This window comes from Oryx dammah, unplaced genomic scaffold, assembly GCF_014754425.2.
Source record: "Oryx dammah isolate SB20612 unplaced genomic scaffold, SCBI_Odam_1.1 HiC_scaffold_5, whole genome shotgun sequence".
NCBI classification, from domain to species: Eukaryota; Metazoa; Chordata; class Mammalia; order Artiodactyla; family Bovidae; genus Oryx; species Oryx dammah.
Genome location: NW_024070189.1, coordinates 40,927,661 through 41,071,839, shown reverse-complemented (window position 1 = coordinate 41,071,839; position 144,179 = coordinate 40,927,661). Strand labels below are relative to the sequence as shown.

The 144,179-nt window shown below is 40.2% G+C and overlaps 3 protein-coding genes and 1 pseudogene across 7 annotated transcripts; 2 read left to right on the top strand and 2 right to left on the bottom strand.

Moving 5' to 3' along the window:
- Window positions 1–9,942: 9,942 nt before the first annotated feature.
- Window positions 9,943–11,182, bottom strand: LOC120864384 (annotated as a pseudogene).
- Window positions 11,183–28,529: 17,347 nt separating this feature from the next.
- On the bottom strand, window positions 28,530–72,897 carry SOX30 (SRY-box transcription factor 30). The gene is made up of 5 exons (XM_040241435.1): window positions 71,892–72,897; window positions 70,095–70,334; window positions 68,653–68,832; window positions 58,792–59,284; window positions 28,530–28,911 (listed from the first exon to the last, which is right to left on the bottom strand). The coding sequence occupies exons 1-5, from the start codon at window positions 72,895–72,897 to the stop codon at window positions 28,530–28,532; spliced, it is 2,301 nt and encodes a 766-aa protein (XP_040097369.1).
- A 23,056-nt stretch (window positions 72,898–95,953) lies between these two features.
- On the top strand, window positions 95,954–103,153 carry THG1L (tRNA-histidine guanylyltransferase 1 like). Of its 5 annotated transcripts, none has more exons than XM_040241432.1 (6): window positions 95,954–96,183; window positions 97,227–97,403; window positions 98,322–98,487; window positions 99,281–99,369; window positions 100,543–100,650; window positions 101,682–103,153. In XM_040241432.1, the coding sequence occupies exons 3-6, from the start codon at window positions 98,325–98,327 to the stop codon at window positions 101,841–101,843; spliced, it is 522 nt and encodes a 173-aa protein (XP_040097366.1). In that variant the 5' UTR covers window positions 95,954–96,183; window positions 97,227–97,403; window positions 98,322–98,324; the 3' UTR covers window positions 101,844–103,153. The 5 variants fall into 5 exon arrangements, with proteins under 5 accessions (XP_040097366.1, XP_040097365.1, XP_040097364.1 ...); XM_040241431.1 differs by having other exon boundaries at window positions 95,958–96,203; window positions 98,318–98,487; XM_040241430.1 differs by having other exon boundaries at window positions 95,964–96,183; window positions 98,318–98,487.
- Window positions 103,154–106,104: 2,951 nt separating this feature from the next.
- Window positions 106,105–118,708, top strand: LSM11 (LSM11, U7 small nuclear RNA associated). The gene is made up of 4 exons (XM_040241429.1): window positions 106,105–106,549; window positions 110,891–111,030; window positions 112,984–113,067; window positions 113,532–118,708. The coding sequence occupies exons 1-4, from the start codon at window positions 106,105–106,107 to the stop codon at window positions 113,940–113,942; spliced, it is 1,080 nt and encodes a 359-aa protein (XP_040097363.1). The 3' UTR covers window positions 113,943–118,708.
- Window positions 118,709–144,179: the final 25,471 nt, after the last annotated feature.

The window sequence follows — 144,179 nt, the reverse complement described above, 5'->3', positions numbered from 1 at the left end:
AAGGAAAAAGAGTGCCATGAACAGAAGAAGAGGGATAAGAAAGGAGACAGTGAAAGACCAGACAAGAAGCAATCAGTTTCACTTGGAGGAACATGGCAAAGGAACAGATGAAGTGACACTTAAGCTGAGTGTTCAGAGGTGAGGAGGTGTTTTCAGGTATCTGGTGTCAAAAGGGTATCTGAGGAGGAGGAGGGAATGAGTGATATGAATAGTGGTAAAGGAAGCCAGAGAGACCAGATGATCCAGAAGTGGCTTCTATATCAGCCTAAGGTGTTGAGCCTTCATCCTGAGGATAATGGGGAGCCCCCAAAGAATTGAAGGCAAGAACCAATGTGTCTGATCACCTTTGCTTACCTTGCAAGGTACAATACCTGATGGATAAGCAAGAACAGTAATAATATTTTCTGTCTCCTGAACTGCCTTCATGAACTCTCCAGTGGCTGTGAGGAGGATACTTTGAGGAATCTTTTATGATAGCCTCCACTAAACCAGTATGTTTCCATGTTTCTGACCATGACCCAGAGTAAGAAATACCTATACATCACAATTCAATTGGATTTCACTGAAATGTGTTTAAAATGAGCAAAACACTCCACTACACTATCAGCTCCACAATGGCAGTGACCAAAACTGTATGTCTCTTTTGATCATCACTATAGCTTCCATATCTGGCACAATGCTTTGACCTATGGTGGGCCCATATTACTTATTACTAACTATGTGTTTACAGAATGAATGAATACATGGAAGGATCAGTAAGTGATTCAAAATGCATTGCAAACTACAAAGACTTACACAGATGCAAAAAATTGCTGTTAGCATCCAACTAAAAGTTGGGTTTATGAGACTGTATGTCAGATCACCAGAGCAGGCAGTGGATGCTGAGGGCAGAGTAGAATTGGGATATAATGCCAACAGTCAGTGGTGCCCCATTCACCACATTGGAATGATTCATACAATTTCCAGAACCAGGGTCCCCCTCCACAGCCACACTCCCTCTTTGACAGACTGTGAGTAATTTCAGTGGCATGTGGAGACCATGATTCAGCGGCTGGAGATGAGAGGATCTGAAGATTTTCTCTCATCAAACGTACAAAGTAGTCTTTTTCACTGAATAGGGACCTGGGTTTTTTAAGTCACTGCTTTAGATATCTTGAAAGTGCATTTGGCTCAGAGGGGATCACTGGGGACCACTTAAGCCCATCACATCCTCCCTGCCTCTTGAAGCTTATTGATCAGGATCATTTGCAAGGCCCTTTCCTTGTGTTCTCTGTAACCAAAGTTTCCTAAGTGAAAAGCCAAGCCAAAGAAGCAAGTCTAAAAGGAGCAGTTTTCCCAATATTAGCAACATTAATGGGAACTGAGAATTACTTCCTCCCAGCATCAATATTTCTGCAAGGTTTAAGAATTAGGATCCCATTTGAAGAAGGGCTGGTCAGAAGAAATAATGGTTTTCTGTCCTTTTCTAAGAGCCAAAAACCTTCCTGATGAATGAAGTCATCATTAAAGATCATTAGTTTCAGGATTGCACTAACGAAAGTTTAATAGCTATAGATGACTAGGAGAGGGCTTCCCAGGTGGTTCTACTGGTAAAGAACCTGCCTGCTAATGCAGGAGAGGTAAGAGGCACAGGTTCGATCCCTGGGTGGGGAAGATTCCCTAGAGGAGGGCACAACAATCCACTCCAATATTCTTGCCTGAAGAATCCCATGGACAGAGGTGCCAGGCGGACTACTGGCCATAGGTCACAAAGAGTTGGACGTGACTGAAGTGACATAGCATGCACACACGTACATATGTCTGTGAGGAGAATTTCCAATGTCAATCACATAGAAACTTTTTCATTCAAAAAGTAACCCAAGAATTAAGACAACTTGTGAAAGCTAAGTAAACTCCAAGATTAAAGGACTTTGGGAACAAGACCTAGGTTGGATTCCAGTCTCTCCCCTGTGCCCTTTAAGTAATCACTTTGCTCAAGTTAAAGAACATACCTCTCTACCTCAAATTTCTCAGTTATAAAATTTCAAAGGTGACAAGGGTGTCCACTTTCACCACTGTTATTCAACATAGTTATGGAAGTCCTAGCTACAGTAATCAGAGAAGAAAAAGAAATAAAAGGAGTCCAGATCAGAAAAGAAGAAGTAAAGCAGATGACATGATACTGTACATAGAAAACCCTAGAGATAGTATCAGAAAATTACTAGCTAATCAGTGAATTAAGCAAAGTTGCAGGATACAAAATCAATACACAGAAATCACTTGCATTTCTATATACTAACAATGAAAAATCAGAAAGAGCAACTAAGGAATCAATTCCATTCACCCTTGCAACAAAAAGAATTAAATATCTAGGAATAAACTTACATAAGGAGAAAAAAGAAGTATCTGCAAAAAATTATAAGACACTAATGAAAGAAATTAAAGATGACATAAACAGATGGAGAGATATCCCATGTTCCTGGGTAGGAAGAATCAATATTGTGACAATGACTATACTACTAAACTCAATCTACAGATTCATTGTGATCCCTATCAAATTACCAATGGCACTTTTCACAGAACTAGAACAAAAAATGTCTCAATTCATATGGAAACACCAAAGATACCGAATAGCCAAAGCAGTCTTGAGAAAGAAGAATAGAACTGGAGGAATCAACCTTCCTGATTTCAGATTATACTACAAAGCTACAGTCATCAAGACAGTATGGTACTGGTGCAGAAACAGAAATATAGACCAATGGAACAAGATAGAAAGCCCAGAAATAAAGCCATGCACCTATGGGTCCTTATTTTTGACAAAAGAGGCAAGAATATACAATGGGCAAAGACAGCCTCTTCAATAAATGGTGCTGGGAAAACTGGACAGCTACATGCAAAAGAACGAAATTAGAACACTTCCTATGGACTGCAAGGAGGTCCAACCAGTCCATTCTAAAGGAGCTCAACCCTGGGTGTTCTTTGGGAGGAATGATGCTAAAGCTGAAACTCCAGTACTTTGGCCATCTCATGGGAAGAGTTGACTCATTGGAAAAGACTCTGATGCTGGGAGGGATTGGGGGCAGGAGGAGAAGGGGATGACAGAGGATGAGATGGCTGGATGGCATCACTGACTCGATGGACATGAGTTTGAGTGAACTCCAGGAGATGGTGATGGACAGGGAGGCCTGGCATGCTGGGATTCATGGGGTCGCAAAGAGTCAGATAGGACTGAGCGACTGAACTGAACTGAACTGAACTAACATCACAAAGATAAACTCAAAATGGATTAAAGACCTAAATGTAAGACCAGAAACTATAAAACTCTTAGAGGAAAACACAGGCAGAACACTCAATGACATAAATCAAAGCAAGATCCTCTATGATCCACCTCCTACAGAATGGAAATAAAAACCAAAGTAAATAAGTGGGACCTGATTAAACTTAAAAGCTTTTGCACAGCAAAGGAAACTATAAAGCAAGGTGAAAAAACAGCCCTCAGAATGGGAGAAAATAATAGCAAATGAAACAACTGACAAAGGATTAATTTTCAAAATATACAAGCAGCTCATACAACTCAATACCAGAAAAACAAACAACCCAATCAAACAGTGAGGAAAAGAGCTAAACAGACATTTCTCCAAAGAAGACATACAGATGGCTAACAAACAGATGAAAAGTTGCTCAACATTGTCATTATTAGAGAAATGCAGATCAAAACTACAAAAAGATATCACCTCACACCGGTCAGAATGGCCATCATCAAAAAGTCTACAAACAATAAATGCTGGAGAGAGTGCGGTGAAAAGCAAATACTCTTGCACTATTGGTGGGAAAGTAAATTGATACAGCCACTATGGAAGATGATATGGAGATTCCTTAAAAAACTAGGAATAAAACCACCACATGACCCAGCAATCCCACTCCTAGGCATACACCCTGAGGAAACCAAAACTGAAAAAGACACATGTATCCCATTGTTCACTGCAGCACTATTTACAATACCTAGAACACTGAAGCAACCTAGATGTCTATTGACAGATGAATGGATAAAGAAGTAGTGGTACATATACACAATGGAATATTACTCAGCCATAAAAAGAAACACCTTTGAGTCTGTTCTAATAAGGTGGATGAACCTAGAACCTATTATACAGAGTGAAGTAAGTTAGAAAGAGAAATAAATACCGTATTCTAACACATATATACAGAATCTAGAAAAATGGTACTGAAAAATTTACTTACAGACATAGAGATAGACTTGTGGACATGGGGAGAGGGGAGGAGAGGGTGAGATGCATGGAAAGAGTAACATGGAAACTTACGTTACCAAATGTAAAATAGATAGCCAATGGGAATTTGCTGTATGGCTCAGGAAACTCAAACAGGGGCTCTGTATCAATCTAGAGGGGTGGGATGAGGAGGGAGATGGGAGGGAAGTTCAAAAGGGAGGGGATACATGTATGTTATTGCTGCTGCTGCTGCTGCTGTTGCTGCTAAGTCGCTTCTGTCGTGGCCAACTCTGTGCGACCCGATAGACGGCAGCCCACCAGGCTTCCCCGTCCCTGGGATTCTCCAGGCAAGAACACTGGAGTGGGTTGCCATTTCCTTTTCCAATGCATGAAAGTGAAACATGAAAGTGAAGCTGTTCAGTCTTGTCTGACTCTTAGCGACCCCATGGACTTCAGCCTACCAGGCTCCTCCATCCATGGGATTCTCCAGGCAAAAGTGCTGCAGTGGGGTGCCATTGCCTTCTCTAGGATATATGTATACCTATGGCTGATTCATGTTGAGGTTTGACAGAAAACAAAAAAAAACTCTGTAAAGCAATTATCCTTCAATTAAAAAGTTAATTAATTTAAAATAATTTCAAAGGTACTCTGAGGATTAGGAAAAAACGTGGAAAAGAATTTAGTGCTGTACGTGGCACATGTGCTGATAATGATGATGATAGTGGTAATGGTGATAATCTTTATCATTTTGTTATAATGTAATATAAAGAAATACAAAATCAGGTTCAGATTCAGAATCCAGTTGGAAAAATGAGTTGGATTCCCAAATAACCACAGTACCAAACAGAATTCAAGAATAAGTACCCATTCCTATCTTCTTGACTTTATACAAGCTGTTTCATCTTCTGGAAAAGATGTCTTATACCATGTTCACCTCTTCAAACATGGCCTGACTTTTTGTTTCAAATGCTATTATTCTACAGTACTCTCCTTGGTCACTCAAGTCAAGCAAGCTTTCCTGTAAGCCTCCTACCCTTCATTTGTGTGAGATTCCCCCTACAGCCTTTCAATAAACACTGCTTTCTATCTGAACTAATTTGAGTGAGTTTCTGCTTCTTGCAACCAAAAGAGCTTTGATTCAGATACTGCCAGTGTGTACAGCTTTAGGCATATTGAATGTGAGGGTGTTGGAAACACAAGGGAGGATGCAATCAAGTCAGGTAGATGGTGGGATGTGGGGGTCACAGGCTGATTATCAAAGGTGGTTCAGAACCCATGAGATCTCTAGAGAAGCGAAAAGAGATGAGAGAAAAGACTGGAAACATGACTGATTTCAGGAAGAACTTAGATAAATTCTTGTCCCACTAAATGAAATCACACTAACACTCGGTGTGGTAGTGGCTGGGCACTGCCTAGTTACCAGGGGAGAATGTAAAGCAAACACAGCCTTTGCCCTTCTGGAAATTAGAGCTACATCTTCTACTGAGTACAGATGAAGTGTAGAGATGACTATCTTGTGGTTCTTTGTCTTATTTACAGGGTCTTAAAACAGGAAATAGAAGAATTGGACAAGATCATACCAAGTAATATATTCAAAAGTGCTTCAGAAATAGAAACAGCTTTGTATATATAATTGACACTAGTATTCACTCCATAGTTATGACCTACTGTGCCAAGCAAATCATGTAAACATATATATATCAGGGGAAAATCATTTATACATATTCTTTGAAAGGAAAAATAAGTATCCTAGAAGTAAACGCTATTATCCCACTCTACAGATAAGGAAATGGAGACGCAGTGAGGCTAAGTCTTGCTCTAAGGTCATGAGGCTGGTGAGTAGCAGAACTAGAAGTAAATGCACATTTGTGTTTAATAGAGTTTTGGCAGAAGGGGGAAACATTATCTCCTCAATTAATGGTACTGGAACAACTGGATATCTGTATGAAAAAACGGAATGTTGACCTTTACCTCACATTGTATACAAAAATTACCTTGAAATAGATTATACAGCCAAAATTAAAAGCTAAAACTACAAATTGCTAGAAGAGTCACAGAACATATTCACAACTGAAGGAGGCAAATATTTCACGGACAGGACACGAAAGCATAAACCATAGGAGAAAAAACTGACAAATTAGATTTCATTAAAAAAAAAACTTCTGCATTTTGAAAGATACTATTAAAAATTATAAACAGCAAGCCACAATCTAGAAGAAAATATTTGCAATGCAAATATCAGATAAAGGACTTGTAATCAGAATATATAAAAAGAAGGTAACTCAATCTTTTTAAATGGACAGAAGACTTGGATATAGTCTTTATAAAACATGATATATTGTACAGGAGACAGGGATCAAGACCATCCCCATGGAAAAGAAATGCAAAAAAAGCAAAATGGCTGTCTGGGGAGGCCTTACAAATAGCTGTGAAAAGAAGAGAGGCAAAAAGCAAAGGAGAAAAGGAAAGATTAAGCATCTGAATGCAGAATTCCAAAGAATAGCAAGAAGAGATAAGAAAGCCTTCTTCATCGATCAATGCAAATAAATAGAAGATAACAACGGAATGGGAAAGACTAGAGATCTCTTCAAGAAAACTAGAGATACCAAGGGAACATTTCATGCAAAGATGGGCTCGATAAAGGACAGAAATGGTATAGACCTAACAGAAGCAGAAGATATTAAGAAGAGGTGGCAAGAATACACAGAAGAACTGTACAAAAAAGATCTTCATGATCTGGATAATCACGATGGTGTGATCACTCATCTAGAGCCAGACATCCTGGAATGTGAAGTCAAGTGGGCCTTAGAAAGCATCACTACAAACAAAGCTAGTGGAGGTGATGGAATTCCAGTGGAGCTATTTCAAATCCTGAAAGATGATGCTGTGAAAGTGCTGAACTCAATATGCCAGCAAATTTGGAAAACTCAGCAGTGGCCACAGGACTGGAAAAGGTCAGTTTTCATTTCAATCCCAAAGAAAGGCAATGCCAAAGAATGCTCAAACTACCGCACAATTGCACTCATCTCACATGCTAGTAGAGTAATGCTCAAAATTCTCCAAGCCAGGCTTCAGCAATACGTGAACCGTGAAATGCCAGATGTTCAAGCTGGTTTTAGAAAAGGCAGAGGAACCAGAGATCAAATTGCCAATATCCGCTGGATCATGGAAAAAGCAAGAGAGTTCCAGAAAAGCATCTATTTCTGCTTTATTGACTATGCCAAAGCCTTTGACTGTGTGGATCACAATAAACTATGGAAAATTCTGAAAGAGATGGGAATACCAGACCACCTAACCTGCCTCTTGAGAAATCTGTATGCAGGTCAGGAAGCAACAGTTAGAACTGGACATGGAACAACAGACTGGTTCCAAATACGAAAAGGAGTATGTCAAGGCTGTATAATGTCACCCTGCTTATTTAACTTATATGCAGAGTACATCATGAGAAATGCTGGACTGGAAAAAACACAAGCTGGAATCAAGATAGGTGGGAGAAATATCAATCACCTCAGATATGCAGATGACATCACCCTTATGGCAGAAAGTAAAGAGAAGCTAAAAAGCCTCTTGATGAAAGAGGAGAGTGAAAAAGTTGGCTTAAAGCTCAACATTCAGAAAACAAAGATCATGGCATCCGGTCCCATCACTTCATGGGAAATAGATGGGGAAACAGTGGAAACAGTGTCAGACTTTATTTTGGGGGGCTCCAAAATCACTGCAGATGGTGAATGCAGCCATGAAATTAAAAGACACTTACTCCTTGGAAGAAAAGTTATGACCAACCTAGACAGCATATTCAAACGCAGAGACATTACTTTGCCGACTAAGGTCCATCTAGTCAAGGCTATGGTTTTTCCAGTAGTCATGTATGGATGTGAGAGTTGGACTGTGAAGAAAGCTGAGCGCCGAAGAATTGATGCTTTTGAACTGTGGTGTTGGAGAAGACTCTTGAGAGTCCCTTGGACTGCAAGGAGATCCAACCGGTCCATTCTGAAGGAGATCAGCCCTGGGATTTCTTTGGAAAGAATGATGCTGAAGCTGAAACTCTAGTACTTTGGCCACCTCATGGGAAGAGTTGACTCCTTGGAAAAGACTCTGATGCTGGGAGGGATTGGGGGCAGGAGGAGAAGGGGACGACAGAGGATGAGATGGCTGGATGGCATCACGGACTCGATGGATGTGAGTCTGAGTGAACTCCGGGAGATGGTGATGGATAGGGAGCCCTGGCGTGCTGCGATTCATGGGGTCGCAAAGAGTCGGACATGACTGAGCGACTGAACTGATGAATGGATATCAAGCACAGGAAAAGATGTTCAACATGACTGGTTATCAGGGAAATGCAAATTAAGACCACTGCAAGATACCACTTTTTATTCATTTTAGATTGACTAAATTTATTTTTTTACATGACCTTCCCAAAGTCCCTAACTATCCCTTCCCTCCTGCCCACCCCCCTGCCCTCCCCGCCCCCCCCACCAACCATAAGTTCATTTCCTGAGTCTATGAGTCTCTTTCTGTTTGTAAATAAGTTCATTTGTATCATTTCTTTTTATATTCCACATATAAGGAATGTTATATGATATTTCCCCTTTTCTGTCTGACTTACTTCACTCAGAATGAAACTCTGACTGAGAATCACAGGGAGAATGACTTTTATTTTATTTTTTTTTCCATCTGACTAGAACCTTTATTATTCAGAAATAAACATCCTGAAGTGAGGTGGTTAGAATAGTTTTCTGGATTACTGTAATAAATATTTGTCGATACACCATCTCAATAATCATACACTTTTTTCATTCCTAAGAACTTCCAAAAATAACTCTTCTGTATCAAAAAACTTACAAAGGGCACAAGATAACTGTCTATGGGGAAGGAAAATTCTGGCGGGGGAAACTCTAATGAAGTGTTTTCTCCATTACATTTTTGATTGATACAGTTCATGAAAAAAGCCTCACTTTGCCTTCCTTTTTGAATGCAAGAAATCAAATCAAAGGGAAATTTTCATAATCTCAAGTATAAATCACAAACAGGTTTTTCTGATAAAAGCTTTAAAGCTTGAAGAAATGAGAAAGGCAAGCATGCATTTCTTTAAGCATCTCAATAAATTTCCAAAATTTTTCAGCAATTATGCACATACTGTTTGTATACTTAAAGATGCAATAACATTCATGCTTTGAGTATTCTTTCCTGAGTGTTTTAAGGATATTTTGTTTCAGGTGATTCAAAAGTAAGACTTACAACATACAGGTTCTAACAGGAATTCTCCATGTGGTTAGCATTTTGAACTCTCCTAACAGCGTGAGACAACAGGAGGTCAAACATTATCCCATCTGTACTGTAAGGAGAGCCTGGAGAATCATCTACGCCTTTGTTATCTGCTCAGCGTGTCTGGCAGGCTCAGCAGAGATGCAGCCACGCCTTCTTTCCCAGTGCACAGACACCCTGACTTGCCCGCCGCCATCGCCTCAGTGCTGAGCATTCAAAGAAACACCCCAGGTGCCCTTTTGCTTCTCTCTGGTCCCTTTACCAAATCCTTTCATCACTTATGACATTACTTGTTAATATTCCACATTCCAAAAAGGAAACTGCAGGTACACAAGTTTGTGAACTTTCATTAAACCAAATAAATTTTAAAATAGATAAAACACTCAAATTCCTGCAAAACAAACCTTGGTTTTCACAATCATTTGAACATTTTAGAATTACTCAGACACAGAATTGAAAATGCATGGGCTATCTGGAAGAGAACTACTGAATTTATTCTCCCGGAGAAAAGCAGACCCAAAGCATCACATCCCTGGAGCGTCTGAAACACGATGACAAGTTCTTATCTTCTAAACTTCAACGAAAGCTGGTGTACAAACTATTTAATGAATATCTGCCTCTATTAAATAAGCCAGATATCTGATGTATTGAGGATGTCAGAAGCCGAGTCACTTCACTTCTTCCTGTTGCCTCCAGTTGCCAGAATACTGGCAACATGCATAAATATGTTTAATGTATCCGTGTAGATTCCCAGCATCGAATTGATGGGATCATGTTTCTGAACTCCATACATTGGTACCACTTCTGCATGCTTGATTACTTTCTGTGTAAAATATAGAAGAAACATGCTGAAAAGAACTAACCCACCATAGACTGCCACTGAGTAAAGAGTGGCTCCAGCCACGGTGGTAGGTGGGAGAAACATCGATCCTAGAGAGGACACAAAGACGACTCTGAGGCCCACACCCAGGGGCGCCCCCATGTTCAGAAACATCTCACTGGGCACACACATGGCCACGGTGGAGAGACCCCCCACAATGCCAGCAGTGTACCACGCAGCTCTGACGAGAAGAGGCCCCCCTAATATCGTCAGAGGAGCCACCACAGCACCCATCACACCGGAATGTAGTAACCAAGCAAGCTGCTCTTATGATATTGACTGTACCAGCATTCCAGCTCCAATCATGGCTGCAAAGGTTGCACCAGTGGTTATCTAGGAGCCTCTCATCAAGAAGTTCATGAGAGCAGGAGTTCTGCTCATTGCCATGGCAGACAAAGCTGTTAAGCCAATACTTCCTGCTAAGTACATGTAACTGGAATGAATTCTATCCTTCACATGCTGAGGCCAAATTACAGCTTTTTCAATAGCTCCGATCTCATTAGACATTCCCAATCCATAGTAGCACAAAGCTCCAAGACCAACTGCAGCCCCTCCAGGAATAAACCACCTTCCCATCTGATCAATTTTAAATATTTTTTTCCACCGATGGTTCCAAAGCTGCCTCCTTGAGTTCTTGGGTTGTTTTTCCACGTAGAATCCCAATTCTTGTCTTGGTAGCATATTCCCTGCTGGGTGTTAAAAGCCATTGATTCTTTGTGATGGAATTCTTCACAACAGGGGAGGCCTTGGTGAAAGCTGGGTGGAAAACCCTGGAAGGTAGTGCTCAGAGACACACAAGTCTTGCAGCCAGCATGATAGTGCACCAGGTTTACCAAGCAGATCTGAAATGCTGCAGGAGAAAACTGATGGGCCGCCAGGCCGTGATGCAGTCTGCAGCGTCGCAGCCTCCGACCTTCCCCACACATCGGCCCCAGAGGGCCGACAGTCAGTAGTACAGAGTATTGCGGTACCTGTAGGCCCAGGGTAGCCATACCTCAGTCCCTGGACACCTCTAGCCGGGAGAATGACTTTTAAAATGACTGACAATACCAAGTGTTGTTGAGGATGTGAAGCACCAGAACTTTCAGATATTCCACTTTAGAAAACAGTTTGGCAGTTTCTTACTAAGTTAAACATATACTTGTTCTATGACCCAGCAATTCCACTCCTAGGTATTTGCCCAAGAGAAATGAGTGTACACACTCACAAAAGATTTTTATATGAATGTGCACAGAAACTTCATCCATAATAATCAAACAATGGCTAACTCAAAGGCTAAACAGATCATGGTACATCCATAGCACAGTATATTACTCAGCAACAAACAAAGAACTATTAATATATACAACAACACTGATGAATCTCACAAACTTTATGCCGCAGGAAGGAAGTTTGGGAGCAAAATACTATATTCTCTTCGGTTCAATGCATATGAGATTCTGAAAAAGGCAAAAGTAAGCTGCAGCAGCAGAAGGCTGATCAGTAGCGTCCTGGGGTGGGGGCGGGGGATTGCTTGGAAAGGGGCAGGTAAGAGTTTTCTGAGGTTAGAGAAGTGTCCTAAATCTTGACTGTGGTGGTGGTTACAGCCTGCACTGCTGCTGCCGCTCAGTTGTGTCCGACTCTTGGCGACCCCATGGACTGTATAGCCCCCCAGACTCCTCTGTCCATGGGATTTCCCAGGCGAGAATACTGGAGTGAGTTGCCATTTCTTTCTCTGGGGGAGCTTCTCAAACCAGGGATCAAATCTGCATCTCCTGTTTGGCAGGTGGATTCTTTAACGCTGAGCCATCTGGGAAGCTCATATGGGTGCACACTTTAGTCAAAATTTATTGAACTGTACATACACTTAAAATGGGCACATATTACAATATGTAAATTATACCTCCAGAAATTTTTTAAAGAAATCTTGAAATGTGAATTTTTCCACAGGCACTATAGCAGGAAGGGTAGACATACTGTGGAAGACAAGGAGCTGGCAAGGGCTTTTCAGGAACTAATTTTGTTTACAAAATCGCTCTCCACTTTGACCTTTCACACTCCTAGAAGCTGCAGTCCCTCCTCAGGTCCCATCAGACATGGAGTGCCGAGCTGGCAGGAGCAGGACTGCCCACAGGACAACTATTAACATATGGAGAAAAGGGTCTGTTTTTTCCTCTCAGCCCACTGAACCTAGGACAGATCATCTGACTTAATTCTGAGTTCTCCATAAAAGCCCTCATGGCCTCTCCCCTCCTCTGGCCTCATAGTCCCACCTCACTTCCTTAGAGGGCTGTCTCTCTGGCTCTCACTTGGCAGCCAGAGGCCCCTCACAGATCCCTGGGCAGCAAAGAGACTGTAACAGCCATCAGTTCTGAACCCTTTACCTTCTCCTTCAGGGAAGCCACAGGAAACACTGGATGGAATAAATCCTACCAGACAGCCTCATAAGTACTGTTCTTTTAAAAAGCTGGAAAGTTGGGTTGAGGAGTTTGGGGCTATTTTTAGCACCACACACTATAAAAAGGAAATGCCACTGATGATCTTAGATGGCTATATTTTTATATGGGATAATTCAAGCTTCCTTCTTAGAGTTTCCAGTCATAAGAAATTCTTAATAAAAATATTACCTCAGGTCATACCCTCAAGCTCAGCTTAACATTGCTGAAATCCATTGGGGCTATTCCAGTCAGGACTGACTAGGAGAACTAGGATTGCATTTTTGGCCCATTTTTATGGCTACTCCTTTCCGAGTTGCTCAAGTCTGTCCTACCAGAAGAAAACAACCAATTAATCAACCTATGTACAAATATTTATTTGTAGTAACCATGTGGAAGCCACATGGCAAATGACTTTGTGTGCAGGTTCTTGTCAGACTTACCCAAGCTTGGTCCCTGTGTGGCGTTAGGCAAGTGGCTCAGCTGTTCTGAGCTTTCCCAATGAAATGGGTCGATGTGAACCCTAAGAGCTAATGCTTAATGTCTGCCACTTAGTAAATGTTCAGTAAATGTTGGTTCATTATTATTATGTGTTCAGTATGCCTCTTACCACAGGGACTGCAAAAGTGTGGTTTTGCTTTTAGGAATTCTGTACCTCATTTTGATACTCAAAACATACAGACAGCAGAATAATAAAAGAACAACAGAAGTAATGATATCTCATGGGTAGCTCAGCTGGTAAAGAATCTGCTTGCAATGCAGGAGACCCCGGTTCAATTCTTCGGTTGGGAAGATCCCCTGAAGAAGGGATAGGCTACCCACTTCTGTATTCTTGGGCTTCCCTGGTGCTCAGATGGTAAAGAATCTGCCTGCAATGCAGGAGACCTGGGTTCGATCCTGGGTTGGGAAGATACCCTGGAGAAGGGAATGGCTACCCACTGCAGTATTCTGGCCTAGGGAATTCCATGGACAGAGGAGCCTGGTAGGCTACAGCTCATGGGGTCGCAAAGAGTTGGACATGACTGAACGACTTTCACTTTCACATTAGTGAAGGTCCTAAAAAACTTGCATTGTAGTCTTTCAGATACTGCTGGTCCCCTGCTTGGAGCTTTATTGAAGAGCAATTTGTCAGTGTGTATCAAAAGCCTTTAAAACATGTTTGTCCTTAATAAAGCAATCTGTCCAAGTGACTGGACATACAAATGAGGAGTGACATACGAGGACCATGCCATTCCTGCATATAGACTAGACATCTTTCAGTTCTCTTAGAACTCCAAGGGCCTGGGGCATCTTTAAGAGAAAATATTAGTCTGAGTTTGCAAAGTCATGGGGGTTTGGGGCACCTAACTCTGTGTATTCTGTTTAGCTAGGTTGTAACAGGTCACTAATTTCACAGAACCCAAGACAGGACTTGGGATTTACGGACATAGAAAACAGTCATGGCAGTTGTGTTTCCATTGTATTTGCACCCATCACCTCTCATCCCAAGAACAAGGAATAAATCTGCAGCTGTTGTCTGAACTTCTTCAATGTGAAACAATTTGAAAACTACAGCTGTTAGAGGCATAAACCTGATTCTGGTTTTTGTCCTTGGTCCATGTCTCATGTTTCATGGGACTCACTAAAAACCATGCCTCTGGGGGTTGAGTCAGAGAAGGCGACTTCTCCTAATCATCATCCTTCTAGAAAACAGAAGTGCTGAGTACCGATTCCTAAGAGAATTTTCCAGCGTGAAGCAGAGTCTGTCTGCACCCTGGTTCAATGGAACCAAACCCCCAAGAGGGGTGTTGACATTCCTAAAGTCCTACAAAAAGTTCAGCTATCACCCAGCTTTGCCCACTGGCTAGCAGACATGGATACTATGGCAAACACCAGCATCTGGCTGCCAGCAGTCTGGCTATCTGGGGAAAGGGGGAGTCTGGAGGGCTTTAGTGCATCTCAAGTTAACCTCACTAATCTACCCTCAGTTCCACAGAGAACAGCATACAGTATTCAGGGATCTCAGCAACAGCTGTGCCTTCCAAATCAAGACACTGTTCAGAAAGATGATCCAAATGTGGGCTATGTGTTTCAGTGGGATTTGGTGGGACTTTCCTACTCAAATGGTCTTTTGTGTGCTTCTCAAAGACAGGATATTGACTTCAAGCATGGCTAAAGCATGATGGATGACTTGGAGTCTCAATTTACATTTGGCTTGTGGTCAGAACTGAACTGTCAAAATGCATGGGTATCTGATGGACAGTGCCTGGCTTGTTCAGACTTGTTTCTGATGGAGTGAGTGGATCCTAGGGCTTTTGCTCCATCCAGGTTTGATAAGCTAAACATGGCTGGAATGTTACTAAGTTCCTCTCAAGGCAGCAGAATTCAGTGTCCTGAATTGGCAATCTCTTTTATCCTTTTTGTTTATATTCAGCATCTTTACCTAATTCCAGATCTACTCTGGCACCTGTCCATTTGTTACAAGATGTGGTCCCACCCAGTATGGAGGCAGCAGAAGTAGAGAGCCTCTGTTCAAGTCCCCTCTCCCTGCTCCTTAAAGTCACCTGCTTGGTCTTCTTGCTTTCTCAGTAAGATCCTTTGCAAGTGGGAAGTGCTTCTGTCTTCATCAGGGCTCCGGACTGTCTTTTCAGGCCAAGGAGTCAAAAGCTGACCTTCCCTACCTTGCCTTGTACAGATTTGCACAATTATATGACAAGAGTTCAACACTCCTAGGCTGGTAGTAGGGTGGGGGTTACCCCTCCATTCTCCTACAAACCACAGTGGACAAAGTGAAGAACTGAGCTTTTAGAGATTCTAAAATGATTCAGACATTTTGGTTCCCAACAAAAGCTGTGGGGAAGACTTAGCTTGCCTGTTGCACTGACCCCTTGACTAGGCCCAATGGCAAACAAGTTATTGCATGGGAGGAGCTAAGTTCAGTACCTGTGGTGTCACAAGAAGTGATGAAGCCAGAATCAAGGCATTATAAACCTAACAAAGGACCCAGGGGAATGAGCACTCCTCTGAGCTGGCAGACCCTTCTCTCCACAGGCTAAGTCTTTTCATTCAGTGTGATAAAGGTGCTGGGACTGAGATGTGTGGGCAGATGGCCTGAGAAGAAGGGAGGCCTGGGTTGGGGTAGAGAATGGCTTCATTCTCCATTATGGAGTCCTGGTTCTATGTGTAGCCTCTGTACTGCTCATTGGCATGGGCAACAGTGAACCCAAGTGAGAGCCACCTCAGTAGAATGGGACTTATTCTTAGACCCAATCTTTGTGGGGTTTTTGTGCTTTGGCCTAGTTAGAGTGTAACCAAAAGTGGGGTCCAGCTGCTCATTGCTCAAAAGCCAATAAAGAAGCAAGGTTGGTGGAGAGGAAAGTTTGCTTTATTTTAGATGCCAGCAACCGGGGAAGACTGGGCAGACTCTTGTCCAAAGGCTGACTTCTCCCATTCCCCCAACAATCAGTGACCTAGAGCTTTTATAGACTGAGAGAAGCAGGCTATGTGTAGAAACAGTATAGTCAGCTCTGACAGTCATCTTGAATTTGGTCACTGGTAGTCTGACCAGCGTCATCTTGATTGTTTTAAGTACAGCTTGTCTGGCTTGTTTGTTCCTATTTCTTTGAGGCCAATTCTCAGAACTGTGGCAGCTTATGTCATGGTTACAATCTGGTTATAATGTAACTTCTCCTATGTGGTGAGGGTTTCAGTATCTTTAAGGCAGCTCACAGGATATGGCTCAGAATATTATATAGTCCTTAAGAAAGAACTGGGACTTCCCTGATAGCTCAGTTGGTAAAGAATCCACCTGCAATGCAGGAGACCCTGGTTCAATTCCTGTGTCGGGAAGATCTGCTAGAGAAGGGATAGGCTACCCATTCCAGTATCCTTGGGCTTCCCTGTGGCTCAGGTGGTAAAGAATCTGCCTGTAATTCAGGAGACCCCGGGTTGATCCCTGGGTTGGGAAGATCCCCTAGAGAAGGGAGAGGCCACCCACTCCAGTATTCTGGCCTGAAGAATTCCATGGACTATATAGTCCATGGGGTTTCAAAGAGTCAGACACGACTGAGCAACTTTCACTTTCACTTAAGAAGGAACTAAATGTCCTTGATTATGCTTAATGACTAAACCATTATTATTTGGTCTCCTTTGACTGTTTTCCTTTGTTTTTGCATTTTCTATGGAAAATCATAGAAATCATTAAAATCATTAAAATGACTACTATGATTAAAACTTATTCTTTGGCTGAACTTTTTCTAAGAAAGCAGGTTGAGGACAGGGGGTAAAAGGACCATAGGGTCGTTGAAAGGCCCTTGAAAGGACCTTTATTTCAAGAGGAACCAAGAGAGCCTCTTAAAAGAGAGCCTCATGGAAACTTTTACAAGATCATACTTTTAAAGCTCTGGCACTGAATTTACATACAGGAAATCTATTCTAAAGAAAATAATTTGTTGTACTCTCAGTGTTGGTAATCACAATACATGTCAGAAATAATTTCAATTCCAATAGAAAGGGATTGGTTAAAGAGATTATACCTAAACAAGTAAACCATTAAAAATATATTCTAGATTACCACTTCCTTACAGAAATATAACCCACCACCAAGAAGTTCAAACCTGATCAAACCTCTAGATCTAATCGCCAATTTATAGAAAATTCAGAAGGCAGAGAAGTATGTTAAATGACATCAAGGCAATGCAATCAGGAGAATTCAGCATGTAAGTATTCTCCAACAAGAAAAAAATATAAGAAAGAAAAAAAGACCAAATGGGAACATACAGAGAAAAAGACTTAGGATATATGTGAACCAAATGCAATGGGGTAGACTTTCCTTGAATCCTGAATCCTTTCCTCAAATGTACATTAAAAAAAAAAAAAACAACTAAAAAAGTTGTTTATGAGACAACTGGAGAAAGTGAACACTGTGGGCACGTGATATTAATGAACGATCGCAATTTTTTTTTTTTTTTTTAAGAGTCCCAATCTTTTAGTACTGAAATGTTTATGGATAAAATATAATATTTGCAATTTGTTTTTTAAAACTCCATGGCAGAGGAGAACAAGAAGTACAGAATTGGTGATTATAGAATATGAGCGATAGGTGTAGAAAATTTACAATAGAATTTATGCTCTTTTATATAGTTTGAAAATTTTCATAATACTAACTTTATAAAAATCATGTTGTAGAGGAAATCTAGTATCACGGAAATGCTTATGGCATATTACATAAAAGAGGGGGTTGCATCTGAAGTCCCATTATGATCTCATTTTTGTAACTATGTATATGTCAGAAAAGTCTGCAAAATTATATATATGAACTAAAACGACTGATGAACTATGATTAATTCTGAGAGACTGAATTACAGTGATTTATACTTTTTAGTATGTTCACTGCTATGCTGCTGCTGCTAAGTCACTTCAGTCATGTCCAACTCTATGTGATCCCAGAGATGGCAGCCCACCAGGCTCCCCCGTCCCTAGGATTCTCCAGGCAAGAACACTGGAGTGGGTTGCCATTTCCTCATTTTCACAATAATCATTATTCTTAGAAGCATAAAATAACAATGAATATATTTAAAATTAGAAAAAAAAAATATTTCTAATTTTATATCTCAGGGAAGCCTGATGTGCTGCACTGCAGTCAGTCCATGGGGTCACTAAGAGTTGGACATAACTGAGTGACTGAATAAGAAAAAAATATATACATAATTTGCACAGAAAAGTTACAGAAAGATAGTCCTAGGGTGTGGGGCCTTCTTGTGTTTTCCTAATTCACTGAAAAGAGTAAAATTTGTTATAGACAGAAATTTAGAACAAAGAAATGCCAGCTTTATTTTAGGGCATTGAAATGGTTCTGATTACCACCTTCAACGTGGGGTGGGGTGGTGGTGTTGCCCACACCACCAACAGGCAATTCTCCATGACACCAGCTGGGTATCCTACAATGTAACTCAATTCTGACACCATCTACCTGAGCTAATGTCAGATCCCACAGGTGAAGGGGTCAGTCTCACAAAACTGTTTCCAGCCTACTTCAGATGCCAGTCTTAAGCCAAGGTTACCACTTCTGCTTCTGACTGACCAGCTATAGACTAGAACTTCCCAGTTACCTCTCCTAAGGTTCAGCCAGTTTGCTAGAGTGGCTCACCAAACTCAGAGAAACATTCTACTTATTAGATTACCAGTTTATTATAAAATGATACATCAGGACCATCCAGATGAAGACATGCAGCAAGACAAGGTATGAGGAAAAGAGAATAGAACTCCCACATCCTCTTAAGGCAAGGTACTCTCCCAGAAGCTCCCTGTATTCACCAACCTGGAAGCTCTCTGAACATCATACTTTGGGGATTTTTTATGGAGGCTTTATCACAGAGGCATGATAGATCATTAACTCCATTTTCAGCCCTTCTCACTTCTCAAGACAATCAGGGGTGCAGCTGAAAACTCCAAGCCTCTAATCATGGCTTGGTCTTTCTGCTTGACCAGCCCTCACCCAAGAATCATCCAGGAACCCACACAGAGTCACTTTATCAGAACAAAGACACTCCTATCACTCAGGAAACTACATGGGTTTCAGGAACCCTGTATCAGGAACCAGGATCAAAGACCAACTACTAGACCAAAAGATATTCCTAGTGCTCTAATCACTTTGGAAACTCTAAGAGTTTTATAAGCTCTGTGCCAGAGACAAAAACAAAACCTATATTTATTGCTATAAATCATAATATTACAGATATTTTAAGAAAATGTTCGAGTACATCATAACTACCAATTTATGTACTCTATCTCCATATGAAGTTGAACCATTCCCTGGTAGACTTGATTTCTGCTCTTGAATGGAAGACCTCCTTGATGTGGGACAAGTCAATTGCTCCTCACTGAGTCTCAGTTTCTTCAGCTTTAACTTATGTTTTTCATGTGCTCAAAGGAGAGATCCAAGTGTACTGAAAGGCTTTATGCAAATGTAAGAAGGTGGTAGTGGCTGGTCCCCTCCCAACAACTGTATCATCGCATCTTAAGGAAAAAGAACAGCTAAATATTGGGGGCAGGTGAACACTTGAGTAAGATAAAACTAATTTCTCTCCCAGTCATTTTTTCCAAGTTGGCCTCATGATAGTAACTTGGAGGTTTCAAGATGGATGTCCCAGAGACATGATAGAATGGGGAGGGGGTGCTGTGTGCTGTTGCTGAAAACACAAGAGGGAAATATCAAGACACAACTGCTGCTAATAATATGCACCCAGCACCGTGTATGGGCTTCCCAGGTGGCATAGTGGTAAAGAATCTGGCTGCCAATGCAGGAGACATGGGTTCAATCCCTGGGTCAGGAAGATCCCCTGGAGGCGGAAATGGTAATCCACTCCAGTATTCTTGCCTGGATAATCCCATGGACAGAGAAGCCTGATGTGCTACAGTCCATGGGGTCATAAAGAACTGGACATGACTGACTGAGCATGCACATCACTGAGTACAGTCATTAATCCTCAACAATAATCCTATGAGACAATTATTATTTTATTGTTATTATAAAAAAACACAATTATTATTTTTATTGTTCAGAAAACTGAGGTTTCAAAGAGGTGAAGTTACTTGCCCAATGTAACATAGCTCCAAAGTGACAAAGCCAGGCCTCTTCCCCAATCATACCTGATCTCCAAACTGATAGAAATTCTTAAACACTAGTCTCTATGGCATCACTAGAGGTAAAAACTGTGCAATGTCAAGAGTATTCCCTGGGTTTCAAGATGTTAGATGGCTCCTTGCATCCCACAAAGGTGCCTCTTTATACATCCCCATGTTTGTCCAGACTAATTTGCAAAATGTAGAAACCCACTACCACAGCAAAAAACAAAAACAAACTTGAATTAGCTAACTGGCTCAAGGAGCAGTGAAGGTGTGAAGCTGTGCTCTGTAGCGAAGGGAACCCAAAACTGGGTGTGGGTTCTCTCTAGGTCATCCTGTCTGTACTTCATGTGCTTCTGGCATCATGTACTTCTACAAAAGATGGGCTTTACCCAAAATAAAGAGAACATGGCCATGGTGGCTCCAGAGTTACATTCTTGGAGAAAACTTTCTACAAAAAAAGTAAAGTTGCTCTATCATGTCCAATTAGAAAAATGCTTGCATGGATACGAAGCTGTGAATACAGGGTTGTGTTTATTATTCTGTTGGGCATCATGTATTTATTTTTCTCATTTCTAGAATATTTGCTCTCGTTGGCTCTCAAGGAACTTAAGAGTGTTCAGTTCAGTTCAGTTCAGTCGCTCAGTCATGTCTGACTCTTTGCAACCTCATGAATCGCAGCACGCCAGGCCTCCCTGTCCATCACCATCTCCCGGAGTTCACTCAGATTCATGTCGATCAAGTCAGTGATGCCATCCAGCCATCTCATCCTCAGTCATCCCCTTCTCCTCCTGCCCCCAATCCCTCCCAGCATCAGAGTCTTTTCCAATGAGTCAACTCTTTGCATGAGGTGGCCAAAGTACTGCAGTTTCAGCTGATGCTCATTCCTTCCAAAGAAATCCCAGGGCTGATCTCCTTCAGAATGGACTGGTTGGATCTCCTTGCAGTCCAAGGGACTCTCAAGAGTCTTCTCCAACACCACAGTTCAAAAGCATCAATTCTTTGGCGCTCAGCTTTCTTCACAGTCCAACTCTCACATCCATACATGACCACTGGAAAAACCATAGCCTTGACTAAACGGACCTTAGTCGGCAAAGTAATGTCTCTGCTTTTGAATATGCTATCTAGGTTGGTCATAACTTTTCTTCTAAGGAGTAAGCGTCTTAATTTCATGGCTGCAGTCACCATCTGCAGTGATTTTGGAACCCCAAAAAATAAAGTCTGACACTGTTTCCCCATCTATTTCCCATGAAGTGATGGGACCAGATGCCATGATCTTTGTTTTCTGAATAGTGGGAGATGTAAATAAAGGTGTTGTATAAAGCAGGAACAACTAAGTCTCTGAGGATTAGAGAAAACTTTCTGGAGTAGAAGTATTCTGAACGAGCTAGAATTTGGTCCAGCAGCATGTGATACAAAATACAAAATTGCCATCGATTAAACTAGTTAAAATTTACTTTTACCTCACATAAAAGCCTTGAGGAAAGTAATTCAGTGCTGGTATGGTGTTTTTACTTCTCTCTTGTTTTTCTACCAACCTCAACATGAGGTCTCTATGGTCCAAAATGGCTACTCAGATTCCAGCCATCACTTGCATATTCCTGCCAGCAGAAAGCAAAAAGGGACAAAGAAAGGGCTAACCTCTCTCTTTGAGGGTATTTTATGGAAGTTGCACATGAAAAGTTCCATTGACAGCTTATAGTCAAGAACCTTAGGTACTTGACACCACACCTGGCTTCAAGAGATGAAACAGAGCTAAAACTACAGGGTTCTATTACTTTAAAAGAAAATAAAAAAGCAGTCATTAGGAGAAAATTGACAGATATCCAAACTAAGATATGAAGAATGATTAGCAATTAAAACGAGAGGCTGCAAAAATTGTCCAGAAAGAGGTTTCCTTTGCAGGAAGGGTCACCGTGTGGCACTTTTCTCTCCATGTCCTCTGTTCAACATCCTTTGCATTGTGACCCAAAGTCCAATCTAGGAACGAGACTGCTTGTTTTAGCCATTCAGCCCTCTGGTGTAAAATGACCTCTAAAATGACATAAAAACCCAACATATCACTGAAATTATTATGGCTGCTCAGAGTACCCGTTCCCCTAGTCTGTAAAAGTGCTTACTCTGAAATGTTATCACTGAATCTTACTAGGACAAATTACTGAAACCAATTTGGAAGAAATTGTAATCCTAACCCTTTCATGTGATTATGGCGTATCTGTCTGAAGCAATATTATGCAAACATGAAAGGTCATCATTTATGAACCTATACAGTATGAGAAACAGCTCATGATAAAATATTGAGGAAATGCAAAATTCTGTATGTGTTGTGATTACAATTGTGTGAAAATGTGTGTATATGGGCAAATATAGAAAGACCATCATAAAACAAAAACAATTATTGGATGGATCACAGATGTTTTCGTCTCTGAAAATTCCCTTTAGCACAGTTACATTGTTTTCATGGCAAAATTTTAAATGCCTTGCAAACTTTACATGGTGTAAACGATAAGAGTGTTTAAGAATAACTTGAAGAGCTTATTAAAAATGAATATTCCCAGGTTCTAGCCAGAGAAATTCTGATTCTATAGATATAGGGAATGGCTGCATTTTTAACAAGGATCCCATATTATTTTGTTGGAAGCAGTGTACTGACCACATCTGTAAAACACCATCATAGCTAGTATCTCAGAGATACCTCAAAAAACTATAGAGTTAGAATATTAGGTGTGCCCAAACAGCCCAGATTTGCATTGTACTAAAGACTCTGGAGGGTGCTTCCCTGGTGGCTTAGATGGTAAAGAATATGCATGCAATTCAGGAGATGTGGCTTCAATCCCTGGGTCAGGAAGATCCCCTGGAGAAGGGAATGGCTACTCACTCCAGTATTCTTGTCTGGAGAATTTCATGGACAGAGGAGCAAAAGGCCCTTATGTTAGGAAAGATTGAAGGCAGGAGGAGAAGGGAACAACAGAGGATGAGACGGTTGGATGGCATCACCGACTCAATGGACATGAGTTTGAGCAAGCTCCGGGAGATGGTGAAGGACAGGGAAGCCTGGAGTGCTGCAGTCCATGGGATCACCAAGAGTTGTACCCAACTGAGCAACTGAACAACAACAAAAGACTCTGGCCAATATTCCACTATCATTCTTGGGGAAATGGTAAAAAAAGTTTAAAACAAAGACTCCATATTCAAAACAATGCTTTCACTCTCTGGTTTATAAAGTGAAATATCACTAAAAGGTACAGCTTTGATCATTTTTGTTTTCCAGTAAGGTTGAAGCTGTCTGATAAAAGCACCCCAGGTACTAAGAGCTATGTGTCTCCAGTTCTCTTACAGGCTCTACGTATCCTGGCACTTACCCCACACCCTTTGAATAGGCCTGACACAAGTTCAGCTATAATCTGCTTTCGTGAGTGAAGTTCAGTAATTTCAAACTCTACAACTGCATAGCACAACATGCGTAAGTGTAGATCTACATAGATCCAAATGATCCAATATTCAGTTTAATCATTAGAATGATCAGCTTATCTCAATTTGCCCAGGAATTTCCTGGTTTTAGCACTGGTCCTAGATCCTCCCCTCCCCCTCAACCTCGCCCCTCAGTTCTGAGCAAACCAGGACCATTGGTCATCCTATACATTTCCACTACTGTGACCCAAGAGATTATGCACAGCTTAAAAGAAAAGATCCTTTCCAGGAGGACTTATCAGCCTCCACAGACCATGTCCAACGTAATACAGGCGAAAACATAGCTTTTGGAAGCTCTTCCTTTGAAAAAATAATACATATAAAATGCTGTTCATTATTTTTTAGAAACAAAACATTTCCTGAAGTGGTTTCAGAGAAGCTGGAGGTATAAAAGTATACCAAACAGTTCTCCTCCTACATCTCCATCTCCCCACTTTTCCTGCAAGCATTCATCATTTAGTGGAAAGTTAACTAAGATTCCTATGTGTTACGCATCAGAAAGAAGACATGTAGGGTTAGGTCAGGCAGTTAGAAGGAAGAAGGTAGAGATAAAGGGTAAATCTGTCTAGAGGATGTGGAACTTCTCATCAAGTAGAACTAGAAAGTAACTTGCTTACAGAAAAGTAGTTTTATAGTTGAAGCCCTTGGAATCTCTTTTGATTCAGAACGCTGGAAAAGGATGTTCCTCAGTAGAATCTATCCTAACACACAGGCTAGATTTTTTCAGACTAACATTGTTCACCTCAAAATTATATCTCTTTAAGATACTGCAAGTTGTGCATTGAATCCCCAGAACTTTATTTTGACATCAAATGATAAAAATTCCAAACTAGTACTTTCAAAAGTACTTGTATTTTTGGCTCAGAAATAATCCATCTGACAGCTGTTTTTCACTGTGAAAAATATACTTATATGGGAATTTAATACATTTGTCCACTTGAAGCTTTGGATGCAGTATCAACTTTCATTAAAAAGTCAGTTTAGTGGACAATTGAAATTTATAACAACTCTAAGTTTGAGCTCTTCAATCTTTTAAGACCATCAGATACTTAATGGAGAAAACAGTTTAATGAGCCACCACCTTCTTTCAGTAAAGGATTTGAGGATTTTTCCAGTTAATGCAGAAAACCAAATTGGAAGCCAGCAATTGAAAACTGAAGCAACCAACTATAAGTAGCATTTTCCAGAGTGGATTCTGTTAGTAGACATTATGTTAAAACAAATAAATAGAAAAAAGTATATTCAAGCTAAGGTAGAAAAGCACAAGATAAACTGAGGTCAACATAGTTCTTCATGGCAAGATTTTTGAGAAGCAAGCAGGGGCTACTCTCTAGTTGTGATGCATGGGCTTCTCACTGCAGTGGCTTCTCAGTGGCAGAGAATGAGCTCTAGGTGTGCAGGCTTCAGTAGTTTGGTGCATGGGGTTGGTTGCTCCATGGCATGTGGGATCCTCCTGCACCAGGATCGAACCAGTGACCCTTGCATTGCAAGGTGGATTCTTAACCACTCGAACACCAGAGAAGCACCTCCAATTTATAATAGGAATGAACAAGGCATCGAAACCTATTAGAATGCACTTGTAGTTTCCAGCTTGGAGAATTTCACTCTGACAACTTGGAGAGGCAAATGAATTCATTCCTAGGGCAGCACTCTGTTTAGTCTATAGGGTCTCTAGTCAGAGCTAACAATGGTTTGAAGAGCTATAAATGAGCAGATATGGGCATTTGTATCTAGGCATGCTTAACTGCTACTGGATATTGTCTCACCTAAGAGATACCCATATTTCCCGGCCGAAATTATACTGTAGATCTATAAACCATCTAACTGACTTCTGTTCCCAGAATTAAGGAAGAGGAGGGAGAAGATTAAAAAAGGGTTGCCCTGACTCAACAGTCATTAAAATGAAGATGGAGGGGTTAGAATTTGCAGTGCAGGACTAGCCTAAAGACAGAGTTCGGAAATACTGAACCATGCTCTATATTATTCCACTGCTTTACAAAGGCATTCCCCCAACCAATTTGTAAGAACAAGTTCTGTTGGAAATACTGTCCCACACCTCTCAGAATGGCTATCACCAGAAAGTCTACAAACAACAAATGTTAGCACAGATGTGCAGAAAAGGAAACCCTAGTCAGGAGGCGCTAGTGGTAAAGAACCTGCCTACCAATGCAAGAGACATAAGAAATGTGGGTTCAATCCCTGGGTCAGGGAGATCCCCTGGAGAAGGAAATGGCAACCTGCTCCAGTATTCTTGCCTGGAGAATCCCATGGACAGAGAAGCCTGGTGGGCTACAATCCATGTGGTCACAAAGAGTCAGACATGACTGAAAGCAACTTAGCACATACTACACTATTGGTAGAAATGTAAACTGGTAAAGCCACTGTGCAAAACAGCATGAAGATTCCTCAAAAAACTAAATATAGAGGCGCCATATGACCCAGCAATTCCACTCCTGGTTATGTACCCAAAGAGAATGAAAACATTAATTTGAAAAGAAACATGTACCCCAATGTTCACAGCAACATTATTTACAAAAGCCAAGATACAGATGCAACCTAAGTGTCAATACATGAATGGATAAGGATACACAAGCACACACATAGACACACAAAATGGAATATTACTCAGTCATAAGAAAAAAATGAAATTTAGCCAATTTGCAACAACATGGATGGAGTTGGAGAGTATTATGCTTTTTTTTTTCGGCTGTGCCATGTAGCATGCAGGATCTTAGTTCCCTGATCAGGGATCAAATCCATGCCCCCTGTAGTGGAAGCCCACAGTCCTAACTACTGGACTGTCAGGTAATTCCTTATTATGCTTAATGAAATTAGTCAAATAGAGAAAGACAAATACTGTATGTTTTCACTTACATGAGAAATCTAAAATATAAAACAAATGAATATAGAAAAACAGAAACAGATTCACAGATATTGAGAATTAGTTTGTGAGGAGAAGAATTGGCAGAAGGGCAAAATAGGGATGGGGGTTAACAGGTACAAACTACCACGTATAAAATAAGCTACTGGATATAGTGTACAGAACAAATATACCCAGTATTTTATAATAACTTTAAATAGAGTATAACCTATAAAAACACTGAATCACTATGTTGTACATCTAATACTAATTAGTATAATATTGTAAATAATCTATACTTCAGTAAAAAAGAGTAAGTTACTCTAAACCCAGTTTAGTCACTAAGGTGTTATTAAAATGAGATGGGATAAAATGGCTCAAACTCACATACAATGGTGTAGACATCTGTCAGGTATAGACATTAAATGTGCTGTAGTTCCAACATGAAGTTACATGTTCATTCTCTACCAAGAAATTCAAGTTTGGGTCCTTAACCACATTCACATAACACTGCACAGAGTAATAATAAATATAAAATATGAAAATAAAAATTTTATTGGGAAAAGGAAATGCTACATATAATAAGTCTATGGTTGATGAAATATATTACATTAACAGCCTTTGCTTAAGAGACAAATACAGGCTTAGTAAAGGAAGAAGTTGGAAGCTTAAAACAGGTATCCCTACACAACTTCCAAGCAGTTTTAAGTAAAAAAAAAAAAATCTCAATTTGCATAAATTATATAGATCATTGAGGGAAAGGTATATTGGTTTGTGGTTACTTCTAATCATCAATTCACTTTGTGTCTTGTATTAATAGATCTCTTCTACCCTGATCCCAGCTCTGGTGGTTCCAATCCAGTTCTAATATGGTTCTCTCTGTTCATAAGTGGGTATTTACCAAGAAGTCACACTGCAAATGGAATTCTTTTGCTCACTGTGAATTAAACAAATCCCACGTGCTCTTAAATAAGCTCTATGGTTTTAAAGACAACTGCCTGAACCAAACTTGGAAGAGCTCTTCCACCGAGGGGAGTGCTTAAGTCATAGGTACAATTTGTAAAGAGTTTGGAAATGGCACCAGAATATGTGCACACCATCTTCACTGATACAGCTTCATGGCTTACTTCTATTCCCTAATAAGAAAACATCCAACAAGAACAATTTTCTCTATGTTTATTTAATTATAACAAAAGCAGGACAATGCACACCAAATGGAAATATATCCAAAAAAGATGATAAAAATGTTTAGGAACAGAAATGGCTAATTTAGCTGAAGGAATTACTCAGGTTCCATTAAAACACATTTGCAACTTATAATTGGCTATTAGTGTAAATTAAATTTAGTAACTGAGTCCCAATTTACTACTAAAAGTTATCAAAACATTTTTAAAATGTTACATAAAAATTGAAATATTCGTATTACATAAACACCAAACCAAAAAATCATATAAAGAAAAATAAATGCGTCCTGAGATAAAATACAAATCACACTTAAGACAAATTATACACTCCCTTTCCTCTCACATATAATTGTGAGGATTCAGTATTTTGCACATTCCAAGATAAAGTAATGATAATATATGCTGATGCAAATTTCAGCCATAAAAATAAACTACTTCATATCTTAAATATTCTTATGATGAAACATCAGACTCCAGTTTCACTAATCAAAACTTTATGAAGGCATAAATTGCATTTGGTTTTGACTACTCAAATCATGGCTGAAAACTCTCAGCAAAGCATTCTAGGCTTTTTTTTCTCATACCAAGTGACCCAGAATATATTTAAGAAATGTTTATTTTCTGTGCATATTTGTTTTAAAATTATAAATTCCTGAGCACTTTTTCTTCTTCCTCCTCATCACTGTCAGTGACATTGACTTGCTGGATACTAGAGGGAGTTGATGTCGGGGCTGTGAAGACATTCTCCAAGGCTCCAATGTCCAGCTGAGGCATGGGATTTAAGTATTCTTCCCCACTGTGGCTATGACTGTTACAGTAAGAAGTCCCATCCATGTTCTCACAACTTCGAGAATCTTCGTTGTGAGCACGTTCATCTGGGTAGTCTCTAAAAGGATAGTCTCTATTTAAAGCTGAAAACATAGCCTCATGTTTTTGGTACCTGTCTTCATAATAACCAAGGCATTCTGGCATTGAACTTGGAAAATTTCCATAGCCAAAGGGAGGCCGACTATAAGGGCACGTGCTGTAGCAGAAAGACAAAAAAGGAATTACATCATACATTGCCCACATGTTGTCTTGTGTGCAGATTAATTGAGCAAGTTTAACTACACCATCTCTGGAGCCTACAGAGCTCCCAAGATAACTTTTTGCAACCACTTCATGTATTCATCCACATGTTGCCTAGTCCTAACATAAAATAATTGGCAAAGTAAGCTTGTAACTATTATCTCTCATCAGCCTCAGACTTCATATCTTTTGGTAGCCTCGATAAAATAAAAATTATTAACAGTTATCTGGTCCTTTTTCTCACACTTTATGCCATGTAAGGTTTTAGAAATGCAGACACCTGTTGTGCTTGCTTAAAAACTGACACTTGCTAAGCAGTGTAACAATTGTTCTTACTACTAATGAAACAAACCTTATGGTGGGGGAAATGTGAAACTGGTTGAAACCAAGAATTCTTGGGGGTGGAGGGAGGGCACTCAGAGGATAACAATTTAACTTTTAAATTCACATTCAGTAATGAATTATATTAAAAACACTCAATACTAGAATGACTTAGAACTGATATTCAGCTGTAATTTTTCAGACTGTTTCTCAAAAAAGAAAAAAATTTGGAGAATGGAGATATGAAGAATTGAAAAGATTATTTTGCTGTTTTAAAACTAATGGTTATTCTTTTAAGGCAAATCTAAAATTCTGCCATTCAAGCTTACTTGTCAATGTTTTTTTTAAATAAAGTATTACTCTCCACTTCAAAGGCACAAAACAGGAATCATAGGAAGAGATATACAGAAAAGTCTATCCAAAATTTGCCTGGACTCATGGACTCCATCTAGTGACAGATAAGCATTAGTCACACAGTAGTGTCTGACCCTGTGACATCATGAACTATATATATATATAGCCCACCAGGCTCCTCTCTCCACGAATTCTCCAGGCAAGGATACTGGAGTGGGCTGCCATTTCCTCCCCCAGGAGTGACAGATAATATAATTACCATGCTCATTAACAAAACCCAAGACAAGCTGGGTGTTTCATTTCATGCTCCCACTTCTCTTTTAAAGGTTAACTTTGTTTCCTTCCCTTTAAAAATGTAAGTGCAACTAATAGACTCCAATCTCAACTTCTTTGGAAATGTAGGGTTTCTTCGGTGGTGGTGATCTAACCCACATCTCCAATGCTAGAGACTTGACCCAGGTTCAATATTAGAAATATGGAGCATGGCTTCTGAAACGTTCCAGATTTCCATTCCTATTGCCACGGCCTCATTCAGGCATTTTAATTTAATATATATGTGCTGAACACATAGTACTAGAAGCTACTAACACTATGACTTGGCTCCGGAGCTCTTCCACCTTTATGTCTCTCCATCTGTTGGATTCCACACACTTCATATTCCACAAATATTTCACAAAGTTCAGTCCCTCAGTGGGGTCTGATTCTGTGCGACACCGTGGACTGCGGCACGCCAGGCCTCCCTGTCTATCATTAACTCCCGGAGCTTACTCAAACTCATGTCCATCAAAACGATGACGCCATCCAACCATCTCATCCTTTGTTGTCCCCTTCTCCTCCTGCCTTCATTCTTTCTCAGCATCAGAGTCTTTTCAAATGAGTCAGTTCTTCGCATGAGGTGGCCAAAGTACTGGAGTTTCAGCTTCAGCATCAGTCCTTCCAATGAATATTCAGGACTGATTTCCTTTAGGATGCACTGGTTGGATCTCCTTGCTGTCTAAGAGACTCTCAAGAGTCTTCTCCAAAACCACAGTTCAAAAGCATCAATTCTCTGGCGCTCAGCTTTTTTTATACTCCAACTCTCACATACATACATGACCACTGGAAAAACCATAGCTTTGACTAGACGGACCTTCGTTGACAAAGTAATCTCTGCTTTTTAATATGCTGTCTAAGTTGCTCATAACTTTTCTTCCAAGTAAGCGTCTTTTAATTTGATGGCTGCAGTTACCATCTGCAGTGATTTGGAGCCCCCCAAAATAAAGTCTGTCACTGTTTCCACTGTTTCTCCATCTATTTCCCATGAAGTGATGGGACCAGATGCCATGATCTTCGTTTTCTGAATGCTGAGTTTTAAGCCAACTTTTTCACTCTTCTCTTTCCCTTTCTCTTTCCTCTTTAGTTCTTCTTTGCTTTCTGCCATAACAGTGGTATCTGCATATTTGAGGTTATTGACATTTCTCCCAGCAATCTTGATTCCAGCTTGTGCTTCATCCAGTCCAGCATTTCTCATGATGTACTCTGCATAGAAGTTAAACAAGCAGGGTGACAATATACAGCCTTGACGTACTCCTTTCTCCATTTGGAACCAGTTTGTTGTTCCATGTCCAGTTCTAACTGTTGCTTCTTGACCTGCATACAGATTTCTCAGGAGGCAGGTCATGTGGTCTGGTATTCCCATCTCTTTCAGAATTTTCCACAGTTTGTTGTGATCCACACTGTTAAAGGCTTTCGTGTAGTCAATAAAGCAGAAGTAGATGATTTTCTGGAACTTTCTTGCTTTTTTGATGATCCAACCAATGTTGACAATTTGATCTCTGGTTCCTCTGCCTTTTCTAAATCCAACTTGAACATGTGGAAGTTCACAGTTCACGAACTGAGAAGTCTGGTTTGGAGAATTTCGAGCATTACTTAGCTAGCGTGTGAGATGCTCGCAACTGTGTGGTAGTTTGAGTATTCTTTGGCATTGTCGTTCTTTGGGACTGGGATGAAAACTGACCTTTTCCAGTCCTGTGGCCTCTGCTGAGTTTTCCAAATTTGCTGGTATATTGAGTGTAGCACTTTCACAGCATCATCTTTTAAGATTTTAAATAGCTCAACTGGAATTCCATCACCTCCACTAGCTTTGTTTGTAGTGATGCTTCCTAAGGCCCACTTGACTTCAAATTTCAGGTGAGTGAGTGATCACAGCATTGTGATTATCTGGGTTATGAAGATCTTTTTTGTATAGTTCTGTGTATTCTTGCCACCTATTCTTAATATATTTTGCTTGTTAGGTCCATACCATTTCTGTCCTTTACATCTTTGCATGAAAAGTTCCCTTAGTATCTCTAATTTTCTTGAAGAGATCTCCAGTCTTTCCCATTCTATCGTTTTCCTCTATTTCTTTGCACTGATCACTGAGGAAGGCTTTCTTATCTCTCCTTGCTATTCTTTGGAACTCTGCATTCAAATGGGTATATCTTTCCTTTTCTCCTTTGCTTTTCACTTCTCCTCTTTTCATAGCTATTTGTAAGGCCTCCTCAGACAACCATTTTGCCTTTTTGCATTTCTTTTTCTTAGGGATGGTCTTGATAATTGCCTCCTGCACATGTCACACGGAGAAGGCAATGGCACCCCACTCCAGTACTCTTGCCTGGAAAATCCCATGAACGGAGGAGCCTGGTGGGCTGCAGTCCATGGGGTCACTAAGGGTCGGACACAACTGAGCGACTTCACTTCCATTTTTCACTTTCATACATTGGAGAAGGAAATGGCAACCCACTCCAGTGTTCTTGCCTGGAGAATTCCAGGGACAGGGGAGCCTGGTGGGCTGCCATCTATGGGGTCACATAGAGTCGGACACGACTGAAGTGACTTAGCAGCAGCAGCAGCACATGTCACAAACCTCCGGGCTTCCCTGGTTGTGCAGACAGTAAAGAATCTGTCCACAATACAGGATACACAGGTTCAATCCCTGGGTCAGGAAGATCCCCTGGAGAAGGAAATGGCAACCCACTCCTGTTTCCTTGCCTGGAGAATTCCATGGACAGAGGAGCCCGACAGGCTACAGTCTATGGGTGTCTCAAAGAATCAGACACAACTGAACAACTAACAAATATTACAAGGGGGGACTCAAATCAACTTCCTCCACAAAGTCTTCTTCTCTTCAGCTAGAAACAATTCACCTACTAACTAGTCTTTCAGGACTCAGTATAGGCAAGACACCAAATCACAAGATTTAGTGGACAATTTAATTTAAAAAAATCTAAAATCCAAGTAGTATATACTTGATATGTGCTAAAGTGTGCTGTAATGCAAACATCACATGGCTATACTGGTGTGGTAAAACAAGTTAGTATTATATCTGGAGAACAAAGACAAGAATAATCCTAAAAGGTTACATAGATGAAAATGAATAACTGCAGAAGCACCGTGGTGTAGTGGGGAAAGCACTACCATAGTGATAACTCAGTGTTGTTTAAATTTGCAATTCCCTAATGATACATGATGTGGAGCATCTTATCTATGCTTGTCATCTTTTTATGTTCTCTGCTGAGGTACCTGATGAGGTCTTTTGTCCATTTTTAATTGGGTTGTTCATTTTCTTATTATTGAGTTTTCAGAGTTCTTTGTATATTTAGATAACAGTCCTTTATCAGATACATCTTTCAGAAATATTTTCTCCTAATCTGTGGCTTGTCCCCTCATCCTCTTGATAACACATTTTTTGACACTAAGTATTAATAGCATTGTGGAATTTGAAGCAAAGAATTGTGAGTCCTCCATTTTTGTTTTCCTTTTTTAAGATTCTTTCTTACTATTCCAGATCACTTACAATTCCATATAAATTTTAGAATCAGCTTTTCCACTTCTGGAAAAAAAAGTCATTGGGATTTTCAAAAGGATTGTACTGATTTTGCAAATCCTTTCGGGAAATACTGTCATCTTAATAATTAAGTCTGTCAATGCATATACGTGAATACCTTCCAATTTACTTCAGTCTAATTTATTTCAGCAGTGTTTTATGGATTTCAGTTTACAAGTTTTGTACTTCCTTGGTGAGATTTATTCCTCTATATTTTACTCTTTTTAATGCTACTATAAAAAGTAATTACATTCTCAATTTCCTTTTTGGTTTGCTTACTGCTAGTGTACAAATATACAACTGAATTTTGTAAATTGATCTTATCCCCTGCAACTCTGCCAAATTCATTCGTTCACTCTAATAAATTTTTGTGGATTTTTTAGGACTTTCTATTTATAAGATTATCCATATATAGGATCATGTGTGAAAAGAGGCAATTTTGAATTAATGTCTTTAATTTGAATGCGTTTTTGTCTTGCCTAATTGCTCTGGCTAGAACTTCCAGTGCCATGTTGAAGAGCAGTGGTGAGAGCAGACATCCTTATCTTGTTCCCCAAATTATAGAGGGAAAGCTTTTGGGCCTTCATCATTGAGTATAATGTTAATTGTAGGTTTTTGATAAATGTCTTTTATCATATAAAAGAACTTCTATTCCTATTTTGCTGAGTAAGTTTTGAAATCAGGAATTAATTTTTATCATGAAAAGGTGTGGATTTTATCAGATGCTTTTTCAGCACCAGTTGAGATGATAAAATGGTTTTGCTCATTCATTGTTCTAATGAAGTGTATTGAATATGACACTGATTGATTTTCTGATGTTAAATCACACTTAGAATTCTTGAGGGAAATCCCACTTGGTCATGGCATATAATCCTTTTAATACACTGCTGGATTCAGCTTACTAGTATTTTGTCAGTCATGTTTCTATTCAAAAGGCATTTTGACCTGCAATATTCTTTTTTGTGATGTCCTTTTCTGGCTTTGGTAACAGAGTAATGCTGGCCTTAGAATCATTCCCTTTTATATATTTTGGAAGAATATGAGCAGGATTAGTGTTAATTCTTCTTTAAAACTTTAGTAGAATTCACCAGTGAAGAAGAAATCCAGGGTTTTTCTTTGTTGGGAGGTTTTTAATTACTGATTCAATCTCTTGATATATTTAGTCAAGACTTATCTCTTGATAAGTCTGGTTCAGATTTTCTATTTCTTCTGGAGGCTGCTGCTGCTACTGCTGCTGCTGCTACTAAGTCGCTTCAGTCGTGTCCGACTCTGTGCGATCCCATAGACGGCAGCCCCCAAGGTTCCCTGGGATTCTCCAGGCAAGAACACTGGAGTGGGTTGCCATTTCCTTCTCCAATTCAGGAAAGTGAAAAGTGAAAGTGAACTCGCTCAGTCGTGTCCGACTCTTAGCGACCCCATGGACTGCAGCCTACCAGGCTCATCTGTCCATGGGATTTTCCAGGCAAGAGCACTGGAGTGGGGTGCCATTGCCAGTTTTGGTAATTCATGTGCTTGGCCATTTCATCTATGTCTTCTAACTTGGTGTACAATTATTCTATAATTATTATCCTATAATCATTTTTATTTCTGTGAGATCAGGATAATGTACTTGATTTCATTTCTATAGATTTCATTACTATAGATTTAGTAATTTATGTCTTTTTTTCTTAGCTTAGCTATAAAAGTTTGTCAGTATTGTTATCATTTCAAAAAGGTAATTTTTTTTTTTACTTTTTTTTCTCTACTTCATTAAGCTATTGTTTTTCTACTCTTTACTCCATTTATCTCTAATCTTTATTATGTCCTTCCTTCTACTAGCTTTGGGTTTTATTTGCTCTTTTGTTTCTAGTTCCTTAAGGCATAAAATTAGGTTGTTAATTTGAGATCTTCCTTTTTAAATGTAGGCTAGGGCAGCTATGAATTCCTCTATCAGCACTGCTTCTGTTATATAATTCCTTAAGTTTGGGTATGTTGTGTTTTTATTCATCTCAGTGTATTTCCTAATTTTCCTTATGATGTCTTATATGACTAATTGGTTGCTTAAGAGTGTGTTGTTTAATTTCCAATATTTATGAATTTTCCAGTTTTTCTTTCTGTTATTGATGACTAGTTTCATTCCATCATTGCTGGAAAAGAAACTCTGTATGGTTTCAAACTTTAAAAAATTTCTGAGACTCGTTTTGTGATCTAACATATGGCATATCCTACAGAATATACCATTTTCACTTGTTAAGAATGTATAGCCTGTTGTTGGGTTCAGACCATATATATCTGTTAGATCTAGTTGATTCATAGAGTCTTCTATTTCCTTTTTGCCCTTCATCCATTTTTAGATGAATGATCTTCCATTATTATATAAAGTATTCATAGCTGACATCATACTCAATGGTTAATAGTTTATAGTTTTCCCTCTAAAATCAGGAACAAAACAAGGATGCCTACTCTTGCTTTTATTCAACATAGTACCAAAAGCCATGGCCAGGGCAGTTAGGTAAGTAAAAGAAATACAAAGAATTTGTATTGGAAACAAGGAAGTAAGATTGTCTCTATTTGCACATGGCATAATAATATATCTGAGTGAGTGAGTCAAAGTAAAGTCGCTCAGTCGTGTCCGACTCTTTGCGACCCCATGGACTGTAGCCTACCAGGCTCCTCCATCCATGGAATTCTCCAGGCATGAGTACTGGAGTGGATTGCCATTTCCTTCTCCAGGGGATCTTCCCGACCCAGGGATCAAACCCGGGTCTCCTGCATTGCAGGCAGACGCTTTACCATCTGAGCCACCAGGGAAGCCCCAATAATATATCTAGAAAACCCTAAAAAGTCATCCAAAAATAAAAACCTGTTAGAATTAATTAGTGAATTCAGTAAAGCTGCAGGATACAAAATCAATGTGCAAAAATCAGCTGCATTCCTATATACTAACAACAAACTGCCAGAAAAAGAAATTAAGAAGATCAAGCCCATTTACAATTGCAACCAAAAGAATAAAATACCTAGAAATAAATTTAACCAAGGGTGTGAAAGACGGATACACTGAAAACTATAAAACACTGATGAAAAAAATTGAAAAAAGCACAAATAAATGAAAAATTATTCTGTGCTCATGAATTAGAAAAAATAATACTGTTAAAATGTCTGTATTATCCAAAGCAATCTACAGATTCAATGAAATAACCTATTAAAATCCAGTGGCATTTTTCACAGAAACAACATATCATCCCAATTTTTTTGTGGAAACACAAAAGACAGTGAATAGTCAAAACAATCTTGAGAAAGAAGAACAAAGCTAGAAGCATTACAATCTCTGATTTCAAACTATAGTAAGCAAAACAGTATGTATTGGCATAAAAATAATGCATAAGCTCAGTGGAACATAAAAGACAGCTATAAATAAACCCATGCCTATGTGGCTAATTAATTCATAGCTATTAACAAAAATAGACAATGGAGAAAAGACAGTAACTTCAATAAATGGTGTTAGAAAAATTAAGATAGCTAAATGCACATATCATACAGAAAACTCAAGTCAAAATGGATTAAAGACTTTAACATAAGGCCTGGAGCCTTAAAACTCCTAGAAGAAAACATAGGCAGTAAGCTCCTGACATCTGAATTGGTGATTTTTTTTGGATTTAACAGCAAAGGCAACAAAAGCAAAAATTAACAAGTGGGCTACATCAAACTAAAAAGCTTCCATACTAAAAGGAAGCCCATCAACAAAATGAAAAGACAACCTACCAAATGAGAGAAAACATTTGCAAACCATACAAAACATTTGATACAGAATTAATATCCAAATTTATGAAGAATTCATATAACTCAATAGCAAAAAAAACCCCCAAAAAACTTCATTTAAAAATGGGCAGAGGATCTAAATAGACAATTTTTTTTTTTTTCCACAAAGAAGTCTTACAGGTATCCAACAGGTCCAAGAAAAGGTTCTCAATATCACTATTATCAGGGAAATACAAATTAACATCACAATGCTATCAGGAAATGCTGCCATTTGCCACAAAATGGATGGACCTTGAGGACATTATGCTAAGTGAAGTAAGTCAGAGAAAGACAAAAACCATTTGGTCTCACTTATAAGAGGAATCTAAAAACAAAAACCAACCAAACAAAAAAACCCATCTCATAGATACAGAACAGTTGGGTGGTGCCAGAGATTGGGAGTGAGAGGTGAGCAAAATGGGTAAAGGTGGTCACAATACGCAAACTTTTTATTTAAAAAATAAGTAAGCCCTCAGGATGTTATGTAGAGCACAATGACTACAGTTAATAATACCGAATTGTATTTTTGAAAGTTTCTAAGTGATTAAATCTTAAAATTCTCATCACAAGAAAAAAAAAAATTTACGTTGTACACCTGAAACTAATGTCAATTACATTTCAATAAAAAATAAAGTCTTCAACAATTATTACGTAACTGTGGATTTTTCCCTTCAATCCTGTCAATTTTTGCTTCATATAGAGTAGCTATCATATACATATGTAATTATAATTGCTGTATCTTTTTAATGTTTTAAAGTAAATATATGGGAGTTCCCTGGTGGCCTATCGATTAATTCAGGTTTCCAGGTTTTCACTGCTGCGGCCTGGGTTCAATCCCTGGTCAAGGAATTGAGACCGTGCATAGCCAAAATAGAGAGAGATAAACAAAATATGTAATGACTTTGTCTCTTGTAACAATTTTTAACATAAAGTTTATTTTGTTTAATATTATTGTAGCCATCTCAGCTCTCTTTTGGTTACTATTTGCGTGGAATATCTGTTTCTTTTTCATTTTCAACCTATTTGTGTCATTGGATCTAAAGTGAGTCTCTTGTGGGAATTCCTTGGTGGTCCAGTGGTTAGGATTCTGCACATTCACTGCAGGGTGCACAGGCTCAATCTCTGGTCAGGGAACTAAGATTCCACATGCCACATGATGTAGCCAAAAACAAAAAAAGTTAAAATCTGCTCAGTGAATACTATGTTTATTTAGTGTTTGTGCTGCCAAAGCGAGCACTACCATGTTTATTTAATAAAGTGAGTTTCTTACAGATAAGATTTTCCCCCCCAATTTCTTCTAGGCTTTTTCAGTCTGTCTGCTGCTTGTCCTGTCTGTTGTCCCTTAACCCAGGCAGCTGTGGATAGTATTACACCTTTAAATATTTTCCACAAACACAAGCTGGGAGGCCACCCCACCCCTAAGGGAGTTCTTAGGAGAGTCAAATTAAGGTTCCCCCTGAGCCAACTCCTCAGGAAGTCACCAGACAGGTCAAAAAGCACAATCATAACGCTCTCCTTAAGAACAAGGTCTGTGTTGCCTCCTCTAATAGCAACAAGTCACACGAGGAACATGAGTCACCATCTCCTTGGCCATCACTGAACAAGATAACCAGGGATAGTTGTGGCAAAAATTCCACAATGCTATCTTATCAAAATTTAGCAGCTTCTTTCTTCATTAAACACCTCTTCAGATGATTCTGACACTGTTTTTGCCAACATAATTATTGCTTCAGTGGAGAGGTAGAGTCTTAGAGATCCCCACTGTGCAACTCTTTGTGACATTCTACCACAACAGTATTTCATGTTTTTCAAAGTTTTGAGATTATGTTGCTAAATTTATTCCAAAGGTTTTTAAACTCTTCATTTCATTGTAAATGGGACTGTTTTCTCAATTTCATTTTCTGTTTACTTATTGTTACTGTATAGCAATACAATTCTTTTATATATATATATATATATATAGGTCTTATATCCTGAAGACTTTTGAATTCTTGTGTTACTTGTAATAGCTTTTCTATGGATTCCTCAAGACTTCCTGTATATAACATTGTGTGATACATAAATAAAATTTTACTCCTTCTTTTACAACCTAGATACCTTCTAGATACCTTTTGCTGCTAACTCACTTCAGTCATGTCTGACTCTGTGCAACCCCATAGACAGCAGCCCACTAGGCTCCCCCGTCCCTGGGATTCTCCAGGCAAGAATACTGGAGTGGGTTGCCATTTCCTTCTCCAATGCAGGAAAGTGAAAAGTTAAAGTGAAGTTGCTCAGTCATGTCTGACTCCGTGCGACCCCATAGACTGCAGCTTACCAGGCTCCTCCATCCATGGGATTTTCCAGGCAAGAGTACTGGAGTGGGGTGCCATTACCTTTTATACCTTTTATTTTTCATGTCTAATTGTCCTATACTAGTGATAGTGACGGAGAAGGCGATGGCACCCCACTCCAGTACTCTTGCCTGGAAAATCCCATGGACAGAGGAGCCTGGTAGGCTGCAGTCCATGGGGTTGTGAAGAGTCAGACACGACTGAGCGACTTCACTTTCACTTTTCACTTTCATGCATTGGAGAAGGAAATGGCAACCCACTCCAGTGTTCTTGCCTGGAGAATCCCAGGGACGGGGGAGCCTGGTGGGCTGCCGTCTATGGGGTCACACAGAGTCGGACATGACTGAAGTGACTTAGGAGTAGTGAGAGTGAAAGTCAATCGTGTCTGACTCTTTGCAAACCCATGGACTATACAGTCCATGGAATTCTCCAGGCCAGAACACTGGAGTGGGTAGCCTTTCCCTTCGCCAGGGGACCTTCCCAACTCAGGGATCGAACACAGGTCTCCTTAATTGCAGACAGATTCTTTACCATCTGAGCCACAGGGGAAGCCCAATTGTCCTAGACTAAACCTCAAAAAAAAAAAAAATACTGAATAGAAGTGACAAAAATGTACATTTGTGTCTTATTCTTGATATTAATTGGATCTTGCTGATCTCCAGTCTCTGCCATTAAGTATAACGTTAGGTATTTTTTGTTGACTGTGAGGGTTACTCCAGTTCTTCTAAGGAATTCTTGCCCACAGTAGTAGGTATAATGATCATTTGAGTTAAATTCACCCATTCCAGTCCATTTTAGTTCACTGCTTCCTAAAATATCAATGTTCACTCTTGCCACCTTCTGTTTGATCACTTCCAATTTGTCTTGATTCATGAACCAATGAATTCCAGGTACTTAGGCAATATTGCTTTTCACAGCATTAGACTTTACTTCCATCACCAGTCACATACACAACCAGGTGCTGTTTTTGCTTTGGCTCTGTCTCTTCATTCTTTCTGGAGTTATTTCTCACTGATCTCCTGTGGCAAATTGGGCACCTGCCGATGTGAGGCGTTCATCTTTCAGTGTCCTACCTTTTTGGCGTTTCATGTGTTCATTGGGTTCTCAGGCAAGAATCAATTCAGTTCAGTTCAGTCGCTCAGTCATGTCCAACTCTTTGTGATGCCAGGCCTTCCTGTCCAACACCAACTCCCAGAGTTTGCTCAAACTCATTCCATTGAGTCAGTGATACCATCCAACCACCTCATCCTCTGTTATCTCCTTCTCCCATCTTCAATCTTTCCCAGCATCAGGATCTTTTCCAGGGAGTCAGTTCTTCGCATCAGGTGGCCAAAGTATTGGAGCTTCAGCATCAGTCCTTCCAGTGAATATTCAGGACTGATTTCCTTTAGGATAGGCTTTCCCTTCTCTTCTTTTCTCAGCTATTTGTAAGGCAAATATCCATTCAATATCACAGTAATCCAAGGCTATGCCTTGACCAGTAATGCTGAAGAAGGTGAAGTTGAATGGTTCTATGAAGACCTACAAGACATTCTAGAAATAACACCCGAAAAAGATGTCCTTTTCATTCTAGGGGACTGGAATGCAAAAGTAGGAAGTCAAGAAAATACCTGGAGTAGCAGGCAAACTTGGCCTTGGAGTACAGAATGAAGCAGGACAAAGGCTAATAGAGTTTTGCCAAGAGAATACACTGGTCATAGCAAAAACCCTCTTCGAACAACAAAAAAGAAGACTCTACACATGGACATCACCAGATGGTCAAAACTGAAATCAGACTGATTATATTCTTTGCAGGCAAAGATGGAGAAGCTCTCTACAGTCAGCAAAAACAAGTCTAGAAGCTGACTGTGCCTCAGATCATGAGCTCCTTATTGCCAAATTCAGACTTAAATTGAAGAAAGTAGAGAAAACCACTAGACCATTCAGGTATGACCTAAATCAAATCCCTTACAATTATACAGTGGAAGTGAGAAACATATTCAAAGGATTAGATCTGATAGACTGCAGAAAAAACTATGGACAGAGGCTCTTGACATTGTACAAAAGACAGGGTTTAGACCATGCCCAAGAAAAAGAAAGGCAAAAAGGCTAAATGGTTATCTGATGAGGCCTTACAAATAGCTGAGGAAAGAAGAGAAGGGAAAGCCAAAGGAGAAAAGGAAAGATATACCCATTTGAATGCAGAGTTCCAAAGAATAGCAAGGAGAGATAAGAAACCCTTCCTCAGTGATCAATGCAAAGAAATAGAGCAAAACAACAAAATGGGAAAGACTAGACATCTCTTCAAGAAAACTAGAGATACCAAGGGAACTTTGCATAAAAGATGGGCAGAATAAAGGACAGAAATGGTATGGACCTAACAGAAGCAGAAGACATTAAGAAGAAGTGGCAAAAATACACAGAACTATACAAAAAAGATCTTCATGACCCAGATAATCACAATGGTGTGATCACTCACCTAGAGCCAGATATCCTGGAATGTGAAGTCAAGTGGGCCTTAGGAAGCATCACTACAAATGAACCTAGTGGAGGTGATGGAATTCCAGTTGAGCTATTTCAAATCCTAAGATGATGCTGTGAAAGTGCTTCACTCAAATTTGGAAAACGGAGCAGTGGCCACAGGACTGGAAAAGGTCAGTTTTCATTCCAATCCCAAAGAGAGGCAATGCCAAAGAATGCTCAAACTACCGCACAATTGCACTTATCTCACACACTAGTAAAGTAATGCTCAAAATTCTCCAAGCCAAGCTTCAACAGTATGTGACCCATGAACTTCCAGATATTTGAGCTGGATTTAGAAAACGTAGAGGAACCAGAGATCAAATTGCCAACATCAGTTGGATCATCAAAAAAGCAAGAGAGTTCCAGAAAAACATCTGCTTCTGCTTTATTGACTACACCTTTGACTCTCCTCTAAGACTGTGACCAAGCCTTTGACTGTGTGGATCACAGCAAACTGTGGAAAATTCTTAAAGCTATAGGAATACCAGACCATCTTACCTGCCTCTTGAGAACTCTGTGTGCAGGTCAGGAAGCAACAATTAGAACTGGACATGAACAACAGACTGGTTCCAAATAGTGTAAGGAGTATGTCGGGCTGTATATTGTCACCCTGCTTATTCAACTTATATGCAGAGTACATCTTGAGAAACGTTGGGCTGCATGAAGCACAAGCTGGAATCGAGATTGCCAGGAGAAATATCAATAACCTCAGATATGCAGATGACACCACCCTTATGGCAGAAAGCGAAGACTAAAGAGCCTTTTGATCAAAGTGAAAGAGGAGAGTGAAAAAATTGGCTTAAAACTCAACATTCAGAAAACTAAGATCATGGCATCCAGTCTAATCACTTCATAGCAAATAGATGGGGAAACAGTAGAAACAGTGACAGACTTTTTTCTTGGGCTCCATAATCACTGCAGATGGTGACTGCAGCAAGGAAATTAGAAGAAATTTCTAATTTCTTGCTTGCTCTTTGGAAGAAAAGCTATTGTCAACCTGCTGCTGCTACTCCTGCTAAGTCGTTTCAGTTGTGTCCAACTCCGTGCTACCCCATAGACAGCAGCCCACCAGGCTCCACCATCCCTGGGATTCTCCAGGCAAGAACACTGGGGTGGGTTGCCATTTCCTTCTCCAATGCATGGAAGGGAAAAGTGAAAGTGAAGTCGCTCAGTCGTGTCTGACTCTTAGCGACCCCATGGACTGCAGCCTACCAGGCTCCTCCATCCATGGGATTTTCCAGGCAAGAGTACTGGAGTGGGTTACCACTGCCTTCTCCATTACCAACCTAGATAACATATTAAAAAGTAGAGACATTACTTTGCCAACAAAGGTCCCTCTAGTCAAAGCTATGGTTTTTCCAGTAGTCTTGTATAGATGTGACAGTTGGACTATAAAGAAAGCTGAGCACCAAAGATTTGATGCTTTTGAACTGTGGTGTTGGCGAAGACTCTTGAAAGTCCCTTGGACAGCAAGGAGATTCAACCAGCCCATCCTAAAGGAAATCAGCCCTGAATATTCACCGGAAGGATAGATGCTGAAGATCCGATACTTTGGCTGCCTGATACGAAGAACTGACTCCTTGGAAAAGACTGGGAAAGACTGGTGGTGGGAGGAGAAGGGCGCAACAGAGGATGAGATGGTTGGATCGCATCACCAACTCAATGGACATGAGTTTGAGTAAACTCTGGGAGTTGGGTGATGGACAGGGAAGCCTGGTGTGCTGCAGTCCATGGGGGTGCAAAGAGACACAACTGAGCAACTGAAGTGAACTAGGTGTTTTTTGGTAGTTTTTAACTAGTTGAGAAAGTTTCCCTATATTCCTAGCTTGCTGGAATATTTCACGTTCAACATGAAGTGTTGTTCATTCATGTCAAATGCTTTTTTCTGGAAAAAATCTTCTTGAAAAAATAGTGTAGTTTTGTTCCTGATTTTAATTCATATGGTATATTACATTAATCAATTTCCAAATGTCTTGATTTTCAAACAACTCACAATCCTGGAATAAATCTAAATTGTTTATGGTGTATAATCCTCTTGTTAGTCTGCTGAATTCAGTTTGCTAGTATTTTGTTGATCATTTTTGTCTCTCAAAGAGATACTGACCTGTAGTTTTTCTTTACTGTGTTTGTTTTTCTCTGATTTTTGCTATCAAAGCAATGCTGACCTCATGGAATTAGTCCCTTCTATTTTTTGAAAGAGTTTGTCTATAAAGTGTTAACTGTAGATAACATATATTAAGATCTTGATTTTTATCCAATTATACAATATATGCCTTTTGATTATTTAATCATTAACATTTAATGTGATTTATGTCTGCCACTTTAGTTTTTGCTTTCTATGTGTCTCATATTTCCCTTTTTGCCTTCTATTCCTTCTTTACTGCACGAAGTAAATATTCCCCATTGTAACTTTTTAGTTCCTTTAATAACTTTTCCACTATTTCCTTAGTGGTTGCTCTAGCATTAATCATATACATCTTACCTTATCAAAATCAACTTCAGATTTTTACTAACAATTCCAAGAAATACAGAATATTGCTTGTATATAGCTATTCTTCTTCTTCCTTTTTGTACTATTATTGTTATATAAATTAAACCTATATGTGTTCTAAAACCAGCAATACATTGGTATGATTACTACATAATTTTATGCCTATTAAATAAACTTAGAGAAAGGAAAGCAAGTATATATTCTTAAGTTTCTTTTTTTTCATTTTTACTTATTTTCTTAAGTTTTGGCTGCACCTCACAGCATGCAGGATCTTAGTTCTCTGATGAAGAACTGAACCCAAGCCTCCTGCAGTAGAAGTATGGACCACTGGATTGTCAGGGGTCCCTAAAGTTTGTTATATTCACCTTCTCATGCATTACTGATGGTTCTCTTAATTTGTTCCTGTGGATTCAAGTGACCATCTGCTATCATTTCCTTATCCAAAACAACTTTGCCTCCAACTCCTTCTGCTTTTATTATCAAATATATTTCTATATATTATGGTCCCCAAAATTATTATTTGCATATTGTTTTATATAATTGCTTTTCAGTTCAGTTCAGTTGCTCATGTCGAGTCCGACTCTTTGTGACCCCATGAATTGCAGCACGCCAGGCCTCCCTGTCCATCACTAACTCCCAGAGTTCACTCAAACTCACATCTATCCAGTCGGTGATGCCATCCAGCCATCTGATCCTCTGTCGTCCCCTTCTCTTCCTGCCCCCAATCCCTCCCAGCATCAGAGTCTTTTCCAATGAGTCAACTCTTCGCATGAGGTGGCCAAAATACTGGAGTTTCAGCTTTAGCATCATTCCTTCCAGAGTATACCCAGGACCGATCTCCTTGCAGGCCAAGGGACTCTCAAGAGTCTTCTGCAACACCACAGTTCAAAAGCATCAATTCTTCGACGCTCAGCTTTCTTCACAGTCCGACTCTCACATCCACACATGACTACTGGAAAAACCATAGCCTTGACTAGACGGACCTTTGTTGGCAAAGTAATGTCTCTGCTTTTGAATATGCTATCTAGGTTGGTCATAACTTTTCTTCCAAGGAATAAGCATCTTTTAATTTCATGGTTGCAATCACCATCTATAGTGATTTTAGAGTCCAAAAAAAAAAAAAGTCTGACACTGTTTCCATTGTTTCCCCATCTATTTCCCATGAAGTGATGGGACCAGATGCCATGACCTTCGTTTTCTGAATGTTGAGCTTTAAGCCAACGTTTTCGCTCTCCACTTTCACTTTCATCAAGAGGCTTTTTAGTTTCTCTTCACTTTCTGCCATAAGGGTGGTGTCATCTGCATATCTGAGGTTATTGATATTTCTCCCGCCAATCTTGATTCCAGCTTGTGTTTCTTCCAGCCCAGCGTTTCTCATGATGTACTCTGCATAGAAGTTAAATAAGCAGGGTGACAATATACAGCCTTGACGTACTCCTTTTCCTATTTGGAACCAGTCTGTTGTTCCATGTCCAGTTTTAACTGTTGCTTCCTAACCTCCATATAGGTTTCTCAAGAGGCAGGTCACGTGGTCTGGTATTCCCATCTCTTGAAGAATTTTCCAGTTTATTGTGATCCACACAGTCAAAGGCTTTGGCATAGTCAATAAAGCAGAAATAGATGTTTTTCTGGAACTCTCTTGCTTTTTCCATGGTCCAGTGGATGTTGGCAATTTGATCTCTGGTTCCTCTGCCTTTCCTAATACCAGCTTGAACATCTGGAATTTCACGGTTCATGTATTGCTGAAGCCTGGCTTGGATAATATTGAGCACTACTTTACTAGCGTGTGAGATGAATGCAATTGTGTGGTAGTTTGAGCATTCTTTGGCATTGCCTTTCTTTGGGATAACTGCTTTTCAAACCAGTCGAAAGAAGATTCATACAGCCTTTATGTTGTCTTATAGTATTTTTTGTTAACTTTTATTAGAATATAGTTGATTTACAATGTTGTTTGTAAATTATAGCTAGTTTATGCTATATAGGAAAGTTATATACATAAATATGTATGTATATATATATCTACTCCACTTTAGGTTTCTTATACTATCTTTTGTAACTGTATTTTTACCTTTCCTGGGGCTCTTCAGCATTTTCTGGTTTTTTATCCCAACTACCAGTAGAGATCATTTACTTTCAGCCTGAAGAACTCCCTTTGTATTTCTCATAATGCAAATGTGCTAACAATCTCAGTTTTGGATTATCTCAGATATGTCTTTACCTTGGCTTAATTTTTTTTTTAATGGCTTCACCGAATATAAGATTCTTAGTTGACTGGAGTTTTTCTACAGTACTTCAAATATATATTCTAGCGTCCATTGCTTCTGATGGAAAGTCAGGTGTTAATTTTATTGGGGTTTCCCTGTACATGATATGAGTGTCTATCTGGCTGACTCTCTCACTTTCTCTTTTGGTTCAGATTTCAGTATTTTACTATGATGTGGCCCTCTGTGGATCTCCTGGCTTTCTTAAATGTATAATAGTTTTCATCAAATATGAGAAGTCTTCAGCTATTAAATCTTCAAATACTTTTTGCTTTTCCTCTCCTCCCTTCCGATACTTTTATATATACATTGGTGCATTTAATGATGACAGTTCTGATGCTCTGTTCATTTTTCTTCATTCTTTTTTCTCTTTATTCTTCAGGTTATGTAATTGCTACCAGTCAACTTTCAAGGTTTCTGATTCATTCTCATGTCAGTTCAAGTTTACTCTTGAACCCCTCTAGTGAAGTTTTCATTTTGGTTATTGTGCTTTTCAATTCCAGAGTTTCCATTTGGTTCTTTTTATAATTTCTACGCCTTTAATGATAGTATTTGTGAAAAGACATCATCATCACAACTTCTTTTACTTCTTTAAAAATGGTTTCCTTTAATTGCTTGAATATAGTTATAACATCTTGGAAGCCTATGTTAAATCTGAGATATGAGCCCTACCACAGGTAGCTTCTGTTGCTTATTTTTCTCCTCCATGTATGAATGGCGCTTTCCTTTTCTTTGCATGTCATAATTTTTGGTTGAAAACAGGACATTTTCAGTAACTCAGGAGCAATAACTTTCAGGAATTCGGGACAATAACTCTCTTTAACTTTTCCAGGTCTAGTGTTTTCTTTTGTTTTGCTTGTTTTTTTTTTGACTTGAAATTTTAGTGAAGTGTATTTCCTCTGCAGTGTAAACCCTGAGTGTCACTTCTTAGAGGGCACAGATTTGGACATGAATAGTCACCCTAGAATGATAATGGTTTTAGCAGGACTCTATCTCTTTCTTTGATTTTCATGTTAAGCTCTTTGATTCATTTGCCATTACATACAGCTTGAGGATTATACTCATTGCTGGCTAATTGCTCCAAGGTTTCAAAATGTCTTGGGGCAGAGATTGTTCCATAGTCTGATCCAATTAAATTCAGACAGGGGTCAATTTTGAGACGTCTCTGAGGTTTGTTCTGACTGCAGGAGGGTTCTTAGCATTTCTTTCCCTAGATTTTTGTGTACTAGCTGGCATAGAGTTAGATTCTTAGTCTTAGTTCTCAGATCAGGAATCAAACCCTTACCCCCTGCAGTGGAAGGCCAGAATCTTAACCAGTGGACCCTCAGGGAAGTCCCTAGCTTCTTAGTTTTGATTAAGTGATGCCTCTTTTATTTGCCTACCACCAGAATTTCCTTGTTTTCAAGAATATCCTTAGGTATGAACTTCCCCACACTGTTTCAGAAAAGTCAAATTCCTTTGGAGAGAGTTTCTGAGCTCTCTATTCTTATGGCAAAATTTCTGGTTTTCTTCTGGCAGCATAGAACATCTCTTCTAAAAGTGACCTGGATCAAGGATGCTCAGGGTCACAGTACTCTGTTTGTCATCCTTAAGAGTTGAACAGTTATCCTGTTAGCAGGTGCTGAACAAAGGAAAGGAACCCCCAACCTCTTGGTCATACTCGCCATGAATTTAATCTCTTTACTAAGAGCTAGAGAGGATGAGAAATGCTACATCTCTCTGTAAGATATTGTATCCCTTGATTAGGAGCTGAGGGGAGAGAAAGCTATCTTCTTGGCCACTCAGAGTTGGATTCCATCAAGTTAACTGAGGGTGCTGCTGCTGCTGCTGCTAAGTCACTTCAGTCGTGTCCAACTCTGTGAGACCCCATAGACGGCAGCCCACCAGGCTCCACCGTCCCTGGGATTCTCCAGCAAGAACACTGGAGTGGGTTGCCTTTTCCTTCTCTAATGCATGAAAGTGAAAAGTGAAAATGAAGTCACTCAGTCGTGTCCGACTCCCAGTGACCTCATGGACTGCAGCCTACCAGGCTCCTCCATCTACGGGATTTTCCAGGCAAGAGTACTAGAGTGGGTTGCCACTGCCTTCATGGCCCAAGTGTCATAGACTCTTGCTCTTCTTACGAAGTTTTAGGGTGTATTCTTGAATACATGTTTCCTTATCTGCTATATGCCCTTAGGACACTTCCCAGAGAATTTAAGTGGTTGGTCTTTAAAAATAGTTTTTACCAGTTATGCTTGTTTGCTTGGCAGTAGGTTCACAGAACTCCTCGTACTGTTTCAGAAATGAAACTCCCTCTCTCTTATCCTTATAATCCTACTATTTCTATTAATATCCTTAAGCTTTGTTTTAGATACAGTTACTTGAAAACAGTAACTTTGATCACTTCAGGTCTTGATTTTAAGAATTTTAGATAAAACCATAGCAACATTTAGTCTAGATCTACCTAAAACAAGACTCTCCAAGTAGTCAATATCCCATCAAGGTTTTCTAATCTGTTTGGTGAGAAAAAGAAATATTCCCAGCCTGGTGTGATTGCTGGGCAATGCTGTCTCTGATTTGTTGGACAGTTTTTTCACCAATCTTGGGTAATATTCCTCACATGCATCAGCTGATCAGCATTCAGCTGAATACTCAAAAAGGAACCTATGCAGAGATTCAGAATTCTTGCACTGTGCAACCTTCTTCTCTCAAGTACTCTGTCCCAAGAATTCTAGCTGACTTGGTTTCACTGGACTCTCGGTTCTATCTCCTCAACTTGGCGAGTCTACAAGCATCTCCTTGTGTTTCTCCTTCCTGTGGTTTCCTCCTCCTCTCCTTTCCATGGTTTCCATGTGTTGCTCCTTCCTGTTTCCATGTCTCCTTCCATGGTTTCCAGGCCAGTAAGCAGGGGAGATTTCAAGGTTTACCTCATTTATTTTCTCTCTCTCAAGGATCTTCATATTCATTGCTGATAAACAGTGTCTTGAAAACCGTATATTTTGCCTTTTTTTAAAATATCATTTCAGATGAGGGTAGATTCAGCCCTAATCTTGGCTGATACAGAAGTCCTCTTTAATTATTTGAAATATGGTTTTTAGTCTCTTCCTGATATTCAGTTCTGAAATCTGAAATCAGTTCTGAAATTCTGAAAGAGGTGGGAATACCAGACCACCTGACCTGCCTCTTGAGAAACCTGTATGAAGGTCAGGAAGCAACAGTTAGAACTGGACATGGAACAGACTGGTTCCAAATAGGAAAAGGAGTACATCAAGGCTGTATATTGTCACCCTGCTTATTTAACTTCTATGCAGAGTACGTCATGAGAAACGCTGGGCTGGAAGAAGCACAAGCTGGAATCAAGATTGGTGGGAGAAGTATCAATAACCTCAGATATGCAGATGACACCACCCTTATGGCAGAAAGTGAAGAGAAACTAAAAAGCCTCTTGATGAAAGTGAAAGAGGACAGTGAAAGAGTTGGCTTAAAGCTCAACATTCAGAAAACGAAGATCATGGCATCCAGTCCCATCACTTCATGGCAAATAGATGGGAAAACAGTGGTTGACTTTATTTTTCTGGGCTCCAAAATCACTGCAGATGGTGATTGCAGCCATGAAATTAAAAGACCCTTACTCCTCGGAAGGAAAGTTACAACCATCCTAGACAGCATATTAAAAAGCAGAGACATTACTTTGCCAACAAAGGCCCATCTAGTCAAGGCTATAGTTTTTCCAGTGGTCATGTATGGATATGAGAGTTGGACTATAAAGAAAGCTGAGCACCAAAGAATTGATGCTTTTGAACTTTGGTGTTGCAGAAGACTCTTGAGAGTCCCTTGGACTGCAAGGAGATCCAACCAGTCCATCCTAATGGATATCAGTCCTGGGTGTTCATTGGAAGGACTGATGTTGAAGCTGAAACTCCAATACTTTGGCTACCTGATGTGAAGAGCTGACTCATTTGAAAAGACCCTGATGCTGGGGAAGATTGAGGGCAGGAGGAGAAGGGGATGACAGAGGATAAGATGGTTGGATGGCATCACTGACTCAATGGATATGGGTTTCAATGGACTCTGGGAGTTGGTGATGGACAGGGAGGCCTGGCATCCTGCAGTTCATGGGGTCTCCAAGAGTCAAACACGACTGAGCGATTGAATTGAACTGAAATTCAGTTATTTCAGATTCTTGGGTATTATTATTACTATTTGTAGCATGTATTGACTCTTGCTCTTAATGAATCCTTTCCTTGTGTTCTATATGCTAAAGCTCACCTTTAATAATAATTCTCTCCCTTTGGAAATTCATAAGTGGCTTGAATGGTTGAGGTATCCCCTTTAGAATAGTTGTCCCAGGTAAGCCATCCCAGAACTAATTTGTGTTAGTTTATCAAGTGGATAGGGTGATTTTAGATTCTCAATCAGTGTTCAGTGTAATCTGGAGTTTTTACATCTAACAGAAGGCCTTTTTCCATATATAGCCCTGGATAAAAAAAAGTTTCCTTTGTGCTTTGTCTGGATCAGTGATAAAAAAAAAATCTTCTATTCCTTTATCAAGGTTGAGAGGCCTTTCTAAGGTCTTAGCTTTATGAAAGGGCTTCCCTGGTGGTTCAGAGGATAAAGAATCCACCTGCAACACGTGAGACCTGGGTTCTATCCCTAGTCTGGGAAGATCCCCTGGATGAGGCCATGACAACCCACTCCAGTATTCTTGCCTGGAGAATCCCCATGGACAGGGGAGCCTGGTGGGCTACAGTCCATAGGGTCACACAGAGTCAGACATGACTGAAGTGACAAAGCAGCAGCAACAGAAGCTTTATGAAGAGGTTTTAGTTTCACCTTCTCACCTTGAAAAGAGTCAAGACCTCTCCTTATGTAGGCATTAAAACCCAAGTTTATAAATGCCGAGACTATTTCTGAATCTGCAAACTATCCCCAGGACCACTGTACAAGTTTTTAGCTTATTAGTCATTTTGACAAAGGAGGATTTATTTTCCTTTCTTGTGATTTCAGCTAGGTATTAAATTGTTCTATTTAAATTCAACATTTATAATAGTTATAGCAGAAGGTATTCCATATTATGGAGAAGGCAATGGCACCCCACTCCAGTACTCTTGCCTGGAAAATCCCATGGATGGAGGAGTCTTGTAGGCTGCAGTCCATGGGGTCGCTGAGAGTTGGACATGACTCAGTGACTTCACTTTCACTTTTCACTTTCATGCATTGGAGAAGGAAATGGCAACCCACTCCAGTGTTCTTGCTTGGAGAATCCAAGGGATGGTGGAGCCTGGTGGGCTGCTGTCTATGGGGTCGCACAGAGTCGGACATGACTGAAGCAACTTAGCAGCAGCAGCATTCCATATTAGCTGAATCTATCTTGTTTGGGAACTATAAATTCTATCCTCTTTAAGAATTACACAAAATATTGTATATGTATGTAGATGTACATTATAATAGGAAATAGATCCAAAACCTCAAATTCTTTAATAGATCTATAAGCCAAACAAGGATTAAGGGTAACTGCTTTGTAACTTTTGATTTGTTTGTCCAAAATCTAACAATTAAGATGCTATATATTACCACAAATTTAGAATTTTTGGACTTAACTTCCCTAACAGATATACAGATATGTTTGATTATAGTTTTATATATTTCAACCTAATAAGTTCCAATTTATCATTCATATCCATTCTATAACCCTAATTGCAATACACTTTTGAACACATTTATTGACTCAATGGCCAACAGAATGAAGATTCTAGATATCTTCTTTGTATGTGAAAGTATAAATACTGCAAGAAGAAGGAAGAATAGAAGAAAAGGTGGGGGTAGAAAGGATAAGTAAGAAAGTAATGGATTGATTATATTCTTTGCAGCCAAAGATGGGAGAAGCTCTATACAGTCACAAAAACAAGACTGGGAGCTGACTGTGGCTCAGATCATGAACTCCTTATTGCTAAATTCAGACTTAAATTGAAGAAAGTAGGGAAAACCACTAGACCATTCAGGTATGACCTAAATCAACACCTTATGATTATACAGTGGAAGTGAGAAATAGATTTAAGGGACTAGATCTGACAGATAGAGTGCCTGATGAACTATGGAATGAGGTTCGTGACATTGTACAGGAGACAGGGATCAAGACCATCCCCATGGAAAACAAATGAAAAAAAGCAAAATGGCTGTCTGGGGAGGCCTTACAAATAGCTGTGAAAAGAAGAGAAGTGAAAAGCAAAGGAGAAAAAGGAAGACATAAGCATCTGAATGCAGAGTTCCAAAGAATAGCAAGAAGAGATAAGAAAGCTTTCCTCAGTGATCAATGCAAAGAAAGAGCAAAACAACAGAATGGGAAAGACTAGAGATCTCTTCAAGAAAACTGGAGATACCAAGGGAACATTTCATGCAAAGATGGGCTCGATAAAGGACAGAAATGGTATAGACCTAACAGAAGCAGAAGATATTAAAAAGAGGTGGCAAGAATACACAGAAGAACTGTACAAAAAAAGATCTTCACAACCAAGATAATCATGATGGTGTGATCACTCACCTAGAACTAGACATCCTGGAATGTGAAGTCAAGTTGGCCCTATGAAAGCATCACTACAAACAAAGCTAGTGGAGGTGATGGAATTCTAGTTGAGCTATCTCAAATCCTGGAAGATGATGCTGTGAAACTGCTGCACTCAATATGCCAGCAAATTTGGAAAACTCAGCAGTGGTCACAGGACTGGAAAAGGTCAGTTTTCATTCCAATCCCAAAGAGAGGCAATGCCAAAGAATGCTCAAACTACCACACAATTGCACTCATCTCTCATGCTAGTAGAGTAATGCTCAAAATTCTCCAAGCCAGACTTCATCAATACGTGAACCATGAATTTCCTGATGTTCAAGGTGGTTTTAGAAAAGGCAGAAGAACCAGAGATTAAATTGCCAACATCCACTTGATCATGGAAAAAGCAAGAGAGTTCCAGAAACACATCTATTTCTGCTTTATTGACTATGCCAAAGCCTTTGACTGTGTGGATCACAATAAACTGTGGAAAATTCTGAAAGAGATGGGAATACCAGACCACATGACCTGCCTCTTGAAAAATCTATACACAGGTCAGGAAGCAACAGTTAGAACTGGACATGGAACAACAGACTGGTTCCAAATAAGAAAAGGAGTACGTCAAGGCTGTGTATTGTCACCCTGCTTATTTAACTTCTATGCAGAGTACATTATGAGAAACGCTGGGCTGGAAGAAACACAAGCTGGAATCAAGATTGGCGGGAGAAATATCAATAACCTCAGATATGCAGATGACACCACCCTTAGGGCAGAAAGTGAAGAGGAGCTAAAAAGCCTCTTGATGAAAGTGAAAGAGGACAGTGAAAAAGTTGGCTTAAAGCTCAACATTCAGAAAATGAAGATCATGGCATCTGGTCCCATCACTTCATGGGAAATAGATGGGGAAACAATGGAAACAGTGTCAGACTTTATTTTTTTGGGCTCCAAAATCACTGCAGATGGTGACTGCAGCCATGAAATTAAATGATGCTTATTCCTTGGAAGAAAAGTTATGACCAACCTAGATAGTATATTCAAAAGCAGAGACATTACTTTGCCGACTAAGGTCTGTCTAGTCAAGGCTATGGTTTTTCCAGTAGTCATGTATGGATGTGAGAGTTGGATTGTGAAGAAAGCTGAGCGCTGAAGAATTGATGCTTCTGAACTGTGGTGTTGCAGAAGACTCTTGAGAATCCCTTGGACTGCAAGGAGATCCAAGCAGTCCATTCTAAAGGAGATCAGTCCTGGGTGTTCTTTGGAAGGAATGATGCTAAAGCTGAAACTCCAGTACTTTGGCCACCTCATGTGAAGAGTTGACTCATTGGAAAAGACTCTGATGCTGGGAGGGATTGGGGATAGGAAGAGAACAGGACGACAGAGGATGAGATTGTTGGACGGCATCACTGACTCGATGGACATGAGTTTGAGTGAACTCTGGGAGTTAGCGATGGACAGGGAGGCCTGGCGTGCTGCAGTTCATGGGGTTGCAAAGAGTCGGACACGACTGAGCGACTGAACTGAACTGAACATAGTACAGAAAGAGAGAATCTTAATAAGCATAGTATGAAGATGGTTACGAAATAAAGGCAGGAGGATTTAGCCCCAGACCTAGGAATCAGTATTTCTAAGTGCCTCTCTGTTTCATAAAATGATTCCTTGATTAAACTGCCTAAGCTCCATGGTTTTTACTCTAGATACACAGGGAAAAATATCAAATATGTTTATTTGGGATACATTTACCAAATATATATATCATATGTCATTATAATTATGGTATTGGAATGGCTGAACAATTGCATATGCAATTTGATTAGGGAAGAAATATCTTTATAGAAGATTCTGTTATTAGTTGGGAGAAGAGCCAATTGAAAAATTGAGAAAGAATCAATTAAATCTGTTATTTAGCCAGACTGGATTTTACTGAAGTATATTATCTAAACAAACATAAATAAGATTACCCATACCCTTGGGGAAGTTACTATCACACACATTACAGGTAGAAGTTATAAAGGAAATTAGACAATATTATAATTTATAAGGCTGGTTTTGTTTTGGAAAACTATATTCGGCTTAATGTTTACAGCTGATATACTTCTTTGACATTCTTACATGAAATAAAATTCAGTATAATACCACTGACTCATTTCATTTGGTTCATCTAATAGTATTATTCAGTTCAGTTCAGTTCAGTTCAGTTCAGTTGCTCAGTCATGTCCGACTCTTTGCAACCCCATGAATCGCAGCACACCAGGCCTCTCTGTCCATCACCAACTCCCAGGGTTCACTCAGACTCACGTCCATCGAGTCAGTGATACCATCCAGCCATCCCGTCCTCAGTCGTCTGCGTCTCCGCCTGTCCCCAATTCCTTCCAGCATCAGAGTCTTTTCCAATGAGTCAACTCTTCACATGAGGTGGCCAAAGTACTGGAGTTTCAGCTTTAGCATCATTCCTTCCAAAGAAATCGCAGGGCTGATCTCCTTCAGAATGGACTGGTTGGATCTCCTTCAGAATGGACTGTTTGGATCTCCTTGCAGTCCAAGGGACTCTCAAGAGTCTTCTGCAACACCACAGTTCAAAAGCATCAATTCTTCAGCGCTCAGCCTTCTTCACAGTCTGACTCTCACATCCATACATGACCACTGGAAAAACCATAGCCTTGACTAGACGGACCTTTGTTGGCAAAGTAATGTCTCTGCTTTTCAACATGCTGTCTAGATTGGTCATAACTTTTCTTCCAAGGAGTAAGCGTCTTTTAATTTCATGGCTGCAGTCACCATCTGCAGTGATTTTGGAGCCCAAAAAAATAAAGTCTGACACTGTTTCCACTGTTTCCCCATCTATTTCCCATGAAGTGATGGGACCAGATGCCATGATCTTCATTTTCTGAATGTTGAGCTTTAAGCCAACTTTTTCACTGTCCTCTTTCACTTTCATCAAGAGGCTTTTTAGTTCCTCTTCACTTTCTGCCCTAAGGGTGGTGTCATCTGCATATCTGAGGTTATTGATATTTCTCCCGCCAATCTTGATTCCAGCTTGTGCTTCTTCCAGCCCAGCGTTTCTCATAATGTACTCTGCATAGAAGTTAAATAAGCAGGGTGACAATATACAGCCTTGACGTACTCCTTTTCCTATTTGGAACCAGTCTGTTGTTCCATGTCCAGTTCTAACTGTTTAATTAGCAATAATACCATTCAAGATGGAGATATATTTTCTGTCTTCTAATGACATATTTTCCAGTCTTTTCAAAATGTTCTTTAAGCCATCAATGTTTTGTAAATTAACAGCCAAATCCTGAAGTCTTGTCATGAGGAAGGAAGATAAATTTCCTATTATTTTATTTATTGTATAAAAAAAAATTTCCTGCCCATAAGTCTACTTGACTACACTACTTTTCCATTCAAAAATATAGGAGGCATTTTCCATGTGATTCTCTTCTAGCAACTAACAGCTACCAAGCAAGAGAAGCCGTTATATCAAGAAGACTTAGTGATACAGTAAAAAAAAAAAAAAAAAAAAACACAGAATTAAAAATCAGACAGCAAATCTAAGTTTGACTATTGGTTCTGCTGTTTACCAGTTGTGTGACCTTGCTGCTGCTGCTAAGTCACTTCAGTTGTGTCCGACTCTGTGAGACCCCACAAACAGCAGCCCACCAGGCTTCCCTGTCCCTGGGATTCTCCAGGCAAGAATACTGGAGTGGGTTGCCATTTCCTTCTCCAATGCATGAAAGTGAAAAGTGTGACCTTAACAAAGCTATTTATCTAACAGCTGATCAGTTTCTTTATCTGAAAAAGTAAAGGGATAATTATGCCAAAAACAAAGGATTACTGTGAGAATTTTAGATAAAAATACCAAGCTCTCAAAATGCTAAAAAGAAAAAAACAACTGGAGTAAGATTGTGCTATATATCTATTCTAGATGCCTCTTCTTCTGCTTTAATATAAGTACTGTTCAAGTCTTTCTTGTACTACAAAATGAATTACGTAACAAAGATAAAATTTCACCAATTTTAAGTTTGTGAACCTCAAGGTTCCAAGGCTGATCTTTTCAAAGCTACTCATTTATTAAATTCCAGCTATGTCCTTAGCACTCTTCTCATATGTTAAAAAAAAAAAAAAAAAAAAAAAAACCACTGTAAAAGTCTCTAAAATTCCTATAAAATCTCAATAAGAAGAGATCCTAGCCTTAGGAGTCTCTTAAAGTTTGATTTCTTGAACTAAAAGACTTCTGAAAGGTGTTAAAGAAGAGCCCATTGGAAAAACAAAACAAACCACAACAGCAGTATCTCCCTTTCTCCTAATCTGATCCTCTATTTTCACTTTCTTTTAGTTCTGTACTAAAGACTTGAAAGCCAGCAATTCCACTATGAATTGAAGCAACATATGGCAACCCACTCCAGTATTCTTGCCTGGAGAATCCCACGGACAGAGGAGCCTGGTGGGCTACAGTCCACGGGGTCGCAAAGAGTTGGACACGACTGAGTGACTTCACTTCAATATATACTGCAAAACTTCTTTGAGGCTTTGATATACCCAAGTAGGGAGTAGTTTTCTTTCTAAATATAAAAGATGGGTATTAAACATTCTGAACAGAAACCATCTCTGTTTATACCTTTAAGAGCAACTGAAAAGTAGAGGTTAGTCCACTCTATCAAAATGCTTTCAAAGTTAAATTCTATCACTCCAAAATGAAAAGTTACAAATTTGTTTTCCTTAGATACATACCTGTGAAAATAATTTCTTTTACTGGTAATTTACCTAATAAACTTTTTGGTTTATTAACAAGGGTCCTGAGAGGGTAAATAACTTTGGGCAAGTCATTTAACCTCTTGGCCAGTGTGTTCTATATTCTTGCTATTCAAAGCATTCCACAAACCACAGAATTGACATCACTTGGGAGCTTGTTAGAAATGCAGAATATCCGGCTTACTGTAACCCTGCATAGGAACCTACTGTAACCCAGACCTACTGACTCAGAATCTGCATTTTATTAAGATCACATGTGATTTATATACATATAAAAGTTTTAGAACCACACTTACTATTCAGTAAGGGGATTGGCCTAAATGATTTTAAGGTCACTTACAACTGATGATTTTTTTCAAGAGAGAAATCAGATCTGACAACATTGGAGCCTATATTCTTATGTGGCAACAGTAGGCTGGAACTCAGTAGCAACTGCCCCATAAGATGGGGCATGCACTCTCCTTGACTCCCCAAGTCCTATCCAGCCCTTCCATGTACTCATGTCAACTGGTTGGCCCCTATCTAGCCACTAAACTAAATTAGATACCAAAAAAGATTGAGGAAGTTCCTTTTTCAGTAAATAAGAGAGGTTTTCAGGGGTTAAAATTCATTAACTATGAATGAATAGTTTTAGGTGAAAGGTGAAAGCACTTTCAGGTGAAAGGAAATAAACTATTCATTTACCTTGATGGGAAGTAGTGAGGTCCAGGTAGGAAGTAAGGGTGATGAAAAGAGAATCTTGGTGGTGTCCCAAACAATGCAGCTGGATGGCCAAGGGGAGGGGGCTGGTAGACATGTGAGTGTGGAATAGGAGGAGCCTGGGAAATTGGAGTACTTCTGGGACAAGTGGAAACGCTGGGATACTCCTTGGGAGGTTGGATGGTTGAGGCTGAAAATCTGGAATGGGCAGGACTTGCACTAGTCGGAATCCTGTTGGTGCTCTCCAGAGAAACAGGAGTGGGTCTCTTCACAGAGCGATTGACTCCAGAATGCAGCCGATGAGTGTCCGCTTGGGAGGGCCCAGCAAAGCGCTGGGGTGGGAGTGCTGGACGGAGGGGCAGACTTGGAGCTTGGACAGGCACCTGGGCAGTACTGGAGACGCTGGGCTGGAAAAGTGTGATGGGGCTTGGACGCTGGACTGCAGGTGTGGGCAGCTGGATGGTCGGTGGAGATTCACCTTCAGAAATAAAAACAGCATAGGTCAGGCATGAATTGAGTCACTATTTTTTCTTTTTTCAGCAGAACTTAATGAATTGTATAACTAGAAGCCTCCACTAACCTCCTTACCTAAGAACATCACCATTCTATTTCTTTCATAGCATCCTGACAAACTGAAGCCATCTTGTTCATTTATTTTACATTCTTGTCTCTCTTTCCCACCTAGGTTCTAAATGCCCTAAGAGGAGAGACCTTTTCTGTTTTGTTCATTACTGTATCCCGAGGGTTCAAAATTCTGCCTGACACAGAATAGGTCCTTAAAAGAATATTTTTTGGAAGAATAAATAAATGAATAAAATGTCTGAGTGAATGACAAATACAAATGCTGGAATATATATATAAATATTTCTAAAACAATATGAAACTATTGATAGTGGTTCCTTTTAAAAGACGGTCATCTAGAAGAGGAGACAGGGCCATGGAAAGCCAGACTTTCATTTCATACCTATTGGGACTATTTGAATTTTCTATTCTCTGAATATATCAATTTTATGTATTAATAGAGGTTTCATCATAACAGTATGGGTCATTTTTTTATTTTGTATACTCTATGATAAACTAAATTATGAATGACATTTTTTTAATTGAAAAAAACTAAAGAAACCATCAGTAAAATTATTTTGCTTTATTGCATCCAATGTGAATACATAAGGAAATTGCCAAAAGAGACTATGACTTGCCATCGGTCAGCAATTTGTGAGATAGGAAAGAATATTATTGCAGCATGGCAAGATGGAGATAGCAGAATTTTTAGAGGCAACTAAAATAATCATGTATTTTATCTTTTTGATCTTGAAGAAGGACTGCTGACTGAGTTACTAAGTTACTCAAAAGGCACATTTAGCCTAAATTTAACTAAACTTCTCCAAAGAAATACAGAGGAAGCCAAAGTAAGAGATTCATGATCTCTTTCAGTTTATTTCAGTGCAGCTACATCTCTGTTAGTATAGAAGACACAGTCCAAGAGCAGACTCTGTGGTTAGGAATGTTTCTGCCAGAGGCCAAAAGGACTGTCAGTCTTCTCTCAGTCTTGGCCAGGCAACACATTCCTCTCCTTCCTTCTCTCCAGGTAAGTCAAATAACTACCACCCTTAAACCTGGAGGTAGGGAATGAAGAGATATATCCATCTGCTTCAAGATGGCCTCTGACCCAGTGAAACAGAGGCAACACAGAGCAGTGTACAGATGAAGCTGTCATGATTCTCAGTTAATGGGGTTAAATGGACTAGCCCTCCCATATGTGAGGCACAGGCTTTAGGCCTTTCTGATTAATCAAGCATAAAGTAATCTCCCTTTTCATATTCCTTCAGAAACTATAAATCTATCACATATTATAAAAATAGTGTAAATTTGCAGGTCTGCCACCCTTACCACAATCACAAAACTGGGAGCTCAAGAGCAGGAACAATTTAATTCATAGTAGTAGCCCCATTATCTGGCACAGAACCTGGTTAATAACAGTTAAGAAAGGTATGTATGACTAGATGGAAAGAAAAAACAAACAAGCTTACAGCTGACAGAACCTCTATCTCTGATCTTGTACAAAAAAAATCTCCTCCTCTAAATACATATTACACCAGGCTGACTTGTAAAATCTCTGTTTTATTCACTGAATTATCACTGCACTCAAGACATCTGCTCCTAAAATCTACCTCTAATGCAGATTTTCTTTTCCTGTGCAGTATGAAGTTAAGTAAGAAGAAGTGTTGTGTACCACTTCTGAGACTGGCCCATAAAAAACTCTCATGCACAATCCTCTAGGCTGTTAGTCCTCAAAAAAGAAATATGCTCTTTTTAGGCAAAGGAAACAAAAAATTATAGGAGCTGTAGTTACTTCAGTTACTGAAGAAGAAAGGGACTCAATCTTTTAGCTGATAGCAAATGTTCTTTTCTACCAAAAATATTTTTTTATAAAATAAGGGCAACCGGTGAATCAAGAGGTGATAAAACCATGCACTCATTTACTTAACCAAACATTTACCAAGCAACTAACATTTTGACCTGAGGTAAAAAATCAGATGCATAGAGAGTTATATGGAAGTATAACAAAGATGTCCCAAATGTCAAAATTCAGGTTGCTATACTGAGAGGTTAATGCGTCCAACACCTAAACATCACTGATAAACTCAGTGAATAGGGAAGACTTGTGGAAAGGGCAGAGATCTAACATATCGCACTGTAGATAAGGTGCCGGGGTCCAGCCCCGGTGGATCCAGGGAATTCAAAGAGGGGACGGCGTTGGTGAGGAAAAAACTTATTTATTTATTAATATAAGATTAGATTAGGAAGAAATAGTGTAGTAGGAAAATTAAGTGGAGAAAAAGATGCTGAATAACTTGGTTTACGTGGAAAGCCAATAAAGTTCCAGACAAGGAGCTTGCACCATCTACGTTAGGCCACCGGCATACTCTTGAATTGTGGGGGGTGCCCCACCTTGGGCTCCCCCTCTCGTGGATCTTAGAAGCTGGGGCAAGTAAGTAGACATGGTGAGCCTCCACGCCCCAGATGGGAATTCAGCCAGAAAATAGAGTAAAGAGGAGACACGGGGGAAACCAGTCCAGTGACTTGCCCAGCCTCTACTGTCTAGAAAGGCCTTTTATACCTCTTTGATTGTACACAGAGATCAATGGGTAATACAAAATTATGCAGCATTAGAAGCCCAGACTCTTATTAAAACCAGGCTTTTCTCTCTGCACACCTAGTTGTATACACAAGTCTTAGGTGATTTACATCATCTTCCGGCCAAAAGGGCCAATTAAATTTTACAGCCTTTTTTCTGATAAGGGTTTGTTAACCAGAAGACTTATTTGTGTTGATCTTCCCAAAGTCTGGTGCCACTCTCAGAAAGCACTAAATAAAGTTACATTCTTACATAGCAAAGATAGAGCAATTTATAACAAGCAAAAGGAGTACAGTGATTTATAACAAAAGAAAAGTAATTAACTCAAAAGTCTAGTGTTGCTAACATCAAAACTATTATATATCCTTTTCCATATCCCATTTACATTGATTAACATCCTCCCAGGTGCCTAAAAGATAAAGAATATGGAGGCCTGGCAGCAATCATTGAGTCAGCAGTGAAATCCCGTCACCAATATGATTTTTTAGCTCTTTAGAAAAGGCTCTGTTTTAAGCTTAGTGCCTCTCGCATTTGGGGGGCTGTAAGCAATTCCCAAGCTGTAAGAGGTCCGGGGGAACCTGTTAGGCAAGCTAGAGAGTTATCAGAGGGGGTTTAACTGAAACATCCCTTTCAAATGCAGGAGACTAAAGCCCTGAGTTGACTTTTTCCAGAGTGTGTCAGAAGAGTGGAAAAGCAGAGTACAAAGGCTGGCAGATTTTTGGTTTTTGGGGTACATGCTCAGGAAATACCAGGGGGACACCCTGAGATCTGATTCGCCTTGCCCATCAGATCTCTGCCACATGACCTTGTCACGGGTGGGATTCCTCACGCTGGCTCCCAGCCTCAAGGTATGGAAAAGACTATCCAGTCACTTGGTTTCTCTCTTACTAGCACACAGCTAGGTTACATTTTCCAGCCTGCCTTGCAGTTAGGAGCGGTCATATGGTTCAATACAACTGATGAAGTAAGTGTTGTATACCACTTCTGAGACTGGACCATAAAAAAACTCATGTACAATCCTCCATGCTCTTTTCCCTTCTGCAAGTTCATGCACACTTGGCTACTACATATCAAAGACAGAAGAGCCATAGGGTAGAAGAAACCTGTGTCTATGAATCCCTTGGAAGAAAGCCAGAGATATTTATTTTGGACTTTACATGGGTGAAAATGTAAACCATGATTCTATTTAAACCATTATGTTTAGGAGACTGTTGAAGCAGCCAGCATTATCTAATTGTAACATGAGGTAAAGAGCAGAATTTTAGATCTATAGGGCACTATGATAAGAAAAGGAAAAAATTATAGTTATTAATAGCTGTCAATAGTTTCGACAAATCCCTCTCACCCATTCCTAAAGAAGAAGACTCCACTACCTGTGCTGAAAGGATGAAGGATGTAACCAGGCTTTTGTTGTGTGACTGGGATGAACAGAAAGGAGTAGAGAATGGCAGAAACTGAGGACAGACCAAATTTCTCTACAAGAAAAAGCTGTAAAGAAGTAGAAAGAAGGATAGGAAGACCAGCATATGGTTAAGAAGAGAGAAACAGAGGCAGAAAAAGGAGGAGAGGAGAGAGAGAGACAGAAATAGGGTAAGAGTCAGAGGCATAGAGACAGAGATGGAAAATGGAGGCTTGGGAAGTTAGATAACTGCTAAGGATGGTGGGGCTTTGGGGAGAGAAATGGTAAAGAGGAGTCCTAAGAAGACTTAGTATAGTTTGAGCCATATGATTCCTCCTCCTTTGGTCCACAAGAAAACCCATAATAATGAGCTACATTACTTTTCAAGGAATTTTCAAGCCATATCTTTGTTTCTTCTGAACATAAAACTTCACAAGAACTGATCTTTAGACAAGGACAAGATAAGATTGTTTTTGGATTACAAAAATATTAGAATGTTGGAGGGTTTTTGTGTTATTTCTGTTAAAAAAGAAGAGATGGATAAACCAAAATGATATTATATGTCTACTACCAAAAAATTAAAATAGTAGTAAACATTTTTAAAGTCAAAATTTAGAGAAAATGTATGAATTCAGAAGAGTAAACGATATCAATTGAGTTTAGATGTAATAAGGAAAATTCATTTCAGGTTTCAGTAATAAAATGTAAAGAATGAAATAATCTCACCAGAAAATTCATAAACATATAAAACTGACATCTGAAAGCCAGGCTAAAATGAATATTGCTTCTACCAGATTTTTAGAAACCTTTAAAAAAATAAACATGGTCAATTTAATAGAAGAATTATACAAGAAAGATCTTACTGACCCAGATGATGGTGTGATCACTCACCTAGAGCCAGACATCGTGGAATACAAAGTCAAGTGGGCCTCAGGAAGCATCACTACAAACAAAGCTAGTGGAGGTGATGGAATTCCAGCTGAGATATTTCAAATTCTAAAAGATGTTGCTGTCACTCAACATGCCAGCAAATCTGGAAAACTCAGCAGTGGCCACAGGATTGGAAAAGATCAGTTTTCAATCCAATCCCAAAGAAAGGCAATATCAAAGAATGTTCAAACTACCACACAAATGCACTCATATTACACGCTAGTAAAGCAATGCTCAAAACTCCCCAAGCCAGGCTTCAACAGTACATGAGCCAAGAACTTCAAGATGTTCAAGCTGGATTTAGAAAAGGTAAAGGAATCAGAGATAAAATTGCCAACATCCATTGGATTATACAAAAAGCAAGAGAGTTCCACAAAAATGTCTACTTCTGCTTTAATGACTACTCCAAAGCCTTTGACTGTGGATCACAACAAACTGCGGAAAATTCTTAAAGTGATGGGAATACCAGACCACCTTACGTGCCTCCTGCAAAACCTGTATGCAGGTCAAGAAGCAAGTCAGAATCAGACCTGCAACAATGGACTGGTTCCAAATTGGGAAAGAAATATGTAACAGCTGTATATTATCACCTTAACTATTTAACTTATATGCAGAGAACATCATGCAAAATGCCAGGCTGGATGAAGCACAAGCTGGAATCAAGACTGCTGGGAGAAACAGCATTAACCTCATATATGTAGCTGATACCACCCTTATGGCAGAAAGTGAAGAGGAACTAAAAAAAGTCTCTTGATGAAAGTGAAAGAGGAGTGAAAAAATTGGCTTAAAACTCAACATTCAAAAAACTAAAATCAAGCCATCTGATCCTATCACTTCCCAGCAAATAGATGGGGAAACTATAAAAACAGTGAGAGGCTTTATTTTCTTGGGCTCCACAATCACTGCAGATGGTGACTGCAGCCATGAAATTAAAAGATGTTTGCTCCTTGGAAGAAAAGTTATGACCAACCTAGACAGCATATTCAAAAGCAGAGACATTACTTTGCCAACAAAGGTCCATCTAGTCAAAGGTATGGTTTTTCCAGTAGTCATGTTATGGATATGCGAGCTAGACCATAAAGAAAGCTGAGTACCAAAGAATAGATGCTTTTGCACATGGTGTTGGAGAAGATTCCTGAGAGTCCCTTGGACTGCAAAGAGATCAAACCAGTCAATCCGAAAGGAAATCAGTCCTGAATATTCATTTGAAGGACTGATGCTGAAGCTGAAGCTCCAATACTTTGGCCACCTGATGTCAAGAGCTGACTCATTTCAAAAGATGCTGATGCTGGGAAAGATTGAAGGCAGGAGGAGAAGGGGATGAGAGGATGAGATGGCTGGATGGCATCACTGACTCGATGGACATGAGTTTGAGCAAGCTCTGGGAGTTGGTGATAGGCAGGGAAGACTGGCATGCTGCAGTCCATGGGGTCACAAAGAGTGGGACACGACTGAGCGACTGAACCAAACCAAATTAGATTTTTGGAACTACAAATATGGGCTAGGAAAATAAGGTGATAGGGATAACTAAAATAAAGTTTACAGAAGAATGAAGGTTATTGTATATGATAATGCTAAAAACCCAGAAGGAAAAAAATGTGCCTTAAAAATCAAAAAGTTGTTGTGGCTAACTGACCAAATAAAGTAAAAGTGAAGTTGTTCAGTCGCATCTGACTCTTTGTGGCCCCATGGGTGGTAGCCTGCCAGGCTCCTCGTCCATGGGATTTCCCAGGCAAGAATACTGGAGTGGTTTGCCATTTCCTTCTCCAGGGAATCTTCCTGACCCAGGGTTTGAACCCAGGTCTCTCATACTGCAGGCAGACTCTTTACCACCTGAGCCACCAGGGAAGCTTGACCAAATTAAAGAGTACCCACAAAAAGGAAAGATGTCTTTAAAATGAAGAGCTCATCCAAATCTGTAAAAGTGAAGCCAGTGTGTAAGTGAGATGCAAGTAAAAATTAGACAGTTTAAAAGAAAATTGAAGAAATTACATCTGTAGGACCTTAAAATCAATAGTAAGTGCCTTTTAAAATACTTTTACAGAAAGAAGAGACTCAGTGGAATCAACGGGATAGTCATTACGGTGTACAAGTCAACTGAAAGAATGGAGAGACTCAAAACCCACTTCCTACTACAGACTTTAAGAAGATATCTGAACCTACTTCATTTTCACAGCAGAAGTTTAAAAATATTACATCAAATGCAGTATAATGTCAAGTTCACAGAATGTTCTAATCCAAATTGATAAAATGAATATATGAGATCTCAGGTGGCATTAACCTAAGAGCTTTAAAGAAACTCAAAAGTTAGAACTGAGAAAATATTGGATGAAGTAGATACAAATGGTCTCTCTACCAAAAATGTCAATCCAGAGCATTTTTGGAAAGTAAACATAATACCAGGTTATCAGAAGTAGTGAACTTGTTTTTGGAAGTAGTAAGTTTACTTGAGAGCCATAGTTTGGTGAATCAATTTTCTACACTAGTGAAATCTATACAATATATTTGTATACAAACCTTTCTAGAAAAAGAACAAATTGTTTCTGTTGAGATAAATTATACCTCACTAATTTGGTATCTTTCTTCCATGGAAATAAACAAGTTTGAAAAAACACAATTACCATGATTTCATATTTAGAATATAAAATTAGTTGATCAAACAAAAAAAAAAGGAATGGTATAAACATTTCTATCTGTAGATAATGAGCATTTAAAGGTAGATTTCAAAAGTAGATTTTATGAGGAATTTGTCCTATAATTTTTTCTTATTTAAGAGTTTTATAAATGATTTAGAATGTAAAATATACAGTGACATTTCCAAACTTGCAACTGATACCAACTCCTCAAAGTACTATACACTAAGCTGATGAGTAAAACTAAAAGAACATATTTCAAAAGCTGTATGATTGGGCAGCAGAACAGCCAATAAGTCTCATCATAACTACTGTATAACAATTATATATATGTAACTATTATACATATAACTATATATATACCTGGGGAAAGAATTCCAAAATTTTATATTTAAAAGGTAATGATCTTTTTATAATTTGAGGTCCAAGAAACAAATCTTTACTGATACTACCTAAGAAGAAGTAAGAGAAATTTAAAAAGAAAAAAGCCAACAAAAAAATACCTAGATTTGATTACTTTGTATATGGTTCTAAAAAGCTTCCTATAATTTTGTTTTTCATACTTATATAAAACATCATGAATGTAAGAGCTCTACCACTTTCTATTTCCCCAAACCTTTGCTCAGAACTGCATAAAGTTAATATATTCTATTAAAATATCAGCTGCCTCAAGTAAGAACATAGATAAATATGTTTCTGAAAAAAGAAAACATACAGCATTTATTTAACTGTGGATAGAATGACATGGAAGAAAAGCTTTAGAAAAAGGTGTAAAAAGAAGAAACATAGATGATAAAGCGTAAATCATAAATAACATAACAGATTACACAAGGTAAGTTTGTTTTTTTCTTAGAAAAAAAGCATAATTAAACCCACTTTGAATATAGAATTAAAAGAGATACTACAAAATAGCAAAGGTACTGAGAGAGGAACAGGGTGATAGGATCAGCTTTCTTTGCCTTGAGTCTGGATACCCTTGATGTGGCCTTGTTGGTATTTATGACTATAATAATACACAAGGAAAAAACCCGAAAATGCCTAAGTTCCTAATAAGTCAATTTTAAAACTAGAGAGAACAGCAGTTTTAGGACAAGTGATAGTAAGCAGGGAATGTACAAAGCTCTGCCTAAGAGATGACTAAAATAGGCTCTGAAGAACAAACCAATGATGGATAGCCCTATAAAAGTTCTTAAGATATTAAATTCTCAATTTGGGGTTCTTAAAAGCAAAAGACAGGAATGTTGTAAAGAACTGATAATAAGGAGAAATTTTAGGGAAAGACGATATAATGAACCAAATATCTGGTAGAAGATAGATTACTTCCATTGCTTTTCTAGAGCAGCAAAAAAAAAAAAAAGGTCTTAACAGGTCAGTCACCATTATTAAATTCCAGGACAGGATGCCTCATACCTCATCAGCAAGGCATGCTAACACTAAAAACACATTCGCATTTCCTACTGAATTACCTCAAGTCATTTCCTGCATTATCTGCATAATCTATGGACTCATCCTGATTTGCTTAAAAGGTCTGACATGGAATATTTGCTAGTCTGGCAAACCAAGGACTTTGATGTCTACTGAAAATTTTCCTTCTCTGATTTAATGTTTTCACTTTCTCACTTTTGATTTTTTTCTTAATATTGTTGTTTAAACTCTTAAGCTATCAGAAGCAAAATTTCAAGTTGAGAGGTAAAATTATCACATAAGCCATTATAAAATTATAATCTACAATAAAACCAACTCACCAACTGGATGAGTGACGGTGTTCTGTAGGCTGGGAATTACCACAGAATAGGTAGGTGAGCGATAAGGATAAATTGTTGTTGGATTTGTAGAGATGATGTTCTGTGTGGTACCAGAAAATACATTGGAAACGCTTAGAGGGAAGCGTTTTCGCTTCCCTGGACGAGGTTGATAAACCCAACCTAGAGAAGAAGATTAACCATTTTTAATTTGAACCTACAAATCCTATTTAGCCTTTAAATAGTTCTTTTCACATTAAAAGTCCAAAATGCTTCTAAGTCTTAGTTGTCTAAAGTATCTTTTCCACTTCTATGATACTATTTTTGTGCATTTCAGCATATCTATCTGTATGGCTCCTAGCTAGTGGTCAATGTTGTAACTAATAAATTAAAGGAAGACCAAGAGCAAATGTCTTTTATCCAAAGACACATAATGAATTTACAGTAAAATCAACATTAAAGGCACCAAGTCTGAATTCCAAAGATTTTCCTCTACCCATTAAAAAAAATGCCCCAGTAAGACACTATTTGTCTCCTTCTGTTTTTGTTTTTTTTTTTTTACTTTCTGTAAGATACAATTATCTATGTCTTACAATGAAGCGGTTATTAATGACCAGTCACTATTTTTATGCCTTCTTTGGGAAAAGTCACCCTCTTAGACTTGGCAGTCTCCACATCCACAAACCACCCAATTTTCTTCTAAACTCAGAAAAATGGAGTTATGGCAGTTGTCGCCACCAAGAGAATCACTGGTTCCCTGTAACCACTACTCTAACCATTGCCAGCCTGAATCTCTCTATTACTTTAGGAAAAAAATTCTTTCCACGCACAGTGTGTTGGTCATACCAACATATATTAAGCTTTTACCAAGCTTAATAACAATGTCCTGACTGCTGGGGAGAAAGTCAGAATTTATTTCAAACTATATCATGATGAGGATAAATTTATCAGGCAGGAGGCAGGACTAAATTCTGATAACCATATAACATTAAAATGGAGCTTGGTGCTAATGCCTGCAGTGTGCACTGCATATTTTTCTGTTGCTATGAGCCGAACACTTCATTTTCTAATATATTTGAAATATCATGGCATAGAACTCTGGAGCGTCACCTTCATTAAATTTATATCTTTATATTAAATCAAAACCACTGTAAAACTGTATATCCCCAGGTTTGCATTAGTAGGCAAATATAAGACCAGATCAGGTTTGCACTGGTTGGCAAATACGAGACCAGATATCGTTCTACTTTGTTCTGTTTAAGAAAACTTATGTCCAGTATGAATTCAATTGTTACTATAATATTAACCATAATTTTCTCTATTGTACATATCAGACCAGAAAAAAATTACATTTTGTCTTTCAATCTCATCCTAACCTATTCTTTACCTAAATAAATAAATTTAAAAGAAATTAGAAAGAGGCTATGTTCATTTTATTTGATTACCAGGAAATTCCTCTCTGTGCTTTTCTTTAATCTTTTGTGCTTCATCATAATAGGGTTTCTTTTGTTCTTCACTAAGTTTGTTCCACTCTAACCCGAGCTGGACACTGATTTCTGCATTGTTGGCTGCTGGGTTAGCTTTGGCTAGTGCTGGCCGGTGGATCCTTGCCCAAACCATAAATGCATTCATGGGTCGCTTCACATGACCATTTCTGTCCTTACTGAAGGGAGTATCTGGTATTCCTACATGACAAAAATTAAAAGACTAAATTAATGTGCCACACACACAATTTTAAAGTGAAGTGCATCTCCAACTATATTTACTTTTTAAACATATGGACAAAATATTCACTTCAATATAGTCAAAGAACTGCCAGTATTCCATAATTCCTCATAACCCTTGAACTCAGCATTCTAAACTGTGGTTTAGAATGATTGTTCTTTTCCTCAGAAAGAATATTATTATTGAAGACACTGTAAAATGCTGGCTTATTACTTCCTTGAGTTATATTAATGCTTCTAACAATTAACATTTGGCTTATTTCCCATTAAAAATATTCTATTAATGGGGAACAGGAACTATAACTTATTCATGACTATAATCCTAGCACTAGGTGGGTGTACCCTAAAAGTTTAAAGGAATTCACTTACATGCTGCTGGAGTGCCCATTCAAGCAAAAATACTTATAATATTATAGTGTTAGTTATATTTCATTATTAAAGTGAAGCACCTGCCAAGGTGGGTCATTAACACTAGTCTCATGTCCTGGGAAAAAAGAGGAAAATAATAAAGGTGACTTTTTGAAAGTCACAGGGGCGACTGAAATTACAATAAAGGAAGTTGTTTAAAGTCACATTTCTTATATAATTTATCAAAAGCCAGTCTATAAATTTCATATATTCTCTTTATCTTAAGGTTACTTGACATAAAATTTTAAAATGCACAAAGGATGAAACAAGTATTATAAAGAAAGCTTTCCCTTTCTCTTCTTTAGAAAATGAAAACAAAGTTTAAAAATTACTAAAAGTGAAAAGCAAGAAGGGTGGGAAGGAAGAATCAATAAAGAAAATAAGAACAAATACAGTAAATATAAAATTAATGAAAATATAAAGTGAAGATTAGTATAAATTTCCACATTTACAGGCATAATTGTCTGAATTAAATCTTAAAATAAGAATTTTCTAGGTATGTATTTGGAAATAATGGATAGAAATAAGATATCTACTTTTAATTGTTACTACTATAATTATGGTCCTTTATTTGAAAACTTTTATTCTACTTTAGTTTTCTGTATTTCTGTAAGTTCTTAGCTTTTAGAATAGTTACAATTAATTATGTAGTCTTTTCTCCTAGAAAATGCTTACTCTTCATTTTTAAAAAAGAAAAATCATTTCTAAATCCAGTATAAACTTTCCCTTTTCTTAAACATTTTTTATTAATACACGTAAAAACAGAGCTACTATCATACATTTTAAAATGTTGATTATCTGTAGCAATATAAACTGAGAATGTTGTATTTACCTAGAAAGACTATTTCTATTTTTGTGTATAAGCATTAGTCACACCTAAATCTCATTTAATGGGCCTTTAAAAAAAGAGGTTATTTTTAATGTTTGGGAATCTTGAACGTGTTAGTGTATTTTACTGGTATATGTACAAGTCAGAAGTGATACCTGTGCAGACTTTGCCCTGAATCCATGATTTTATTTTTCTAGTTTAGGCTTCTCAACAGCTGATATGTCAGCTATGGGCAATAGACGAAGTCTGAAAACCAGATTGATTCCCCTGCTGTCTAATACCTGCATCTGAGGGAAGCACCGTGAGCGGGACATCCTTGGTTTCAATTTTTACAGAAGGCTCCAGTAAGGACTGCATTTTAATAGGCACCGGTGTCAACGGGACCTTGGTCAATCGTATTAGCTCTGAAGGTGGTGGTCCCTGAAACTGGATCCGGGCCCCAGGGGGTACGGTGTGAAGAGTCAAAGGGATCCTGAGGTCTTGCTGATGTGGCCCAAAGGCACTGGACGGCTGGGTCAGGATGACATCCTTGCTGCCATGGGCCAGGCCATTGGACGCGGGCTCTGTACTGAGCCTGCAGTCCTCTCGAAGTCTGTCAGGCGCCTCCGTTTTGATGACGCCTTCTCTGAGGACTGCCAGGCTTTTGCCTTCTTCGCCTTTTGCTGCGTAGCTCACAATGTCCTCCACCTCCAACTTGCCCTTCTCGTCCCCTCGGCGGCTGCTGAGGGGCCCAGAGCCTTCTGCCTTTACCGTCCTGGAGGTTTTAGGGCACGCCTCGACGGCCCTCCGAGGCCCAGCCAACAGATCCAAGCCGGATCCTGGCTCCTGCTTCTCCGCCTTAACGTGCAGCGCTCGGGGCTGCAACGGGTGCAACTCAGGCCTGCAGGGGACGCCCTCAGATGCGGGGGGCGGCGGCGGCAGCAGGAGCAGCTCAGGCTTCAGCTGCAGCAGCCGCGCCTGCGCGGGAGAGGTGGCGGCGCCTTCCTCCCGGGCCTGAGGCAGTGGTGGCCCGGGTGGCAGCAGTAACACCTGCTCCGGCTTCACCTGCAGCAGCCGTCGTGCCGCTGGCTGTACGCCCGACGCCGAAGGTTCCCCACACGACGAAGCGACGGTCGCAATGGCGGCCGCGCACGGGGTAGGCGGCGACGGAGAGGGCTTCGCGGCCGCTGCCCGGAAGGAGGCGCCCTCGACGGGCAGCGGGGGCGGAGCAGGACGCAGCGGGCGCGGCGGGGTCGCCCGCGGCAGTTGGCGCTGCTGAAGCGGCTGCTCCGGCCTGGCTCTCTCCATGGGGGGAGGGGGACGCCCCGGCCTGGTCCCAGGACGGATTGTGAGCTCAGCCGTTTGTTTGCGACCTTCCCCCTACCCCTTTCAGTTAAGACCCTTCCAAGGTCTTTGCTACCCAGAACCCTACGCGGTTAAAAAAAGCAGTCCTTGGTCTTGGCCTCGCCCAATCACAAGCGTTCTGGTACCCCAGCCCGCCAATCACAGGGGCGTTCTCCGGCCCCTCCTGACCTCCGCGCTCCTCTCGTGCGGAGCCCTCGAATAACTCTTGATGGCCTGGGTCGCGGCACGTGCCGCCTATTTTCCACGTCTGACTCTCCCTCTCTTCCGGAGTTCTCTTCCGGCCGTTGTCCTTGGTTACCCCTCCCCCGCCCAGAGGGCCCGACAATGGCGTTGCCCGGAAACAGAGATGTTGGAAGCCACTGACCTCCAGGGGCTAAAGTCTCGTGAGTCATTTACTAGAGCTGGAGATCCCGGCCTTGATTACGCAGTTTACGCTTCCGGAATAACCCATGGACCCCGACCCTCAAGGGGGACTTTGGATTTATGCCATGGGAAAGGGCAAATTTTGCAACGTCTCAATAACCTCATCACTGAATCTTGCAGGGGAGAGTGTTGGACTTAAACATTAGTGCTAGACTTTAATCACCACTCCTGTGGGCAGAAATACACCACTTGTACTTGCAAAACACATCCCAAATTCTTCTACCTCTTTCGGTTTTTCCCATTACTCCGTTCTGATCTTTTCACCTGGATACTGCTATAGCTGTATATAGTAAATAGTTTTCTTGCTTTTCGTTTTGGTACCACTACACTCCAGTGGCCAAGAATCTGAAAAATACAAATCTAGTCCTCTGATAACCTTCCCCTCCCCCACCCCCAAAAATCTTCTCAGGACCCTCCGCAGGTCAGACAATAAAGGTTACTATTCTTGGCAGATGGCACCCCACTCCAGTACTCTTGCCTGGAAAATCCCATGGACGGTGGGGTCGCTGAGATTCGGGCGACTGAGCGACTTCACTTTCACTTTCATGCATTGGAGAAGGAAATGGCAACCCACTCCAGTGTTCTTGCCTGGAGAATCCCAGGGACGGGGGAGCCTGGTGGGCTGCCGTCTATGGGGTCGCACAGAGTTGGACACGACTGAAGCGACTTAGCAGCAGCAGCATAGTCTAATAATATAATAATCACAATCTATAGTAGGGGCTTACTTTTATCTCAGCATTGGTTCAAGTTCTTTGCTTTCTTATGCCTCTCCTTTATCTAGAACTGTGTTTGTTTCCATTAAATGTAACCAAGAAAAAGAAAGAAATCTTGTATTAACAATTGTTACATTTCTAAGTGATGTCCTGACAAAAAGCTATAGATAAATCTTGAAGCAGATAATTATTTTGCCACCAGGAAAAGTTAGCTCTCAAAGAAGACCTGAACCCAGTTCTCTTTCTACTATCCTGTTGTCAAATGTGGCAAATAGTTCTTACAACTGGAAGGTAGATAAAAGCAGTGGTTTGCAAACTTTTATCTTAGGAATCCTTTATATCCACAAAAATGAAGATTCCAAAGAGCTTTTATTTATGTGATTTTATTTATCAATGTTTGCCATATTATAAATAAAAACTGGAGGACTTAAAAATAGTTATCAATTCAAGTATCAATAATAAACCCATTAGATATTAACATAACACATTTTCATGATAAAACTATGTTCCCCCCCAAATTAGAACAGTGGAATTGTGAATCTAATGTCTAACTTCAGTTCAGTTCAGTCGCTCAGTCGTGTTCGACTCTTTGCGACCCCATGAATCGCAGCACACCAGGCCTCCCTGTCCATCACCAACTCCTGGAGTTCACTCAGACTCAAGTCCATCGAGTCCGTGATGCCATCCAGCCATCTCATCCTTGGCCGTCCCCTTCTCCTCCTGCCCCCAATCCCTCCCAGCATCAGAGTCTTTTCCAATGAGTCAACTCTTTGCATGAGGTGGCCAAAGTACTGGAGTTTCAGCTTTAGCATCATTCCTTCCAAAGAACACCCAGAGTTGATCTCCTTCAGAATGGACTGGTTGGATCTCCTTGCAGTCCAAGGGACTCTCAAGAGTCTTCTCCAACACCACAGTTCAAAAGCATCAATTCTTCAGCACTCAGCCTTCTTCACAGTCCAACTCTCACATCCATACATGACCACAGGAAAAACCATAGCCTTGACTAGACAGGCCTTTGTTGGCAAAGTAATGTCTCTGCTTTTGAATATACTATCTAGGTTGGTCATAAGTTTTTTTAAAAAAAGTTAGATTCTCATGGTTGCTTCTGCATTCAGTTTGTTGTGATTCAGGTCATACAGGCTCTAGATAGCTTCATTATACACTCATGAGTGTATGAAGTAAAAAAGGCAAATATTGTCTAAGACTTATTATAAAAGTAGTGTTAACTTAGCAGGAACTCTGAAAGAGTCAGTCCCTGAACTACACTTTGACCAAGCTAGTTGCACAGTCGTGTCAGGCTCTTTATGTTCCCATGGACTGTTGCTTGTCCAGATCCTCTGTCCATGGGATTCTCCAGGCAAGAATACTAGAGTGGGTTTCCTTTGATGGGGTATCTTGGGATTGAACCCACATCTCCTGCATTGCAGGCAGACTCTTAACCAGCTGAACCAATAGGGCAGCTTTGCACTTTGAGAACCGCTGACAAAACAAAGGCTAATGAAAGAGGCAGAGAAATAAATCATGTTAGATTTTGTGCAAGACTAGTTCATATATTCCAGGCTGAATTAGTAATTTAAAGCAAGTGATCTGACAATCCTCTGTGACAGCAGTGAAAACAGTATCTGCTCCCATCTTCAACCCCAGACAACCACATATATGCTTTCTGTCTCTATAATTTTGCGTTTTCTAGAAATTTCATATAAATGGAATTACATAACATGTAGGCATAAACGTCTGGCTTCTTTAACTTAGCATAATGTTTTTGAGGTTCATCCAAATATAATGTATCAATAATTATTTTATTACAGCATGGTATTCCATAGTATGGAAATACCAAATTATACAGGGATGTTTGTTTAAGATGTTTCCCATTCATTTTGTTTATCCATTGACTAGTTGATGAGCATTTGGATTATTTCTAGGTTTTGGCTTCTATGAATGTGATGTCCATTCATGTAAAAATATTTGTGGGGACATAGATTTGCATCTCACTTGGGTAGGCACCCAGAAGCAGAATTGCTAGGTTATGTGGTAAGTTTATGCATAACATTTTACAAAACTTCCAAACTACTTTGCAAAATGTGTCATTTTAAATTCCCACCCATAACATATGAGGGTCTCGGTTTCTTTAACTCTTCTTCAAAATTTGGTATTGAGAGGGTAACAGGCAGGAAGGCCAGGGGTCTCTAAACAGAGGAAATAGGCTGCAAGTGTCTCTTAAAATTCTGTTTTGCTATGAAGACACCTGGTTCCACCTGAACTTAACTTTTCTCAAACCTTGAGCTAACCTAAGCTGAAACCCCAATACTTTGGCCACCTCATGGGAACAGTTGACTCACTGGAAAAGACTCTGATGATGGGAGGGATTGGGGGCAGGAGGAGACGCAGACGACCGAGGATGAGATGGCTTAATGGCATCACCGACTCGATGGATGTGAGTTGGTGATGGACAGGGAGGCCTGGCGTGCTGCAATTCATGGGGTCACAAAGAGTTGGACACGACTGAGTGACTGAACTGACTGAACTAACTGACTGAGCTAACCAATGCATTTTTCTTATGGAAATATTTGTCTTAAGCTATGTTAATGAAACTATGTATTTGCTTTGGAATTTGCCTTTCTTCAAAATGGTTTCACCAAAGCCTAACTTTTTTCCTTTTCTCAAACCTTGGGCTGATGATAGCTCAACACACCAGTATTCATATCAATTGCTTTATGGCTGGGGGATGACACACCTCGTGCTATTATATCTCAAAAATGCATGTTGTGGGAGAGGGGCCTGGTGAAACTTCCCTCAGCCTTGAGGTATCTCTCTTATCTGATTAATAACTTTCTAACAGACATAAAACAGTTTGATAAAACTAGCGGTGGTGGGGGGTGTGCGCGGGGCCGAGTGTGGGGGGGACTCACCCTCCTCCTTCTGATGTCTGTGTCAGAAGCTTTCTCTGTCCCTTTTCACTTTAATACAACTCTGCTACACAAAAGCTCTTGAGTGATCAAGCCTGGTCCCTGGTCCCGAAGCTGAATCTTCTTCAGAGATCACGAATCCCACACTGTTCACCATAAGCTATCAGTATCAAAAACCTTTTAAATTTTATCCATTCTATTTAGTATATATAGAATATATTATAGTAGTAGAATATAATATTAAATAATTGTATTTTAAAACTGTATTTCCACACTGAATACTACTGTTGAGCATCTCCTCATATCCTTAGTTGCTATTAATGTATCTTCATTACGTAGTTCTGTTAAAGTTTCTTTTGCCAGTTATTTAGATTTTGTTGGTTTTCTTTTTTATTTTTAAGGATTCTTAATATATTCTGAATATAAGTTCTTTATTAGATATGGGTTTTGCAAATATTTTCTTCCAGTCTGTAGCTTGTCTTTTCATTCTTAGTAATCTTTCCAAGAGCAACATTTTAACCTTTAATGATGTCCAATTTATCAATATGCCATTATTCATATTTAAGAAATCTTTGCCTAGCCTAAGGTTACTAAGATTTTTCTCTTGTTATTTTCTCTAGAAGAGTTTTAGTTTTAGCTCTTACATTTAGCACTGTGATCCATTTCAAGTTAATTTTTCTGTGAAGAAAGAATCTAGATCCTTACCTAACACAATACAGTTGTTTCAGTACCATTTGTTGAAAAGACTATCTTTTTCCCATTGAATAAATTTAATTGACAGGATATACATGATTTATTTCTGAACTCTGTTTTATTCCTCTGACCAATGTCTGTCTTTAGGCTAATATTACATTATCCTGATTACAAATCTTTATGGTAAATGTGGGGATTAGGTCATATAAATTCTTAAACTCAGTTCTTTTTCAAAATCATATTGGCTAGTCTTGTTCTTTGGGTTTTCACATAAATTTTAGAATCAGCTTATGAATTTTTACCAAAAACAAGCATGGTGATGCATGTAGCCTGCACTGTATGTATAGATGAATTTTGGGAAAATGGACATCTATTTCTGCTTTATTGACTATGCCAAAGCCTCTGACTGTGTGGATCACAATAAACTGTGGAAAATTCTTCAAGAGATGAGAATACCAGACCACATGATCTGCCTCTTGAGAAACCTATAGGCAAGTCAGGAAGCAACAGAAAAAACTGTACATGGAACAACAGACTGGTTTCAAATAGGAAAAGGAGTACGTCAAGGCTGTATATTGTCACCCTGCTTATTTAACTTCTATGCAGAGTACATCATGAGAAACGCTGGGGTGGAGGACGCACAAGCTGGAATCAAGATTGCTGGGAGAAATATCAATAACCTCAGATATGCAGATGACACCACCCTTATGGCAGAAAGTGAAGAGAGGCTAAAAAGCCTCTTGATGAAAGTGAAAGTGGAGAGTGAAGAAGTTGGCTTAAAGCTCAACATTCAGAAAACGAAGATCATGGCATCTGGTCCCATTACTTCACGGGAAATAGATGGGGAAACAGTGGAAACAGTGTCAGACTATTTTTTGGGGCTCCAAAATCACTGCAGATGGTGATTGCAGCCGTGAAATTACAAGACGCTTACTCCTTGGAAGGAAAATTATTACCAACCTAGATAGTATATTCAAAAGCAGAGACATTACTTTGCCAACAAAGGTCTGTCTAGTCAAGGCTATGGTTTTTCCTGTGGTCATGTATGGATGTGAGAGTTGGATTGTGAAGAAAGCTGAGCACCTAAGAATTGATGCTTTTGAACTGTGGTGTTGGAGAAGACTCTTGAGAGTCCCTTGGACTGCAAGGAGATCCAACCAGTCCATTCTGAAGGAGATCAACCCTGGGATTTCTTTGGAAGGAATGATGCTAAAGCTGAAACTCCAGTACTTTGGCCACCTCATGCGAAGAGTTGACTCATTGGAAAAGACTCTGATGCTGGGAGGGATTGGGGGCAGGAGGAGAAGGGGACGACCGAGGATGAGATGGCTGGATGGCATCACTGACTTGATGGACGTGAGTCTGAGTGAACTCCAGGAGTTGGTGATGGACAGGGAGGCCTGGCGTGCTGCAGTTCATGGGGTCACAAAGAGTCGGACACGACTGAGCGACTGAACTGAACTGAACTGAAGCAATATAGGGAGATAGCGAAGGTCAGGGATTCCTGGCATGGGGTCGCAGAGAGTTGGACATGACTTGGTGACTGAACAACAAGAAAGCAATATTGAGTCTTCAATTTGCAGACATGGGATATATGTCCGTTTGTTTCAGTCTTTAATTTTTCTTGACAGTGTTGTATAATATTCAAGTGTTGTATACAGTTCTGCCCTTATTTTGTTAAATTCGTTCTTCAGTTCAGTTCAGTTCAGTCACTGAGTTGTGTCCGACTCTTTGGGACCCCATGGACTGCAGCATGCCAGGCTTCTCTGTCCATCACCAACTCCCGGAGCCTACTCAAACTCATGTCCATTGAATTGGTGATGCCATCCAACCATCTCATCCTCTGTCGTCCCCTTCTCCTCCCACCTTTAATCTTTCCCAGCATCAGGGGCTTTTCCAATGAGTCAAGTCTTCACATTAGGTGGTCAAAGTGTTAAATACTTTAATTTTGATGCTGTTATGAATGTAATTGTTTTAATTTCATTTCTAGTTGGTTATATACTGATTGTATTTTCGTTGCATTATTGCACTGGCTAGATGCTCTGGTGCAGCATAGAATACAAGTGGACATCCTTGCTTTGTACCCAGTGTCAGGGGGAAAACAGTGTCTTTTATCTTTAAGCATGATGTTAGTTGTAGATTTTATGTAGCTGTTATCAAATTAAAGAAGTTTCTTTCTCTCCCTAGTTTATTGAGAGCTTTCTCATGAATATTTTCTGCATTTTATTAAATGCTTTTTCTTATTATAATCATATCTAAAAATCATTTGACTTCTGGTGTATTATAAATATTAATATTTTATCAACAGCTTTTTCTACATCTTTTGAGATTATCCTATTCCCCTTTAATCCAAGAGTCAGCAATATTTTCCAGAAAGGCCTATACAGTAAATATTTTTGGTTTGTGAGCAATATGATCTTTGTTGCAGCCAATCAACTCTGCTGTTGTAGAATGAAAGCAATTATAGACCACGTGTAGATGAGTGGGCATGATTGTTTTCCATTAAACTTTATTAACAAAAACAAAAGCCATGCCAGATTTGGTCTATGAGCTGTGGTATGCAGACTTCTGCTTTATTCTGTTACTACTATATGTATTACATTAGTTGATATTCAGATGTTAAAGTAGCCTGCATTACTGATACCCTTACTTGGTCATAATGTATAATCTTTTTTTATACATTATTGGATACAATTGCTATTCTTCATTACTTTGCCAACAAAGGTCCCTCTAGTCAAAGCTATGGTTTTTCCAGTAGTCATGTAAGGATGTGAGAGTTGGACTATAAAGAAATTGAAGTGAAGTGAAAGTCGCTCACTTGTGTCCGACTCTTTGCAACCCCATGGACCATACAGTCATGGAATTCTCCAGGCCAGAATACAGGAGTGGGTTGCCTTTCCCTTCTCCAGGGGATCTTCCCAACCCAGGGATCGAACCCAGGTCTCCCACATTGCAAGTGGATTCTTTACCAATTGAGCCACCAGGGAAACCCAAGTGCCAAGAAAGTTCAGTTCAGTTCAGTTCACTTCAGTCGCTCAGTCGTGTCTGACTCTTTGTGACCCCATGAACTGCAGCACGCCAGGCCTCCCTGTCCATCACCAACTCCTGGAGTTCACTCAGACTCAAGTCCATCGAGTCCGTGATGCCATCCAGCCATCTCATCCTTGGCCGTCCCCTTCTCCTCCTGCCCCCAATCCCTCCCAGCATCAGAGTCTTTTCCAATGAGTCAACTCTTCGCATGAGGTGGCCAAAGTACTGGAGTTTCAGCTTCAGCTTTAGCATCATTCCTTCCAAAGAAATCCCAGGGCTGATCTCCTTCAGAATGGACTGGTTGGATCTCCTTGCAGTCCAAGGGACTCTCAAGAGTCTTCTCCAACACCACAGTTCAAAAGCATCAATTCTTTGGCGCTCAGCCTTCTTCACAGTCCAACTCTCACATTCATACATGACCACAGGAAAAACCATAGCCTTGACTAGACGGACCTCAGTCAGCAAACTAATGTCTCTGCTTTTGAATATGCTATCTAGGTTGGTCATAACTTTCCTTCCAAGGAGTAAGCGTCTTTTAATTTCATGGCTTCAGTCACCATCTGCAGTGATTTTGGATCCCAAAAAAATAAAGTCTGACACTGTTTCCACTGTTTCCCCATCTATTTCCCATGAAGTGATGGGACCAGATGCCATGATCTTCGTTTTCTGAATGTTGAGCTTTAAGCCAACTTTTCACTCTCCACTTTCACTTTCATCAAGAGGCTTTTTAGCTTCTCTTCACTTTCTGCCATAAGGGTAGTGTCATCTGCATATCTGAGGTTATTGATATTTCTCCCAGCAATCTTGATTCCAGCTTGTGCGTCCTCCAGCCCAGCGTTTCTCATGATGTACTCTGCATAGAAGTTAAATAAGCAGGGTGACAATATACAGCCTTGACGTACTCCTTTTCCTATTTGGAACCAGTCTGTTGTTCCATGTCCAGTTCTAACTGCTGCTTCCTGACCTGCATACAGATTTCTCAAGAGGCAGGTCAGGTGGTCTGGTATTCCCATCTCTTTCAGAATTTTCCACAGTTTATTGTGATCCACACAGTCAAAGGCTTTGGCATAGTCAATAAAGCAGAAATAGATGTTTTTCTGGAACTCTCTTGCTTTTCCCATGATCCAGCGGATATTGGCAATTTGATCTCTGGTTCCTCTGCCTTTTCTAAAAGCCAGCTTGAACATCAGGAATTTCACGGTTCACGTATTGCTGAAGCCTGGCTTGGAGAATTTTGAGCGTCACTTTACTAGCATGTGAGATGAATGCAATTGTGCAGTAGTTTGAGCATTCTTTGGCGTTGCCTTTCTTTGGGATTGGAATGAAAACTGACCTTTTTCCAGTCCTGTGGCCACTGCTGAGTTTTCCAAATTTGTTGGCATATTGAGTGCAGCACTTTCACAGCATCATCTTTCAGGATTTGAAACAGGTCAACTGGAATTCCATCACCGCCACTAGCTTTGTTCGTAGTGATGCTTTCCAAGGCCCACTTGACTTCCCATTCCAAGATGTCTGGCTCTAGGTTAGTGATCACACCATCGTGATTATCTGGGTCGTGATGATCTTTTTTGTACAGTTCCTCTGTGTATTCTTGCCACCTCTTCTTAATATCTTCTGCTTCTGTTAGGTCCATACCATTTCTGTCCTTTATCGAGCCCATCTTTGCATGAAATGTTCCCTTGGTATCTCCAGTTTTCTTGAAGAGATCTCTAGTCTTTCCCATTCTGTTCTTTTCCTCTATTTCTTTGCATTGATCACTGAAGAAGGCTTTCTTATCTCTTCTTGCTATTCTTTGGAACTCTGCATTCAGATGCTTATATCTTTCCTTTTCTCCTTTGCTTTTTGCCTCTCTTCTTTTCACAGCTATTTGTAAGGCCTCCCCAGACAGCCATTTTGCCTTTTTGCATTTCTTTTCCATGGGGATGGTCTTGATCCCTGTCTCCTGTACAATGTCACGAACCTCATTCCATTGTTCATCAGGCACTCTATCTACCAGATCTAGACCCTAAAATCTATTTCTCACTTCCACTGTATAATCATAAGGGAGCTGAGTGCCAAAGAACTGATGCTCAGAGGTTAAAGCATCTGCCTGCAATGTGGGAGACCCAGGTTCGATCCCTGGGTCGGGAAGATCCCTTGGAGAAGGAAATGGCAACACACTCCAGTATTCTTGCCTGGAGAATCCCATGGACGGAGGCTCCTGGTAGGCTACAGTCTACAAGGTTGCAAAGAGTCGGACGTGACTGAGTGACTTCACTTCACTTTCACAATTGATGCTTTTAAACTGTGGTGTTGGAGAAGACTCTTGAGAGTCCCTTGGACTGCAAGGAGATCCAACCAGTCCAATCTAAAGGAGATCAGTCCTGGGTGTTCATTGGAAGGACTGATGTTGAAGCTGAAACTCCAATACTTTGGCCACCTGATGCGAAGAGCTGACTCATCTGAAAAGACCCTGATACTGGGAAAGATTGAAGGCGGGAGGAGAAGAGGATGACAGAGGATGAGATGGTTGGATGGCATCACAGACTCAATGGATATGAGTTTGAGTAAACTCTGGGAGTTGGTGATGGACAGGGAGGCCTGGCGTGCTACAGTCCATGGTGTTGCAAAGAGTCAGACACGACTTTAGTGACTGAACTGAACTAAGAATTTTAGCATTTATATTCATAATGTATTGGTTCATAATTTTCTTCTGATAATTTTGAAGTTTTGGTATCTGGGTAAAATGAGCTGGAAAGTGTTCCATTCACTTCTAGTTTTGAAAGAGGTTGTGTTGGATTGGTATTATCATTTCCTTAAGTGTTGATAGAATTCATCAGTGAAGCCATTTGGGCCTGGATTTTTTCTTTGTAGGAAGATATTTTAGTAACCCAATTAAATAATTTAATGTCTTTTCTTGACTTAGGTCTTTTCAGATTTTATATTTTTTCTTGAGTCAGTTTGATAATTTCTGTCTGTGAATTTGTCCATTTCAGCTCTGTTGTCAAATCATTGACATATATTTCTTTATAATATTTTAAATTTCTGTAGGGTTCAGGTTGTTTCCTTTTTCATTCCTAATTTTGATAACCTGTATATCTTTCCTCCTTTTTTTGGTCATTTTACTAAAATTTTGTCAATTCCACAGATCTTTTTGAAGAACTAACCATCTGTTTCACTGATTTTTCTCTATTGTTTTGCTGAGTTTTTTTTTTCCTTTTAATTTCTGCTATAGTCTCTATTACGTCACTCAACTTACTTTGTGTTTGATTTGCTTTTATTTTTCTAATTTCTTAAGGTGAAAGCTTAGCTAATTGATTTAAGTTGTTGATTTAAAATCTTATTTCCTTTTTAATAGAAGCATGTAAAGCTATAAGTTTCCCTCTATGCGGTGCTCTACCTGCTTTCCAGTTAAAGATATTTTCTAATATGATTTCTTCTTTTCCCTATGATTGATTTAGAAGCATAATGTTTAATTTCCAAATATATGGAGATGTTCCAGATTTCCTTCTGCTATTTATTTCTAATTAATTCTACTGTGATCAAAGAACATTCTTTATATGGTTTCAATCCTTAAATTATGATTTCAATCTTTATATTGTGACTTGTTCTATCACCTTGCATATGATCTATTATATAGAATGTTTCATGTGTGCTTGAGAAGAATGTATATTCTACTGTTGTTAAGTGGAGCATTCTAGCTATTTAATAGTATTCATGTAGTCTATATTCTTTCTGGTTTGCTTCTTGTCATACCTATTAGTATTATCAATTATTGAGGGAGAAATACTGAAAATATTCAACTTTAATTACTGAATGGTCTTTTTCTCCTTTAATTTTGTCAAATTTTGCTTCACATATTTTGGGGCTCTCTTGTTAGTTTCCAGTGTATTTGTAATTGTATCTTTTTGATGAATTGGCACTTTTGTCATTATGAAATGTCCCTCTCTGTCTCTAGTGATATTTTTGGAATTAAAATTCATTTTAGTATAAACTCTCCAGCTTTCTGTTTGCTTGGTATACCTTTTCCCATCCTATTACATTTGATGTATTTTAAGCCAAGTATTTCTCCTTTAAACAGAATATGCTTTTTAATCCCATCTGATTGTTCTGCCTATTAATTAGAGGTTTTAGTCCAGTACAATTTAATATAATTATTGATATTCTTAGAGTTGTGTTTGTCATTTTGGAATTTGTTTTTTATGTGCTTTTGTTATTTGGCTTCTCCTATACTACTTTTCTTTGGTTATACAAATTTTTTTAGTTTACCATTTTAACAACTCTGAGGTTTAGTGTGTTTCTATAAGTATATATATGTGCGTACACACATGCATGCTCTTTGGATTACAGTATTCACCTTCAACCTATCACAGTCTTCTACAGTCTTCCTATACTGACCTAATTCTGATAAAAATATCACATTTCACTAGTAGAGCTCCATCTCCTCCTTACTTTATGATATTACTACTATATATATATTAAGGCTATATATGTTATAAACCAAATGATAGAGTAATATATTTGTTGCCTTAAACAAGCTTGTATTTTTCAAAGAAAATAAGAGAGAAAAATTATGTAGTATTTTATATTTACCCACACATTTACTATTTCCCATGTTCTTCTTTCCTTCCCACAGGTACAAGTTATTGTCAAGCATCCTCTCCTTTAGTATTTTTTGGAAGACAGATCTGCTCACAACATCTTCTATCATTTTTGTTTATCTGCAAATATATTTCACCTTTATCTTTGAAGGCTAGTTTAATTGGATGTAGAACTCATGGCTGACTTTTCTTTTTTCTTTCATCACTTTGAGTATGTCATTCCACTACCCTTTTTTTCTGAGAAGTCAGCCAGTAATTAAACTTTTGTTTTCTCTTTACATAATGAGTCATTTTTCTTTTGTAGCTGTCACAATTTTCCCTTTGTTTTTGGATTTCAGGAGTTTGACTATAATAAACATAGATGTACTTCTCTTTATTTTTATCCTCCTTGGAATTTGTTGAAATTATTGAATCATCTGTTTTGTTTTCTCTTAAATCATATTTGGAAAAGTTTTAGCCATTATTTCTTCATGTATATTTTTCTACCCATTCACTTTGTTGTCTCCTTTGGGGACTCCCATTAACGTGTGTTGGGACCCTTATCGTTATCCTGTAAGTCTCTGATACTCTGTTCGTTTTTCTTCAATACTTTTTATCTGTAATCTTTGGATTGGATCATTTCTGTTGATCCAGTCTAATCTTCAAGCTCACTGATTCTTTCTTTGACATCTCAGTTCCACTATTGAGCTATCTAGTGAAATTTTAATTTTAATTGAAGTACATTTTAACTCTAGAATTTCACATTTTAATAACTTCTGTTTATTAAGATTTCCTACTTGTTTGTTATCATATTTTCTTTAATTCTTTGAACATGTTCTTAATAGATTCTTTGCAGTTTTTCCTGCTAAATCCAGTATCTGAACCCATTTACAGTAAGTTTCTATTCACAGAAAATTGTCTTTTGATTTGCTAATGGATCCAATAGACTCTTGTTCTCTTCTCTCATCTCTCATGCAAGGGTATCAATAATAATTGTCAAATAACATAAGATATTAATTTCAGTAGTTTGTTCCTTGACAGTTTATATAAGGCATAGTAGAAAGTATTGTTTACTTATTTACTTAATGATGTAAATCCATCTGCCAGTAGTAATTTCCATCAGATTCCTTATAGTGTGCAGAACTTCACAATCTGACCTTATTTGGAAAAGGTCTTTGGAGATGTAATTATGTAAGAAATGCGACAAAATCATACTGAATTTGTGTGAACCTTAAATCCAATGACTAGTGTCATAAGAAGAGGAGAGGATACAGAGAAGATGATGTAAAGATGGAGGCAGAGATTGGAGGGATGCATTTACAAGCCAAGAAATGCCAAGGACTGTTGAGAGCCATCAGTAGCTAGGAAGAGGTATTGAACAGATTTTCCTTCAGAGCTTCCAAAAGGAATCAGTCCTGATTTTAAAGGGCTAGACTCCAGAACTGTGAAAGAATAAATATCTTGTTTTTAAGCCACTTAGTTTATGATATTTTGTTACAACAGTCTTTGGAAACTAACATATTCCCTTTTCTTAGTAGAGGATTTGTAACAGGGAGTTCTGGGATTATTTCTTTTCTTTACTGCTAACATCCATTGATTAAGGCCTAGAGGAGAAATTCAGTTCACTGATTGATTTATTCATTGAACAAATATTTGCTGAACCCCCTAGAATGTGCTACATTCTCTAGTGAAGCCCTACCCCACAGTGTGCCTATGTTTAAGTTTGGATCTCTAAGGAAGTAATTAAGGTTTAATGAGGTCATAATGGTGGGGTCCTAAACTGATAGGATCAGTATCTTTATGACTCACCTCAAGAACACACTGAGGAAAGATCTTATGTGGACATAGTGGGATGACCATCTGCAAGGTAGGAAGAAAGCTCTCACCAGGAACCAACTCTAGTGGACCTTGATCTGGGACTTTCAGCCTCCATAACTGTGAGAAAATAAATGTCTGTTGTTTAAGCAACCCAGCTTGTGGTATTTTGTTAGCCGCAGCCCAAGCAGATTAATACAAACAGGAATCAAATATCCATGGTAATTAGTGGAACAAGGTATTTTTGTCCTTAAAAAATTATGAAATGACTTTGATTAACTATCTTTTAGAAATTTTAAATTATAGGTGCCACTACATGCTAATTCTTAGAACAAAGAGAATGAACCAAGTGCTGTTTATGGGGGAAGACAGACTTTTAGGGGTGGAGGCTTTCATTCAATGCACAAAATTGAGTTAATTATTTTCCACATATCCAGCAGATTATTATTTTTGGTTTGTGCAAGATTAGTTTGCTATTGCTGTTGCAGCAAATCAATCACCATTATCTTACTCCAGAATATTTTCATCATCTCAAAAGTAAACCTCAAACCCATTAGTAGTTACTCCCCATTCCCTTTTTCCCAGGCCCTAAAAACCACTGATCTACTTTCTGACCCTATGAAGTACAATTTTAAAAAGATTTTACCCTTGTCATTATAGGTAAGTCTGGTCTGGTTCTGAACTCCTGAGTTCTGCATACTGTGAATCAAGCACTTTTTTACTTCTCCATTCCTCCAATGATGGACTCCTAGGGTGCTTCCACTGAGCTCCCTCCGCAAGCAGCATTGTGGATATGCCCCCATAAACCTGTACAGCAGAGTCTCTGCAGATATACCCAGAAGAGGCATTGCTGTATTCTAGGTATGCGCATACAACTCTTCACTAACTATTGCTTTCCAAGGTGGCTGTTTCATTCCACTTCGGACTCCTGACAGCAGTACATAAGGATTTCCTTTTTACAACTTCCTTACGAACACTTGGTTTTGTTCAATAAAATTTGCCCATCTTATCGATGTATAGAAACATCCAACTGTTCTTTTAATTTGCATGTCTCTGATCTTCAGATAGGTTGATCATCTCTTCATAAACTTTTTAGTCTTTCAACTTTCCCATTACAGATGTGCAGTTAAAACCCTCTGCCACTTTATTATTGTGTTTTCCACTTTTTCCTTGTTGATCTGCAAGAGTCCCTTATTTATTACAGATATTCAAACATTGCAAATACCTTCTTCTTATCTGTGACTCATCTCATCTGTTCATTTGTCTCTGACATCCTCTGTTGAACACAAATCCTTAACACAGTTCATCCATTATTTTTTACCTTATATTTTCTGGTTTTAGGTCTTGTTTAAGAAATACTTTTCCAGCTCAAATTTCTCAAAGAAATTCTTGTATATTTTCTTCCAGTAGTTATATAATTTTACCTTTTATATTTAAGTCTATAGTGTTTATGGCATTTTATGTGATATAAAAATAGGTATCCAAGTTAATTTCATATAGTAATCTAGTTATACTGATACCATCTATTGGTTCATGTTTTCTCTGCTACTTTACCCTGTATCAAGTAGCCCTATGAAGAGATGACATGAGAGGTCTAAAGCTTCTTGCCAACAGTCATGTAAGTGAATCATACTTGAAGTAGATCCTCTAGCTGCAAACAATCCTTCAGGTGACTATACATCCTGCTCACATCTTAATTACAACCTCATGAAAGACTGTGAGCTGAAAGAACCCAGCGAATCTACTGAATTCCTGACTTACAGAAACTATTTGAGATAATAAATATATATTATAGTTTTCGGCCACTACGTTTTGGGATAGTTTGTAACACAAGCAAAGAATAACTGCTGCTGCTGCTGCTGCTGCTAAGTCACTTCAGTTGTGTCTGACTCCATGCGACCCTATGGACACCAGCCCACCAGGCTCCTCTGTCCACAGGAGACTCTAGGCAAGAATACTGGAGTGGGTTGCCATTTCCTTCTACAAAAGAATAACTAATATGGTTTTAATACTGAATAAAGAGTAAGTAGAGCTCTTTGGTCCCTATCATACATTGCCCTGCAGTTTTTGTTTCATTGCTATCAGCAGAATCAAAGTAAGTGATGGCTTTTCAGTTTCAATGTTCCTAAAATAAAAATGTAAGATAGTTAATAAGTGGAAAAGATGGGAAAAGAAAGAAGCCGAGGAAGAAACAAATATTTAAGACCCCTTACAGTGCCTACTATGACCTTTATTATCTTGTTTTAATCAAAAGAGCATTTAGTCAGCTGGCAAAAATGTGGTTGTTGCATTTATATTATCTTCAACCTCCTACCACATATACTTGATGTTGGCCAAAATGAGGAGACCAGAACACTGCTGGCTTTGATTTGGCTGAAGCCGTAGGTCACAAAAAGGAATGAAGCAGATTTGGAAAGTACTGTGAAGGAAATGCACGTGTTGACAGAAATGGAAGTAAAAATAATATTTATTAAACACTTCCAATATGTTTTACTTTTTTGTTAAAGGAACACCAACATTTCCTTTTCCTTTCCTTTTTTTATTTTAGGAACATCAAAACTGAAAATCCATCACTTACTTTGATTCTTCTGATAGCAATGAAACAGAAACTGCAGGGCACCATATGATAGACATGCTAGCCCTAAATGGTTAGGGTAGGGACTTTGTCTTAATCAGTTCCTAGCACCTTCTATACTTTCTGGTTTAGAATGGTTGCTTAAGAAGTATGCAGTGAAGAAATAATAAATAAATGAATGGATAAATCTGTAAATCAATGTGATGATGTTATTAGGAGACAGTGTAGAAAATGGTTAAGAGCATAATGTCAGGTATTACATTTCTGGCTTCCAATCCTAGCTGTACCACTTATTAGCTATGTGACCTTGGGCAAGTCACTTAATCTCTTTAAGGCTGTTTCCTCAGCTATGAAATGTGTATAATAACAGTATATACCTAAAATAATTGTTGTGGGGATGTTAAATATTCTGTAAAAAAAAGAGCTCAATATATAATTTCACAGCTAACAAATACTAAGATGTTAACCATTATTATTAGAGAAAAATAGGAAAGAGCCAGCAATGATTCCAAATTTTTAAGCCTGGTTAACTGGGAAAATAAAGGTAAGTTGAGCCAAAATTCACTGTGAAAATGGAAAAGATGATGCTCATCTTCAGACATGGGTAAAACAAAGCCTAAATATAGTTAGAGAGTAAAGGTGTTTTGGATATAGAGAGAGTTACTCTGTTTAGACTCTGATTTAATTGCAGTTACTCATCCTGAAATTCACAGAATTGTATATAGTAATTTAAAGAGGATATCTACCAGATTGCATCTATGATGAGTCAAATCTAAGGAGGCAGTAGTTTCTGAGATTCTGCGTGAAAATGTGTTCTCAAGTATTATCTTCAAAAACAAAATATTACAGAGAGAAAAGATTTCCTTAAATGGTGTAAATTCATGCAGTGTCAGTATGTGATGTGGTTCAGTCTCTAAAATCCCTTGAATCCTCTTCCCAAGTTGATTATTTCTTCACAGAAACAGAAGAAAACTATGCTGGCAATATTTAGAGGGAAAATTATGTGTATTAGTGTTCAACCACTTTTGTTCCCCAACTCGTCAGAACCAGTAATGAAAGTTAAGCATGGGGGTGGTGTATGGCTAAGATCAAAGTAGGAAGACCCTGAGCTCGCCTTCTGCTATGGGCACACTAAAGTTACAACTATCTATGAGAGCAAATATCTATGAGAATGACATGAAGGCTAGCAAAAAATGTTTGCCACAACTAAAAATATGAAGAAGGAACCACAGTGAGATGGGTAGGAGGGGTGGAGTTGCAGTACAGTGAAAACCCATAACCGTGGGATGGGCAATCCACAAACGAGAGGAAATAACGATTACAGGATTCTCCCCAAGAAGCAAGGAACCTGAGGCCCACATCACTCTCTCCAACACAGAAGTTTTGCACCAGGAAGATGAGAAGCCAGAGTGTCTCACTTTGAAGGCCAGTAGGGCTTGCATATTAAAGCATGTTAAAAAGCAGAGACATTACTTTGCCAACAAAAGTCCATCTAGTCAAAGCTATGGTTTTTTTCAGTAGTCATGTAAAGATGTGAGAGTTGAACTATAAAGAAAGCTGAGAGCTGAAGAACTGATGCTCTTGATGTTGGAGAAGACTCTTGAGAGTCACTTGGACAGTTAGGAGATCCAAACAATCCATCCTAAAGGAAATCAGTCCTGAATATTCATTGGAAGGACTGATACTGAAGCTGAAACTCCAATATTTTGGCCACCTGATGCAAAGAACGGACTCATTAACCTAAGTTCATGAAAAGACCCTGATGCTGGGAAACTTTGAAGGCTGGAGAAGAAGGGGATGACAGAGGATGAGATGGTTGAATGGAATCACTGACTCAATGGACACAAGTTTGTGTAAACTCCGGGAGTTGGTGATAGACAGGGAGGCCTGGCGTGCTGCTGTCCATGGGGTCACAGAGTCGAACACAACTGAGCGACTGAACTGAACTGAACTGAAGGGCTTGCATACAGGAGAGCCAGATGGCTGTAGGAAATAGATATTCTGCTCTTAAAGAGTGCACACAAAATTTCTTATGCTCAGAATCCCATTACAGAGACAGCAGTTTTAAAAGGAGCCTTGGTCAGACCCACTTGCTGATCTCTGCAAATCTCGCGAAGGGACAACAGGCAGCTAGGACTCCCCCTGCAGACATAGTTACTGGTGGCAACCAATTTTGGGAATTTGTCCCGCCATAAGGACACTGGTCGGAGAAGGCAGTGGCACCCCACTCCAGTACTCTTGCCTGGAAAATCCCATGGACGGAGGAGCCTGGTAGGCTGCAGTCCATGGGGTTGCTAAGAGTCGGGCACGACTGAGCGACTTCACTTTCACTTTTCACTTTCATGAATTGGAGAAGGAAATGGCAACCCACTCCAGTGTTCTTGCCTGGAGAATCCTGGGGACAGAGGAGCCTGGTGGGCTGCTGTCTTTGGGGTGGCACAGAGTCGGACACGACTGAAGGGACTTAGCAGCAGCAGCAGCAGCAAGGACACTGGTGCTTGAAAGCACCATTTTGGAACTTCATGCTAGTCTATTAGCACCAGGAATTACCCGCCCACAAGCAGGCCAGCACCAGCTCGGTGCCCCAGGGTCCCGTAGCTGACTGCTTTGGGGCCAGACCCTGCCCACCAATAAATCAGGAGCCACCTCATAAAGCAGGACCTGACAGCCAGCCAGGATTGGGGCCACTCCCACTACAAAAAGGACCCATGCAGCCCACATAGGGGGCACCCCCAGAGCATATAGCTCTGATGGTCAGAGTGGAATGTACTGTTGGGTCCTCCAGGACATCTATTGCATAGGGTCACTTTTCCAAGATCAGAAAACATAACCAGCTTACCTAATACATGGAAATAAACAGAGAATTGGGCAAAATGAGTATACCCTTAATGAATTAAGACATCTAGAAACCTAATTTCATAAATAAAAAAGGAACTTACTGGCTTAATCTCAACAAATATTTATTGATTGCTTCCCATCTGCCAGACACTGTCTAGACAAGGGTGATACAGCTTTGAAAAATATTAGTTTATGATTTTCTGGAACTTAAAAGAGTCTAGGAGTATCACTATCTCCAGGCATGGTGCTCAATGTCATCAGAAATTGTTTTCTCCATCTCTTGGATTTTTTCACTTTGTGTTGGCTAATTTGGAGGGAGGAGGGGCTCTTCCTACTTGAAGCTACATGGCCACCAGTGCAGCAACTCTAAAAGAAGGAGAGTCTCATTTTCACAGTCATTCTAACACAGTGCCAGTCTGTCTCATTGAACTGACTTGGTTTAGGTGCATATATCTGAGCCTGATTAGCCAGATCTCAGTTATAGTGAGGCCACCACAAGCGTTTGTGCTGGTTGTTATTTACTGCAAAGAAAACAAGCAGAAGCTGAGGTTGTAGGGCATACTTAGCACAGTTTTGTCTGGTACACAGCTATATCTCCTGGAGAAGAGTGCATTTCTCTAATTCACGTTGTGACCCTACAGTGGCTTTAGTCAAGTGCTCACCCAGGAGCAAAAGTGGAATAGGGTTATCCCCATGCAAGCCAAATGGTCTGAGGGTGGGGAAAGGAGAGTTGGGGTGCCTTTGCCAAAAGAGAGTAAAAGGGATGCTGAGCATGCAAAAACAGCAGCTATCCACTTCATTCCTTTAAAACATAGAAAGGCAGGGTGGTAGAGTGGAGAAGACCTGGACTTGGCATCAAAAGGACTGGGTTCTAATTCTGGCTTTGGAAGCTATGGGATACTGGGCATATCATTTAACCAGTTCCCGTAGAGTTTGTTTCCTTTCTTATGAAATGGTGAAGTGAAGTGAGTCATCCAGTCGTGTCCAGCTGTTTGGGATCCCATGAACTATACAGTCCATGGAATTCTCCAGGCCAGAATACTGCACTGGGTAGCCTTTCCCGTCTCCAGGGGATCTTCACAACCCAGTGATCGAACCCACGTTTCCCACATTGTGGGTGGATTCTTTACCAGCTGAGCCACCAGGGAAGCCCAAGAATACTGGAGTGGGTAGCCTATCCCTTCCCCAGTAAATCTTCCCGACCCAGGAATCAAACCAGGGTCTCTGTGTTGCAAGTGGATTCTTTACCAACTGAGCTACTAGGGAAGCCCTTATGAAATGGAGAGGATTACTTTTCCCCCTCAGACTCATTAAAAGGAAAAATGAGATAATAAATGAGAGTGTGGTTTGGGAATTACAAGTTTTTTTACACCTGGAAGGTATTATTTTTTTTTCTATTTTCCCAGTCAGTACCTTGCACAGTGCCCTTACACATTGAAGAGCCTTCTGATGGGACTGATAATGAATGACCTTTTCCAGGCCCCAAAGACTGAAGGGGACCATAGTGAGGTATCCCCATCCTTTCCTCAGGTACCCCACATTACCGCTCCTTCTCGTCTTGTGGGCTAGGCTGCTCCAGAAACCTCCAAGTGGTTTGATATTTCAGATCCACTTGTTTATCACTAAAGTGAAGTTGTTTAAATGCACTTGTTTATGGCAAAGACAAAATACAAAGTTGGTTTTTTTTAAGAAATAAAGCAGTTTTTCTATAAGAATGAAGTAAAGTTGTATCTGGATGTCATTATCTCATCTGTTGTGATCAAGAAGCAGTCAATAGCTCAGCTGTTGAGGGGGCCCCACTTGGGACTTATTAATAAAAATAGACTAAAAAGCAACTATGGTGAGAAAAATATAGACAGTAAGTACCTAGAGTTTGTCAGGATTTTCCAAGAGTTTCCACCTGGGCATGGTGACTCTTTACTGACCTAAACAACTCTCTGAAGACCCTGGGGCATTATGCTCCTGCTGGGGTAAAAGTGACTCTTTTACCACAGTGGTGAAAGCTATGCAGCAACCCCACAAAGATCACTTTGCCCCTCAACACAGCTTCATTCCCTAACAACATGCTCTATAAGTATCAGGGACTTCTTACTTTCCTTTAGCAACCAGCTAGACATCAGCTCGTGGTTAGCTAAGCCAACTCTCTTGAGGACCAACCTCATAGGAAAGATACACCTCAACTGAATTTGGACTTTATTTCTCCTATCTCCCCTTGCCTGGAACAACAGTGTAATCAATCTATCATTTACAGTAGGTTATTTATTTATTGGCTTATTAAAAGACACATCCTGTATGCAATTGGCTTGTGAAATTATAATTCTCAGTGAACCTATAGTAGATAAAAATAAGCAACAATTTCAGTCTCGAGCATAATCTGCCTCAAAAGACATCTCTATCTCTCAGTCCATCTCTATCTCAATATCTCTTCCTGAATGGGTACACAAGAAATTGGTAACACTAATTGCTTAAAGTACAGAGTTAGGGGTCAGTGAGAGATTTACTTTTCACTGTTTATCTTCTTATATTGTTTGAATAGTATTTTCTTAGGGGATATATATGAATGAATTCCAAAACGCTTTATAAATCATACAGCATTCTACAGTTATTAGGGTTTTATTGCTACTAGTATTTACTAAGGCTTCCCAGGTGACACTAGTGGTAAAGAACCCGCCTGCCAATGCAGGAGAGAAGAGAGTCCCAAGGATTCATTCCATCCCTGGGTTGGAAAGATTCCCCCAGAGGAGGGCATGGGCATCTACTCCAGTATTCTTGCCTGGAGCATCCCATGGACAGAGGAGCCTGGTGGGCTATGGTCCATGGGGTCACAAGGAGTTGGACAGGACTGAAGCAACTTGGCACGCTGGCAAGCACCAGCAACAACATCTCAAACATTTAGCCTTTGTGAAAATTTGAATGTTAACTTAGTACTACATATGTTACAATATGAGGCCGTTCTTCTCTTTTTAAAGTCACCCTTTGGCATATTTTATGACGTTGGAAAAATACTCAAGGTGAAAAATATAAAAAGTGTACAAGTGTCTGATTCCAATTTTGTGTGTCCCCTGTGTAAACATAATATATAAAAAGAGACCGGAAAGAACCATCCACAATGCTCTGGCGGGGAGAAGGGAGACATCGTGTTAATTTTCTTAATTATATTTTCCAATATATACCACGTTTTTTACAGCAAATTAACAAATGCTATTTGGAAAGAAAAAAATCACCATTAAACCTTAAAACTTGGCCAGAAATGAATTTTTTTTTTAATTTCGTGAGAATGACTTGTTGCAGACGAGAGGACATATCACAGCAATCAAGAATAGTGCTAAGGGAAGACTGGAACTCTCCATCCAGGCCCGGAAGTCCATTACGAACTACCAGGAGAGGCAAGCGAGATGCTGGCCTCCACTACGGCTAGAGCGACCACGAAAAGACACAGGAACTTCCGGGGCGGAGCTCTTTGTTCCTTTCCCTACCTTGGGGGAAATGTGGGTTGCTGGCACATTCAAAGTTCGCGATTGCTTGGCTGCTACTTCCGTCACTCTGAGACGGTGCTTGAAATTGGGAGCGACCATGGCAAAGAGCAAATTCGAGTACGTGCGGGACTTCGAGGCTGACGACACATGCCTGCCCCACTGCTGGGTGGTGGTACGGCTGGACGGCAGGAATTTCCATAGGTGAGCGAGCTCGGCCCGGGGTGCGTGCTTCGCAGGCGTTTCCGGTGAACGCGGGCCCTCCGTAGCAGCCCACAGCTCGTGGTTACCGTGGTAACGCGGCAGCCAATGACTGCGCGGCTTTAAGCATCACACTATGTGCTGGCTACAGCTGGCTTGAACGCGAGTAGTCTGGATAGTTAAAAATGAGGCAGGGATCGCAGACATTCTGACTGGTGTGAAGTGGTACCTCAAGGATACGGCACGCTTGGGGCTGGTACATGGGGATGACCCAGAGAGATGTTGTGGGGAGGGGGGTGCGAGGGGGGTTCATGTTTGGGAACGTATGTACACCCGTGGTGGATTCATGTCAGTGTATGGCAAAACCAATACAGAATTGTAAAGTAAAATAAAAAATAAATTTTTAAAAAAATGAGGCAGGGTGCTCCCCTGGTGAGGAGCTGGCCTGAGGTGTCCACTGGCAAGGCTTTGGTGGAAGAAGTCACGCTTGGGCGCATTATTTCAGCTCTTCAACCGATGGCCAAACTGGTTTTTGGGTATCTTTGAGGGCTTGCTGTGGACAGCGCTATACAGAGCATATTCTTGTTTCATTATAAGTAACAGGGCACGTGGACTGGACTCAGGAGGGAAAAAGTCAGAAAAAACAAAGTAATAGAAAGATGGGAATTTCTTTAAAAATGCTACTTTGGTAATGATTACTGTAGTTAAAATTTATTGAGCAGTCCAAGGAGCCAGGCATAGTTAACGTTTGTTACCTCTCTCTAACCTGCAGGACAATCCTATGAAGTAAATTTATCCCCATTTCACAGAAAAGGGAATGGAGGATTAGTATATATGTTCCTTTTTCTCAGTTGGTCAGAGCTAAAAAAAAAAATAAAAAAAAAATGGAGTTCTTAACAAAATGGATTGGGTTGTGGCTCCTGGAATGTTTGAACTCACAGCACTGTTACAGTGTCTTCCTTTATGAACAGCCTGTTTAATCTGTGTATTAATGACAAGGTCTCTTGCAGCCATGCCCTTTTCCCTTTTCTTTTTCCCATTTGAAGGTTTGCTGAGAAACACAGCTTTATAAAACCTAATGACAGCCGTGCTCTTCATCTAATGACCAAATGTGCCCAAACTGTAATGAACGAATTGGAGGATATTGTGATTGCATATGGACAGAGTGATGAGTACAGCTTTGTCTTCAAGCGAAAAAGCAATTGGTTTAAAAGAAGAGCCAGGTAATTCTGTGGCCTAGCTCCTTCAGAAAATTTCCTACCAGCATCTGGCTTCTGCTTGGGCTTCCCTGGTGGCTCAGCTGGTAACGAATCTGTCTGCAATGTGCTAGACCTAGGTTTGATACCTGGGTTGGAAAGATCTCCTGGAGAAGGGAAAGGTGGCTGCTGCTGCTGCTGCTGCATCGCTTCAGTCATGTCTGACTCCAGTATTCTGGCCTGGAGAATTCCTTGGACTATATAGTCCATGAGGTCGCAAAGAGTCGGACAGGACTGAGTGACTTTCACTATCCTAATCATAAACTTGCAGACTGTAGTATTTGCAACTGCAGAATGTGTGTGTGTGTGTACATATATAGACACACACACATTGATACACTGATAATATATATAGAAGTTGACTGTTGTACTTCCATCTGTTATTCGGGCATTCTGTATGCTTCTTCTGTTTCACATCACCTTAGCTTCTAAACTGAACATTAAAACTAGAAACATAAACTAAACGTTTAAGTAAGGAGGATCTCAGTACAAATTAGACAAATCTCATATTTAATTTAGCAGTATGTTGAAACTTTCACACAAAACAGGTCATGTAATGAATTGGTGTGGTTTTAAAACAGTGGTGTCCCTCCTCCCAAGATATGAAGAAAATCCTCTTGAACCATCAATTCACATCACATCCTATAGAAAAACATTTAATAATAGTAAACTACTTTATAGGACTAGAAAGAGAGACAGGCTGCATTTTCAATATATAACTGAAATATTAAAATAGTTTTTCTTGACTCAGTTTATATTATCTCTTGGCTCTCCAGACAGTTTGTGTTATCACTGTATTGCACCCACAGACCCTGTCATGGCATTGAATTAATATCATGTATTTTCCTTTTTCTTGCTCCACCCAACCTGCCTTCTGCAAGTAAGTTTATGACTCACGTGGTTTCCCAGTTCGCCTCCAGCTATGTGTTTTATTGGCGGGATTACTTTGAGGACCAGCCCCTTCTGTATCCCCCAGGCTTTGATGGAAGAGTCGTGGTGTATCCTAGCAACCAGACTCTAAAGGACTATCTCAGCTGGCGACAAGCAGATTGTAAGTGAAACCAAATAAACAGATGTATTGATAGTTACATCACTAATTGGTTATATTAGAGGTGATGCTCTGAAATAGTTTTGGCTCATGTGTATTTTGTTTGGAATGCAGTATTTCAGGTTTTTAAAATTAGTTGAAAATACTTGAAATATTGGGTATTTTTATGTAAATATTCCTTATTTTTAGCTTTTTTTTAAATCAGAAGATCTGGCAATACTAAGTCTGTATTTCCACTTAGTATTGGTCAGACCCTGTATAGTGACTTCTGCCTTTACACACACACACACACACACGCACGCATACACATGTGCATGCACACAGGAGCCAGTGTGCCTCAGCCTCTACTTCTCTGTTGTTCCTCTGGGGTCACCTGCTCTGCTTTCCATACTTAGGTTCATGCTGGCTTTAGTGGGTGTTTGAGTTGTGACCCTCCCTTACATGATGAAATATTTGTGAGACTTTTACTCATTTGATGTGTCTTGATTTTTCCAGAAGAATTGGAAAAGAGGTGGGAATAATACAAATCAAATTATTTGATTAATGTACAAGTTAGCTTAATGTACAAGTTTAACAGACTTGTGTGAAGCACAGCTGAAATGACAGGATAAAACTGTTAGAAAATTTTTCTGCTTCCCTGTATGTTCCCTGTGTGTGACTTTTGGCAGGTAACTAAATGTTTCTGAGGTTTCTCTACTTTAACAAGGAGATAAATTGGGCTCCATTACTCTTTGAAGGGTAAATATTAAAAAAAGATTCTACATCCCTACACAGTGTTACTCTGTTTTCCTTACAGGTCACATCAATAATCTTTATAATACAGTGTTCTGGGCACTTGTACAGCAGTCTGGCTTAACACCATTACAAGCCCAAGAGAGATTACAGGTATGTAGATCTTACTGCATTAAGACTTCAGAGGGGACAGTTTATGATCTCTCGTGTCATTTGCCTTCTTTTTAAGCTCTTAAGTTTTTACAGCTTTGTTTTGAAAAGTTACAAAGATCACACTAAGAGCAGCTCTGCTGCTTGCTTGCTTTGTGACTGTGGGTAAGTTGTAACCACTCCCTGAGCCTCAGTGTCCTCTGCTGGAAAATGGAATTATTGGCTCTACACTCCCACATGGTAATGCTTGGCTGGAGCTGCATATTGGCTGCCCTCTATACAGGACACATGCTCGTCTTTTTTGTCAGCCCCACCTGGCTGCTTCATCATTGTCATTCCCTGCTGGGGACCTAGAGTTTGGGATTAGGACTCTCTTATATCATTAAGACCTCAGACTCTGGGGAGTCAAATAATTGTACTCAGATGCTTTTGTTTAATTTTACCTCTCTGCCTTAGTTTTTATAGGTAAAATGTGGAAAATAATAGTTCCTACTTTACAGGTTTATAATGCGAATTTTAAGTGGCATGATGCATGTAAAACACACATAGACTAGTACAAAACACACTGTAAGTAACTAATAAATACTTTTATTATTAGATGCTACTTGCAGGTAAACTGTGAAATTAGATGTGTTGTAATAACTACTAATACAATGCCTGGTACATCAGTAAATGGTTGTCATTATTAACAACAGTGATAAAGATGGGTAGCAATAATAGGAAGACTGGTAGATGCAGCCAGAGTTTGGAAGCGCTGAATTTAGATTTTGATTCTTATTCTTAAGTATAAGAGCACCGTTGGCCTTGGAAAATTTATATAGTCTTTCTAAGCTTCTGAGCTCTCATCTCTAAAATGGAGATGGTTATGAGGGTCAAATAAAATATACAAGCTATCCAGTACAGAATCAGTACTCTTAACTATTAGTGCCTCTCACTCCATCACACAATAGTGATTGGTGAAGCCAGTTACTTGCTACAGAAAAGAACTTTATGGATTTTTGTATTTAAATAAGATTTGAACTGCTCTTAAAATTCATTAATACCTATATGATGTTTGATGAAATGCTTCCACTTCTTGATTTGTTGCTAGAAGTTTAGATAGAGTGGAATGGATAGGTGGGGCTAGGGGAGAGAAGAGACCTACAAAGCTTTTTATATTTGTTTTTATTTCTTCAGGGAACTCTTGCAGCAGACAAGAATGAGATTTTATTTTCTGAATTCAACATCAACTACAATAATGAGCCACTGATGTATAGGAAGGGGACTGTGTTGATATGGCAGAAGGTAATGCTGTTATGTCTGAGGGAAAACAAAGGTCAGAAAGAAAACGTGTGCCCAACCCACGCTTTGTCTTGCCTGCTGCCTGCGTGCTGATGTGACTCCAGTCATTAGCACAGATTAGACCCTTTTCAAAACGAGATGCTACAGATTATTATTATGGATGCTTGCTTTGTCAGTTCATCAGTCAAGTTTGTGGTCTGGACTCCTCCCTTCTATAAGTAGAATTGCAGGATTTTAGAATTTATTTTTTTGTGTCATAAGTTCTCCCCAAATCAAATCAAACCCCTTTAACAGGTATAGTGCCGATAAGAGAATTTTTGCATCCAAAGAACATTTAAAACAATCCCACACTGGACCATTAAATGGCCCACCCATCCCATGAGAACTATAATTTGAGGAACTGATGTTGTATGTGAAGGTTCTGTCCCTTATAGAATGTTCGAGAGATTCTCTAGACAGTCATAGTTAACTTAATATTCTATCTCCTTTCATCTAAATCCTTAATTCTACCAATATTTTCTCTCTGATCCAGCTCCTGGGCATAATGATGTCTCTAAATTTATTTCCTTCTGTCTAAAGTATTTTTTTCTGAATTGAATGTTTTTAAGTATTAAGGGTGTAAGTATCCTAAGAGCTCAGGATCTCACTGGCAACTTCAGCTCTTTTATTAGTATTTTTAAAGTATTTGTTCTTTGGACCCACAGGTGGAAAAGCAGAAATATCTTTAATTCTATGGTTATTGCTAACAAGGAACAAAGAGTCTCTTCTGTGTTCCTAAGATCTCCTCCCAGAATAGAGCAGCATAACTGTTTAAAAAGTGTTTTTAGTTGTAAAGAAATTCAGGTATGGTAAGATATGTATCTGTCTGAAAATATATATTTGTCAGAGGTACTGGGTTGGCTAAAAGTTTATTTGGGTTTCTTGAAAAACCCAAATGGATGTTTTGGCCAACCAAATATATAGCCCACTTCTCCGTCTTCTGTCCCAAAGCCACTCTCTAGTTAACAATGTCAATATTTTAACTTTACCTATAGGTGGAGGAAATCACAACAAAAGAAGTTAAGCTGCCAGCAGAAATGGAAGGAAAAAAGATGGCGGTGACCCGGACCAGGACTATGGCGGTGCCCTTACATTGCAATATCATTGGGGATGCTTTCTGGAAGGAACATCCAGAGATCCTGGATGAAGACAGCTGACCCTTTGCTTTTCAGTCCTGGCGTGCTTAACCATCTCGGCCCCCAAGTCTCCTGGCCTTTGGTGGCCCTAGCATCTGTGCCCCACAGAAGTGTCCCAGGAGTGGCATGACTCTGGTTGGGAGGGGAGCGGAGAGAAAAGGGGTGGATGTGGGTGGTGTATCTTGTTCTGCTTTAAGTGGAACACCTTTTTTGCAGTGTTCAAACGTGGTTCCTTTGGTAGAAGTACATTTTTAAAAAAAATTGTGGTACTCTTTTTATAAAGCAAGAACTATGTTATGCCTTGTAGATGAATCATTTTTAGACTGTGGCATGGGTTACAAAAACCTGTCAAGCTTTTTTCACCTCTGCTAGAAGATGAGCCCAAACTTTACTGTCGCCTGCTCTTTCTTTACCACAGAATCCAGTGACCTCGGTAACCTCACCTTTCCCACCCACCTAATTGCATTCATCTTTGGCAGACTTGAACTAGTATAGGTTGATGCCCATGCTTCTGAATGCAGGAATTCCAGGGCAAACTCAGGGCTTTGTGCCATTATCCAAGTTGACAACCTGGGCTGAACTAACGAGTTGTAGCTTGGGTGTCCTTGCATAATTATTGTGTGGACTGATTTTGTGGAGTTGTCAGCATGACCCTCCTCATCTCACCAGGGGCAGTGATCACAAGACTGTTTACTCTTTCTTAGGAGAAAGAGAAGTTACATGTCTATATGGGAGAAAGAAAATGTGAGATTGAATGAGCCAGGAGGAAGATACCCTCTGTCGTCTTGGCACTTCAGTTTTGAAAGTCACCTTCCTGTTGGACTTCCTGAAAAAGATTCTCAGGTAGCCTCTGTATAATAAAACAGTGATATTTGACTTGGAGAGCAGAGGGACCAACACTCATCTTTGGGTCACAGGTAGTAGAGGAGCCCTAATGGTTCTACCTGCTGGTGTGGAGTTGGGCAAGGAGCCATAGGAACTGCATGTTGCTCGTGGCCTCTGAAGTGAGGAGGCAGTGGGGATAGGTGGTAGAGAACTCACATTTCCTTTTATGTTCATATTTTAAAGGAAAAAGATTAATTTGGCTCTATAAAGAATTAATTAAAAGCCCACATCACAGTGCCTGGTCTTACACTGTAGAATTTACAGCCAAGAAAATGTATTTTTGAAAGAGCGATGGCTGGTCTCATCTCACTAATTGACACCCCATCTGTTGATGCCTTTTTTTCCCTCCCTGTTCTCACTCCACGGGAATAGGAGACATGGCTTACAGTTGGTAATTGATAAAATTTCTTTGAGAAGAAAAAAAATAAAGGTTTCAACTCCCTTGGCCTAATTTTTTTTTTTTTCATACAAATGCAGTATATGAGTCCAACTTTCATGTGTGAACATCCTAACATAAGCCAGGCTCACATCCCTTCATCACAGTGGTGGTTCACAGACTATTGGATACAAAAATTTACTTGAAATGCTCTTTTAAAATGCCAGTTCCAAGCTCTCTCCCCATGAAGAGTTTGGGATTCAAAGACTTTTGATGGGTGTGGTCAAAATACCACACTTCGGGTAACTAGTCTATACCAAAACCTAGACTTGTACATCTAGATACACTGTGATAGGCCAAGTAAGGCAGTAAGAATGTAACTCTTGATTGGCAAACATAATGGTAAACAAATTAGAGCATGCTATATCAAAACAAGTATAGATAAGTAGGTGTTTGTACAAATTTTTAAGACAGCCACCCAAGAAAGTTTTATGTTTCCTGTGGGTGTTCTGTGATACGACAAAGGTATCACTTGATTTTGTTGTAAGATAGGAGGACATGTGCTTGCTGGTTGAATTGCCAGCAGTTTGCAGGAGTGAGGTTTGTCTTGGGGAGGGTGGTTTTGAGCAAACGAATATCCTGGGTTTAATATTTATGCTGTAATCACATATTGAGTTAAGTAATGCTGTCAGAAGCAGTGCTGGCTGGGATTTCCCTGGCTGGCCAGTGGTTAAGACTCTGGGTTCCCAGTGCAGAGGGCATGTGTTTAATCTTGCATGCCGCATGGCCTCCCTCCCCGGCCCCAAGTACTGTTGGGTGCTTTGTCATCTTTATTTTGCAGTATGTCTTTATTCTAAAGTATACTTCACAGTTGTATATTAATTTTCATCCTCTCTTAAGAGACTAGTATTTTCTTGGGCTTCCTTTCCAAAGCTTAAGGAAACTTCAAAATACACACAGAAGCCACTAGTATAGAATTAATGCCAGTGGATTGCAGTTTGGGAGAGTGGTGACAGGAGTGATTCATATGATGTCTAGGTGACTGGAAACATCTTGGTTCTACTGGTTGAGGGGGTAGTATCTGGACCTTTGATGTAGACTACACTATTATTTTAACATCAAGAAACAAAAGTTTCTGCTAAACAGAGGCCCTAAAGTACAGCCAGGTTTTATAAATATGCCATCCCAGTTGTGGGATCCTCCTTTCCTCCAGGTGCTTAGCAATACTTAGAAGATCAATGATGGTGAATTTTCTTTAATACTAGCATCTGTCTGGTGTATGTGTAAATTTCTTTTTGCCTAGGTGTAAGAAATGCAGTACTAGGGTCCACTCATAATCCTTCACTTTCATTGTACGCTTAATGTTAACATTCGTAGAGCATTTATTAACACCCCATATGCATATCTTTGGTTCTTCAGACAGTTCCTTGAAACAGTTTCTAGCAGAGTCAGACAGGACTGAGCGACTGAACTGAACTGATAGTATCTCAAAAGAGAATGGAAAGCTCAGAGAAGCTAAATAGTTGGAGCCCAGGCTTCTGAACTCCAGTGATGCTCAGCATAAGTGCAAATTGGGACATTCCTTGCCCTTTTCCTGGGCTTCCCTGATAGTTCAGTTCAGTTGCTCAGTCGTGTCTGACTCTTTGTGAGCCCATGAATCGCAGCACGCCAGGCCTCCCTGTCCATCACCATCTCCCAGAGTTCACTGAGACTCACATCCATCGAATCCGTGATGCCATCCAGCCATCTCATCCTCTGTCGTCCCCTTCTCCTCCTGCCCCCAATCCCTCCCAGCATCAGAGTCTTTTCCAATGAGTCAACTCTTCGCATGAGGTGGCCAAAGTACTGGAGTTTCAGCTTTAGCATCATTCCTTCCAAAGAACACCCAGGGCTGATCTCCTTCAGAATGGACTGGTTGGATCTCCTTGCAGTCCAAGGGACTCTCAAGAGTCTTCTCCAACACCAGTTCAAAAGCATCAATTCTTCGGCGCTCAGCCTTCTTCACAGTCCAACTCTCACATCCATACATGACCACAGGAAAAACCATAGCCTTGACTAGACGGACCTTAGTCGGCAAAGTAATGTCTCTGCTTTTGAATATACTATCTAGGTTGGTCATAACTTTTCTTCCAAGGAGTAAGCGTCTTTTAATTTCATGGCTCCAGTCACCATCTGCAGTGATTTTGGAGCCCCCAAAAATAAAGTCTGACACTGTTTCCACTGTTTCCCCATCTATTTCCCATGAAGTGATGGGACCGGATGCCATGATCTTCATTTTCTGTATTTTGAGCTTTAAGCCAACTTTTTCGCTCTCCTCTTTCACTTTCATCAAGAGGCTTTTTAGCTCCTCTTCACTTTCTGCCAGTTAGTAAAGAATCCGCCTACAATGCAGGATATCCCCGTTGGATTCCTGGGTTGGGGATATCCGCTGGAGATAGGATAGGCTACCCACCCCAGTATTCTTGGGTTTCCCTTGTAGCTCAGCTGATAAAGAATCTGCCCACAATGCAGGAGACCTGGGTTTGATCCCTGGGTTCGGAAGATCCCCTGAAGAAGCGAAAGGCAACCCACTCCAGTTTATGGGGTCGCAAAGAGTCGGACGCGACGCAGCGACTTTCACTTTCACTTTGCCCTCTTGCCGCTGCTTCCCGCCAGCTCAAGCTACTAGTAGACCACAATTCCAGAGAACCGAGAAACACCTGGGGAGCTTGTCAAGCTGACGGGCCCGGGCTCCATCCCCAGGGAATCTGGACTATCAGCAAACACCAAAAGTGATAATGATATTGATGGGAAAACGCTGCGTTAACGCAAATGAACCTCTTACCCCGAACGCTGATGCGCTCCGAGCCCCGGGCGAGTAGCTGCCGCGCACCACGCCCCTGGCGGCGCAGAGCGCAGGCAGACGCTGCCCCCTCGCGGCCGCCCGGGCGCAGTGAGACCCTGCGCCGCGGCTGCGCGGTGACGCCCTCTGGCGGCCCCGCTCCTTCTTCCCATCGGCCTCGGCTTGCGGGCCTTTCAAACATGGAGGAGCGGGAGCGGGGGGCGAGGTCGGCTCGCGCTGGGAGCCCCGCGCGCCCGCCCAGCCCGCGGCTGGATGTCAGCTCTGACAGCTTCGACCCGCTGCTGGCTCTGTATGCGCCCCACCTGCCTCCCATTCCCTACCCCAACGCGCCCTGCTTCAACAACGTGGCCGAATACGAGAGCTTCCTCAGGACCGGGTTACGGAGCGGCGGGCGCGGACGGGCGCGGGGCGCGGCCGCTGGCTCCGGGGGCCCCGCTGCGGCCTCCGCGCCCTCGGGCAGGACCCGCCGCCGCCCGGACGCTCCCGCCCCGGACCCCGAGCGCATCCAGCGCCTCCGCCGCCTCATGGTGGCCAAAGAGGAAGGGGACGAGGCCGCCGAGGCGCGGCGGCGGGGTCCGGGTCGGAGCAGGAAGGCGCCGCGCAACGTGCTCACGAGAATGCCCTGTGAGTCCCGCGGGCGGGCGGGGGCCGGCCGGCTGTCCGGAAGGCGGCGGCCCTGCAGGCGTGTCCCTGGTGACAGCCGCTCGGCGCGGACCTGTGTGTGTATCAGGGGGAGGGTCTTGGTGAAGGCTGAAGAGATAACCGGCGACCGAGGGGAGGGTCAGCTTGAGGAATTCAGGGTCTGTATGGGCAGTGAGGGAAGAGTGGCAAGGCTGTAGAGGGAATAAGTAGCCACGGGTAGGGTCTGCTTGGATAACATGCGTAAAGGTGTTGGGGGCCACAGAAGTGATCACAGAGGTGACGAGGAACCTGCTGAAATCGATCTGCAGGAGTGATTGCGGGGTGGGGGGTGGCCGCGGGATTCTGGAGAGGTGGTGAGCCTGGAAACGGGATATCATGGGGAGGGTTTGCAGAGGTGATGAAGTCTTGGGGCCACGCATGGTGAGAGGAGGGAGGGCACAGCCAGTATTAGGGGAGGGAGGGTGGTTTGGTCAGTGAGATTTGTGGGTGATGGGACGCAGTATGAGGAAATTGTTCAGATAGCACAGGGGACATAATCTCATGACCTCTGCACATTAAGTGACAGCTCGTTCTCAGTGCTGTAAGCAGAAAGGGCTGCAGGGTCTTGACATACATATGTTCACTGGAATGCAGCAGGCACAGAAGGCCACTAAAGGGCAGACACTTTTACAGCCTCTCTGCCGGGCTGAGTGCAGGGACTCTTGTCTGTCAGGCTCCTATTACCATATGCACAGGTTATTTTGAGTTCTGAAGGTGTAAATGGCACGAGGGGATTTCTTGCAGCCTCCTAATAAGTTCCTTAGAGTAAAGCTGTAAATAGCAGAGATTGCTAACGTGTGAGTTAGGTCTTTTATAAATGGAATAGAAACAGCCCAGGGTCATATCTTTGTCATCTGGCAAGCAGTTCTGACATCTGCCCCATGAACACAATGACCTACTTAGCCATTCAGAGCATCTGTATCCTGATAACTAAATTGTGGCATTATTAAGTCACTGCCTTTGGAATGGAGCATTTTGCTAAGTAAAGGAATATTTTGTTTCTTTCCTAGAAGTGTGTTAAGAGAGCAACATCCTAAAAAGCTGAGTGCTCTTAGGGGTGCCTTTGTGATTGATTACAGTGCCAAAGCATCCCCGCCTAAGCTAGGGTTTACTCCAGTTTGCTTGCCCAGCAGTGACATTATGCATGTTCCTAAATTAAGAGCAGTTTGGGGGAGCTTATTTTGCCCGTAGTTTTTGCCACTATCAGATCTTTGAAATGCCCTCCAAGTCTCAGATTGTAACATTTATTTCCATTTTGCCAAGTATTGCTTTGCTGCCAACATTTTCAAGACAAAAGAAGTATTTCTATGTGGTGAGTGGTTTTGGCTTTACCCGTGGAGCACTTTGCCATATTATTAGGATGAAACAGTGGGAAAGCCAGATTTATCAACTTTCCACGATTAAATGTATACCTGGAATCAAAGTCTCAAAGTGTGCTGTAGGCACTGAAAATTTTAATCCTACCACTGGAAACAGTTGGGTGTACATGGTAGAGATGAGTAGATATCACAAAAAATTGATGACCTTCAGGAAGCAAAAGTATAGAAGCAGAGATAAAGATTAGATTTTTTCCAAAAAAGAATTCATATAGAAATCAGCTTTAGGTCTTGAGGTTAAGGAAGGGCATGCTTGACAATAACAGTAATTATTTAAAAATAAGGCTGTTGAGCATGTAATATATGCCAAATAAGCGTGTAATATATGCTGTATTAGATATAGCAAAATTAACTCCTCAGGTGAGTAAAAAGGTTGTGAATTCATCACCACAATCAAGATACAAATCAAGGAGTTCCCCGGTGATCTAGCGGTTAAGATGCTGCACTTCCAATGCCAGGGATGCAGGTTCAAACTCTGATCAGGGAACTAAGATCCCACATGCTGTGTGGCAAAAAAAATAAAATAACGTGTAAAGTGAAACTTACCATAGGGCCTGGCCCATACTGAGGGCTCAGTAATTGGTGATAATATTGGTGACAGTGATACTGCTGCTGTTGTTGACGTGAAGGAGGGGAGCTTGGAGACTCTTGAAGTGAACCAATAGTATGAGGAGGCTCTGGACTGTATTGTTGGTTGTGGAAACAGAAAAGAAAGGTCAGGTCTTAGTTACTGAGAATCTCTTTTCTGGACTTAGTATTGGCTATAAGAAGGGAAAAATAAAAGAGTGGAGTTAAAAATGACCTGGATTTGGAAGGCTGTGGCCCAAGGGTAATGGCAGTGGAGAGAGGGATTGGAAGAATAAGTTCTTCAAAGATAAGGCATAGATATAGTTTTAGAAGCCTGGCTCATATCCATTTGGAGTTTGTCACAAATACTGCTGAGAAGAGATTCAGAATGTGCCTTGTGATTCTGAATGTGGAACTTTTTTTATCTCTTGGAATTTTGCTCTGCTAGATGGTGCCAGTGTTGTATTTTTGATCACATGAGAGAAATATTCCCCGGAATTATACCTTGTTATCTTTGGAAGAAAAAAAAAATCAAAATAAAGGTACAGATATGAAGGTTGAAAACCTGAGTTTACCATTTGCTTAATTAGAATAAGAGATTTTTGTTAAGGTACATGCTTGTCCTTTCTCCCTGATATGGGGGTGTGAGGGGAGTAATGCCCCTGTTTTCTTCTAAGTTAGAAAGAGAGTGGCCTTTCCAGCCTTTGTGGAACATATGTGTATGGTGGGAAAGAGGAGTGAGTGTGGAAGGCAAGTAGAGTAATCTAGGCATTGTGACCAGTTTCTAAGAAATTTAATTATTGGAACTTATTCATTACATGAAACTAGAAGTTACCTAGTCCAACCTCACCTTATGAATGGGGAAACTTGGACTTGTAGAGAAAAAGTTGCTCCCCAAGTTCACACAACTAGTTATAATGACCTAAACGTTGTTTACAGTGCTTGATTTGACGCCATCTGTAACACATATCCAGGTATGTGTATATACACATACCTTAGTGTGTCAGAGGTTCAGAGAAGTTTAAAATATGGCTAGAGGAGGGATAGATGGTGAAGGTCAGGCCAAGGGTCTCATATTCCTTTCCAAGGCCACCGTTTCTGACACTCTGCCTTCTTGCTGAATCTTCAGTCTGACAAGCTCCTATTTCTCATCTACAAAGTCGCTTAATCCAAGAGTATCTTCTTTTATTAACGTATCCCTGCCATCATGTATAAGCCAGTCCATGAGTGGGGTAAGGAGGTTAAGAGGAACCACCTTAGGTATCCAAATTGATGTGCAAGACACTTGTTCTCTTTTATGCTTATACTAAAAATAAGACAGAGTTACTGTTGTTTCTTTACTATCAATGACAATAACTTACAAAGAACTGTGCCATTCAGACTTGAGGGGAAGAGTGAGATTGTGTAAATGTGAGTGTGTGTGTGTGTGTGTGTGTATGCATCCATGCATGTGCAGTTTTCTTTAGGGAGGTTTTATGTAGTACAGTCACCATACCTGTGATGGCTAAATTAACATGAAATAATAAAAATAAAACTCAGCCTTGCTTTCAAGCTCTGAAAAAAAAAATCCATCATAATAAAGGCTGCAGTTTTTAGTCCCAACATTCTTCACATGAATTGTCATACTTCTCTTTTCATATGATGTTTATCAGCAATTTCATAGGAGTCAGATACTCAGCAGGTGCCTTTACGTCAGTGAGGCCTGAAATACAACCAGGCCTCTTCTGCCTCATGTGAAGATGATGTTCACTGAAACGCTGGTGGCCTGAGAGCACGGGCTTCTGCGTGACGTAGCTTAGACCGAGAGGGCCAAAAAGCCATTCTCTCCTAGACGATTACATGTGTTTCAGGGCAGATGAGTCACACGGTTCATTTCCTTTAAACCTGTGACCCAAGTTCTTGGTTCTTTGGAAGGCTCAAGCTGGATATGCAGTTCATAAGATTTATCCAGAAAAAGGTGGTTGTACAAGGCAGAGAACTGAGAAGAACCTAGCTGCTGATATGCACATTTAGCATTGTGTTTTTTTGCCCCCCAAAGTTTTTAAGTGATGCTGTCTCTTAGAATCAGAGGCATCATAGAAATAGCGTATGGAGGTAGTGAAACCTTTGGGTGGTGGCCACGCAGGGGGTTTACCCATGTTCTGGGGAGTCTTGTCTCATCTCAGTGTGCGTTGCCTGCACTTGGCATGCTGCCCACTGGGCCTTGCTGCTCCTGTGGTGTGGTTGCCAGTGCTGTACCAATGTAGCCTTGCGTTGCTGGAGATGGTTGGGTGGTTTTGGTTGTTACTTCTGGGAATGAGAGGAGGTATTCATTCTGTGCTGACGGTTCTTCTTGTTCCAGTGCACGAAGGCAGCCCTCTGGGTGAACTCCATCGCTGTATCCGGGAAGGGGTGAAGGTGAATGTTCACATCCGCACTTTCAAGGGACTTCGAGGCGTCTGTACAGGCTTCCTCGTTGCATTTGACAAGTTCTGGAATATGGTAATTAAGCCTTCCGCAAGGAACTGGAGCACCTCCTAAGGATTAAATCTTTTATATATCACAAGGACTTTATTCAGCAAAACCTCCAGAATAACTTCCAGGAAGCCCTAGAATCTTTGAACTTTCTTGGACAACAAGAGAAGAATTCTTTTTCTTGTTTTCCCTAAGGGCAGTGGCTTTCACTTGGGTTGATTTTACCTATGCCTCCTTCCCAGGGACATTTGGCAATGCCATTTTTTGATTGTCACGACTGTAGGGCAGAGTACCACTGGCATCTGGTGGGTAGAGGCCAGGGCTGCTGCTGCGCACCCTACAATCCACAGAATATCCTGCCAACAACAGAGAATTATCTGGTCCACAATGTTGCTAGTGCCAGGGTTGAGAAATCTAGCCTTAAGGAATAATTACTTATTTCTTCTTTTAGTAATTTTATATTGATTTCTTACTGGTTATTTTTCATTCGTTTAAACATATTTATTGACTTCCTACTTTGGCTGGGCACATTGCTAGGTACAGAAATTTCAGGAAGGAACTTAAACTGCAACTTTTGGAAAGAGAGATGAAGATAGAGGGGAAGCAGCCATATTAATAAGCCAGACACTTTGCATGGCATTTGCTTATGAAGGAGTGTACCATGCGCCCTCAGTCTTCTAGAGGCTTAACTGTCTATTTACTAGACAGACATTTGGAAGAGAAAAAGGACACAGCACAACTATGATATGAGACAGTTACAGTAGGAGCCACAAGGGCTTTCTAGAGTTTCTTTCCATATGATCTTCCATCACCAGTTTTTCTTCTCTTTGTGCTGTATCTTCATCTGTGCATGCCCCTTGATGATAGTAGTAGTTGCTAATACTTATTAAGCACTTGCTATATGCCAGATCCTGTACAAAGGACTTTATATATAATACCTCAGTAAATGAGTTGTAAGTCTATCACTGTTTTATTTCACAAATTAAGTAACTGAGGCTAGTGGTTTTGGAAGTTGGTCCCAAATCACACTGTTAGTAAGTGAAAGGGACTGTAACTTTATCTTTTCTGGCTTCTGAAACCATGTTTTAAACTGTATGGAGTCATAAAACTTGGATTCAAATCCTAGCTTAACGTTTGCTAGCTGTGTAACTCTAGGCAAAGTAATTTCTCTGAGCCTCAGTTTTCTCATTTCTAAAATGTAGGGGGAAAATGTTTTATTGTTATTGTAAGTTTACCTTTGAAGGGAAATATTTAAGAGGATATATTTGACAGTGGTGGCAATAACAATACTGTCAGCTTACGTTTGTAAGATGATTCACACTTTTCAAAGTAATTTCTCATACATGAGCTCATTTGAGCCTAATAGCTGTCCTGTAAGGTTGATCTCTCATCAACAAGAATTCACCGGCATTTCTGTGTATTGCCCTGGCTAGTCTCTTCATTGCTGTCATAAAGCAGAGAGACTGAAAAGGGAAAATACGCAGTAGTGTTCTTAAGGTGTGGTCTGAGGCTGTCCTGCATCCAAATCATGGGGTTTCTGGTTAAAACAGAAAGTTCCTGGGCTTCGTCCCAGACGTACAGAATCAGAATAGCCTTAGATTTATATTTTGCCACATTATTGAAAAGAGGATTTTTTGCAGAAACTAATGCCTGTGGTGTTAATGCATCTCTGGTCAGTAATGTGTTAATAAGTTTCCTAGATTATTCATGCCCCCTGAAATTTAAGAGCCTCTACCCTACATTTGCAGTGGCCCCTTACCATAGGAGAACCCCATAGTATATGGTCGTAACAACTTGGCGTTCCTATTCAGAGGGGACCATGTATTACCATTTGTTCCTGCCCAAGAGCTGAGTCACCTGTTAAGTTTAGTCTGGTATAATTAGATGGTATTCTGCCATTTAAATTTTGCCCTGAAAGCTATAAAAATAATATTTTGAATGATACCATATTTTTCCTTCCTTTGGTCTCTTTTTCTCTAGGCACTTACTGATGTGGATGAGACCTACCGAAAACCTGTTCTAGGCAAAGCATATGAACGGGATTCTTCATTGACTCTCACCAGGGTAAGCAGTTTCCCCTGACTTTGAGAACCCAGTGTGCTTTCAAGCTTAGGAATTAAGATCACTGAGCCTAGGGACCAGGATTTCCCAGCAGTAAAGCCTTATTGCTGTCAACCAGGCATGCTTGGACCAAGATCTTCATTAGTCTCTTCTCATGCATCCAGTGAGTAAAAAATGAGTCCGTATTTCTTACTTGCATATTGTTTGAGCAACAAGTTACCTCATCAGGTCTGAATGTCTTTCAGTTTTATACCATAGAAAAAATGGGTACCTTTTCTCTTGACATACTTACTGATTTATCTGAGTTATGGCTAGAAATAGAAAATTTCTTACTAACATTTTTAAAATTGCAAAGCAAACAGTCTACAGAGCATGATTAAGGAATCTAGTCTTTCCTTTGTATATCAAAAAAAAGAGATGTTGAAAACTAAAGAGAAGGCTAATACTTGTCATTGCTTTCCTTGCAGCTCTTTGATCGACTAAAACTGCAAGATTCCTCCAAGAAGGAAACAGATTCTAAGTCTGCAGTTGAAGACTCCACTCTCTCCAGATACTCCCAGACATCTACATGGAAGGTGGCTTCGGTGTGGGGAAGAGGAGACACCGACCGGAGTTCACGCAGGCGTTCCCGCTCCGTCCCTTCTTCCTTGCAGGCGTCTGCAAGGGAGGAGTCCAGGTCAGAGCTGTCAGGGAGGACTACACGGACAGAAGGGTCCAGTGCGGGGGGTACCTTTTCCAGGGCTACCACCCTTTCCAGGGGCCCGTCCCGTAAGAAAAAGAGAAAGCCCAAAGTGGATTACCAGCAGGTTTTCACTCGACATATAAATCAGATTTTCATTCGAGGTGAGAATGTCCTGCTGGTTCATCTTGCACAGTGACCGGCTCAACCTCACTTGAGCTTTGGTTTTAGAAATACAATGCATGAATTGCTGCTATGCTTATCCTAGTATCCCAGTGTAACTCTGAGTTGGAGTGATCCCTCTGGTCCAGCATGTGCAGAGCATAGAGCCAGGCTCGGGCCCTCTGGGAGATGAGGTCCTGAAGGGAAAACAGGGCTTGAGAGGGTGGTGGGTGTTTGCATTAATATCACAGCAAAAGCTGTACAGAGCATGGTCCATGCATCTGATTTGGTATCATGGTCTACTGCATACACTCAAACCAAATATAAGATCTTGAATTGGGGAGCATGGTATGAATTGAATTGACTCCATAGACACTATAGCGTGGTGAAGGAGAAAGCCTCCTCAGGAAGAATGATCTCTTCTAGAAGCTAGTGCCCTGAGTACTCATGAACTTGTATCTAAGAGTAGCAGTATAAATTGCCTTGACCCCTTCATCCGCACCTTGTAACTGACCTTTAAGTTTCACTCTACACCACTCTCTCTTGATCGAGGAATCTACTTTGCTATCTCTTAACATCTGTAAGATATAAGAAGGCTACGCATTTATGTAAGAGTGAAACCTGGGTGGGTAGCATGCTGCAATGAATGCTGTGTCTTCATCCCTCTCCATGTTATGGGAAGAAATAGGGGACCTTGTTGTTGGTTTTCCTCTTGCCAGAGGGAGTTCCTGCAGATGGTGTGCCAGGTGGGCCTGTAAGATGCTCTTGTCCTTCTCTCCTTTCACTTTTGTGGCATGGTGCCAGTGCATGTGCCTGCGTATTGCCCCCTGTGTATAGTGTGACCGGTCCTGTGAGCTTTATAGCAGGAGGCTGTCACCTTCATGACTGGCTGCAAAGAGTTCTGCATGAACTCAAGAATACACACACATCATGTGGCTGAGAGTCCCCTTTCCGGGCAGGGCTGGCCCTGTCTCGAGTGTCTTTCAGGATGGTTTTCCATGAAATCCGGGTGGAGTTTTATTCCCTTGTGTCAGGCCAAAGAGGTTCTCACAAAGTACAACAGTGGTGTCTATAAGGGACATGTTACTCAGTCCAGCTTGAGTAACCAAACACCAGACCACCTGCTACTATTTCTACTTGAATCATATGCTTTTTCAATCACCAGTGCAAAATAGGCTATATCTCGACATAGACTGTTAGGCAGTATTGACCTTTTGTTTTGTTAGTTTATGTTAGGTTTTATTTTAGATAGCTTACATTCAAAGTGAGAATGAAAAATAGCTCACTAGTTAAAATATTTGAAAAGAAAAACTTCCTCTGCTGTATTTGTTGTGTAACTTAAATGAGCCTTCTGAGAAGCAGGTGAGTCACGCTCAGAGAGCTGGGCCGGGACTCCTGGTCCTTCGGCTGGCTGGGCCTCTGGCTCTTCATGGAGTGAGAGAGGAGCAGACTAACCCCTCTGTGCCTCAGGTTTTCCCCATCAGACACCTACCTCATAGGGGCACTGAGGAACAGAATCTGGGGAAGGCATTTTAAAGTCTTTTAACATACGTAAGTGCCATGAGTAATTTTTACTCACTCTGTTTCATAGCTTGCTAGAAGTTCACTGTTTCATGAGCAAAGTAGGTGCTATATAATATAAGAACATAATCTCTGTAAGTGTTAACAGTTATGATCTTCTTGTCATCAGAAGGCAGTGATATATTCAGGAACTACTTTCCATGTTCCATTCCTTTCTCATAGGGGACAATGGAAGTTCTCAGAAGAATATCTTTAGTGAAAGAAAAGTGACAGTTTTTTTTGCTGCTCTCCCATATCCCAGCCCCCACCCTTTTCTGGTCGTGATGAGAGGGAATTCCTCTGCACTTTTTGGGGGGCTTATATGCCAGCACTGAAGGAAGGATGTGAATCTAAAAACAGCACATCCCTGATTGTTTTATTTGATTTTGTTTCAAAATGGGTTTCAGATATACTCTTTAGAACCAGATGAGATGCACTAAACATTTAGAGAGGTTCTAGGTTACACATGCAAGCAAACAGTTATCTTTGGACACTGCCAGCCTGAGTCTTTTTAAATAGTATGTTCTAAAATCAGTCGTCTTGTTAATCATCGGGCACCCCACCTTTACCCCTTTACCGATCTCCCCTGTTTGGCTGTACCCATCTGTCTGTCTTGTCCCTCATCTGGAAGCTGTAATAGTTACTAGATTTTCACAATAAAGGAGAAATTTGGAATCAAATGAATATAATCAATTTCTATTCATTGTAGTACCTGATTAAATCTAACTTGACTTATTTTAAACACATGCTCATTTCCTTGTTTGCATATGATTTTCATGTGTCCATATAATGATTGATTTATTGCTTTTATGCCCAACTTAACAATCTGGCTCTAAAAATTATTTTAAAACTGTGTGTGATCTATCTTACATGCCTATATTCCCCATTTATTGGTTTGGACAGTGATTCTGGGATGGTTACTGTCTAGTAAATGTGATGTTTTGTACAAAGCATGATAATCATTATTTTATAGAAGTAAATTTTTAAAATTATTCCCTTTTCTTTATTACTGGAGAAATTTTTCAAAACAAAGGAAAAATATATTCTAAAAATGTGTATGCTGCTCAAAAATGTGATCATCTAAGACATTTTAACAAATTGCCGTGGAAATAACAGAAGTCTTCCTCAAGAGAAGGCAAGGAAAGAAAAAGGGGAAGTAACAGCCAGAACGGTAGATTTCTGGAGGCCCCCCATCAGCTCGCCAATGGGGCCCTAAACAGCCGATATACACCACAACTGGCTTCTAGTATTCTCCAGGGATTTGAGATTGAGACTCTAGTTCTTATTTTTTTTTAACATTGAACTGAAGTTCTTCAGAGTAATCTCTAGACAAGGGAGCGTATTTTCAGGGCAGACCTATGAACTTGTTGAGGTCTTCTCAGGGGTATCCAGGTTTGTTAGAAGGTAACAAGGGACTGAGAGATGGAAGGTGTGGCTTCACCCCCAGGACGATCTTATGGGCCAATATTTGTACACAGAGGTTGTTCTACTGCTTCACCACTAGGAGAGGCTGCACTTTAGGTTGTTTGTGCTGGTATTTAGGAAGTATTTCTGCTTTCTTTCAGAGACCAGTTATGATAGAGGTGGGCTGTTTGTGAGATGCTTAGCTAGAGTTGGCCGTGGCAGGCAGCCCTGGACCAGTTGGTTTCTTCCTCTCTCTGCATGTTGCGTGTCAAGTCAGAAAGCCTAGAAACTGTTAGCATTAAAGTCAAGGTGTATAGGAATCCTTGCCAGTGTCGTTAGTGAATGAAGAAGGGCTTTACCTGTCTTCATGGTGAAAAGGTCCAGGAGTACCTTTAGGGATTATCAGCCCCAGCCTCAGAAGCCTTACACAAACCTAGGTGTACTGCCTGTACCCCTTGAGAAAGAACCTAACTTGATGCAGAGTGTATATTTGTATTTCTATTTGTACTATTTTCATAGCAGCAGACATGGGCAAAAACATGAAATAGAATCTGTTCTGTAAATTACTTTTTAAAATTTTCTCTTATTTTTGCCTTTAGGAACAAATTTAAATTATTCAAAGACAGCTAGCTGTCACTGGTGCTGCCCCAAAGCTTTCTAATCCTTTATGTATTTTTATGAATGAAATGGTTGCTGTGGGAAGACCAAGATTGATCTAAGAGTGTCATGGTATAAACAGAATGGTTTGTAGTTGTTTGGATTTTTCTTTTCCTGTGCCATATAGAATGCAGTCAACTCCTTTTCAGTAGCTTCTGTTCATCAGCTTGTGTGTTTCTGGGTAGCAACTCCCAGAAGGCTCTTCTTAGTGTTTGTGAAGAAAGAAAATCTCATCTAGGCCTGTGTTGCAAAGGTGGGTGGTCTGTCATTACTTCCTGGCAAATTGAGTTGATGGATTTAAGATAAGCCTTTGGGGTTCCTTCATCGTTTCCTGGACTTTGAGGAGGGGTTGGGCCTCCTTTACTCATGGTGTTTTGAGTATGTTTCAAATGTTTGTAAGTTCTCTTGCACTCCTCTAATAAAAATGAAAGCTGTCTGTCAAGACATGGCTTTGGATGGTTTGGAGATCTAGCCGGAAAAAAAAGTACACCTGAGACCTTCAGTTGGTCTTTTATTTATTTAGAATAAAAAGTAGTTTGATAAGCTACCAGAGCCAGTGCTTCTTTAAAAACATTCTCTGAAGAGATAGGAACTGTCCCACAGGAAAGCTATAAAAGCTATTCCCAGTACATTGCAGTTGCTTTTGATTTTTAATCCTTTGGAGCAAATATCTGATGTTATGTTTTTAGAGCTGTGGGGTAAAAATGTATTTTAAAAAAAATTAGGGGTGTTACTGAAACAATGACTGGCTGAATTATGTGTGAGCTAAGCTCTAGGGCAGCTGTCCAGTTCTTTTTTTGTTGTCCCGACAGTAAAGCAGATAGTAAGCGATGTCTTGAAAAGTGATTTGCTTATTCTATCCTGACATCTAAAGGCATTAGCCTCCTATTTGGCAGCCCTGGGGAAACCCCTCCGCACCGTGACTTACTACCTTGTTTTTTAGACAAGGCTAAACCTGGATGACTCTGTGTATTAATAGTTTCACTCTTCATATACCAGCTGCTACAAGAAAAACCATGACTTTTAATCTTGTCTTGAAATTACTCCTCATTGTTAAATTCACCTAAACCCTTCCTGTGTATGGAGGGTTGCTGCTAGTAACATCGGTTTGCAATGTTCTGCTTTCAGTATTTGTCATACAGGAGTCTGGAAACTGTAATAAATATGATTGTCTTAATAAACTGGCTGCTTTGTCTCTGCTAATTGAGGAGGGATTGGTGGAGAGGAGGTGGCAGGGGAGTCTGTTACCCATGAAGACACCCATCTAGAAAGTTAACGCATCACAGGCCTTCTGCAGTCTCATTGTTGTAACCTTGTGCCTTTTCTTTAGCAAAGCACATGTATCTAGATCATTATCCAAGTTTATTCGAAGTTCACACTTAGAAAAGGAACTTGGCCCATGTCTATGAATTCTCTCCTCTAAGCCCCAAGCAATGGTCATTGCCCTGTGAATTTATCCTACCTAATAGCTCACTGGTGTTAATCCACTCTCTTCACGACCTGCTGAGATCACCATTGACTCAGCTCCCCTTGGAGGATTTTACCACGTCTCGCTGATTGACACACTTCCAGGAATATCTGAATTTGCCACCGGCTGCTCTGTGCACATACAGGAAGTTGATCTGCCCAGAGATTTGCCACATTGATTACTTGACATCCTCTGTGTGCTTCTAGCCCTGAGTCATCCAAATAAGATGGACAAACAAAAATGACATTGATTCTTAGAGGGGGGGGGAACCTCAAGTTAAAGACCCAATTCCATACTTTCAAAGGATACATTAAGTTTGGCACAGTTGGCATACAAGAAGTTTGTAGGCATCACAGTGGAAAAAAGAGAGGCAAGACCCACATGTTCCAGTTCTGGCTCTTGCTTGTTTTACATCTCAAAAGACTTGTGATTAAATAAAAATGTCCTCATTAATCAAAATAAAGTCAGAAGAGTCTGCTAGCTTGACATACAAAATGTACAGTGATGGTTAAATATTGGCAGGGAGTGGAGGCCAGCGGAATGAAATTTATCATCTGTTACTCTCCTTTTGCTTTCTGGATAGGAGTGGCAAAGAGAAAACAAGTGCTTGTCCAGCCCCGTTTTCTCCTTAGATAGACGTGAAGGCTATGTCAGTCTGCTCAGTTACCACTAGATGGCAGTAGCTTAAAGAGAACTGCTTAAGTGTAGACTGCTTAAGTGTAGAAGGACCTGAGGCTCCAGATCTGCAGTTTCTGCTACCAATTTATTGTTAAACACTCACCAGTCTGCACCTAAATAATCAAGGAAAAGCAAACTGTACTCAACCCAAGTGGCAATATAACCGTCTCTTACCACTGCTGAATTTCGATAATGTGAAGCTAAGGCAGCCTGACGGCAGCCATCAGCCAGTGAAAGTGCCTAAGGAAGAGAGAAAGGGCAGAGTGTCCACTGTTTTAGGGAGTCTGTTGATATTCTCACATGGTGGAGTTCCTCATTTCTTCTCAGAATGCTCTCAACTCCACCTGTCCCCTTCCCGCCTGCTGGCAGGAGATTACTTCAGGAAAACTGACTTGATTCCTCTATTTCTCAGCTGCTGTCTCGCTTTTAGAAATTCACTTTCTCCCAGTGTTAATGCCTGATGCTCCATTATGAGAGAGGTTGCATTTCTCTTGTGATTCCACAACCAGAATAAAACCTCCAGTCCAAGGCTGCAAGCGAGGAAAATTTCTAATAGACAAAGAAAAGTGTGGTGTTTTAGGCTGTGCTCTGGGAGCAGGAGCAATAAGGTAGGAAGTGTTGGTAAGTCTCCCAGCGCTTCACATCAGGGCCTTCAAAAGACCTTCTTCTCTCTCCATCAAGGAATAATTTCCCAGCAACCTGTGGTGAAGAGGAATCTACAAGTGCCAAACCTATTGCCTGCATTACATTGTTCAGATAAAACCACAGCAAGGGGGAGATTTTATCTCCAATATGTGTGTGAGGGAACTGGAACACATTAAATAAGCTACCAACATCTCCCCTGGTAATAAATGGCAAATTTGGGGTCTGTCTCTCTGACTCTTAAGTTTGTTGCTAGCCAGTTGTACCTTAAACATATCAAATTTCTCAGGCATTGGAAAGGAAGCTTTGAGGACAAGTGGAATTAATCCCCTTAGATTAATCAGAAAGCAGAGAGCTGAGTTAAACCAGAGCTTTTGGTTTTTCACATGTCTAGTTCCTTTTGCCCAGTCCTTTGACTGAAAGTGGACATGTACACAGGGCTTCGTGGCTCCCAGAAAGGACTGGCGGTGGGCACCCCCAGGGCAGTGGTCCAGCTGTGGTAAGAGTGGCTGCCAAGTGAGGACCATGTGGTATTTCATTTCACCCACCAGTTGGTTTGGCCCTGGAAGGGGTATCAACCTAATAGTCTTGTTAAAAAGCAGGTGGGACAGCTAGTGATCTTTCCCAGGTCTTCAGAACGCGTGTGGAAAGCCTGCCAGCCCTTTCTTTCCAGTGTTCTGCAAAATCTGGTAAGAATGCTTTCTGCAGGTCTTGACTTATTCATCTCATTAAAACAAAACAACAAACTTTTCTCAGTGCTAAACTCTGGATGTGCTAAAGCAGGAGAAAAGGATTAGCTGAAGGTCTATAGTCTTCCTAGAAAGATTGGCAAGCTGTCTTGTAAAATTTCCCTTCAACTTGATGATGTGTTAGTTTCCAGAATATGACAATCCTAGAAGGAGCCCTTATCTTAGATGCTTAACAGTGGTTTCTAAACCTCAGTTTCCTCATCTCTAAAATAGGGATAATACCACCTATCTTATAGGGTTGGTGACAAAGTGCTCAGCCCAGACAGCAAGTTTTAATGTCATTTATGCTATGATGAGCTTGCTGGGTGATGCTTAGCCACTTTCTTCACTTCCCTGTGCTTGTGTTTCATGTCCTGAGACCAGGCAAACAAGTGGACGCAGCACAATGCTGTCATCCTTTTTTTCCTAGCACACAGACAGACCTTGAAAGATTGTTCCCAGGCTTCCTGACAACCTCCTCAGTTGTTTCTCCCTAGATTAAAACTTGAGCATATCATCATCTTCTTCACCGATGGGAGAGTGTTGTGCTCCCCCAGGAATGACATTAGGCTCCATGGGACATTCATTAGTTGGGGTTACAAGAGGACCACAGGGCACTGGAATGGTAATTTCCTACATGCGACCCCAGTGACCCAGAGGGAGCTAGCTCAGCTGGTCTGAGCATGTGGTTAATGAGGGAAGGGTCATGGTTTCACTCCTGTGTGGGCCAATTAGTGTCACGTGGAAAAGCATGCTCCTGGGGCCCCAGGCAGCAGCTTTACACTGTAGCACTGGTCTCCAGGATGACTGTATGACCATCATCGCTATCAGAATCCCAACCCAAAATGTACATCTTCCTTATTATTACATAGCCCATGGTTTCCAAGACTTGGATCATTTGCCAAGCATCTCCATGATTTTTCCATTATCCCAAGCAGACCACTGTATTTTTATTTATTTGATGTTTTTCTACACATTGCCTCACTTTTTAGCTAATACTTGAAGTCATGTGTTACTACCATCAATGCAAATTAGGGAAATTTGCCTTAAATTGAAAGTACACATAAAAATAAATAGGCAGTAATTGAAATTAAACTGTTTATCTTCAGAATATAGGCAGACCTCCTGAGCCACAAGAGATCGATATCTTCCCATGTGTTAATAAATGCATGGATATAAACTGCATGTCTTACATAATAAACATACTGTTCTGTAATAAAATGGCCAAGTCAGCAAAAACAGTATTCTAAAGCAATTGCTTCCATGGGAAAAGTTGGGATCAGTGACTAGGGAGTTACACACTTGAAGTGATGAAATTATTCTTGTAGGAATTTCAGCACCAAAGGTCTTTCTAATAGTCTTTCTAATAGCCATAAATGTGTAACTATAAAACCTATAGTCTGAACCAATCTGGGGTTTAATTTATATCCAGCTCTTGCTCAAAGTCATGGCTTTTGTTCACACTCTCCACTGGCACTATCATTAACACCGTGCTTCTTACACTTCCTTATCATTATCACCCGTTTTATGATAAACAGAGCACAAACGTGCAAAGCAGATATGTTGACTGCACAACAGCTTTCTTCCCCTCCAGTCATGAGCCAGTGCACGCTCATCTCCCCAGTCAGCCAGTTCCTTATGGAGATCAAGATGTAACCAGTAGTGGTGCTGGTAATAAAAATGTATTCCTTAATTAATTGAGCATGTTACATCCAATCCAGTTATGAAAATGTGCACTGGAGGACAAATACGCCACTTCCAGGCTCCCAATGCATTAAAAAGTAAAGAAATATCAAAGAGTTGTAAATGTGTACATTTGTAAACTTTGGGTTGAATGATGGACTTCCAGTCCTCTCTGGACCTGTGAGAGGGAGCATAGCCTCACTGGGAGAGAATCCCAGTCTGTATGTGAGTTCTTTGAGTGTGAAGTCCCAAGTCCCTGCCCCAGGGTCCAGAAATGAGCCCCACCAGGAAAATTATCTCATATAGAGATCTGGATTCAAATATACCATAAGGCAGAGCATAAAATTTTAGCCACGTGGAAACATGAAGTTATCAGGGACATAGAAGGGTTGGAAAGTGAATAGCTTTTTCTTTCTTGTGTCTTCATTACTTTGTGGATTCTTGCTGCAACCACTCCTGTTACTTCAGTGCCATTTGGGTCTTCCCACCTGGGTAGCTTTCTCATCATTCTTATAAAGCCATGAATTAGTAGCAAAAGGGCCAGACCATTTTATAAGTGCCAGAAGACTTACTTAGATTTGTTGTTGTTTAGTCACTCAGTTGTGTCTGACTCTGTGACCCCATGGTCTGCAGCACGCCAGGCTTTCCTGTCCTTCACCATCTCCCAGTAAACTCATGTCCGTTGAGTTGGTGATGCCATCCAACCATCTCATCGTTGTTGTCCCCTTCTCCTCCTGCCTTCAATCTTTCCCTGCATCAGGGTCTTTTCTAATCAGTCGGCTCTTTGCATCAGGTAGCCAAAGTATTGGGGTTTCAGCTTCAGCATCAGTCCTTCCAATGAATATTCATGACTGATTTCCTTTAGGGTTGACTGGTTTGATCGCCTTACAGTCCAAGGAACTCTCAAGAGTCTTCTCCAACACCATAGTTCAAAAGCATCAATTCTTTTGCAGTCAGCCTTAACGGCCCATATCTCACATCCATACATGACTACTGGAAAAACTTAGACTAGAAAATCAAAATACAAGAAGTGGGAAGGTAGTATATCAGCTTTCTTCCACTGTATGTGGACCTGCTGACTACTTTAACCATAAGAACTACTTTGAATGACTGCATGTGCACATACACACACACACACACACACACACACACACACACACACAGCTCACAGTAAAGAGAAAGCAGACACCTCTGGGCCAGGAACATCTATAAAGTTCTCATTGCATGATTTTTGCTGGATCAGTAAGATTGTGTGACTGGGGAGTGTTATATGAAATAGTGTGAAAATAGTATTTCCTTAAGACTGATCTATTAGGATTCCGTTTATATGGCCTTGTTCTAAGACTGATGCTTACTTTGTGCTCATTGTTTCTGAGGGCAGAAAGCAATTAGTTCATTTGAAACTCCATGTGATGCATCTGAGGCCTATGGTCTCTTACCTACCCTCGCCCAGTCCAGTTGTCTCAGCAAGGCATTTCACTCCTCCTCCCATCCCCAGAGTTTATCTGAACACATCTGTTGCTCCATGAAAAGTATTTTGGCAGAAGCTGCTCTGCCCCTGGCTGAATAAGAGTCATCTGCCCTGAATGGCTCACAACTATTTTAACTTATTTTTAGAAAATTATATATATAGAGTCACATTAATATACCCTTAAATATTAATATATATGTGTCATTTTAATAGAGAACAACATTATGACACCAAACCAAGAGTCAAATGGAGATTCCAACTCCAAAATGGTTGGGAGAAGCTGTTTTAAACCCTCTCATGGCAGAGGAAGCAGGGAGAAGGATTCATCTACCATCCATATTATTCCTTCTAGGATATGACACTCAGTGATCACACTTCAAATCTAGGCTCTCTTGCACTAAGTGAGTATTCAAAACTGAACACTAACTCTTCATTTTGAAAAAATTTCAGCAAGGACCTGGAGGACCTATCTCAGGTCACAGATCTTGGAAGTAACATGCCTGGGGACTTTCTGCACAGGACTGCCCAGATGGTAAGCTGTGGCATCTTGACTCATATAATTTGAAGCCTTCTCAGTTCTTGGAACCTGTGGGCCAGTCACTTCCAGCCACAAGCATCAACAGCTCCATCAGGGTGGCTGAATGGAAAAAGGTACAGAGGTGTGGCCCATGGCTACGTGAACATCAAATCTGACAGGCCCAGCGACATCTGGATTGTTATGCTCCCCGTCAAGGAGCTGAATGCAGCAGCTCGGAAGTGGCTTCACATCTCAAAAGCCAGTGGTATCCATTTGCCACTGCCCATCATGGGGACAAAGGCATGGGTTAGCTACTGAAAGAGTTAGTGTTCCAGGGGTCCCAGAGGCCAGCACCAGCTACATTACTTGAAGGGCTCCGTGAACAATGAACAAACATGTGGGGCTCCAGATTCAAAATTCCTTTCAAGATGGTGACCACAGAGCATTCAGCCAAGCTCGAGGTCCTTCTAAGTGTGGGTCCCCTTGCAAGGGCATAGGTCGCTCATGAAGCGGGCCCTGACGGAAGTGCGGCACTGGGCAAGGTGGAGACCGCTGGAAGCCCAACAGGAGTGAGGAGGGGGCAGGGCATTCTTGGCAGGACAGCGCTGACTCTGTCTTCACACATGTTGGATTCTTTCTTCTGTTGGGAACTGACGTGCCCTTTCAGTGGTATCTAACCTAGCTGTGCTTAGTAACTATTCTAACTTTGCATGACTGGTGTACAAATTAAAGCATTATCATTATTTTAAAATACTTTGAGAAAGTTCCCAAAGATTTTAAATTCATTCATACAATCTCAGGGAATTTCGACAGTGCAATTGTCAATGTAAGGAAAAAAAACTGTTAGATTCTTTAAATATGACTCAAATGTTGTAAAAAAATTTTGGAAGGGTTTCAGAAAGTTTTTTACTTTCATTTATATCACCTGTGTGAACAAAGTTTATTGTTAGTGATGGCTATCAAGAATTTGAAGAGACCATGATTAGAAAGTCTTGATTGAATTAAAGTCTTCATCAGGAATTGCTATTTCAAGCATAAAATCTGATATTAAAAAACTATATTCATAAAAAGCAAATACAAAATTTTCATTAAAAATTAAAGATTATTTTTTAGAAATTTTATACAAATTCAGTATTTAATATCTTCCCTAAATTTTGAATTTTATTTTTTTGTAATTATATAATAAAAAGAGTAATGAAGGTTTTGCCAAGCCCCATAGAGATGCCCAAGTCCCTCCACATTTACCCTAGGGTGTGCTTTAAAATATTACCATTTCCCTATGTGTGCTATGAAACAAAAAATGGGAGAAGGCACAATCTAGCCAGTAGCTCTCCCAAGGAGTCGGAAGTGAGTCATTTGCTTTGCCCACTGGTGGTAATAGAGGCTATGGGGATTGACTTGAAAAGTCAAGGCATGAAACAGGATCCACACATAGTGACAACTAACAGTAATTCATAGAGCTGTTGAAGATATGAGACACTGCATGTCAAGTGCTCAGAATAGAGCCTGGAATGTAGAAAATAGTGAATGGCATTTACTGTTACCTGGCACCTTAGATAACTAGTAAGTTGACAAATTTTGTTGATTTTGTATCTACAATGCCTAAGCTCTGTTCCTTGTTGTTATTGTACAGTTGCTAACTCACGTCTGACTCTGACCTCATGGACTGCAGCATACCAGGCTCCCCTGCCTTTCACTCTCTCTGTTTGCTCAAACTCATGTCCAGTGAATCAGTGATGCCATCCAACCATCTCATACTCGGTCTCAACTTTCCCTTCCTCCCCTCAATCTTCCCCATAATCAGGGTCTTTTCCAGTGAATCAGCTCTTCGCATCAGGTGGCCAAAGTATTGGAGCTTCAGCATTAGTCCTTCCAATAAATATTCAAGGTTGATTTCCTTTAGGACTGACTGGTTTGATCTCCCCGCTATCCAAGGGACTCTCAGGAATCTTCTCTAGCACCACAGTTTGAAAGCATCAGTTCTTCTGTGCTCAGCCTTCCTTATGGTCCAACTGTCACATCCTGGAAAACCAAAGCTTTTATTAGATGGACCTTTGTTGGCAAAGTGATGTCTCTGCTTTTGAATATACTGTCTAGGTTTGTCATAGTTTTTCTATCAAGGAGCAAGCCTCTTTTAATTGTGTGGGTACAGTCACCGTCTACAGTGATTTTGCAGCACAAGAAAATAAAATCTGTCACTGTTTCCATTTTTTCCCCTTCTATTTGCCATGAAGTGATGGGACCAGATGCCATGATCTTCATTTTTTGAATGTTGAGTTTTAAGTTAGCCTTTTCACTTTCTTGTTTCACCTTCATCAAGAGGTTCTTTAGTTCTTCTTCGCTTTCTGTCATTAAGGTGGTATCACCTGCATATCTGAGGTTGATATTTCACATGGCAATCTTGACTCCAGCTTGTGAGTCATCCAGCCTGGCATTTCTCGTGATGTATTCTGCATCTAGGTTAAATAAGCAAGGTGACAATATACAGCCTTGATGTACTCCTTTCCCAATTCTGAACCAGTCTGTTCCATATCCAGTTCTAACTGTTACTTCTTGACCTGCATACACGTTTCTCAGGAGGCAGGTAAGGTGGCCTGGTATTCCCATCTTTTGAAGAATTTTCCACAGTTTGTTGTGATCCACACAGTTGAAGGCTTTAATGTAGTCAATGAAGCAGAAGTAGATGTTTTTCTGGAATTCTTTTGCTTTTTCTGTGATCCAACAGATGTGGCAATTTGATCTCTGGTTCCTCTGCTTTTTCTAAATCCAGCTTGTAGATCTGGAAATTCTTGGTTCATGTAACTGTTGAAGCCTAGCTTGAAGGATTTTGAGCATTGCCTTGCTAGCATGTGAAATGAGCTAAATAATTGTATGGTAGTTTGAACATTCTTTGGTGTTGCCCTTTTGGGGGGTTGGAATGAAAACTGACCTTTTCCAATACTCCAAAACCTTCCAATACTTCCAAAACTCCAATTGTAGAGTTTTCCAAATTTGCTGGCATATTGAGTGAGTCACTTTAACAGCATTAGTTTTTAGGATTTGAAATAGCTCAGCTGGAATTCCGTCACCTCCACTAGCTTTGTTTGTAGTAGTGCTTCCTAAGGTCCACTTGACTTCACACTCCAGGACGTCTGGCCTGGGTGACTTTACTTTCCATTTCTCTTGTTCCACAGTACCACGTTCAGCATTTTATCACTGCTCATCTGACAGTTGTATTTGCCTCTTAATTTGTCTTTTAGCTTCTATCGTCTTCATTTTTGAACCCTCTGGTTCAGTTAAGACACTTTAAGCAGCAAGTAACAGAATATCGAACTCAAGTGTTTTCTTCCATATACTAAGACGTCCAAAGTTTCCAGAGTTGGTTCAGCAATGCAACAGTATTAGGCCTCATGTTTAGGGAATGTGTTCAGGTGTGTGTGTGGCTTTGTTTGTCTTGTCTTTCCCCTCATGGTCTCAGTTTGGCTGCTATTGCTCCAAGTAGCACCACATGCTAACATCCAAAAGCATAGAGAAAAGTCGTGTTCTCATTGTGTACCTCCTTATCCACAGTGGAAATTTCTTCCAGAAAGTCTCTTCAAGTTCCTCAGAACACATCTACCTTAAACCAGTCATAGGCAAGGGCAATGGGATTGCAACAGTTGGTTTAGATTTCTCATCATTTATCCCTAGGCCTTGGCCTGCTTCCCTTGAGCATAGTACTAGTCCTATACTCAAACAGAACTGGGATTCCGATAGCCAGGAAGGAATGACAGCTGTTGAGTAAATAACCAGCATTTCAGCCAGTCTTTCCTACATGCCTCTGGCAGATTCATCAGGGATTTCCTGCTTGAACAAGAGCTCCCAGCAGGCCCTTTGCCTGGAATTAAGTCTTTTGTCCCTAATCTAGCCGGTGAGGTCAGATGTCACCAGCAAAATGCCCTTGGAGTATCCTATATACTTTTCCTTCATAACTGCTTATCACCTATTGTAATTAAACATGAATTTAGGAAGTTTTTGACTAGTATCTCCACCCAACTAACTCTAGAATATAAATGCCATTAAGACCAGGTGTGTTTTGCTTACCCTTATACTCAACACCTAGCAATTCTTGGACAATTCATTCTTGAGTGAATGAATGCCTTTACCTGTCAAAAGGGAGCAAGCGATTTCAACAGCTAGATATTTAGACTAGCAAAAACAGGTTTATACCTAGCTATCAAAAGAGGTTGAAAGAATTTGGTACCTCAGCATCACCAACATTTTGTTAAAGGACTAATTGCCAAGCCCCTTGTGCACATGGGACCATTAGTAATTCTGTAGCTATGCAAATTAAAACAGTGATGTATGATTTATAGCTTTAATAACATTCTGAAGGCTCTTAAATTTTAATCACTTGCAACATCCTTTTTAATATTCAATTACTTTATTAACTAATTAGGTCACTTGCTGAAAAAGCACATAAGGCTTGTGCTATTTTAATATCAGCTGAGCCTCACAAAATACCTTTGAAATGGTGCAAATGGTTTATTTATTTTAAACAGATCATTAAGATGCTATAATTAATAAACCAATTATGAAAAAAGGCCCAATAGTGATAGATGCACAAGTACAATAGCACTGTCCAATGGATTAGTCATTTTTATCCACATACATCAAGGGGCTAAACTTAAATGAAAACCCACTATAAAAAGTGCCTTCCTAAATAATTAACGTGTGCAATGACTGATAACCATATCACGGCAAACCTGACTTGAGGCTTGTTCATTACACAAACCTGTAATGTGTACTTTGGTTTCATCTAATGACACTCACGATGGAAAATCCACGGCACGCTAAGCTCAGTGTTTCTTGATTACTTACAAGGGCTTAATTTGCAGATGGAGCTGGGCACTTCACGATTTATCAGTGCTTTGGAGTGAGCCAAGCCTCCCAGAGGAGAATCAGGAGACACATGCAGGTTTGGCGGCATCCCTGGATATTGATTTCTCAGCACCGTGTTAAGGTCTTCAAAGCAAACAGTGTGAACAAAGAAAGCTGAGGCCATGCCTGTGGGGGTTCTTCACCCAATATTCTCAGAGACCATGGATCATAGCACTAAGCCTGCTTGTCAAAGGCACAGAGATGTTGGGGCTATGGCTGAGGATAGGTAGGAAGCAGCTTGGAGGCTTGGAATCGAGTTTTATTTCTAGGATCAGGATGAGGCAAGAAGAACCAGTTCCTTTGACTGGTCTGGGAAAGAATGCTGGCACCTAGAGACTAGGTGATCTTTCTTGCTTGTTGTTGTTTAGTCACTAAGTTTTATCCGACTCTTTGTGATCCCATGAATTGCAGCACACCAGGCTCCTCTGTCCTCTGCTATCTCCCAGAGTTTGTCCAAATTCATGTCCATTGAGTCGGTGATGCCATCTAGCCATCTCATCCTCTGCCACCTCCTTCTCCTTTTGCCTTCAGTCTTTCCCAGCATCAGGGTCTTTTTCCGGCTAACAACAATATAATAATAAAACCATAATAACCATCGTGTATTGAGTCCTTTCTATCTACTTTATAAACACTGTTGATCGCCTGTATCATCTGTTGGATATTTCAGGGTATTTGTTGAGTCAACATTTATTTACTGAGCACGTCCTGGGACCAGGCGCTGTTCTCGGCACTGGAGATCTTGGGATGAACTGGATAGACAAGTCCCTTGCTCTCATGGTGCTCACAGTCTATTAGGGAAGAGAAACAAAAATCATACAGCACAAGGGAACAAAGTATAAACAGCCACTTTAGCCAATGCAAAGTGCTAGGGAAAAGGCCAGCCAGAAGATGGGAGATAGTAATGGCAGTGACTGAGGCAGCTTCTTGTGACTGATTCGTCAGGGAAGGCCTCTCTGGCAAATGGACAGGGTGGGTGGGTGGGGAGGGAGGTCTTGGCCAACTCAAACTTTGTTTCCTCCCCTCCCCCACCAACTCCCACTCCCGGTTTGACCAGTTGTTAAGGACAATGGGACATGGCACTATTATGCCGCCATCATTAGCATCGCCATTCTTTTTGCAGGTTCAGGCTCTTTTTTGCAGTCACCAATATGAACTTGTGTGCATTTTATTGTTAGTGTGTATGTTGGTAGGTGAAAACTACAGAGAGAGAGATGTCTCTTCCCTTAAGTCTTCCTGCCACTGTCATGCTCTGCAGATGGTTACAGCTATGTTTTATGTATTTCCAGCTTGTTTTAGCACCTGCATGATGTGTTGATGAAACTTTAAAATATTCTTAAATTTCCAGATTGTCCCATGGATGCTAAATTCTTTGGGAAGAGCAACATAGCCCAAACAATGATGTGGGTGCAGCTCAAATATATGGAGGAAGTATCATCCTGCCTGGGGCCCTAAGGGAAGACCTCAGAAAGAACCCCCATAATCACTGTCCATTATAAACTTAAACAGTGTTCTAGCAAAATGGGATCTTAGCTTGTGAACCACTGGGCCTTTTAAAAATATATATATATATCCATGAGGACCAACATGTACCTGACTCCCAGCACCAGCTCAATTATGTTGAGAACATAATTTTTGAGTAAGATAAGAAAAAGTTTAACATAAGCAGACCCCTATATTAGTGAATAATCACTTTGGTGGGTGAAGTTCTGTTGGAGTCAAATGAGACTTTGTTCTTTCCCTCTTTTCCAACCCACAAATGGATGCTAAGCATGAATGTAAGTGAAAGGAGTATACTAGTGGTACTCTGTATCAAGGAAGAGAAGCACTGTGAATTTTGCGGTGAACTTGGACAAGAAAAAGCCAGTTCTGTATCTCTTTCTTGTCCTTGAAGGCGACTAGAAGGTCTTTTCAGAAGTCTTCACAAAAGTTTCTATTTTACATTCTCATTGCTTTCTCTACCTATCACATGGCTCAAAATATTTTTTAAATTTTTGTTCTGTTTAATCACTAGTATTATAACAGCACTGTAATCTGTATGTCATTGCAAATGTCTATTTCTGCCACATTGAGTATTAATAGATCTTTTCTAAGAAAATGGATTACTATAAACTATTTTATAGAAAGATTAACTCTGAGTTATAGATGATACTAGGAAGATTTGGGAACTCTTGCACTCATTTGTGGCTTAGATCTTCTTTCTTTTTTGAAATTTGGAGCTGGAGCAAGATGGTTGGGTTTTGAGATCTCCAAATGTCTGTATCAGGGCTTCCCTGATAAATCAGTAAAGAATCTACCTGCAATGCAGGATACCCTGATTCAATTCCTGGGTCGGGAAAGATCCCCTGGAGAAGGGATAGGCTACCCACTCCAGTATTCTTGGGTTTCCCTTGTGGCTCAGCTGGTAAAGAATCTGCCTGCAATGTGGGAGACCTGGGTTTGATTCCTGGGTTGGGAAGATCCCCTGGAGAAGGGAAAGGCTACCCAATCCAGTATTCTGGCCTGGAGAATTCCATGGACTGTCTATAGTCCATGGGGTGGCAGAAAGTCAGACATGACTGAGTGCCTTTCACTTTCACTTTTCAAGGACTGTAAGAAACAGCCTATGATCCTTCCCATGTGAGGGCTGCCTCTTGGACACACATCTTTATTCAAGAGTGGTGTCTTCAGGGTTTCCTACCCTCTTGCACTCAGGGATAGATAGGAGAGAGAGCAAGTGTGTCTAGAGCAAACAGTTCACAAACACACCAGTAGTGCAAGTCCCTAGTCTTAACAACCCCTTTATCACATTTGGTAGTAATCACACTTTTTGATTGAACATCCTACTCATAAATGGTGTTTAGTGTCCCACTCCAAAATATGTACAATTATAAAATAAACATCTGCTCTATTGTCAATCTACATATTAGTCATTAGTAAAGTTATTTTTCTATATTTTAGACATGATAAATACAAATAGATACTCCATTCTTGTCATGCCTCATGGATCCTCTGGCCTTAATCTGGGCCTGTGTGAACCTACCTTTGAAGATCACTGCTCTGAACAATTGAGGTAACTTGAGGTAAATGAATAAGAGTTCTTGAAGAAATGTGCCTTATGTTGATGGGGAAGAGATCCACTGCTAGGAGCAACTTAAGAGCATTTTGGGCTTTTCTTGCATAAAAATCTGGATGGAAAATGCATGAAATAGAACACTCTAGCCTTTGACCTTCCCTGGAGTTTCTCTTGGGATCAATGATCAAAGCTTTGAAAAGAGATCTGCAGTTATTTCATATGCCAATGTCTCCTCAAGCTCTACCCCATTCATATTACCATCACAATTTTTACCTTGTCAAAGTACCATGGTATTGTTATTTTAGGAATAGTTGTGTTTAAATTTTCTCATTTTCACTTCAATTCAAAAAGATTTTTTATATCACTATCATAAATGGAAAGTCAACTTCGCTTGCCATAAATAGTGAGAAATTAAAAAAAGAAAAAAGTATGTGTAATTATTAAACTTTTCAAAACCACAATGAGATATCACCTCACACCTATGAGAATGGCTATTACCAAAAAGACATGAGATGACAAGTCTTGTCAAAGATATGGAGAAAAGGGGACCCTCGTGCACCGTTGGGGGGAACGTAAATTGGTATAGCCTCTATGGAAAAGAGTATGGAGGTTCCTCAGAAAATTAAGACTAGAACTACTGTACAGAATTCTACTTCTGGTTTATATCCAAAGGAAATGAAACAGGATATAAAAGAGATATCTGCACTCGCAAGTACACTGCAATATTATTTACAATAGCCCAGATACGGAGACAACCTAAGTGTCTCTCAATAGATGAGTGCATAAAGATATGAAATATATGTACAACAGAATATTATTCAGCCATAAGAAAGATAGAAATCTTGCCATTTGTGGAAGCATGGATGGAGTGTAAGGGCATTATGCTAAGTGAAATAAGTTAGACAGAGGAAGACAAATACTGTATGTTATCACTTGTAGTGGAATAAAAAAAAATCAAACTCATACAAACAAAAAATAGAAAAGTGGCTGAGAGGTGAGAGAAATAGGGAAAGATTGGTAAAAGAGTACAAGCTTTTGCCTATAAGATGAATAAGTTCTGAGGATCTGATGTAAAACATGGTGACTGCAGTTTATAACATTGTATCATATAACTGAAGTTGCTTAGATAGTAAAACTTAAATGGTCTCATCAAAAAAAAGTATATGAGGGGATGGATGTGTTAATGAACTAGGTGGGAGAATCTTTTCACAATGTAAATGTGTATCAATCAAATTGTTACAATGAACATGTTAAATATCATACAGTTTTGTCAATTATACCTCAATAAACCTCTGTTACCTTTTATTACCTCAATAAAGCTGGGGGGAAAAGCCTTTAAAAATGTCTCTTCCCCCAAAGAAGAAAGAATTTCCACATGCTACCCCAAATCACCAAACCAACCGAAACAAACAGAAAATCGAAAGCACCACATATTGGGAAGTATTGCCTTAAGCTATTTAAAAATTAACTTTGAGGGCTTCCCTGGTGGTACACAGTGCCTGAAGAACTGTGGATGGAATTTAATAACATTGTACAGGAGGCAGTGATCAAAACCATCGCTAAGAAAAAGAAATGCAAAAAAGGCAAAATAGGTTAGCTGAGGAGGCCTTACAAATAGTTGAGAAAAGAAGAAAAGCAAGAGGCACAGGAGAAAAGGAAAGATATACCCATCTGAATGCAGAGATCCAAAGAATAGCACAGAGAAATAGGAAAGGCTTCCTAAGTGAACAATGCAAAGAAATAGAGGAAAACAATAGAATGGAAAAGACTAGAGATCTGTTCAAGAAAATTAGAGATACCAAGGGAACATTTCATGCAAAGATGGGAACAATAAAGGACAGGAATGGTATGGACCTAACAGAAGCAGAATATCTTGAAAAGAGGTGGCAAGAATATACAGAAGGACTATACAAAAAAGATCTTAAAGACCTAGATAACCACAATGGTATGATCACTCACCTGGAGCCAGACATCTTGGAATGAGAAATCAAGTGGGCCTTAGGAAGCATCACTATGAACAAAGCTAGTGGAGGTGATGGAATTCCAGTTGAGTTATTTCAAATCCTAAAAGATAATGTTGTTACATTGTTGCACTCAATATGCCAGCAAATGGAAAACTCAGCAGTGGCCACTGGACTGGAAAAAGTCAGTTTTCATTCCAGTCCCAAAGAAGTGTAATGCCAAGGAATGCTCAAACTGCCACACAATTGCACTCATTTCACATGCTAGCAAAGTAATGCTCAAAATTCTCCAAGCGACGATTCAACAGTACGTGAACCGAGAATATCAAGATGTTCCAGCTGGATTTAGAAAAGGCAGAGGAACCAGGGATCAAATTGCCAACATCTGTTGGATCATAGAAAAAGCAAGAGAATTCCAGAAAAACATCTACTTCTGCTTCATTGACTACCCTAAAGCCTTTGACTGTGTGAATCACAATAAACTGTTGAAAATTCTTCAAGAGGTGGAAATACCAGACCATCTTACCTGCCTCCGGTGAAACCTGTATGCAAGTCAAGAAGCAACAGTTAGAACCAGACATGGAACAACAGACTGGTTCAAAATTGGGAAAGGAGTTCAGAATTGCATCAAGGCTGCATATTTTCACCCTGTTTATTTCACTTATATGCAGAGTACATCATGTGAAATTCTGGATTGGAGTAAGCACAAGCTGGAATCTAGGTTGCTGGGGGAAATATCAATAACCTCAGATACGCAGATGACATCACCCTTATGACAGAAAGCAAAGAGGAACTAAAGAGCCTCTTGAAAGTGAAAGAGGAGAGTGAAAAACTGTTTTAAAATTAACATTCAAAAAACTAAGATCATGGCATCTGGTTCCATCATTTCATGGCAGATGGGGAAAAAATGGAAACAGTGACAGACTTTTTTTCTTGGGCTCCAGAATCACTGCAGATAATGACTGCAGCCATGCAATTAAAAGATGCTTTTTCCTTGGAAAGAAAGCTATGACCAACCTAGATAGTATATTAAAGAGCAGAGACATTACTTTGCTGACAAAGGTCCATTTAGTCAAAGCTATGGTTTTTTCCAGTAGTCATGTATGGATATGACAGTTGGACCATAAAGAAGGCTGACTGCCAAGGAATTGATGCTTTTGAACTGTGGTGTTGGAGAAGATCCTTGAGAGTCCCTTGGACTGCAAGGAGATCAAACCAGTCAATCCTAGAGGAAATCAACCCTGAATATTCATTGGAACGACTGCTGCTGAAGCGCCAATACTTTGGCCACCTGATGTGAAGAGCTAGACTCTAGAAAAGACCCTGATGCTGGGAAGGATTGAAGGCAGGAGGAGAAGGGGATGACAGAGGATGAGATGGTTGGATGGCATCACTGACTCAATGGACAAGAGTTTGAGCATGCTCCAGGAGATGGTGAAGGACAGGGAATCTGGCATGCTGCAGTCCATGGGGTTGCAAAGAGTCAGACACAACTGAGCAGCTGAACAGCAACAGTGGATAAAAATCTGCCTGCCAATGCAGCAGACACAGGTTCCATCTATGATCTGGGAAGATCCCACATACCACAGAGTATCTAAATCCCGTGAGCCACAGGTGCTGAAGCCTGTGTGCCTGGAGCCTGTGCTCCACAGCAAGAGAAGGCCATGCACCTCAGTGAAGAGTAGCCCCCACTCACTGCAACCAGAGAAAGCCTGCACAGCAACAGAAACCCAGTGCAACTAAGAATAAATAAATAATTTAAAAAAACAATATATTTTGTAGACTTTCCTTTAATTGGTTTTGCTGGCTCTCTTGACACGTGTAATCATGCAACAGATTATATCCTGAATCCGTGAGATGTTTTCCTCTTCCGTTTGGAAGCTGTAGACTGTGCAGGGTGTAGCACTCTGAGTGCTAGGGTTCTCAGGCGCCTTCTAGATCTGCCACTGATTGCCGTGCTGTGTGCCACAGGACCTCGTTTCCCCAGTCACCCACTGACCTGAGAAGTCTATATTCTCAGCTCTGTCAATGTCAGTGGTTCTCCTCCTGTATCATAGGTTTCTGGTTTTTTGTTTCTGTTTTTTTGGTTTTTTTAAAGATCACATCTGGTGTTAGTAGTGCTAACAATTTGAGAATCAACTTGTATGTTCTCTGGAAATATTTAGTCTCAGTTTTTTTCCTAGCTCTATCAGGAAAGTTATAGGACCTCAGTTTCTCCTTCTGGAAAAGGAAGCTAGCCTAGTGTAACTGAAATATGACGGTTTGTTTTCTGGAAAAAAAAAAAAAAAGAAAGTATGCTGCAAAGAGAAGGAAGAACCAATCTGTATAACAACCAACACCCAGATGGGCATGAGTTCTGGCAGCCTAGCTGTGACATTTCCTCAGGGCTGTGTCCTTAGTGCCCTGGGCAGTGAGTCAGCAGGGCCCGAACACTCAACACATCCACTGTTGTGGAGGAAAGACAGCGAATCAAGCACAAGTCAAGGCAGCATGTGGGAAGTGACTTTAAGTGCAGCTCTAAGGGGCCACATACCACACCTCCAGCAGGCTGGGTAACAGCACAGGCTTGGGAGTTAGAAGAGCTTCCAGGACCATGGGCCATTTTCTTCAACTCTGCTGAGCCTCTGTTTGCTCCTAATCTGGAAAATGAGGCCTACACTGTGGTTGTGTGTTATTTCAGTAGCACTTGATAAAGAGTATAGGCTCTTCTCCGACTCTTTCTTCTTTGAGCATGTCTGGTCTGGAAGAGATGGTGAGAGGCCCAAGTCCGCTGTTTCCTTGGCTGGGTTCAGTTTCCACCTGACTCTTTGAGGGTGTCCTAGTGTTTAAAGACTCAGGTACACATAATTACACTCCACTTCGCATATATTTTATTATGTGCTATACATAACTCTATATGTTTGTGCACATATAGTTGTATAGGCTTATATACACAAATCCATGACAACTTAAGGGATTTTCAAGGGCAATTCTGACACTACCCAATATCGGTCATATTCCTGCTTCTACAATCAAACCCAACACAAGCTGTAACTTCATTGTATAATAATTTCAACTGACAGGAAAATCATGAGGATTCAATGGGAGACTGCCCAGAAACTTTTTAGCATAATGTCTGGCACATAGATGATCATAAAAGTTAATAGAACCTTGATTATAATATTATTATTATTTTTCACCCAGAGAGGGAACTATCAGTTTTAAGTGCCTACTCTGTTGTTATTATTGATATAATTATCCAAGGAAAGAGAGAGTAATCACTTCCCTATATTCCTCAGTCTTCACAGAGAAGTATGGGTATTTCAACAGATAGACCATGAGTCTAGGTGAAGACTTCTAGGATCCCAGTTCAGTGACGGGAGAACAGGCGCTGAATATGCCTGCACTGGGGAGCGGTCTCCCTTGGTTGGTGCATGTGAGCAGAGCCAGTGGATAAAATCTGGAGAGGTAGCCTGTAGCTAGATGGCCTTGAATATCTAGACTTGATTCAGTTAGGAATGAGTGGAGAAAGATGCATAAGATTTCTGAAATGAAGGGAAGATTAGAAACCTGGAAACCAGTTAGGAAGCTGTTACAAGGTGTTTGTGAAAGTCTTTTTGAAATCAAATGAGAATGGTGGCAGAGGGAATGGAAAAGATGTTAGTCGATTCAGTCATGTTGCTGCTGCTGCTGCTGCTGCTAAGTCGCTTCAGTCGTGTACAACGCTGTGTGACCCCATAGACGGCAGCCCACCAGGCTCCCCCATCCCTGGGATTCTCCAGGCAAGAACACTGGAGTGGGTTGCCATTTCCTTCTCCAATGCATGAAAGTGAAAAGTGAAAGTGAAGTTGCTAAGTCGTGTCCGACTCTTAGTGACCCCATGGACTGCAGCCCACCAGGCTCCTCTGTCCATGGGACTTTCCAGGCAAGAGGACTGGAGTGGGGTGCCATTGCCTTCTCCGCAGAGCCATGTTAATCCTGTGTATTTCCTGAGCAGATCTTGTATATTTTATTGTTCTTTTTACCTACAAAGAGTTATATAGTCTCATCTTTTCAAAGTTTTTGATGTTTTTTCCCATCCAATAACAAATTTTGAAAATTCCTTTTCAAGTATAAAATACGTAATTTTGAAAGCTACAGTAGGAATTTAAATAATGACTTAGAATTACTCAAGAATTTGATCAACCACAGCACTGATGGCTGGTTCCTGAGAATGCACCTGGGAAACCCATAGAAAAATCCTCAGCATGGGGCCCATACTTGCCATCTAACAATAAGTTGTCTCAGATTGCTCCTAAATGAAACCAACTGAACCTATTATCTGCCACCAAACAGTTTTGGAACATGGTGTAGTAAAGGGGGAAAAAAGAATAATAAAAGGAGGTTGCTTCACACATAATGTTACAAGGGGTGAATGAATATTATTACTTATGTGTTCCGAGTTTAAGCTATTTGTTAGTGTTTAAGATATGCAGTTGTACATACGAGATGCATGATAATTTCTTAGGAAAATTTTTCTTTAAAAACAAAAATTGTTTTTGTCATTTTTGTATTGAAAATGCTACAAGTATAATTACATCTGCTTGATAGTATGGCATTAGAAGTCCTTCAAGTAAATGTCTCCCCTCCCATTCAGAGTTAGAGATTTTTATTGCATATCCAAATATATGATTTCCTAGTAGTTTGTGACATAGAATATTATCATAGTTACATGAACAATACAACCTGTTCTCCCTTCTAAACCACTTCCCTTTATCACTGAGTCCATCATTTGAAGTTTTTCATATTTGACTTTGCAGCTGTAATGTGAGCATATTAAATGGGATGGTAGATGTGGTGTCAATTTTTATACAGTTTTTTTGGGAAAATGGATCTTACATTCCTACAAATAATGTTATAATTTCTGTGTAAGAATTCAAGGTAATGTTTTATTTAACAAAGGAGTTGCTTGCACAACTGAGAGATTACAGAATTTTACATTTGTATTTGATACTGTGGGTTCTTTCAAAGACAACCAAAATTCTCGATTTGTGACAGAATACCTCATTTGTAATAAAACACTTTTCCTGGCATAGGGAATGGGTGGGTCTTAATTCCCGTTTTAAAATGTATTCCCATGGTATGCATTTTCACTTATTTTCCAGCCATGAAATGAGAAAAAAATCAGAATAAACAGAATAAAGTCTAAGAGCTTTCTTCTTGAAAAGACCAAGGGGAGAAAATGGAACCCAATCAAGGGCCCCATATCAAGGTAAGAGGAACCAAAATCCAAAATAAGCCAAATGACACTTCCTAAAAAATTAAACACAGGATTCTTACATGATCCAGTAATTTCACTTCTGAGTATATACCTAAAAGAATTGAAAGCAGGAACTCGAACAGATATTTGTGCACCCATGTTCACAGCAGCATTATTCACAACAACCAGCAAGTGGAAACAGCGTACGTTTAACTAACAGGCAGAATTTCATTCCTCCTAGGGTCACAAAGAGTTGGACACAACTGAGCAACTGAACTGAACTGAACTGAACTAAGGCTGACTAATATTCTATTGTGTATACATACTTTTACAACAACAACAACTGAAAGCATGTACACAAAATAGAATACTGTTCAGCCTTGAAAGGAATGAAATTCTGACATACTTTAAACTTTGGGTGAACTTTAAGACATGCTAAGTGAAATAAGTCGGAGAAGGAGATGGCACTCCACTCCAGTACTCTTGCCTGGAAAACCCCATGGACGGAGAAGCCTGGTAGGCTGCAGTCCATGGGATCTCGAAGAGTCAGACACAACTGAGTGACTTCACTTTCACTTTTCACTTTCATGCATTGGAGAAGGAAATGGCAACCCACTCCAGTGTTCTTGCCCATGGGGTCGCACAGAGTTGTACACGACTGAAGTGACTTAGCAGCAGCAGCAGCAGCAAGTGAAATAAGTCAGACACAAAAGGACACATACTATATGAATCCATTTATATCAGGTCTAGAGTAGTCAAATTCAGACAGAAAGTAGAATGGTGGTTTCCAGGGGCTGAGGTGAGGAGCAAATGAGGAGTTAGAGTTTAATGAATTACAGTTTCAGTTGGGGAAGATGGACAAGTTCCAGAGATGGATGGTGATGATGGTTGCAAGATAATGTGAATGTACCTAAGCCATAGAACTGTACACTTTAAAATGATGAAAATGGCAAATTTGATGCTATTTTATCACATTTATACACATAAGTTCACCACATTATACACATATAATATATTATGTATTTTTTTACCATAGTTTAAAAAGATAAGCCAAATAAAATAGAGAAGATAGTTGAATTTATGAGAATTTATGATTTTCCCAATTGCTCTTAATATTCTCCCATATATATATGTAAGCAATTACTTCAGTGAAAACAGAGTGGTGGGTAGACATTTAGTTGTGAAAATGCAAGTTCTCTTAGGTCTAATATCTCCTCATTTAGGATATAATTTCAAACAAGTTTTTCATGCAGATATCCCTCAAGAAATCTCATCAATAAACTCGGGAAGTGTGGTCCTGATCACACAACTATTAGATGGGTGTACCACTTACTTGAGCATCTCATTTAGATTGGTCATCAATACCTGACTCCTACCTGCATGGGGGTGAGGGATGCCTTTGAGGGATCCAGCAGTTCCCAGGTTACCTGCAGACACATAGCATTTCCATTCCAAACAGTCTCTAATTCACTTCAAGTCCATTTTGTATCAACTTTAGCCTGATATTTCCTGCCTTTCCCATCTGGAAAAGCAAAGGCTTTCCCTGCCTTTCCTTTTGTCATTGTTGTTTAATTTCATTTGTTTTTGGCTGCGCTGGGTCTTCGTTGCTGTGTGGGCCTTTCTCTAGTTGTAGTGAGCAGGGGCTACTCTCTAGTTGTTTCTTGTTGCAGAACACGGGCATGCGGGCTTCAGTAGTTGCTGGTATGTAGGCTCAGTAGTCATGGTTCCCGGGCTTTAGGGAACAGGCTCAATTGTTGTGGGGCAGGGGCTTAGTTGGGCATGTGAGATCTTCCTGGACCAGGGATCAAACCTGTGTCTCCTGTACTGGCAGGTGGATTCTTCACCACTGAGCCACCAGGAAAGCCCAAGACTCCTTTGCTTTAAGAGTCTTGGCAAATGTGTGGTTTAGCAGAACACAATGGAAGGCATTTTTGAAGCATAGACATTGTAAGCCTCAAATCAGGCACACAGGAGAAAGAAGTAGTACTTAAGAAGTGTGGCCACTAGTTTGCGGAGAGTGTGAGCACGAGTATAGAGCTACAAAGACATGAGTGGCTAACAGTGGATTGTTAACCTCCCAAACTCGATTCAATGTGACAGTGACGCTTCACAGCACGTCGCATCCAATCTCATTTGAAGCTGACAAAGATTGTTTCTGCTTTACATCTATTGGTTTATTAATGGTCTACAGCCTCTTAAGCAGATGCATATTCATTAGGTAGCCAGCTGTTAGGAGGTTCCCAGATGTCGAATGTAACTCTGTCTTGGAACATTTTTTTTTTTTTTCCTTATCATGAAACAAAGTAATTGAGGCCTTATTAAAGAACTAGTTAATTACTAAAGCGATACCTTATGGCACCCTTTTTATCATTCAAATTTGAGAGCTCTTGGGATATCTAAAAATTTGGAGAAGAGACAGCATTTAAGAGCCAATCTTTATTATATAATAGTAAATATATATAGGCAGATATTTTACATGTGGAGATAATACATACGTACTTTTCCATGTGGGAGAATTTAAAAGTAAGTGAAACATTCCTAACAACTGAAAATTTCAACTACAGTATCCTTTCCTTTGTTCGGTTAGGTCCAAAGGACTATACTGATAAGCCTACTAAATTAATTAAAGTTACTTTAATATTTCTTTTATCTAACCTTATCACTTTCCTATAAAAGATGACTTGAAAAATGGGTCTTTCTGTAACATGCCTCACTTACGCTTTCATTAAAGCTCCTATTTTTTCTGTCAAAAATAAGATAGTTCAATTACTGGCAAGCAAACTAGGATCTTCAAATTGCCAAGTATTTCTAAATACCCTTTATAGCTGTCTGTATACATAGGGAGAGAGACTGTGCCATATATATATGTATATATCTACATATATATGTATGTGTATATATATATATATGATTGTGTTGTTGATCTCTTAATTTCAAATGCATTTAAAAACTCTGCATTTGTACTCTCCTCCTTTCACGTTTACTGTTTTTGATGTCATATTTTACATCTAATTGTTTTATGTATCCCTTAGCTGCTTATTGTGGATATAGATAATTTTACTGCTTTTGTCTCATAACCTCCCTACTTAGCTTTGTGTATGGATGACTTCCTACCTTTACTGTATGTTCACCTGTACCAGTGAGATTTTTCATTTTGTAATTTTCTTATTTCTAGTTGTGGCATTTTCTTTTTTGCCTAGAGAAGTTTCCTTAACATTTGTTGAAAAGCTGGTTTGGTGGTGCTGAACTCTTTTAGCTTTTGCTTATCTGTAAGTCTTTTGATTCCTCCATCAATTCTGAAAGAGAACATTGCTGGGTAAAGTATTCTTGGTTCTCAGCTTTTCATCTTCCATCACTTTAAACATTGTACCACTCTGGCTGGACTACAGAATTTCTATTGAAAAATCAGCTGATAGCCTTATGGGAGTTCCCTTGTATGTTATTTGCTGCTTCTCCCTTGCTACTTTTAATATCTAATTTTTGTCATTTTGATGACAATGTGTCATGGTGTGTTCCATTTTGGGTTAATTCTATGTGGGACTCTTCGCTTCCTGGACTTGGGTGACTAATTCCTTTCCCAAGTTACGGATGTTTTTAGCTATTATGTCTTCAAATATCTCCTTAGACCCTTTATCTCCCTCTTCTCCTTTTGGGACCCCTATGATATGAATATTAGTATACTTGGTGTTGTCCCAAAGGTTTCTTAAACTGTTCTCATTTCTTTTCGTTTTTACTTCTTTCTGAGCAGCAGCAGTGATTTCCACTGCTCTGTCTTCCAGCTTGTTGATTCATTTCTCTGTATCATTTACTCTACTGTTACATCTTTCTAGTGTATTTTCCCTTTCAGTTATCGTATTCTTCATCCCTGGGCTTTAAAAAATTATTTTCTAACTTTTTGTGAAAAACTTCTTTGTGCATCCAGTCTTCTTCTGAATTCTTTGATTATCTTTAGATCATTACTCTGAACTCTTTCTCTGGTAGATTGCCTATCTCCACTTCACTTAGTTCTTCTGGGGTTTTTTCTTGTTCTTTCACATGGAGCATATTCCTCTGTCACCTCATTTTGTCAGAGTTGCTGTTTGTTTTATCTATGTCTGTGGTCAGTTATGTTTCTTGACCTTGGAGAAGTGGTCCTCTGTAGCAAGTGTCTTATGCATCCCAGCAGTGCACTCCCCTCTGGTCACCCAAGCTAAATGCTCTAGGGGTTCTGCCTAAGAGGGATGTGTGGGACCTTCTGAAGTGGCGACTGACCATGTGGGTGGTCTGGTAGGCTCGGCTGCCCCTCACTTGGTTGACTGCCGGGCCCTGCTTTGTGTGGTTGCTGCTGGCTAGAAGG

Excerpts from the sequence above, each read along its gene's own strand:
- THG1L (XM_040241430.1), top strand. The coding sequence starts at position 95,993 with ATGTGGGTTGCTGGCACATTCAAAGTTCGCGATTGCTTGGCTGCTACT. Across the intron at positions 96,184-97,226 it reads GACGGCAGGAATTTCCATAG|GTTTGCTGAGAAACACAGCT; the intron begins GTGAGCGAGCTC and ends TCCCATTTGAAG. Across the intron at positions 98,488-99,280 it reads CAGCTGGCGACAAGCAGATT|GTCACATCAATAATCTTTAT; the intron begins GTAAGTGAAACC and ends TTTTCCTTACAG.
- SOX30 (XM_040241435.1), bottom strand. The coding sequence starts at position 72,897 with ATGGAGAGAGCCAGGCCGGAGCAGCCGCTTCAGCAGCGCCAACTGCCG. Across the intron at positions 68,833-70,094 it reads GCACAGAGAGGAATTTCCTG|GTTGGGTTTATCAACCTCGT; the intron begins GTAATCAAATAA and ends CTTCTTCTCTAG. Across the intron at positions 59,285-68,652 it reads CACCGTCACTCATCCAGTTG|GTGAATCTCCACCGACCATC; the intron begins GTGAGTTGGTTT and ends TTATTTCTGAAG.
- LSM11 (XM_040241429.1), top strand. The coding sequence starts at position 106,105 with ATGGAGGAGCGGGAGCGGGGGGCGAGGTCGGCTCGCGCTGGGAGCCCC. Across the intron at positions 106,550-110,890 it reads CGTGCTCACGAGAATGCCCT|TGCACGAAGGCAGCCCTCTG; the intron begins GTGAGTCCCGCG and ends TTCTTGTTCCAG. Across the intron at positions 113,068-113,531 it reads CTTCATTGACTCTCACCAGG|CTCTTTGATCGACTAAAACT; the intron begins GTAAGCAGTTTC and ends CTTTCCTTGCAG.